Source organism: Dermochelys coriacea, chromosome 23 (genome assembly GCF_009764565.3).
Source record: "Dermochelys coriacea isolate rDerCor1 chromosome 23, rDerCor1.pri.v4, whole genome shotgun sequence".
Lineage (NCBI taxonomy): Eukaryota > Metazoa > Chordata > Testudines > Dermochelyidae > Dermochelys > Dermochelys coriacea.
The window spans coordinates 5,256,393-5,390,315 of NC_050090.1; the positions used below are offsets into that span (position 1 = coordinate 5,256,393).

General features: G+C 61.1%; 5 protein-coding genes across 19 annotated transcripts; 2 read left to right on the top strand and 3 right to left on the bottom strand.

The window, feature by feature from the left end:
- Positions 1-1,560: 1,560 nt before the first annotated feature.
- Positions 1,561-14,700, bottom strand: SIX5 (SIX homeobox 5). The gene is made up of 5 exons (XM_043501664.1): positions 14,621-14,700; positions 11,002-11,763; positions 5,569-6,794; positions 4,126-4,711; positions 1,561-3,133 (listed from the first exon to the last, which is right to left on the bottom strand). The coding sequence occupies exons 1-5, from the start codon at positions 14,698-14,700 to the stop codon at positions 2,998-3,000; spliced, it is 2,790 nt and encodes a 929-aa protein (XP_043357599.1). The 3' UTR covers positions 1,561-2,997.
- A 6,931-nt stretch (positions 14,701-21,631) lies between these two features.
- On the top strand, positions 21,632-59,283 carry DMPK (DM1 protein kinase). Of its 7 annotated transcripts, none has more exons than XM_038381663.2 (15): positions 21,632-22,272; positions 36,376-36,467; positions 37,941-38,024; positions 39,415-39,510; positions 40,358-40,506; positions 45,174-45,267; positions 45,655-45,855; positions 46,632-46,895; positions 49,258-49,343; positions 50,041-50,146; positions 53,966-54,108; positions 54,367-54,464; positions 55,453-55,517; positions 55,880-55,956; positions 57,514-59,283. In XM_038381663.2, the coding sequence occupies exons 1-15, from the start codon at positions 22,113-22,115 to the stop codon at positions 58,100-58,102; spliced, it is 2,304 nt and encodes a 767-aa protein (XP_038237591.1). In that variant the 5' UTR covers positions 21,632-22,112; the 3' UTR covers positions 58,103-59,283. The 7 variants fall into 7 exon arrangements, with proteins under 7 accessions (XP_038237591.1, XP_038237592.1, XP_043357072.1 ...); XM_038381664.2 differs by having other exon boundaries at positions 46,632-46,880; XM_038381666.2 differs by having other exon boundaries at positions 21,634-22,272; positions 55,876-55,956.
- Positions 59,284-61,281: 1,998 nt separating this feature from the next.
- On the bottom strand, positions 61,282-71,913 carry DMWD (DM1 locus, WD repeat containing). The gene is made up of 4 exons (XM_043501139.1): positions 71,782-71,913; positions 68,666-68,848; positions 66,503-67,771; positions 61,282-63,051 (listed from the first exon to the last, which is right to left on the bottom strand). The coding sequence occupies exons 3-4, from the start codon at positions 67,667-67,669 to the stop codon at positions 63,004-63,006; spliced, it is 1,215 nt and encodes a 404-aa protein (XP_043357074.1). The 5' UTR covers positions 67,670-67,771; positions 68,666-68,848; positions 71,782-71,913; the 3' UTR covers positions 61,282-63,003.
- A 1,366-nt stretch (positions 71,914-73,279) lies between these two features.
- On the bottom strand, positions 73,280-92,966 carry SYMPK (symplekin). Of its 8 annotated transcripts, none has more exons than XM_043501143.1 (27): positions 92,794-92,966; positions 92,194-92,436; positions 90,947-91,012; positions 90,433-90,486; positions 89,833-89,906; positions 89,011-89,137; positions 88,487-88,736; positions 88,169-88,339; positions 87,510-87,749; positions 86,702-86,856; positions 85,943-86,093; positions 85,162-85,375; positions 83,344-83,494; positions 83,011-83,246; positions 82,241-82,322; positions 81,788-81,901; positions 81,255-81,402; positions 80,573-80,733; positions 78,396-78,504; positions 78,046-78,146; positions 77,463-77,553; positions 76,976-77,077; positions 76,528-76,715; positions 75,574-75,750; positions 74,813-74,902; positions 74,197-74,502; positions 73,280-73,573 (listed from the first exon to the last, which is right to left on the bottom strand). In XM_043501143.1, the coding sequence occupies exons 2-27, from the start codon at positions 92,299-92,301 to the stop codon at positions 73,394-73,396; spliced, it is 3,846 nt and encodes a 1,281-aa protein (XP_043357078.1). In that variant the 5' UTR covers positions 92,302-92,436; positions 92,794-92,966; the 3' UTR covers positions 73,280-73,393. The 8 variants fall into 8 exon arrangements, with proteins under 8 accessions (XP_043357078.1, XP_038238078.2, XP_038238081.2 ...); XM_038382150.2 differs by having other exon boundaries at positions 85,162-85,396; positions 92,826-92,925; XM_038382153.2 differs by having other exon boundaries at positions 92,826-92,924.
- Positions 92,967-93,111: 145 nt separating this feature from the next.
- LOC119847256 (homeobox protein box-5-like) lies at positions 93,112-101,906 on the top strand. Of its 2 annotated transcripts, XM_038381870.2 has the most exons (5): positions 93,112-93,927; positions 95,924-96,477; positions 97,342-97,475; positions 99,487-99,647; positions 100,477-101,906. In XM_038381870.2, exons 3-5 carry the CDS (start codon positions 97,460-97,462, stop codon positions 100,567-100,569), a joined length of 270 nt encoding a protein of 89 aa, XP_038237798.1. In that variant the 5' UTR covers positions 93,112-93,927; positions 95,924-96,477; positions 97,342-97,459; the 3' UTR covers positions 100,570-101,906. The 2 variants fall into 2 exon arrangements, with proteins under 2 accessions (XP_038237798.1, XP_043357081.1); XM_043501146.1 differs by having other exon boundaries at positions 95,924-97,475.
- The last annotated feature ends 32,017 nt before the right edge of the window (positions 101,907-133,923 follow it).

The following is a 133,923-nucleotide window of genomic DNA, read 5'->3' on the forward strand; positions in this document are numbered from 1 at the left end:
CTCAACAGGCCCCCACATCCAGCTCCCCATCACCCCTGAGAACATATGGCTTGTGTCAACCTTGGCATCAGGGCCACAGCCAGCTTGGCCTTTGGGGCGGTGGTTTTCCCGGCCAATTAGAATAGAGACGAACTGGACCCACCCAGTTCATCCTGCAAACCCTCCAGCAGCAGCGTCTCACCCCAGTGCGGGAGGAGACCAAAGCAGGGAATCCCCCGGGAGTTGCGGGGCAAAGGCCCACGTGTCAAACAGGGCTAACAAACAGCATTGGGGGAGAATAGGGCACAACTGAAGGACGATTTTATCCTGGAAGTCCAGGGCGGAGCTGATCTGGGAGCAGGGCATAGGTTGGTTGAAACTCTCCCAGACTCTCCGGCTGCTGCAGTAGCACTGGGGACCACATCCATGGGAGTTAGGCACCTTTGAGGAGCTGGGTCCAAGGTCACACAGGGAGTCCAGAGCAGGGCCTTCAAACCAGCCCTCCCAAGTCCCAGCCTAGCGTGCTAGGCACATGGCCAGCCTAGGTGGAGCAGCAGGAGGAAGGCGACAAGGAGGCGAGGGAGTTCAAGAACCGCACACACCCTTGGATTTACCGTGTCGGTGCTCCGGGGCCGAAGCGTTGGCTTTGGTGTTTGTACAGCAAACAGTGTGATGGGGGTGGGCCTGCTCCAAGCCCAGTGCTCCAAGGCGCTACCATAACGCACCTCCCCACAACAAGTAAGCTGTGCCCACCTCCTGGCCGCTCAGAGGCAGCGAGCGCATCTTGCCCCTGCCCAGCCAGGCCTGCGGTACCGCAAAGTAGAACCACTTGCCTGGGGGCATAGTGTCCAGCTGGCTCCTGACTGTGGAGGGGGGGGCCTGACTCGGCCTTGCTTCCCCCATGCAGATCCCCGTCACACACACACGCCTGGGCGAGTCTCAGCAGAAGTTCTCTGTGCAGTAACAAAACCAGCCCCTGGCACCCAGCAACGCTGCCCGCCGGGTGCAGATCCAGCTGGGGTGGGGCCAGTTGGCTCAGTGCTGGGCATGGGGGACACTGGCTAGAGCATTTGGGAGCATCCCAGCCCAGGAGGCTACATACAGATTTAGGGTCACAGGCTCCGGGGCCAGCCTCTCCATCACCTTCCCTATGTGAAGCCCCGCAACTACCAACCAGCTCAGCAAACAGGGTGAGGCCTGGGCAATGCGGCCCGGGTGACAGAGCTGGGGGTGGGTGGGAGGGGAGAGAAGGCTGGCGATGTGGGACCAAGGTGTGATGGTGCAACTCACAGCCGGGGGGCAAGAGGCCAGGCCTCTTGGTGCCACTCAAGCTGGGGGCTAATGGCCAGGATGTACTGGCACCATTCAAGATGGAGGCCATGAGGTAGGGTGGGGGTTACTGAGGGACCAGGCCTGCTGGTACCCCTCCCCATGGAGACAACGCTCAGCCTGGCCACCCTTGAGCACTGGCCTGCTGGGAGAGATCACACGTGGCAGTGCAAGGGGACCCATGGGAGCAGCTGCTGCCAGTTTCCCTGGCACCCCCCCCACCACGCTCCCAGTCCCAGCCAGGCAGCATTATATAGAATATAGATATATTTATGGATATACAAATTTCATACAGTACCAGGATGGATGGATGGACAGACAGACAGACACACAGCGCTACATTAAAAAAAAAAATCAACAGTAATAGTGTATAGGGATGACGACAGAAGCTTCTTTAAAAAAAAAAAAAAAGAATATGGGGTAGAAATGATTGTTCCTCACAAAAAAAAATTGTAGCAAAATGGTGAACACAATAATAATAATAATAATAATAATAATAGTGAGATGCACTAGTACCTGGTGAGAGGAGGGTGGGACAGGAGGCAGTGCCCCAAGATTCAAGTGTCCAGTCTGGGTCCCTCACAAATAACCATGGTGCACGGGTGGAGGGGGAAGGGAAGGAACCACCGGTGCCACACCGCTGGCTTGCCAGACAGAGCTGACCCCGCCTCCAGTTTGTTCGTCTTGGACAGCCAGAGAAACCCAGCAGGCTCATGGGAGGCCAGGGTGCCAGAGGAGCCCATGGGCGCCATGGTGGGAACAACTTCAAGGAGTCACAATGGAAGCTCTGGATTTTGAGGATGAGGAACCGGGAAAGAAGAGAGGACGACAGCGGATCCGGTCCCAGATGACAACAAAGGCTGAAAAACCACAAAGAGCAGCTTGTTCCGAGGTGGGTCCAAGAGAAGCCAGTTGCTCCAAGGGGTGGGAACCCATTCTAATGTGGATCTAGAACCTGGAAGCTCCATGAAGCTGGGACCCATTCAGACGATGATCTAGAACCCTGGAAGCTCCAGGGGTGGGAACCCATTCTGATGTGGTTCCAGTTGCACTGTTGAGGATCCAGTTCCAGTGTGGCTCAAGAACCTGGTGGTTTCCTTGCGGGGGGGGAAGAGATCCCATATTGCCAGGGATCAAGAAACTGGCTACTCCATGAGGCAGGGTTCTCATTGAGACATGGATCTAGAATCCAGTAGCTCCATGGCAGGGGAGAGCTTCTATCCCAATGTAGGTCTAGAAACTGAGTACTCCATGGTGGCAGACAGATCCCACTCCCGTGTGGATCCAGAACCCAGTTACTCCATGGAGCAGAAATCCCAGCCTGGCACAGATCTAGAACCCGATTACTCCGTCAGGCTGGGATCTGGTCTGGTGTGGATCTGGGACCCAGGAGTCCTGTTCTACCGCAGATCGAGAACCTGGTTGTCCCACAGGGGGAGGAATCCTGTCCTGTGGTAGATCTGGACCCAGGCATCCTGTATGGAGAGGACTCCGCACCAAAACGGCTCTCCGGTAGCTCTGTAGTGAGATTTGGGGGAGTCTAAAGCCTTCAACCGTACCCCCTCGAGCAAACCCCACCAGGCTGGCGGGAAATGTGGCCTCGGCTGGCCATGGCATGAGCGGCCACCGCTCCGACGTAGTGAATGTTTACAAAAGTTAAATGCACTTTATTTTTTAATATAAAAAGGTTCAGCTCGTGGGGTGTTTATCCTCCTGCTGGAAGAGTGATTCAAAAATCAGTGAGACCATTAAATACAGGTGGGGCGAGGCGCACCGGGGTGATGGTCCCGGGCACGCTGGAATCACGCAGCAGGATTTGCTCCTTCTAAAAATATATATTTTTATATATATAAAAATTCTTTCATGTAAAAAACAAGAAGTCAGGTGAGCTGGTTTGTAGTGTCTAGGAATGAAAGGTGGGGGAACCATGAAATTCAGGGGGAGTAACTAGGGATGACTTTGGGTTTCATTTGTCACATTCACAAGCAGCCCTGTTGGTGCCACTCCGGCAGCCTACCCGGGGCAGAAATGACCCCAATAATCCCCCCCATGCACATGGGGAGCTGGCATAAGGGTTCTTATCCCTGCTCCTGGTATAGAGGGCGGATTGGGGGAGTGGCCGGAGCACACTGCACTGTGGCTATTCGCTGCCCCACAAGGGGAGTGGCTGGGACAGACTATGGGGAACCCCAGGGCAGGACAGGGGAACAGGGAGCCAGGCCCCAGAATTTTTCTCCACCAGAAAACAGTCAGTGGTTCCTGCAGCGACCGACGGGACCTGGGGTCTGATCAGCAGCTGCCCCAGAAACCCCGTTCCCTTAGCACCAAGACCCCGCTGTGCTGCACGGCTCCCACACCCTGCTCTGGGAAGACGCTTAGTGTTTCTAGGAAAGGGGGGCGGGAGCAGGGGGAGAAGGGAGCAGCTCGTTACCCCAAAGCCCATTAATGCCTGCTTTTGTCCTGCCCCCTCTAATCCACAACAGCTGACACCCCCTTCCTGGGGGGCTAGGAGCTTGCCTGGCAAGAGCCAAATTCCCTTCCCCCCACCCCGAAGTTTGGAATTGTAGTGTTTGGTGATGGGGCCCCCCCAGATGCAGCCTCAGATCCGGCACCTCCCAACTGCCCAGAGCCTTTTAGGCGACCGCAGTGTCAGGGCCCCCTGGCAGCAGGATCCGGGGCAAGGGCTCGGGGCTCTACAGATGTTAGAGTTTGGATCTGACGCGCCGGGGGCAGCGAAGGCACGGAGGAGCCAAGACCTGACCCCCCAGGAGGCGGCTCCCTAGTCCCATCTCATGTCCCCCCCCCCCAGCCTCTTACAAGTCCAGGGGCTCCTCCACCGGCACCGACTGCAGCTGGGTCAGCACCTTCTCATCCGAGTCGAGGCCCTCGGGATCCAGGGGGTCGCTGCCTGAACTGCCCAGCAGCAGCCCCTCGCCCTCGGGCAGCAGGAGGCCACTCGGCTCCGTGCCGTCCAGCACCTCCACCGCCCCCTTCTCCATCTCAAAGAGCCCCTCAGTGCCAGCCGCTTGCATCTCCATGCCCGCCGAGCCGGGCCACGCTGCCGGCTGAGGCAGCGGGGACAGCACCAGGCCCTCCTGGGGGAAGTTCGAGAGGATGCCAGGCTGGCGGCCAGCCACACCGTCCGCCCCGAAAGCCAAGGCCGGCTGGCCCGCCCCGGTGCCCTCGGAGTTCACGGGCCCTGGGATGGGGGTGCTGGCCGCTGTTAGTGGCGCCGTTTCTTGCTTGATGGGCAGGGCCAGGCTGCCAGCGGGGGTGGAGAGCACCGGGGACATGAGCATGGTGGCCGGGAAGGTGGCAGTCAGGATGAGCTTGCCCTGCTGGAGCGTCATGCCGGTGAGGATGGTGCCGCCACCCGGCACTGGGTTTGTCAGGAGGAAGTTCCCTGCAGAGGGGAGAAGAGGGGGGAAGGGGGAACCCACAGGCCTCAGATGGGTGAGTGTCATCATCCCTTGTGCAGCTGAGGGGAACAGAGTGGAAAGGACTAGCCCATGGGCACTCAGCAAGTCATCAGCAGAGGTGCCAATAGAACCCAGGAGTCCTGGCTTGCACCCCCTGCTCTAACACTAGACCCCACTCTCCTCCCTGAACTGGGAACAGAACCCAGGAGTCCTGACTAGAGCAGGAGGGGCTGGGAGCCAGGACTCCTGGGTTCTGCTCCCACTTCTACCACCAACCTGCTGGGGTACTTGGGTCAGCCCCTCCTGCTCTCAGTGTCTCAGGCTAAAAGCGGCCAGCCTGACCCTCCCCTGAGCCCCTGCCAGCGAGCCCCCAGGCCAGAGACACCCCCCCCGCCCCCGCATACACAGCCAGTCCTGCACCTGAACCCGTCCTGGAGCAGAGCTTGGAGAGACATGGGGTCTTGGTGGAAGGACTCAGGGACTCCCCCAACCCCCTGGAACCTTGTCCCAGGGTTCAGCGCCCTTCCCCCACCCCAAACACCCACATCCCCAGGACTCCCTCTACTTCATTGGTGCTCCAAAATAGTCTCCCCATGGGCCCGGGTCCACAGCCCCGCCCCCCAGCCTCTCCCCAGCTCCCAGGTCCTTCCTCTAGAACTTCTCTGACCTCCACCCACCCTGACCTGTGGGCCAGGGTCCCCCCAGCACACGCAGCCCCCAAATCCACCTGGCCAGGCCACAGGCCCCAATCCTCCCCCAGTCATTTCAGCTGCACTCCCCTGGCCGGGGCGAACGCAGCTAGCCCCTCCCCTCCCCCCCAGCCCGGCACCCGCCGCAGTACCTGGTGCGCCGGCAGGCAGCTGCAGCGTGGTCACGCCCACGTTGGCATTGATGAGGTGCACGTTGCTCTGCCCCACAGTCCCGCCGGCCGCCTGCGGAGCCCCCACCTTGAGTGGGGCGGCACTGGCCAGGATCTGGATTGGCCCCACCCCCTGCTGCAGCGTCACCACCTGCGACGTGGGCACCACTTGCGGGAGCGAGATGAGCTGGGAGCCCTGGGGCACTGACAGAAGCTGCGGGGCGGGGGCCCCCTGGGGCACTGAGTAGACCTGGGTGGGTGAGAGCGGCACCGTCTGGGGAGGCGACAGCACCGGGGTGCCTGGGGCCGGCTGGCACAGGGGCACCACTTGGGAGGGGGGCGAGACCTGGGAGATAGGGATCAGGGGTGGGGCGGGGACATGGACCACAGCTGGCACCGGGGCAGCCTGAGATGGCCCCGGGATGGGCGAGGTGAGGGTGGGGAAGGACAGCAGGGGAGAGCCCTGCAGGAGCGGGGTGGCAGCCGGGGGAGGCGACGTCACCGGCAGGGCCTGGCCAGGCTGAGAACTGGGCACCACGTGGGAGAGGGGGACGATCTGGGAGCCGGAGGCCACCGGCTGGGGAAGCGCCGGGGCCGGGCAGGGCGCTTCCTCGCCCGACGGCACCACCTGGGGCACTGAGCTGGCTGGCGCGGGAAGCAGCACCCCCTTCGGGTCGGACGCGGCCGGGGGCAGGGGAAGGAACGTGGGCACCTCGGACAGGGCCCCGACCACCTGGCTCTCCTCCGTCTTCACCTCCAAGGCACCCGGGCTGAACACCAGAGAGGGCAGCGCCTCGCCGGCTTCCGCCTTGATGTCAGGCCTGGCTGAGGTGGCCGGCGGTGACTCCAGGCCAGTGCCGGTTGGGGACTTGGCCCCCGCCAGGGCGGTGCCGTTGAGAAGCACGGGCGGGGTGGGCGCCACAGGGCTCAGGGTGATGGTTTGGCTGTCGCCCAGCGCCAGCCCGTTGATGAGCACCCCGCCTGGCGCCTGGAGCACGGAGCCGCTGTTCAGCAGCATGGCCTGCGGGCCGGCCGTGGTGATGAAGTTGCCGTTGAGCAGGATAGACGAGGCCCCGCTGGGCGCTGGCAAGAAGAGGTTCCCCGAGGCGCCGGCCCCATCCGGCGCGGCGGGTGTCCCCACGGCCAGCTCCGTCTCCTCCAGCCCCCGGCTCGACTCGTCCTCCGTGCTGGGGTTCCCATCCGACTCGCTGCCGGGAGAGAGGGACTGTCAGGGGCGAGGGGTTAGCCAGAGCTGTCACCCCCTCTCTAGCTGCAGCCTCTGCCCCCATCATAAAGGGGGCTGATATCCGGAGAGCAATGAGAGACAGCATGGCCCAGTGGGTAGAGCAGCCAACTGGGCCTTCAGAGACCTGAGTTTTAATCCCAGCTCTGGCTTGCTAGGTGAGTGCCTTCCTCGCCCCATACCTCAGTTTCCCCATTGTATAGTCAGACTGCCAGCTCCTGGGGGCAGGGCCTGAGCCGGGTCTTTCGGGCCAGTGAGTTTGACAGCGTTGAAAGCTCCTGAGCCCCCTGCCTCCCGACTGCTCAGTTACCTCGTGACACAAAGCACCACAAGTAGGAAAGTTCCCCAGGAAACCAAGAGTTCCCCACCCCCCAGAAGAGTCTCTGCAGGACTGATTCCAGCCAGAGTGGGGTCCTCCAAGCCCACATGGCCAGAGCCGGAGACCCCGCAACTCTACTACCTACAGCACAGCCCATGAACTAGATCCCCAGCTGGGGTCAATCAGCCTCGCTCCATTGGAGTCTCTGGGGCTGGCACTGATCTCCCTCAGCCGAGGCTCTGGCCCCACAGGTCTAGGGAAGGCAGCAGAGATCCGGCGCTAAATTCGTTGCGGGGTCTCAGAGTTGTCATCCCCCCCGCCCCCAGCAGTCGGGCATTGGCCTCCCCACACCACGCGGCAGGGATACAAGGAGCTGCGACACAGAGATCCGGCAGGCCACGTCTCCAGCCCCGCGGGTTTGCACCAGGCCCCAGCCTTGCTTCCCTAGGCCCCGGCCGACCGCACTCCCTGGCCCCTGGGGGGAGGACACCAGCACCGGCTGGAAGGTGAAATCACCAGGATGCCAGAGAGCTGGGGGTGGAGGAAGGAGGGGGTCTCACATTTCACAACAAAGGGAGAGAGTTGGGAACAGCCCCCCTTTGGGGAGAGATGGAAGTCACCAAGTCAAGACACCTCCCCACACACTTCTTGTACTGAGGGTGTATCGGTAAGGGCCTGTCCCCCACCACCACTCTTCCCGCTGGGAGCTGTGTGAGGAGGGGGCGCTTCTCTTGCCATGGATCCCAGCACTATGGGGGGATGAGTTGGGTGCATATGGTTTGGGGGTGCACCTAGCTCTCACTGCAGGGTCCCAGCACTATGGAGAGGTGGGTTAAGGTGTACATGGTTTGAGGGTGCACCTTGCTCTCATGGGGGAAGTCAGAATTATGGGGGGTGGGTCACGGTGCATAGGATTTTGGGGTGCATCTAGCTTTCTCTGGGGGCTCCCAGCACTGGCTCCTGACCCTGTAGGGGGATAAGTTCGGGGGTGTCTATGAATATGTGGGGGCTGCCAACACCTCTTATTGGTGTTGCTGGCCTGTCCCTGGGGAGAGATGGGAGGGGTGCATGGGGTTTTGGGGTGCACCCTCCCAGCTCCTCTCCTGCCCAGGGGTGAGATCTGGGGAGGGAAGCTGTCCCTCTTGCTGAGTGGTCCCAGTCCAAAACGGGGTCGGCCTGTGTGATTTGGAGGTGCTGTTACAGGGCGCTTCTGTGTCTATTACTGGGTGCCCTCCTGCTTCAGGGGTTGTATTATTTTGGGGGGTCCCTCCAGAATCCTGCAGCTCCCCATCCCCTCTCACCAAAAGGGATTCTTCCTTTCCCTGGGGGCACAGCTTCAGAGTTCTTATAGGTTCTTGTGGTACCCCAATATCTCATCCTGCTACAGGGAAAGGGGGATCTCCTCACATCTAGCTGAGGATGCTTGCAAAGCAGGGGAGTTCCTCTTGCTGGAGTTCCCTTCACCCTATAAAGGGACGCCTGCAAGAGATTAAGGTCCGTCTTCCAACCTCCTTTGGAGGTCCCTGCAGGGGGTACCTATGGGATCCAAACAGGGGGTGAATAGGATTGAGGGGGGATCCTTCCAGGGGAAGCCGAATAGGATCTTTGGGGTGTGTAGGATAAGGTTGGGGTGCTTGCAGGAGAGGGCTGTATAGGATGGGGTCCCTGCAGAGGAGAATCTGGGGTGTATAGGATCTGGGGGGGCCCCCAGAGGGGAAATGTATAGGTTCTAAGAGTCGTAGGCTTTGGGGGGTCCTAGCAGAAGAGGATGTATAGGATCTGGGGCTGTCCCTGCAGAGAGGGGTGTACAATATTGGTGGGGGGGGTTGTCGTTGCAGAGGTGTAGGCTCTGTGGGGCTGGATAGGACCCAGAGAGGTCCCTGAAGAGGGAAGATGTACAGGATCTTGGGAGTACAGGGCCCCAGAAGCTCCCACTGCAGAGAGGGGACTTTACAGGCTTTCAAAGTGGGGGCAGGGGCGAACAGAGTGAGCTGCAAAGTGGGGGTGCTGCATGGGAAGTGTTCCCTGCAAAATTTTCCCGTACTGGGCTCTCAAGGGAGAGGGTGTCCCGCACCCACAGAGGGAGGAGGTTCCTGTGCAGGGCTCTCTCGGGGGAGGGAAGCTCTGGCCGGGCTCTCAGGGGATCCCTGCAAGTGTGGGGGCTGTCTGGGCTGTTGGCCGGTGGGGGGATCCGGGCTCGGGTTCCCCACAGAGGAGGGGGGCTGTCCGGGCTCCCAGGGGAAGGGGGCGGGTGTTTGGGCTCCCGGGGGAGGGTTCCCCGCAGAGGGTGGGAGTGGGGGCTGTCCGGGCTCCCGGGGGAGGGGGGAGTGTCCGGGCTCCCGGGGGAGGGGGGCGGGGGGAGTGTCCGGGCTCCCGGGGGAGGGTTCCCCGCAGAGGGGGGAAGTGGGGGCTGTCCGGGCTCCCGGGGGAGGGGGGAAGGGGGTGTCCGGGCTCCCGGGGGAGGGTTCCCCGCAGAGGCTGGGGGAGTGTCCGGGCTCCCGGGGGAAGGTTCCCCGCAGAGGGTGGGAGTGGGGGCTGTCCGGGCTCCCGGGGGAGGGGGGAGTGTCCGGGCTCCCGGGGGAGGGTTCCCCGCAGAGGGGGGGAGTGGGGGCTGTCCGGGCTCCCGGGGGAGGGGGGGAAGGGGGGTGTCCGGGCTCCCGGGGGAGGGTTCCCCGCAGAGGCTGGGGGTGGGGGGAGTGTCCGGGCTCCCGGGGGAGGGTTCCCCGCAGAGGGTGGGAGTGGGGGCTGTCCGGGCTCCCGGGGGAGGGGGGCGGGGGGAGTGTCCGGGCTCCCGGGGGAGGGTTCCCCGCAGAGGGGGGGAGTGGGGGCTGTCCGGGCTCCCGGGGGAGGGGGGGAAGGGGGTGTCCGGGCTCCCGGGGGAGGGTTCCCCGCAGAGGCTGGGGGCGGGGGGAGTGTCCGGGCTCCCGGGGGAGGGTTCCCCGCAGAGGGGGGGAGTGGGGGCTGTCCGGGCTCCCGGGGGAGGGGGGCGGGGGGAGTGTCCGGGCTCCCGGGGGAGGGTTCCCCGCAGAGGGGGGGAGTGGGGGCTGTCCGGGCTCCCGGGGGAGGGGGGAAGGGGGGTGTCCGGGCTCCCGGGGGAGGGTTCCCCGCAGAGGCTGGGGGAGTGTCCGGGCTCCCGGGGGAGGGTTCCCCGCAGAGGGTGGGAGTGGGGGCTGTCCGGGCTCCCGGGGGAGGGGGGAGTGTCCGGGCTCCCGGGGGAGGGTTCCCCGCAGAGGGGGGGAGTGGGGGCTGTCCGGGCTCCCGGGGGAGGGGGGGAAGGGGGTGTCCGGGCTCCCGGGGGAGGGTTCCCCGCAGAGGCTGGGGGCGGGGGGAGTGTCCGGGCTCCCGGGGGAGGGTTCCCCGCAGAGGGTGGGAGTGGGGGCTGTCCGGGCTCCCGGGGGAGGGGGGCGGGGGGAGTGTCCGGGCTCCCGGGGGAGGGTTCCCCGCAGAGGGGGGGCGTGGGGGCTGTCCGGGCTCCCGGGGGAGGGGGGGGGGGGGGTGTCCGGGCTCCCGGGGGGAGGGTTCCCCGCAGAGGCTGGGGGCGGGGGGAGTGTCCGGGCTCCCGGGGGAGGGTTCCCCGCAGAGGGGGGGAGTGGGGGCTGTCCGGGCTCCCGGGGGAGGGGGGCGGGGGGAGTGTCCGGGCTCCCGGGGGAGGGTTCCCCGCAGAGGGGGGGAGTGGGGGCTGTCCGGGCTCCCGGGGGAGGGGGGCGGGGAGAGTGTCCGGGCTCCCGGGGGAGGGTTCCCCGCAGAGGCTGGGGATAGGGGCTGTCCGGACTCCCCACGCGGGGCGGGGGGGCTGTCCGTTCTCTGGGGGAGTCCGGTCTGCAGAGAGGGGGGGTCCCCTCCCCCCCTTTACCTCTTGCTGGGGGTGCCGGCGCCTCCCCCGCTGCGGTCGCGCTGCCGCCGGTTCTTGAACCAGTTGCTGACCTGGGTGAGCGAGAGGCCGGTGTCGCGGGCCAGGCGCCGCTTCTGCTCGGGGCTGGGGTAGCGGCTGCGGCCGTAGGAGTCGCGCAGGGCGGCCCGCGAGCGGCGCTTGAAGCAATACACCGTCTCCTCGCCGTCCCAGATGGTGCTGGGCAGCGGGAACTTCTTGCGCAGCCGGTACTTGTCCACCGCGCCCAGCGCCCGGCCCCGGGCCGCCTCGGCCTCGCGGTAGCGGGCGCGCAGGTAGAGGTCCTGCAGGAAGGGGTGGTGCGGGGCGGCGAAGGGCCGGCTCTGCACCAGCCGGTACAGCTCCCCGAAGTCGCCGCGCTGGAAGGCCAGCAGCGCCCGCGCCTTGGCCAGGCTCTCGCCGCCCGCCGCCTGCTCCGGCTCGGCCGGCAGCGAGCCCAGGAAGCGGCCCAGCCGGCCCGGGTCGCCGGCCTGCAGCAGCGCCTCGCACACGCACGACACTTGCTCCGGGGAGAAGCGCGGCGGGGCCGCCGGCGGCGGGGAGCCCGCGGCGGGCGGCGGGGAAGGGGGGGCGGCCGCTAAAGTTGGCAGAAGTTGGCGGGACTCGCCCGCCGGCGGGGGGGGGGCCCCCCCGGGCCGCGGCCGGGCGCGGCGGGATCCGCAGGGAAGGAAGCCATGTTCGGGGCTCGGGTGCCGCCTCCCCCCCCCCCGCGCGTCCCCTCCCCCTCTGTTCTTCTTCCCCCCCCTCCCCGCGTCCCCCCTTCTCACTCCCCCCCTCCCGGCCCTTCCTCACTCCCCAGGATCCGCCCCCTGCCCCTCGGCTCCGCCCCCTCTTCCTCCACTTCCAAAGCGCCAGCCTGGCTTGTCCCGTTCACACACAAAGGGAGCGTCGCCAAAAAACAGCTTCCTTCCTCCTCCCGCCCCCCGCCAGCTCTGCCCGCCGCCCCCGGCCCCCATCTGCCCCCTTCCTCCCGGCGCCGCCCCTGCCACTTTGCAAAAGTTTCCAAACACGTTGCCACGCGGGGAGGGGAGGGGGGGGCGGATCCCGGGGCGCTCGCGCCGCTTGGCCAAAGTTGGCGAGTGTCTGCAGGAGCCTGCTGGGGGGGGGCTGGTGGGATGCGGCTCCTCCCTCCCCCCGGGGCCTAGCGTGCCGCGTCCTCCCCCGCCGGGCGCAGGGAGACGCGGCTGCTCTGCGGGAGGCCGAGCCTGGGCAGGCGACTGGCCGCAGCCGGCGGGGGAGGGGCAGGGCCCTGGGCTTTCTGGGCGGGGGGGTCCATGGCGAACCCACCCTCGGGCCTATTCTGAGCCTGGTGCCTGCTCAGGCCACGATCCGGGGCCCCAGTCGGGGCTGAAAGCGTCTCCCCAGCACAAGGTGGCTCCGACGTTTTGCCCTTATAACCGCCCCCTCCCTACACCCTTCCCCCGCCCCCCCCCCGCCCCAATGTCTTGCCATGTTGGTGGGGCACCGTTGGCTGGAGCTGCGCTGGGGCCCGGTTGCAGGGATGTCACTGTGGCAGGCCGGGCTGGGGCTAGCTGAGTTGGGGCCAGCAGAAAGAGGGGGATAGCCCAGGTCAGTGGGCGCGGCAGGGATTGGTATGGACAATGGAAGAGCCATGGGCTCGGCTGGGAGTTCCCCCACAGCCAGTCTCCTGCCCCGCTCCCCACAGTGCCCCCTACTGAGCCAGCCCAGGGCTGGAGTAGCCAGGAGCTCATAAGAACGGTCAGACCAAAGGTCCATCTAGCCCAGTGTCCTGTCTTCCGACAGTGGCCAGTGCCAGTTGCCCCAGAGGGAAGGAACAGGTCATCTCAAGTGATCCATCCCCTGTTGCCCATTCCCAGCTTCTGCCAAACAGAGGCTAGGGACACCATCCCTGTCCATCCTGGCTAACAGCCCTTGATGGACCTTTCCTCCATGAGCTTATCTAGTTCTTTTTTGTTATAGTGTAGGCCTTCGCAACATCCTCTGGCAAGGAGTTCCACAGGTTGACTGTGCATTGTGTAAAGAAATACCCCCTTTTGTTTGTTTTAAACCTGCTGCCTATTAATTTCATTTGGTGCCTCCCCCCCACACACACACAGGCAGCCAGCGCCTCTGACCTGCTCCCTACAGTGTGGTTGATGTGTGTGGGGTGTGGTTGTCTGTGTGTGGGTGGCTGTCCATGCCGGGGATGTAACCGTTCCTGAGTGCGGCTGTTTCGGTGCTTGTGCGGGGTTGTCAGTGTGTTCGGGTGCTGCAGTGGGTGATCAGTGCAGGTCAATTGTACATGTCAATTGTGCTTGTCACGTGTATCAGGCTGTGGTTGGGGGGTTGTGTGTGTGTATCACTTTGGTTGGGTGGTTGTGGGTTTGTGTCTCTCCGCCCCCCACATCCCCAGGCTCTAACTGCCCCAGGGCTGGGTCCCCCAAGCATTGGTCACCCCTGGGGGTGGGATTGGGGTCCCTGGGTGGGTTTCAGGGTGGAGAGTGTTTCAAACAGCTGGGTTGGGAGAGGGCCAGGTTGGGACCCCAGAGAGGACGGGGTGGGCCAGTCCTGAGGACAGACCGGAACAGCTGCCTGGAACGGATGGGGTGGGAAGCAGCCGCCATGGCTTAATACCCGTGCCCAGGGTCAGGTTACCAGCCATGCCCCCCCCCCTTGGCTTGCTGGACAGCCCCAGCCCATGGGGGCAGGCGGGGACAGCTGGGGTCTAAGGCAAAGGCAGCCCTTGCAAAGCCCTCAGCTCCCAGGGAGTGGCTGAGCCTATGGGACGTCTCAGCCCACCCCTAGAGAGCTGGGGCCACACAGAGCGGGACCGGGGTCCTGAGGCTGGGGCTGCTAGGCCTATGCTCCGGGATTCCTCCAAACAGTGCAGATACCAGCCTGCCTGGATGGGGGCCTGTGGGTTAGGCGTGAGGGGTGCTGGTAGAACTGGGGCGGGGGGGCGGGAACGGACCCAGGGCTGGGCTAGCAGGGGCCTGCAGGTCGGGAGTGAAGGGCACCAGCAGAGCTGTGTACGTTGCTAACCCCTCTTCTGCTACCCCAGCCCCTTTGCTCTGCACGTCCCAGCCGGGTTCTGGCTGGAGGGAGCCCAGTGGCCGCTGCCCTGTCTCTGGGGGTGTTGGATGCGCAGACCCAGCGGTGGAGGGTGGGGAGAAGGAGGCAGCCAGGGGGCGGGGGGAGCTCTAATCCGCTGGGCAGGATCAGAATTGCCCATCAGCGTGTCATAGACCCTCCCTGCAGCTGGGATTCTCTGGCTTGGGGTGGGGGCTGGCAGAGGCTGGGTGCTCTCCTCACTCTCGCCTCCAAGGGCCAGAAGTAAATCGGGCCCAGATCCACCAAAGTCGTCCCCCCCCCACAAAAAATATTGCCCCCCCGGGTCATTGATCGCCCCCTCCAGAGAGACTCGCAGCAGCATGTGGGCCTGGGCGAGCACCAGGGCCTGTATCCAAGCACCCAGCCTTCAGCCGGGGAGTGAGACACAGGCGGAACCTGGGACTCAGCTGGGGGCTCCCCCCACAGCCAGCTCCTGCCCCACTCCCCACAGCGCCCCCTGCTGGGAGAGGCCAGGACTGGAGTAACTGGAGGCTCCTGCCCTGCTCCTCACAGCACCCCCTGCTGGGAGCGCTGGAGAACACGGTGCACTGGAGTGTTTTTGTCCATCCTGGCGATGTAGCCGGAGAACATGCCACGCGGCCTTTGAATCTAATGGGAGGCTGGCCAGGCCTTTGTGGGACGGTGACATTTCACACATAGTCAGAGCACGTTATGCCTAGGATTTGGCACCGACGGCACGTCTGGAAAGCCTCCAGCCGCTCCAGGTCTGCCTGTGTAGGGACCAGGTTTCTGACCGTACAGCAGTCTAGGGAGAACACAGGTTTGATAGATCCTGACCTTGGACTCAGCACAAAGACAGTCTTGCGTCCGCAGTGAGACCTGGACTCATGCAGGAGGTGGCGAGACCTCTCGGTGGGGGAACGTCCCGTTCGCTGCGACCGGATGAACTCTGCCAGCGGTCTCGGTAGATGAACTCATCCCCCCTCTCCATGGCGCTCAACCCCACCTGCACCCGGGATTCTGCGGGCCCAGCTCCCAGGTCTGGATTTTCATCTTCTGCCCGGAGACGTCCAACCCCACAGTGTGGCGGGAGGGGCTGAAATTGTTTGACTTCCCCACAAGCCAGGCAGCGCCCGGTCAGTGAACACGAGTCGCCAGCTCGACAGAACCGGGCCGGGGGGGAGGGGGGGAGAACGCATCCCTGCTGCGCCCCTAGAGTTGTGTAGAAACGCGGTGAGAGCCGGGAGCTGGCGCACGTTCCGGTACGGGTGTGGAAAATCACGCGCCAGATTTAGCAGAACACCGGGGGAACCAGCTCCTTTCACTGCCAGGTGAAGTGCTGAGCGGGCTACTGAATCCAGAGCTGCTGTGGGGTGGCTATTTGCCCCGTAAAGCAGGCGGTTAAATTCTCGGTGCGGCTCTGTCGAGGAGCGGCTGCGTCCCACCGGGCAGAACGTGAGCAAAGCCTGTTCCAGGGCCCGGAGACCTTGAGATCGGCCTGTAACTGCCCCACTCGGGGTGAGATCCTCTGCTCGCTGTGATGCTGCCTGTCCGTTCTGCTGGTGCTTTGCCCGATGCCTGATGCAGGTCGCTGGGTGCCACTGGGTTGCAATAGCTCCCAGGTCAGCAGCATGGCCAGTCTCACCTCCTCGAGCGATGCCGGATCACTGCTCGTCCCTGGGGCCGCAGCCCTGCGGTTTGCCGGGTCCTGTAGCCGCAGGCACGTGGCTCAGTAGGAGCCACCTGACATTGTGATGGAGGTGTTGGACGGTTGTGCCTGGCTCTGGAGTCAGGATACAGGGGCAGGATGTCGCGTGCTCCGCCACCCTGGCCCCAGGATGGGCACACCCAGCCCGGGACGCTGTGCTGTCAAACGCTCCAGCACTGGGCACCGCCCCGAGATCCCTGGGATTGAGCCGGAGCTGGGAATCTGCAATGCCAGGTGTGACGCCATCAGCCGTGGTTGCTCCGTGGACGCCACGGGCCGCAGTAGGCGATGCTCTCTGTAAGCCCCCCTGCCAGGGCTTTCCTGGGCACCGACTGGGAGCCATTTCCACTGCTGCAGGGGGTCGGGGTTCACCGCTTCTGTCCCACCTGCTGCAGCCCCAGTGAGCCTGGTGCTGGACATAGGGAGGAGCTGGTGTGCAGTGCAGGTGCCTCTGAGTGGGACAGCTCAGTGCCAGGGAAGGCGGGCACTGATGGGACAAGGGGGGACCCAGATCGGGCACTGGGGAGCAGATATCCTGGATGGGGGGGTCTGGCCCGGCAGGTTGTGGTGGGGGAATCACAGGAGCAGACAAAGGCTCAGGTGAGATGGTGGCAGCTGGGCTTAGAGACCTGCCCGCCTGGCACACGCTCCCTGGCCAAGGCCTTGGCTGGGACAGGTTTCACCTGCTGCTCCAGCCCAGTCATTTGTAGGGCCAGTGTCTGCCTGTGTTTGTAACCAGCAAAGGTGGGAACTTCCAAGGCTGTGAGCTTCCTTGGAGCAGTGCCGGCCCCTCAGGCCAACCGAGATCCTGGAGTCCCAGTGCAGCACCCGATGCACCAAGTACCAGTGCCAGGATTCACACCCAGCTCCTAGGGCAGCACCCAGTGCCAAGGAAAGGAGCCGTGAAAGCTCCTAGGGAGTCAGGGGAAGGGGATCAGCCCCTCCCCATCCCCTTGAGGCCCACGCTGCTTCGCCTAACCCCTTGCCCCGCCCCCCACAAGGGATAAGCCTGAGCTAGGGGCGCCATCTTGTGGCTGATTGTAGAACTGCAGATAGGCGAGATGCCCATGATAGGTATGCAGGGGCGTGCACTGCCTAGAGGTTAGAGCAGGAGGGGGCTGGGATCCAGGACTCCTGGGTTCTATCCCCAGCTCTGGGAGGAGAATGGGGTCTAGTGGTTAGAATGTGGGGGGGGGATGGGAGCCAGGACTCCTGGGTTCTATCCCCAGCTCTGAGATACTATGGGTTCAATTCTCAGAGGTTTTCCCTGAACTATTGCCAGGGACTCAGATGCCCATCAGCATGGCAAGTTACTCCCACTGCCCCTCCCCCCCTCACTCTCCCCTGGACGGAACAGCCACCCCCAGCCGTGCACCCCGCCCCTGGATCTCCATCATCTGGACTCATCTGTAAATGGTGCCACCTGCTCACCCCTTCCAGACTGTGAATAGAGGCATAAAACCACAACCCATCCCAGCACAGATCCCTGGGGTGACCACTAGTGACCACCCTCCAAGCTGGGATTGGCCCATTTCTTCCGATTTTGTCACTGTGTATCTGGGCAGCACCCAGCCCGATGGGGCCCTGATCTCGGTCACTGTGTGTCTGGGGAGCACCTGGCCCAATGAGGCCCCAATTTCGGTCACTGTGTGTCTGGGCAGCGCCTGGCACGATGGGGCCCTGATCTCGGTCACAGTGTGTTTGTGGGAAGAGCCGAGCCAGCCGTGCGGTGGGCATGGGATCGGTGGGCGCTTGTCTCCATCTCGTGCCAGCATGGGGCCTACGCTTCAGAGTGAGGTGTGGATGGAGCAGCTAAGTCAGAGGCAGAACTTGAATCGCTGCCCCCTGCGGGGTGCTGGGGCTCCAGGGCACGGCACAGCCCAGAGCTGAGCAGGGGGGCCAGGATCCGGCTCTGGGGTGCACCCCAGAGGCAATGGCAGAGTCCCTAGGAAACACTGCAAAACCTTCCCCTTCAAAAAGGCCTTTCCTCCAGGAACAACAGGCCCTGCATGGCACCCCGTTCCCCCCACACTGCCCCCTTCCCAACACACTGCCCCCTTCTTCCCAAACCCCAACACTTCCCCTTCTCCCCCAACCCACACTGCCCCTTCCCCCCACACCCAACACTTCCCCTTCCCTTCACACTGCCCCTTCTCCCCCAAACCCCCACTGCCCCCTGACCCCCACACTCCTCCATCTCCCCCAAACCCCAACACTGCCCCTTCCCCCTACACTGTCCCCTTTCCCCCAAACACAACACTGCCCCCTTCTCCCTACACTGCCCCCCTTCCCCACACACTGCCTCTTCTCCCCCAAACTCAACACTGCCCCTTCCCCTCACACTGCTCCCTTCTCCCCATACTGCCCCCTTCTCCCCCAAACCCTGACACTGCCCCCTTTCCCCTCAAACCCCAACACTGCCCCTTCTCCCCCAAACCTCAGCACTGACCCTACCAATAATAACACCCCTGAAACAAATCACCCTGGCGCACCAAGTAAATGAATGGAACTTACACACCCAGCCCCGAGGGGTCTCACCCTGGGGACCCCGTGGGACCCAAGAGGACTTTTCTATTGATCTTACAGGGAAGGTTCCCAGACAAGACACTGATGGGCAGCCCTATGACCCCCTTCCTGAGATCAGAGGGGCCCTAGTTCGAACCCTGCTCGTGGCCTGGGTAGGTCCCTGCCCGGGAACAGAAGCAGATGCAAAAAAGTCACCTCACTCCTCCGCAGTCTCCTTGCCTGCCCCTCCCGTTCTGATGCCCCCTGGGTCGGGGGGGTCGCTCGCTCAGCCGCGGGGCAGGTCCCACAGCAGGTGCAAGGCCAGGGAAGTGAGCTCTGGTGGCCCAGGCTTTAAGGGAGCTGGGGAGCCTGCAATTCCCCCGAGGGGCACAGGGGGACACTGTTGCTGCAGGGGAAGGGGCGGGGTGGGTCAGGCATTGCGGCCTGAACTGTGCACCCGGGATACAGGGTTAGCACCCTGCTCTGCTCCCTCGGGGGGCAGCCTACGGCGTGAACCCTCCTCCGCTGGGTTCTATCCCCAGCTCTGGCAGGGGAGTGAGGTCTAGTGGTTAGAGCAGGGGGCTGGGAGCCAGGACTCCTCGGTTGTGGGTTCCATCCCCAGCATATGTCCACAAGATAAACATGAAATTATTTAGCTGTGCCCCCTCCTCCCCCCGCTGGTTAAAACTCGGAGCCTCCAAAGCCCAGCACCAGCATTCAGAGCTGGGTCTCCCCATGAACTGAGCAGCAATATCCCCCAGCCTGCTGCATTGCGTCTCCCGGGGGGCCTGCAGCTCAGAGCAGCTGGGGGGCTATTTTTACTCTGGCCCTGCCCTTGCCCAGCCCCCCCCTGCACCTGCCAGGATCCTGTTGTATGCGGGCGTCGCTCTGTCCAGGGGGTGCGGCTGGGCATGCACATTCTGGGCTGCCAGCCCCACGCTGGCTGCAAGGCCAAGCCCAGACTGATCTCTGTCAGCTCCCCTCCCACCCCGGTCAGCTTAGCCATCAGGCCCAGAATCAGTCAGGGCCCCCAGCTCCTGGAGGCCTGTACTCAGCTACCCCCCCCCCATAGGCAGCCAGCCTTGACATGAACCCTGGGCAAAATCCTCCCATGTTCTGCGAACCAAGGGGGCAGCCCTGTCTCGACGACCTGGGCTGTGTGGGTCACCTCATGTCCCAGGGCCCAGGGCAGGTTCAGAGTTGACTGAGGGCAAATTGGAGCTTGACTTGATCTGTCTCTTAGCCCAGGGACAAAGAAGAGGGCAAAGGATAGGTCTGTAATGCCGTGCCTGGGAGACTGGGGGCTTCTGCTTCCCCCATCTCAGAGCACAAGAAAAAGGGGACGGTCAGAGACACCAAAAGGTGGCAAATTCCAAAGCAATGAAAGGAAAGAGGTTACCACACACGACGTGATTAGCCTGTGGAACTCCTGGCCCCATGAAATCCCTGAGGCCAAGAGCTTCACACGATTCAAAATGGGAAGATGGATCCCAGCTACAGTCCCAGTTTTAACAGCTAATGCTAACACTTGTCAGAAGGGAGATAAAAACCTCACACTTCAGGCTCAGGTAAGCTCTGGCTCCTAGGGCTGAAGAGGTTGTTTTGCGTCTCCACCTGGAGCCAGCCGCTGTTGGAGGCAGGTTCCCAGGGTAGAGGGAGCTAGGGTCAGATCCAGTCTGGCAAGCCCTATGATCCTGTGACCATTTAGGGCAAAGGTGGGTAAGAGGAGCTGGCAGGAGATGGACTAAGGCATGGGGCAGAAAAAGGTGCTGCAATATGAGCCACAACACAAGGATGAGGGCCGTGCGGCAATGCTGAATGGAAAACCCTTCTAGAATGATACAAGGAAAGGACTTGGTTATGCAATGGGCCTGTTGGAACTCACCACCACTGGATGTCAGGAAGCCCCCCAGCTGTGCAGGATCCAAACCAAGGAGTGGCTGTTTACATGACATGCAAAGCGACACTACAGAGGATTAATAAGAGAAGGGCCCATCACTGAGCCAGGTGGGGGGGTTGGAGGTAATGTCCCCATGGCCAGTTCACCCAGCAGTGCCCACTAGAGCTGGTTTTGCATCATCCTCTGAAGTGGCTGGTGCTGGGAACTGCCAGCGGTGACAGACCTGGCTAAGTGGCCAAACCTCCTCCCTCCTGACTTCTATTGCCACCTTTGGGAGGGGGTGGGGTCTGGTGGTTAGAGTGGGGCAGGGTCTAGGAGTCAGGACTCCTGGGTTCTATTCTATAATGCAATATCATTTCTCCTTCCCCCCCCCCCACCCTATTCAGTTGTGTACAGCTGGGGGGAATCAACACCTCCCAACCACACAGAGGGGCCCAGGCACTGATCTCTTAATGCCACCCGCCTGCCCACTCTGCCCCCACTCCACTGAGGGGTCTCACTACCATGCGGGGGCGGCAGGAGGGAATGGAGCCCTGAAGGGTTAACTGAGAGCGGGTGAAGGGTTAGCTAGCTGGATAAAGGCATGGAGATTAGATAGATAGATAGATAGATAGATGGGTGTATGGGGATGGATGGAATAGATGAGTGTATATGGGGCTGGACAGATGGATGGGGCGTGTCTGGGGATGGATGGATAGGTGTGTGCAGATGGATAGACAGATGGATAAATGGGTGGACGGACGGGAGGAAGTGTGTATAGGAGAGTGGACAGACAGCTGTGTCTGGGGATGGATGGATGAATAGATGAGGATGGACGGACAGGTCGGTGGATGTGGGGGGGATGGACAGACGGGGAGGGTCGGATGGACGAACGGGTATATAGGGGGGTGGACAGACAGCTGTGTCCGGGGATGGGTGTATGGATAGATTGGGATGGACGGATGGGGCGAGGGGTGTGGGGGGGATGGACAGACGGGGAGGGTCGGATGGACGAACGGGTATATAGGGGGGTGGACAGACAGCTGTGTCCGGGAATGGGTGTATGGATAGATTGGGATGGACGGATGGGGCGAGGGGTGTGTGGGGGACGGACAGACGGGGAGGGGCGGAAGGACGGGTGTATGGGGGGGTGGAAAGACAGCTGTGTCCGGGGATGGATAGATGGGGGGGAGGACTGGTGGATGGTTATGGGGGGAACGGACAGACGGGGAGGGGTGGACGAACGGGAGGACGGGTGAGTAGGGGGCGGACAGACAGCTGGGTGCGGGGATGGATAGATGGGGAGGGGCGGACGGACGGGAGGATGCGTGAATGGGGGGCGGACAGACAGCTGTGTCCGGGAATGGACGGATAGATGGGGACGGACGGACGGGAGGACGGGTGGACAGGGGGTGGACAGACAGCTGGGTCCGGGGATGGATGGATGGGTGCGTGGATGGACGGATAGATGGGGACGGACGGACGGGAGGACGGGTGGACAGGGGGCGCACAGACAGCTGAGTCCGGGGATTGACGGACGGGCACGGACGGGCTGGCTCCGTGGCGGGGAGGGGGCCTAGCCGTGGGGGCGGGAGGGCGCGGCGGCAGGGAAGGGGTTAAGCGCCCCCCGCCCCGGGAGCTGTACATGGACAGTGGGTGCGGCCCCGCCAGCCCCCGCCCCCTGGCCCGGGCGGCTCCGTCCGCTGCGCTGCCAGCCCCGAGCAGGGCGCAGGGAGCCGCGGGGGGACAGGGGCCGGCCGGGAGCTGGGATGAGCCCGATCCGGGGCAGGGGGCGCTGAGCCGGGCGCCCATCCCCGTGGCTTTGGCGCGCGTGGCTGGATGTGAGGGAGGGGGCGAGGGCTCTGCCGACCCACGCGCGGGGGGACCCCCCCTCTCCGCCGGGCTCGCGTCCGTCCCCACGCCCGTCCCCCCACCCCACCAGCGTCCGCGATGTCCGCCGAGGTGCGACTGAAGCAGCTGGAGGCGCTGGCGCTGGACCGGAGCTTCCTGGGGCTGGAGACGCTGCTGGATCTTCTGCTCTGCGTCTCCCACGAGCTGGGCGCCTCGCCCCTGGCCCACGAGAAATACATCGCGGAGTTCCTACGCTGGGGTGAGTCCGCCGGACGCCGGGGTCCCTCCCTGCCCGACCCCCACGCCCCGGACCCCTGGGTCCCTCCCTGGCCGCCCCTCACGCCCTGGACTCCTGGGTCCCTCCCTGGCCGCCCCTCTCCCTACCCTGGACATGGGGGTCCCTCCCTGGCTGTGCCACCCCCTGCACACCTGGGTCCTTCCCTGGCCACCCCTCATTCCCCGGATACCTGGGTCCCTCCCTGGCCACCCCCTAGGCCCAAGACACTTGGGTCCCTCCTTGGCCAGGGTGGCATATCAGGGGTGATGATGCAGTGGGCCATGGGTGCTGTGATGAGTTGGGGGTGCCTGGCAGGCCATGGGGAGGGGGAGCTGGTGGCTGGGCAGTGTCATGAGTTTGGGGGGGCAGGAGGGGTCTTACTTTCTTCGCATCTTCCTCGGCATCTCCCCTAAGCCCCCTAACAGCCTGGCCCAGGACGGGCCAGGGAGAAATATACACCCGCCCTGCCCCCCCACCCTCCCCACTTATGGAGGGGAGCAGATGAGTCTCTCCAGCAGGTCCCAGGGCACTGGCAATCCACTGAGGATGTGGGGAACTGGGGCATGACCCTGCTGTCCCTGCCCCTCACCCTCCAGGCACAGTCATCCCCCCAGTGAGGGGTGAATGGCTCGGGTGCTGGGGAGAAGGCTCCCAGGTGTGGGGTGAGTCCCTCAGGTGCCAGGGGCAGGGGCCTGTATTGAGATCTCCCCAGTGAAATCAGCGACGAGTGCCCAGTGACAAGGGGGTCCAAGCTGGCCCCACGTGGCCCTAGCGCCCAGCTCTGGGGCAGGTCTGGTTCGGCCTGGTAGGGGGACACCCAGGCATTGCGGATCCGAGCTTTCTTGGGGGTCCAGGTCGGAAGTGTCTGTGGAAATTCTGGTTGCCTGAAGCCTATACCATGGGGCTGTGGCAGGAGCTCCACGGATGATTCTGCACCATGCGTGGAATGGGGCTCAGGGCAGGGGGGGCCTGTGGGATCCACGCTGGCGGGACTCCAGCCACCGATCATCAGATCAGACGGGCAGCCACTGGGTGTTGGGGGAGGGGTCCCCACAGCGGTTCCAATCTGGCCCCCAATGAACAAAACCTTCCTCCTGCCCCCCGTGAAGCGAGTTTGTTGGACTGTCAGCTCAGTTCTGAATTGGCGTGTGAGCTCCCAGCCCCCGGCCAGCCCATGGAAATGGAGCCTCACCGAGTGGGGTTCCCTTGGCAGGGGGGCAGCACCTGCTTGGGGATGCTCCAAATCCAGGCCTCTCTCAGGCCATGCTGCCCAGTCTGTGTTCAACGCTCCCAGGGGACGAAGAGGGGGCAGCTGGGCCAAGAACACCGGCTGGTGCTGAGGGCTCTGGGAGGGGAGTGGGATCTAGTGGTGAGAGCAGGGGGCTGGGAGCCAGGACTTCTGGGTTCTGTCCCCACCTCTGGAAGAGAGGTGGGGTCAGGTGGTTAGAGTGGGGCTGGGGCTGAGTCAGGACGCCTGGGTTCTAGTCTCTACTCTGCCACTGCCCATAGTCAAGTCCCTTCCCCACTCTGTGACTCACTTTCCCTCTGGTGGCAGCGAATGGGGAGGGCAAGGAAGGTTCATTACTGACCTCAGGTGAGGTTGACACCTCTTGGGGGGAGTCAGGACTCTGGGGTTCTCTTCCTGGGCAGGGTGGAGTTCTTGGGGGAGAACCTGCCTAGGGTAGGGGGTGCCCATACTTCCCTAGACCTCCACTCCCTGCCCTTCCTTGGCTCTGTCCCTGGCTGGGAGGGGACAGGCTGGCTCAGCCTGCAGGCAGGTCCATGACAAGCACTCAGCTGTGGGCAGAGGGGATGGCCGAGCCCACCTGGCAGCAGTCATGCTCCCTCCCACCCACCCTGGGGCAGACCCAGGGGTGAGGCCAGGAGAGGAGCTGGGAGCCAGGACTCCTGGGTTCTCTGCCCAGCACTGGGAAGGGAGTGGGGCCTAGCAGTTAGAACAGGGGGGTGGGAGCCAGGACTCCTGGGTTCTCTCCCCTGGAATGGGGTCTAGTGGTTAGAACAGGGGGGTGGGAGCCAGGAGGGGAGTGGGGCAGCATGTTTCCAGCTAGGGAAGTTTAGCATCCAGCTCCTGTGTTCCTGGGTAGGGGGTGGATCTGGGTAGCCTGGGCTGGGCTCTGGCTCAGTCGTTTACTGCACTAAGGAGAATTGTCTGCCAGGTTCTCCAGCCCACTGAAGAGCTGGGGGGGCCCTGGCTTCCCTCGCCATGAATTGCAGACGAGGAGGCCCAGAGAGGCCACTTGCCTGAGGCCACGTGACAACCAGAGAACCCAGGCGTCCTGGACATGTGCCCTGAGATCCAAGGGAGAATAGAACCCAGGGGGCCTGAGTCCTCACCCCACACCCACAAGGCGGGATGTAGGCCAAGGAGCTCACGCGGAGTTGGGGGGAGCCCAGGGCTGGACTAGCGGGGGCAGGGTGGGGTGGGGGCTGGACTGGGGGGGTAACAGCGGCATTGTTTTCTGAAGTGGAGGAATCTTGGAACTGTTAAGTGATGCCTTGGAAAGGAAAAGACTCATAGCCAGGGGGCAGCCCCCTGCTGTCCCCATCCTGTGCTTCCCCCCCCCCCCCCCGCCCCGAGCTCTGCCGGTGCCCCTCACTCCTGACCCGCAGCCCCTTGATAGCCCAGCCATTTGGGTTCCCCCCAAAAACTAGCTTGCTGATCTCCACCCAAACTGACCGCCAAAGTTTTCTGAACTTCCAAGGCCAGCTCCCCCTCCTGCCCCAAACTCTTTCTTATGCCCCTCGCTGTACTCCCTCTGCCCTGCACCCTTCTCGGGTTGGGAACCTACAAGAAGCCCCCCCAGCCCCTGGCCTTCCCCTGCCCCCCACCCCCAGCGTCCTCTCCCCACCAGGCCTTGTGCATTCCAGACCCCCATTAGCATCACACAGCTGCTATTGTTCAGCCTGGATGGAGCCTCATGGCACAGGCATGCCAGCTGTCCCGGGGAGGGGGGAGTCTGGGCAGAGCCGAGCCTGTGTCCCCAGGGTTGGCATCCTGGGAAGGCAGTGATGGGGTCCCCAGAGGCAGCTGAGAGAGATGAGAGAAGGGGCACAGGTTGTACCCACAGGCTGCTGGCATTGCCCCATTCTCAATTGAATCTCTCCGGCCTGGAGACTTCAAAGCACCCAGGACATTATCCCTGCTGTCAGGATTATGGGACAGGACTGGCACCCACGACTCTTGGGTCCTGTTCCCAGCTGTGAGATGGGAGAGTGGTCAAGTGGTTAGAGCAGGGGGCTGGGAGCCAGGACTCCTGGGTTCTCTTCCTGACTCTCACTTCCCTGCTCTGGGATTCGGTTTCTTGTTTGGACGATGGAGCCGGTGACACTAATAAGCCTTTCGAGAAAGCAGCCAGCCGCTTAGGCAGAAGGTGTTCAAGGAATGAAAATTGCAGCCCACCTCTGGGGTGGGGCGCAGCCGCTGTGTAACAGCCACCCGGCACTGCAGTGTGGAAGCAAGAGGGGGCAGAATGGGGTTACCGAGGAGCTTTCATGGGCACCTGACACTGGTTCCCCAGAGACGCCAATGCCTGAATGGGCCGCAGGCTGAGCTTCCCTCTCCCGCCTCTAAGGGGATCCCTTGCGGGGCTGAACTGGGGCTCGTTGACAGGGTGGGGACCCACTAAACCCCTCCCCCCAGCTTCATCCCCAGCTGGGAAATGGCCAGTCTTTGGGCCTCGCTCCACAGGGTTCCGGCCATCTCTGCCCCGGGGTGGTGGATTCCCTTCCGAGCCCCACTGGCCAGGGTTGACAGCCCCATGTGCTGCTGATGGGGCACTGCTGTGGGGAAGCTCACAGCTACGGAGCTCCCCAACGCTGTGTTGATGGGGCACTGCTGTGGGGAAGCCCGCAGCACCGGGGATCCCAGTTGGCCAATGCCCGCAGGAAGCCCGCAGCACTGGGGGCCCAGTAGGGCACGGCTGCCTGGAAGCTCACAGCACCAGAGCCGGAAGGCCCCCACCGGCGCTTGCTCCCGCCAGCCTCGTCCCCGAGCGGGATCCCGGCAGGAAGAGACTGGGTTTTGGCAGCGGCCCCCGGCCGCTCCGCCAGGCCCGTTGGATCCGCTCCTTATGTGGACAATCTGGCAGAGCTGCCCCTACCCCGGGCCCAGCCTGCGCCACGCGCTGCCGCAGGGGGATTTGTTGTCTGCATGCTGGGAGTTTGTGCAATGCCATAAAAGGCCGGTGGCTCTCACCGCTGCCCCCCCACCCCCCCTCGCTCTGCGCCGGGAGCTCAGTGCCAGGCTAAACACAGGCCCTGGCTCCACTGCTTACGGGGAGCCAGAAAAGCCCATCTCAGGGGAGTGGGATCCAGCACCCCCCCAGCAGCCTTAATATCGGAGCAATGCCCTGCCTCCTGCCTGGGAGAAGCTTTCCCTTCCCCTGCCCCCCACAGCGCCCCCTGCTGGGAGAGGCCAGGGCTGGAGTAGCCGGGAGCTCCCCCCCACAGCCAGCTCCTGCCCCGCTCCCCACAGAGCCCCCCGCTGGGAGAGGCCGAGGCTGATTTGTCTCCTCTTCTCAGTGACCGGAAGGAATGAGGACGGGCCATGAAGTTTACAAAGCAGCAGTAGGGCTCAGTGGTTACAGCAGGGGGGGACTGGGAGCCAGGACTCCTGGGGTCTAACCCCAGCTCTGGGAGGGGAGTGGGGTCTAATGGCTAGAGCAGGGGGCTGGGAGCCAGGACTCCTGGGTTTTGTCTCAGTGCCAGGAGGGGAGTGTGATCTAACCAGTGCTCTGGTCAGGCCCTGACTAGATCCCTTGCTGTAGACTCAGCTCCCCACCACCCCCTGGTTCTCCGGGCTCTGGTCACCAGGCCTGGGGGCCAGCATGTGGCTACAATAGTCAGTGGCTCCGTCATACCTTGGGGGGCATTGTGGTGTACTAACAGGGGTGGGGAGCAGGAGCTGGGGGAGGTGCTGTGGGACACTAGTGGGGGCGTGGAGTGGGAGGGTACTGTGGGGCACTAGCGGGGGTGGGGAGAGGGGGTGGAGGGGGAGCTGGGGGGCACTGTGGTACACTAGCGGGGGCGTGGAGTGGGGGGTGCTGTGGGGAACTAGTGGGGGTGGGGAGAGGGGTGGAGGGGAAGCTGGGGGGTGCTGGGGGGCACTAGTGGGGGCATGGAGTGGGAGGGTGCTGTGGTGCACTAGCAGGGGCAGGGCACTGGGGGGGTGCTGTGGTGCCCTAGCAGGGCTGGGGAGCAGGGGGGAGCTGTGGGGCACTAGCAGGGGTGTGGAGTGGGGGGTGCTGTGGGGCACTAGTGGGGGTGGGGAGGGGGGAGCTGTGGGGCACTAGCAGGGGCAGGGCGCTGGGGGGGTGCTGTGGGGCACTAGTGGGGGCGTGGAATGGGAGGGTGCTGTGGAGCACTAGCAGGGCTGGGGAGCGGGGGGGGAGCTGTGGGGCACTAGCAGGGCTGGGGAGCGGGGGGGAGCTGTGGGGCACTATTGGGGGTGAGGAGGGGGGTGGAGGGGGAGTGGGGGGTGCTGTGGGGCACTAGCAGGGCTGGGGAGCGGGGGGGAGCTGTAGGGCACTAGTGGGGGTGGGGAGAGGGGGTGGAGGGGGATCTGGGGGGCACTAGTGGGGGCAGGGCATGGGGGGCTGGGGGGGCGTAGCTTGTATATGGAAAGTTTCAGGCATAGGAATTTCCGCCCCGGGCACGAGCCCCGCCTAGGCCCGGCTGGAATCTGAGAATTGCAGCGAGCCCAGATTCCCAACCGGCCGCAGCCCGAAATAGGAGCTGGAGGAAGGGGCGGGGGGGGGGGCAAGGGGGATTCTGTCAGAGCTCCAAGGCCTCCCGCAAAGCTGCCTCCACCCCCACCAAGGGGGGGGGGGTGAAGTGTCCAAAAATAGCCCCACGTCTTCACTAAAGTGTTGCTGGCCACTGCTCTCCTCCCAGCGCCAGGCCTTGGTGGGGGGCAGCCCTCGGCACGCAGGACAGGGCCTCTGCCCCTGCCGGGTCTGTGCAGCGCCTGGCGCGCTGATCCCCGCCAGGGCTCAGGGGTGCAGGTGTGATAGTCATAATTCCTCTTCCTGGCCCTCCCCCTTCATTGCCACCAGCAGGAGAGTGGGGCACAGGGAGGGGCTGTCACAGAGCAGAAAAATAGAACCCAGGAGTCCTGGCTTCCAGCCCCCCCGCTCTAACCACTAGACCCCACTCCCCTGCCAGAGCTGGGGTGAGAACCCAGGAGCCCTGGCTCCCAGCCCCCCTGTTCTAACCACTAGATTTGTTAGGTGTCTCTAAAGCGAGTGGGTCAGACCCAGCGCCCTGCTGGCTCTGCTCCATTTTTCCATGAGGTATTTTTCATCGACTCGCTAGGAAGCTGCGGCCTGTGAAACATTTGGGGCGTGGCAGGGACTGGGGCATTTGGGGCACTGTGGGGGTGGAGGGGCATGCGGGGTGCTGCAGAGGTGGAGGGGCATTTGGGGTGTGGCAAAGATAGGGGTGTGCGGGTTGCTGTGGGGGTGGAGGGGCATTTGGGGTGTGGCAGAGATGGGGCGTGCGGGGTGCTGCAGGGGTGGAGGGGTGTGCAGGGTACTGCAGGGGTGTTTGGGGTGTTGCGAGGGTGGAGGGGTGTTTGGGACGTGGCATGGCAGGGGCATTTGGGGATGGAGGGGCGTGCAGGATGTGGCAGGAGCGTTTGGGGCACCGTGGGGGTGGAGGGGCATGCAGGGTGCTACGGGGTGGAGGGGCTTGGGAGGCATGGCAGGGACAGGGGCATTTGGGGCACTGTGGGGGTAGAGGAGCATGTGGGGTGCTGCGGGGGTGGAGGGGTGTGGGGGGCATGGCAGGGACAGGGGCATTTGGGGCACTGTGGGGGTGGAGGGGCATATGGGGTGCTGCGGAGGTGGAGGGGCATTTGGGGTGTGGCAGAGACAGGGGCATGCAGGGTGCTGCGGGGTGGAGGGGTGTGCAGGGCACAGCAGGGGTGTTTGGGGATTTGGGGCATTCGGGGATGGAGGGGCGTGCAGGGCGTGGCAGGGGTGTTTGGGGCACTGTGGGGGTGGAGGGGCATTTGGGGTGTGGCAGAGACAGGAGTCTGCGGGGTGTTGCGGGAGTGGAGGGGCCTTTGGGGTGTGGCAGGAAGGGGTGATTCGGGGTGCCCAGGGAGGGGGATGCTGCGTTGCCATCAGCCATGAGGGGGATAAGGACCCGGGGGACGCGGAGGGAGGTGGCTGGAGGAGAGGGCGCTTGGTCAGTCAGCCTGAGCTACAAGGGTTTTAGTGGGGCTCTGAGCTCGCTGAGCTCTGATCCGGCCCAGATTCCTGCCCACGTGGGGCAGTGCCCCAGAGGGAGACAGCTCCTGGCTATCCGTCTGCCCCAGGGCCGCCCATCCGCAGAGCTGGCATTGCCTTGTCTCTCCCACGGTGCCAGGCATGGCCAGGGTGCCAGACCTCCCCATTCCACTTCCCCAAACAATGCCCCCTCCCTGCCCGCTGCGGTGTTTACACTTGCTGATATTAATAGACTGTCACGATCTGCCCCCGCCTGCCCGCCCGCTGCCCGGCCAAAGGGGACGGATTTAGCTCTGGATCTCGCCTGGCTGCATCTTCCCCCCTGTCCCCCCCATCCCCAGTTCAGACCTTGGGCTATTTTCAAACTTCTGCGTCCAAAGAATCATCTGGCGGGGAAGGCGGGCGGCCGAGTGCCGGGTTGAGGGCACCTCGGCCCCCTGACCTTGCTTCCTGCATGGCAGGAGGAGGGAACTGGGTCTCAGGAGGTCTAGTGGTCAGAGCATGGGGGAGGGGGGAGTCCGGACTCCTGGGTTCTTGTCCCAGCTGCGGGCAGGGAGCACGGGCAAGTGTTAGCAGCGAGCGATCGTTACCACCCCTAAAGCTTGTTAGGAGTGTGCCGTGCCCCCCGCCCCGGGGTTGAGAGCCTCTGTAAGCTTGGCACCCACCATCCCCTGCCCGTCCAAGCCCAGGCTTGAGGTGATTGAACTAGCAGCAGAGGGGCTCCCACCTTCACTGGGGCTAATGGCCCCCGAAATCCAGCTAGCTACCCCCCGGCCCCAGCACCCTCTGACCATCCCCCACTCAGCCCAGGCTGGCCCCTTTGTTCGCACACATGATGGGAGTAAGGGGTCATGGCCTCTCCCTGCCCAGCTGTGGAGGAAGATGCCCGGGCTGGGGGTCCCGTGCAGGGTTGGGGGAAGATGTTGGTGATATGCCCCCTTCATGCATGGGGCCCTGCCCCTTTGCTGTGGTCTCTTCCCTCCCTCTCTCTATTCCCCCCTCCTCCATTAATCTTCATCCATCACCTATCGGCCTGGCCAAATCTCTCCCCCTGCTCGCTCCAGAGGGGCTGGGGGCCTCCGGTGGTGGGCTGGGACACATCTCCTGTCCTTGCCTTTCAACACTTGACCTGCCAGCGTCTTACTCCATCTGGGGTTAAAGGAGCCGACATGACCCAGGCTGGTTCCTGCCCCCAATTGCTTGCAGAGAGCTGGGGTAGGGGGGGACCCAGACTCCAGTAAGTCACTGGCCTGCACCGCTTGCCTGATGGCCATTCTTCCGTGGTAGTCCTGGTCTGCTCTCATGCGGGAGTTCGTGGTCCCATGCGGGAGTTGGGGCAACACTCCCGTACTCTTCTAGAGGGGATCCGCAGGATGTTTGCGGATGATACTAAACTGGGAGGAGTGGTAGATACGCTGGAGGGGAGGGATAGGATACAGAAGGACCTGGACAAATTGGAAGATTGGGCCAAAAGAAATCTAATGAGGTTCAATAAGGATAAGTGCAGGGTCCTGCACTTAGGATGGAAGAATCCAATGCACCGCTACAGACTAGGGACCGAATGGCTCGGCAGCAGTTCTGCGGAAAAGGACCTAGGGGTGACAGTGGACGAGAAGCTGGATATGAGTCAGCAGTGTGCCCTTGTTGCCAAGAAGGCCAATGGCATTTTGGGATGTATAAGTAGGGGCATAGCGAGCAGATCGAGGGACGTGATCGTTCCCCTCTATTCGACACTGGTGAGGCCTCATCTGGAGTACTGTGTCCAGTTTTGGGCCCCACACTACAAGAAGGATGTGGATAAATTGGAAAGAGTACAGCGAAGGGCAACAAAAATGATTAGGGGTCTAGAGCACATGACTTATGAGGAGAGGCTGAGGGAGCTGGGATTGTTTAGTCTGCAGAAGAGAAGAATGAGGGGGGATTTGATAGCTGCTTTCAACTACCTGAAAGGGGGTTTCAAAGAGGATGGCTCTAGACTGTTCTCAATGGTAGCAGATGACAGAACGAGGAGTAATGGTCTCAAGTTGCAATGGGGGAGGTTTAGATTGGATATTAGGAAAAACTTTTTCACTAAGAGGGTGGTGAAACACTGGAATGCGTTACCTAGGGAGGTGGTAGAATCTCCTTCCTTAGAGGTTTTTAAGGTCAGGCTTGACAAAGCCCTGGCTAGGATGATTTAACTGGGACTTGGTCCTGCTTTGAGCAGGGGGTTGGACTAGATGACCTTCTGGGGTCCCTTCCAACCCTGATATTCTATGATTCTATGATTCTATGATTCTATGAGCCTGCCCAGCCTCGCGCTAAAGGAGCGCCAGCGCCAGCCGGCAGCAGTAGTTGGCCGTTATTCTCTTAGTGAAGCAGCCGCTCGAGGGGAACGTGAGGCTGGCTGCACAGGGGAGTTAGCGCCTCACCCATGTTTAGATGCTGCAGCGACAGGCACCTTGAGAGACTGGCAGAGATGGGGAAGCTTCCAGCAGCTCGGAAGGAAGGGGACCGATCATGGACACAGAGCATTTTATCACGGCTAAATGTCTGGGAACAAAGAATGGGGGCCGTGCTCACATGATGGGGGCTCTCCTGGGAAGCAGTGACTCTGAAAAGATTTGGGGGTCGCGGGGAACGATCACCAGAACACGAACTCCCAGTGCGACGCCGGGGCCAAACAGGCTAACGCACCCACAGGGGTGTCTTGCGGAGGAGCAGAGAGGTGATTTTCCCTCTGGATTGGGCCTGGGTGCGACCACTGCTGCGATCCGGGGTCCAGTTCTGGTGCCCACAATTCAAGGATGCTGATAAATTGCCGAGGGGTCAGGGAAGAGCCAAGAGAATGATCAAAGCATTAGAAAACCTGCCTTACAGTGAGAGACTCAAGGAGCTAATGCCCAAGGCTACGAGTCAGGGGGTGGGAGGTCTGGTCCCAGCTCAGCCTCAGAAGTCCTGGTGATGTTAGGCAAGGGACTTTGTGTGCGTGGTGGCTGCTTGCCTTCCTCTCCAGAAGTGGTGCCCTCCCTGCATACTGACGGAGAGTAACTCACCATCCCCTCTTCAACATGCAGAGAGATCTAACCCCTCTGCTTACAGGCTTTTTTGAGAATAGGAGCCAAAAGCTTGTGCTTCTTAATAATCTTTTCTCACCTTGATTCCCTTTTCCCCACCACCAAAAGGCAGCCACCTCTGGTGTGGGATGCAGCAGCTGTTTAAAGAGCTGCCTGCCGACGATGCAGCACAGAAGTGGAGGGGGCCTAGCTAACACACAGCAGAAGTTTAAGGAGATGATAGATTTTGGCCAGGACTATCGTTATCTTGTTGGAAATGTCCCAGGATCTTTAGGGGTCGGGGGCAGTCAGGGGCTCAGTTTTCCATCCAGAAGATGGTGAGCCCAGCCACACGATGGGCTGTTGGATCAGTGCTGCCGGAGGGAGAGGTTCCACTGCAGTTGGCATCCTTCTGGATGGCTCCCGCCCCGATCACACCCTGCGGCGCTACAGGCGAGACACAATGGGACAACACAGAGGTCGTCCATCCTGGACTGGCTGGGACAGGCCCCAGGGCGGACCTGGGAAGCAGAGATCCAGAGAGCTGGGGTGGCTGGTGTATGCCTTGGTCAGGATCTCCCGGGACCCCCTTGCAGCCCTGCTCTGGGGCAGCAGGGTCGAGGCCTGCAGCAGGTGCAGGCAGACTGACTCCAGTGGTTCAGCTGGGATAAAAGCACCAAGGCTCCCCATCCTCGCGCTTCAGCTGAGAGCTACTCACCGGCAGAGTCAGGAAGGCCACTGCTCCCATGGAATAGCACCACGCAGCCAGGAGGCGAATGCATGTGTGAGACCTTCATATGGCCGCTGCTGGAGGTGGGATACTGGAGTCCATGGAGCCCTGGGTTGATCCGGTGTGGCCGGAGGTGGGATACCGGCTGAGTCGGAGCCCTGGGTTGATCCGGTGTGGTTGGAGGTGGGATACTGGCCGAGACGGAGCCCTGGGTTGATCCGGTGTGGCCGGAGGCGGGATACCGGTCGAGAAGGAGCCCTGGGTTGATCCGGTGTGGCCGGAGGTGGGATACTGGCCAAGACGGAGCCCTGGGTTGATCCGGTGTGGCCGGAGGTGGGATACTGGCTGAGTCGGAGCCCTGGGTTGATCCAATGTGGCCGGAGGTGGGATACCAGCCGAGACGGAGCCCTGGGTTGATCCGGTGTGGCCGGAGGTGGGATACTGGCCGAGACGGAGCCCTGGGTTGATCCGGTGTGGCCGGAGATGGGATACCAGCTGAGATGGAGCCCTGGGTAGATCCGGTGTGGCCGGAGGCAGGATACCGGCCGAGGCAGAGCCCTGGGTTGATCCAGTGTGGCCGGAGGCAGGATACTGGAGCCCCCGGGTTGATCCGGTATGTCTGGAGGCGGGTTACCGGAGTCCATGGAGCCTCAGGTAGATCCGGTGTTATTACTCCCCCAAGTTCAGCACCGTTTCCAGCACTGCGTCCACACTAGGGACAAAGGGCTTTTTGGAACAGGCGGGAAAGTCTCGGCACGGATAAGGGCAACTTGTAATTTTCCCACGCGTTAGCTGCTCCAGGCTCCCCTCCCAGGGTAGGGCTACACTGCCCCGTGAGCCCAGGATTCGAACTCAGGCTCCAAACTAAACCATCTTCTATCTACACACCAACTGTGCTAACCCAGGACTTGGACCTAGCCTCCCACGACCCTACAGGGCAGAGAGTCCAAGCCTGAGTCAAGCCAGGACCCAGGGTTCAAGTCCTGTTGCTCGCAGTGTAGACTCAGGCCCCCCTGGACTTGTGTTCTGGGAGGCCACCAAAAGTATCCCACAATCCCCTGGGCCGACTGACTCTGGACAGTCAAGTTTTTCTACCCTGCACCACAAAGGGCTAGAGCGGCCCCATTTTGGGAGGACGCTAGGAAGTCTGGGATACCGGTGGTGGGGCTCGGGTTTCGGTGGGGCAGTGTAGATGCTGCAGCCCCAGGTTGGGCCTCGGGTTCAACACTTCCTAACAAGAGGTTATCAATGGATGCTGATGCTCAGCCCTAGGGTAACAAACCCAATGACTGCTCACTCCAGTTCCACGAGCCCAGGGCTGCCACTGCAGTGTAGACAGACCCCTTTGTGTTTCCCGCAGCCGGCTAATGTGTGTGAACCAAACTGCCTTGTCCGCACTCGGGTCTTACCAGGTGTTAGCAAACGTGGGGTAAAACCACATGTTGTTCCTGGCTGCAGGATCCCCGGGCCCCTGGTGCTGTCCCTGACCCCGGTGAAAAATGACTGGCGACCACTCCCCCAGCAGGATGCCCGGGGAATGGGGTTGTGGATCGGAAACGCCGGCTAGGGTCTTGGACCAGCAGCTGGTGCACTTTGGGACTGGAGGCTGTCTGCACCGCACCTAGATGGCACCGCAGCCCCTGACGCTGCCCCAGCAGCCCGGATTTCACCCCCGCGCGCACGCAGAGCCCTGGTGGCACATCCAGCTCATGCTGGGATGGACCCGGGCTGTGGCTTTTCCCTGGAGGCAGCCAGCAGGGGACAAGGGACAGGGCTGCTTTCCATCCATGCCAGCCAGGTGAAAACGCCCCTTGCTTGGCTAGGTAGCCAGGTGAAGAAACCCACTTTTTTTTTTTTTTTTTTTTTGCTGTGACTGGTCACATTCTCGGGGTTGCGCTGGCTTCTCTGTCGCACCTCGTGAGCGTTTGGCACAGCTGCTGCACCCCGCCCCAGAGGTGGCTGCATTGTGGTTGAATTTGTCCAGCACGCTTGGGGCTCTGGCAGGGCAGGAGACCCAGAAGAAATGAAAGTACTCGGTACCGGCAAGCTGCAGGCGGGTGTTGAGCAGGCTGGGGCTGACGCTGAGAGAGGCGCGTGAGCTAGACCTTGCCCCCCCAGCACCTGAGCCTGGCCTGCATTCAGGACCAAACAATCAGCCCCCGGAGACTGAGGGGCCTGAGAGGAGAATCTCGAGGGGGACCAGCCCCAGAAGGGGTGTGCATGGATGGGGGATCCCTGTGAGTGCCAGGGCCCCATTCTACCCTCCCCCACATGGCTGGCTGTGGGGGGGATGGAGAGGTGCAGAACCGATGGCTATGGGGGGCGGGTGAGGGGGCTGCACAGGACTGGCTGTGGGGGGGATGGGGAGGTGCAGAACCAAGGACTGGGGGAGCAGGTGAGGGGGGTGCAGAGGGCTGGGTGTGGGGAGGATGGGGAGGTGCAGAACTGATGGCTGTGGGGGGCGGGTGAGGGGGGCACACAGGGCTGGCTGTGGGGGTGGATAGGGAAGTGCAGAACTGATGGCTGTGGGGGGTGGACAAGGGGGGTGCCCAGGGCTGGCTGGTGGGGGGGATGGGGAGGTGCAGGACCGATGGCTGTGGGGGGCAGGTGAGGGGGGCACACAGGGCTGGCTGTGGGGGGATGGGGAAGTGCAGAACCGAGGGCTGTGGAGGGTGGGCGAGGGGGTGCCCAGGGCTGGCGGGGGGGGATGGGGAGGTGCAGAACTGATGGCTGTGGGGGGTGGACAAGGGGGGTGCCCAGGGCTGGCTGGAAGGGGGATGGGGAGGTGCAGGACCGAGGGCTGTTGGGGGCAGGCGAGGGAGGCGCTCAGGGCTGGCTGGAGGGGGGATGGGGAGGTGCAGGACCGAGGGCTGTGGGGGGCAGGCGAGGAGGGTGCACAGGGCTGGCTGGAGGGGGATGGGGAGGTGCAGGACCGAGGGCTGTGGGGGGCGGGCGAGGGGCTTGCATGGGGCCGATGGCTTCCGGGTGCTGAGGAAGGCACAAAAGGTCAACTGCAGTGTGCCCCCCCCCCGCAGCTTTACTAACCCGCCTCCCTCCTGTGCCCCTGCAGCCGAGCCAGTGACCGCCCGGATCAAGGAACTGCAGCTGCAGCGAGACGACTTTGAGATCCTGAAGGTGATCGGGCGCGGCGCATTCAGCGAGGTGAGAAGGGGCCGCGTGCCGGGAAGCCGGGCCAGCAGCTGGCAGGGCCGCAGGGCGGCCGGCATGCCAGGCAGCCGGGTAACGCCTCATCGGGGTCGCACGGGGATCCCAGCCCTGGCCTTGTGCATGGGGGACAGGGGGCGCAGCTGCCAGGTGTCCGGCTGAGTCAACACAGCCCAGGCCCCGGGCCCCCCTGCTGCCAGCCCCCAGCGGGGTGCCGTGGGCTGCCCCAGGGAGCCGCAGGAGAGCCGGTGCTGTCCATTCGCTGGCGATCCCAAAGGATCCAGACAAAATGGGTTTGTGTCGAGCCGAAAAGGCAAATTTGTTTTTTTTGTTTTGGTGACTTGCAAAGTTAACCCCCCCCCCCTTCTGGGCCAAAGAAAATGTTTTGTTTTGTTTGGAGCTTTTTTGACGTTTAAAATCTGAAATGAAAGAAAAGGACAGTTGGGAATGTAAAGTCGCTTCCAAGGGAACTGCTTGGTTTTGGAAACGGTGGAATGAAACTTTTTGATTTCCTCCCCCCTGGCCTCCCTGCCACTTGAAATGCATGGTGTGTCCTGGGGTTGCCCAATCTGCATTTTTCACAGAAAAACCGGTTCGGGGTGGAAAAGTTTGTCCAGCTCTAACTGTCAGTAGCACACAAAAGGAAGGACTAATTCACTCAACGCACAGTCAACCTGTGGAACTCACTGCTGGGGGATGCTGTGACAGTCAGAAGTACAAGTGGCTTCAGAAAAGAATGAGAGGATAGGCTCATCAATTCTCCAAGATGGTCAGGGACGCAGCCCCATGCTCCGGGTGTCCCTAAGCCTCTGACTGCTGGGTGCTGGGACTGGATGACAGGAGATGGATCAGTTGGTAATTGCCCTGTTCTGGTCATTCCCTGGCATCTGGCAGTGGCCACTTCAGGGTCAGGATACTGGGCTAGCTGGCCCATTGGCCTGCCCCAGTCTGGCCACTCTTATGTTCTCTCTAGCCTGCTCAATGCAGGGAGGAAGGTCTCCTAGCCACAGCGTCAGGGCCTGTCCTTCCCACTAAGGATATGGGTTCAATCCCCAGATGTGTTGGGTTGGAGAGGGACCAAGTGCTGCAGAACCAGCGGTGTCAAGCCTCTGCCCTACAGCTTGGGCAGTGTGGAGTGGTCAGTGCCACTCTGGCGGATTGGTAAGGGGGACTCACCAGTGACCCACTTCATAACCTTCCCCCTGGGGCTGGCAGGTTCTGCCCTGCTCGCTCCCTGCCCCCAGGGAGGTGGTACTGCAGCGCCCTATCCCTGCTTCCCACACCCCACTGCACCCCAGCCCTGGATTCCTGGAGGGGCCGTTATTCCGGCCCTGTGACCATCCCAGGCTGTGGATGCTGGTGCTGGGATGGGCACTGTTCCCGCTGGGAGCTGCACGGAGACAGCGAGTCTGCCCCCTCCTGCTGGGGTGTCTCTGTGCCAGCCAGGGGCCATGTCCCTCCCCCCGACAGGTGGCGGTGGTGAAGATGAAGAGGACATCACAGGTGTACGCCATGAAGATCATGAACAAGTGGGACATGCTGAAGCGGGGCGAGGTGAGTCGGAGGCGTGAGTCACGTGGGGGAGCTGGGGGGCGCTGGGTGCCAGGGGCTGATCCCAAACGGGCCTTGGGCTTCCCTAAAGGTTCAGATGCCCCCTTTCCAGTGCCTCTCCTGGGTGCCCATCCGTGGCCACCCTGGGCTGGAACGTTACCACTGCCCCCACCTGCCCCCCCATGGCATGGCTCAGCCACCCACCCCCATTCCTGCCCCCATGATGGCATGGCCCAGTTGTCATCCCCCACCCATGGCATGCCATATTGCTAATTCCTTCTGGACAGTGTCTTCATCTGTCTGCCCCCAAGCAATAACCCCCACCCGCACTACGTCCCAGATCCTCTGCCCTCCCCCCCTCCGGGGCCTGCCCTGTGTCTGGGCCTGCAGGGTAAGAGCCCCTGAACTGCCCCATCTGCTCTGCTCTGCCCCCTCCGGCATTGCCCCTGTATCCCAGCAGCCTGACCAGGGCAATCTCCAGCAGGAGCAGAGAGGGGACTTTACTCTGTGTTTGGCCCTGGTGCGATCGCTGCTGGGATCCTGGGGCCAGTTCTGGGGCCCACAGCTCGAGAAAGACGCTGATAAATTGCAGAGGGCTCGGAGAAGAGCCACGAGAAGGATCGAAGGGTTAGGAAACCTGCCTTGCAGCGAGAGACACCAGGAGCTCAATGTATTTAGCTTAACAAAGAGACGGTTAAGGGGGGACTTTATTTCTGTCCATCGGAGCCGATGTGGGGAACGAATATTGAACCCTGGCTCTCCAGCCTAGCAGAGGCAGGTCTCACACGATCAGGGGGCTGGGAGTTGAAGGGAGAGAAATTCACGCTGGAAATACGGGATCAATTTTTAAGAGGGAGAGTCATTAACCCTGGGAACAGCTTCCCGAGGGGTGTGGTGGCTTCTCCAGCATTGGCCACATTTGAGTCAAGGCTGGGGGTGTTTGTAAACAACCTGCCCTGGGAATTATGTGGGGGGGGGCAGGTCTGTGGCTTGGAGTATCCAGGGGGTCAGATGAGATGGGGTCACAATGGTCCCTTCTGGCCTCGGGCTCTTCAGGCCAGACTCTCTGAGTCCTGCCCCATCAGAGCCCTGTATCCGCACCTAATCTACCCACCCCCCTGGCCCAAGCCTCTCTCTGCGCACTCCTCCCCATGGCATTGCCCCATCTCTTCAACCACCCTCCCCCCTGCCCGTGGCAGGGCCCTGGGCCCATCTCCCCATCTCCGTTACCTCTGTCCAGCTGCCCCTAGCCGCACTGTGGGGTCCTAAGGAGCTGGGGGCCCTGTTGTGGGGCCCAGATCCTCGCCCAGCCTGGCTGGCCCCTCTCACCCCCTGTCCCCCGGGCCCAGGTGGCCTCCCCAAGCCAGGCTCAGCATCTCTCCCATGGGGGCAGGTGTCCTGTTTCCGTGAGGAGCGGGACGTGCTGGTGAACGGAGACAAGCGCTGGATCACCCAGCTGCACTTCGCCTTCCAGGACGAGAACTATCTGGTGAGCAGCCGGTGCTGGGCATTGCGGGTGGGGGGCATGGGGCACACGGGGGACCAGGGCACACACAGGAGGTGCAGGGGGCACACCTGGGGGAGGGCAGGGCACTTCTGCCAGCACTTCCTACCCTGCCCTCTTCACAGACCATTTGCCTAGGGATGGGCCACTCCAAACCCTATAGATCAGACAGTCTGGGGTCTCCGTAGGGACCACACTGGGGAACAGCCACTCGAGACCATATAGAAACCTCGCCTGTGATCTCTATGGGGGGTACACATAGGGAAAGGGCCGTTCTGGACCCTATAGCCTGAGATTTTGATAGGGGACACACACTGGGGGCTAGCCACTCTGGGCCCTATAGACCCTATAGCCTGGCATGTCTATAGGGGACAGAGTGGAGACCCCATGTCCTGACATGGGATGTTATGAATGAGACATCTCCTGGACCTCCTGCTACAAGCTCTGAGATTAGAGCACCCTGAGGGGGCCGGGGTAGGGAGGCTGGGAACCAGGACTCCTGGGTTCTATCCCCAGCTGAGGGAGGCTGTGAGGTCTAGTGGTTAGAGCAGGGGGGGCTGGGAGCCAGGACTCCTGGGTTCTATCCCCAGCTCAGAGAGGGCTGTGGGGTCTAGTGGTTAGAACGGGGGGGGGGGAGGGCTGGGAACCAGGACTCCTGGGTTTTATCCCCAGCTCTGGGAGGGGCGGGGGTCTAGTGTAGCTAACATACCAAGGGCTGGAGCCCCCCACACTGCCAGCACAGTCTCTCCCCTGCTGCTCTGCCCCCCGTGGTGGGCTGCCCTCAAAGGTGGCCTGTCGGGGGCGCTGTCACGCCTCGTCTCCGCTCCCGCAGTACCTGGTGATGGAGTACTACGTGGGGGGTGACCTCCTGACGCTGCTGAGCAAATTCGGGGACCGCATCCCCCTGGACATGGCCCGCTTTTACCTGGCCGAGATGGTGATGGCCATCGACTCCATCCACCGCCTGGGCTACGTGCACAGGTAGGGCACCCCCGGGGGGCAGGGTGGGGCACTGCAAGCAGAGGGGGCAGCCTGCGCTGGGGGGAGGGTAGCAGAGCGCGGCCCCTGGGATCTCAGCTGGGGACGACCCGCGGTGAGATCCAGGGATCCAGCCAGCGGCCGAGCACCTAGAGCCTCAGGCAGACAAAGTCCTGGCCCCCTTCTCCAGCCAGACACCCCCTGCCTCCCCCACCCCCCCCTTCACCACCCAGACACCCCCTGCCTCGCCCACGCCCCTTCTCCAGCCAGACACCCCCCCCTTCCCCAGCCCCCTTCTCCAGCCAGACACCCCCTGCCTCCCCCGGCCCCCTTCACCAGCCAGACACCCCCTGCCCCCCTTCTCCAGCCAGACACCCCCTGCCTTCCCCATCCCCCCTTCTCCAGCCAGACACACCCTGCCTCCCCCACACCCCCTTCTCCAGCCAGACACCCCCTCTTCCCCAGCCCCCTTCTCCAGCCAGACACCCCCTGCCTCCCCCTGCCCCCTTTCTCCAGCCAGACACCCCCCCTTCCCCAGCCCCCTTCTCCAGCCAGACACCCCCTGCCTCCCTGGCCTCCCTTTCTCAAGCCAGACACCCCCTGCAGCCCCTGGCCCCCCTTTGCCAATCAGACACCCCTGTCTCCCCCGGCCCCTTTTCTCCAGCCAGACACCCCCTGCCTCTCCATACCCCCTTCTCCAGCCAGATACCCCCTGGCCCTTACCCTGGGGGGCTGCTAATTGTCAGGACAGAGCATCAGATCAGCCCTTTGCTCCCCAACCTGCAGCCCCCGGGGCTGGAGCACGTGGGAGCTCTCTCGTTCCCCCGTGGGGTGCACAGGGCCCCGGCCAGCCAGGCAGCGTCCCAAGGTACCAAACGAGGTCGGATTTCTTGGCTTTCGCAACAACCCCTGTCCCCCCCCCCCCCAAGCCCGTGATGCTGGCTCTGCCCCAGCCATAAACACCGTCCTAGATTCAGAATCATCTCGGCCGGGCCCGGCTCCAAATCACATGAGCCACCGAGGCCTGGAAAGGTTCAGGGCCCAGGGAGAGGGCCCAGGAAGGCCCCCGAGCAGGGGGGGAGGGTGAGAATTGGGGGAGAAGCGCCTGAGAGATGGGAAGGGGACGGAGAGCTCCCGGCTAGCACGATGGATGGGCAGACGGACGGGGTGGACGGACAGACAGACAGGCAGGCAGATCCTAGGCCGGCGCCTGGAGATGGCCCGGGAGGGGGACCCGGGGCCTGGGTTTGGGGAGATCCTGCGTTAGCGCTGGTTGAAGGGGAGCGTCTGGGCCCCTGGCTTCCTGCAGGGACCTTGGCACATGGGCCTGGCCTGGGAGGGGAAACCTCCAGGCAGAACCCGCAGGGAGAGAGGCAGAGTGAGGTGGGGCTCTCGCCAGCCTGGCACTAGGGGGCGCTGTGCTGCGGGGAGCGGGGTGAAGCCACGGGGGGGCGCTCTCCCCTCGGTCAGTGGTGCCCCAGCCTGGCACTAGGGGGCGCTGTGCTGCGGGGAGCGGGGTGAAGCCACGGGGGGGCGCTCTCCCCTAGGTCAGTGATGCCCCAGCCTGGCACTAGGAGGCGCTGTGCTTCGGGGAGCGGGGAGAAGCCACGGGGGGGCGCTCTCCCCTAGGTCAGTGATGCCCCAGCCTGGCACTAGGAGGTGCTGTGCTGCGGGGAGCGGGGTGAAGCCACGGGGGGGCGCTCTCCCCTAGGTCAGTGATGCCCCAGCCTGGCACTAGGAGGTGCTGTGCTGCGGGGAGCGGGGTGAAGCCACGGGGGGGCGCTCTCCCTTCGGTCAGTGGTGCCCCAGCCTGGCACTAGGGGGCGCTGTGCTGCGGGGAGCGGGGTGAAGCCACGGGGGGGGCGCTCTCCCCTAGGTCAGTGATGCCCCAGCCTGGCACTAGGGGGCGCTGTGCTGCGGGGAGCGGGGTGAAGCCACAGGGGGGGCGCTCTGCCTTCGGTCAGTGGTGTCCCAGCCTGGCATTAGGGGGCGCCGTGCTGCGGGGAGCGGGGTGAAGCCACGGGGGGGCGCTCTCCCTTCGGTCAGTGGTGCCCCAGCCTGGCACTAGGGGGCGCTGTGCTTCGGGGAGCGGGGTGAAGGCACGGGGGGGCGCTCTCCCCTCAGTCAGTGGTGCCCCAGCCTGGCACTAGGGGGCACCGTGCTGCGGGGAGCGGGGTGAAGCCACAGGGGGGGCGCTCTGCCTTCGGTCAGTGGTGTCCCAGCCTGGCATTAGGGGGCGCCGTGCTGCGGGGAGCGGGGTGAAGCCACGGGGGGGTGCTCTTCCTTCGGTCAGTGGTGCCCCAGCCTGGCACTAGGGGGCGCTGTGCTGCGGGAAGCAGGGTGAAACCACGGGGGGGCGCTCTCCCCTAGGTCAGTGATGCCCCAGCCTGGCACTAGGGGGCGCTGTGCTTCGGGGAGCGGGGTGAAGGCACGGGGGGGCGCTCTCCCCTCAGTCAGTGGTGCCCCAGCCTGGCACTAGGGGGCACCGTGCTGCGGGGAGCGGGGTGAAGCCACAGGGGGGGCGCTCTGCCTTCGGTCAGTGGTGTCCCAGCCTGGCATTAGGGGGCGCCGTGCTGCGGGGAGCGGGGTGAAGCCACGGGGGGGCGCTCTCCCTTCGGTCAGTGGTGCCCCAGCCTGGCACTAGGGGGCGCTGTGCTTCGGGGAGCGGGGTGAAGCCACGGGGGGGCGCTCTCCCCTCAGTCAGTGGTGCCCCAGCCTGGCACTAGGGGGCACCGTGCTGCGGGGAGCGGGGTGAAGCCACAGGGGGGGGCGCTCTGCCTTCGGTCAGTGGTGTCCCAGCCTGGCATTAGGGGGCGCCGTGCTGCGGGGAGCGGGGTGAAGCCCCGGGGGGGCGCTCTCCCTTCGGTCAGTGGTGCCCCAGCCTGGCACTAGGGGGCGCTGTGCTGCGGGGAGCGGGGTGAAGGCACGGGGGGGCGCTCTCCCCTCAGTCAGTGGTGCCCCAGCCTGGCACTAGGGGGCACCGTGCTGCGGGGAGCGGGGTGAAGCCACAGGGGGGGGCGCTCTGCCTTCGGTCAGTGGTGTCCCAGCCTGGCATTAGGGGGCGCCGTGCTGCGGGGAGCGGGGTGAAGCCACGGGGGGGCGCTCTCCCTTCGGTCAGTGGTGCCCCAGCCTGGCACTAGGGGGCGCTGTGCTTCGGGGAGCGGGGTGAAGGCACGGGGGGGCGCTCTCCCCTCAGTCAGTGGTGCCCCAGCCTGGCACTAGGGGGCGCTGTGCTGCGGGGAGCGGGGTGAAGCCACAGGGGGGGCGCTCTGCCTTCGGTCAGTGGTGTCCCAGCCTGGCATTAGGGGGCGCCGTGCTGCGGGGAGCGGGGTGAAGCCACGGGGGGGCGCTCTCCCTTCGGTCAGTGGTGCCCCAGCCTGGCACTAGGGGGCGCTGTGCTTCGGGGAGCGGGGTGAAGGCACGGGGGGGCGCTCTCCCCTCAGTCAGTGGTGCCCCAGCCTGGCACTAGGGGGCACCGTGCTGCGGGGAGCGGGGTGAAGCCACAGGGGGGGGGCGCTCTGCCTTCGGTCAGTGGTGTCCCAGCCTGGCATTAGGGGGCGCCGTGCTGCGGGGAGCGGGGTGAAGCCACGGGGGGGCGCTCTCCCTTCGGTCAGTGGTGCCCCAGCCTGGCACTAGGGGGCGCTGTGCTTCGGGGAGCGGGGTGAAGGCACGGGGGGGCGCTCTCCCCTCAGTCAGTGGTGCCCCAGCCTGGCACTAGGGGGCACCGTGCTGCGGGGAGCGGGGTGAAGCCACAGGGGGGGCGCTCTGCCTTCGGTCAGTGGTGTCCCAGCCTGGCATTAGGGGGCGCCGTGCTGCGGGGAGCGGGGTGAAACCACGGGGGGGCGCTCTCCCCTAGGTCAGTGATGCCCCAGCCTGGCACTAGGGGGCGCTGTGCTTCGGGGAGCGGGGTGAAGGCACGGGGGGGCGCTCTCCCCTCAGTCAGTGGTGCCCCAGCCTGGCACTAGGGGGCACCGTGCTGCGGGGAGCGGGGTGAAGCCACAGGGGGGGTGCTCTGCCTTCGGTCAGTGGTGTCCCAGCCTGGCATTAGGGGGCGCCGTGCTGCGGGGAGCGGGGTGAAGCCACGGGGGGGTGCTCTCCCTTCGGTCAGTGGTGCCCCAGCCTGGCACTAGGGGGCGCTGTGCTGCGGGAAGCGGGGTGAAGCCACGGGGGGCGCTCTCCCCTCGGTCAGTGGTGCCCCAGCCTGGCACTAGGGGGCGCTGTGCTGCGGGGAGCAGGGTGACGCCACGGGGGGGCGCTCTCCCCTAGGTCAGTGATGCCCCAGCCTGGCACTAGGGGGTGCTGTGCTGCGGGGAGCGGGGTGAAGCCACGGGGGGGCGCTCTCCCCTCGGTCAGTGGTGCCCCAGCCTGTCACCAGGGGGCGCCGTCCTGCTGAACGTGCCATCGGGAGTATTCACAAGCCCGGGGTCCTGTTGGCAGGAGCTGGAACATTTTCCCGGCGTCCCGGCTTTGTGGCAGCCTGGGCCCCCAGTGGCTTCTCGCGGGGGGTGGGCATGGTCCTCCACTTCCTGTCTCAAACTGCTGTGCAGTCCCAAAGTTGCCAGGGCTCAGGGCTGGGGGAAGCGAACGTCACCTGGGAGCGAGGGGGAGACTCCCTAACTCCCCCTGCAACACTCTCTTTCTGTCTGTGCCCCCCCCCACCCTCCCTCCAGAGACATCAAACCCGACAACATCCTGCTCGACCGCTGCGGGCACATCCGCCTGGGGGACTTCGGCTCCTGCCTCAAGCTCCGGGAGGACGGCACGGTGAGTGCAGTGCCCCCCCACCCCCAAGCTGGCCGCGTCGGGCAACAGCGCAGGGGCAAACGACACAGCTTCCAGCCGGAGATATGCCGACTGGCAAACCCCTCTCTGCCACGGCTGGGGTGGGGGGACTCCCTGTCCTCGCTCCCTGCTTCTAGTTTGCTCTGCCTCACCCTGCCATGCTCCCGGACTGAGCAGCTAGGACACAGCTGATCCAGGAGTCTGGGTGAGTCAGCAGAAGCCGCTCTGCCTCTCTATGCAGGGAGCACACGGTGTGCGGTGGGCAAAGGGACCCTGCCATGCCATGGGCCTTGTGGCACCGAAAACAAGAGGAGGGTCCAAAATGGTGCCCCCACCTGCTGAATCCTCTCTTCCTCCCCCTCCTGGCAGATCTGCTCGTCGGTGGCAGTGGGGACGCCCGATTACCTGTCCCCCGAGATCCTGCAGGCCGTGGAGGACGGGAGCCACTCGTACGGCACTGAGTGCGACTGGTGGTCCCTGGGCGTCTTCGCCTACGAGATGTTCTTCGGGCACACGCCCTTCTTCGCCGACTCCATCGTTGAGACCTACGGCAAGATCATCCACTTCAAGGTGGGGGGGGCAGTGGGGTGGGGAGGCAGCACCAGCACCTGGAACCCTAGGAGTCCCCACCCACTACCAGGCATCCCCTCGCCTCCCCACAGAACCCTGCCCCCCATCTCTACCCCACTGCCCTGCCGCCCATCTCTGCCCCAGTGTCCTGCCCCCCATCTCCACCCTAGTGCCCTGCCCCCCATCTCTACCCTAGCACCCTGCCCCCATCTCTGCCCCAGTGCTCTGCCCATCTCTGCCCCAGTGCCCTGCCCCCATCTCCAACCCAGCGCTCTGCCCTTCTCTGCCCCCATCTCTACCCCACTGCCCTGCCGCCCATCTCTGCCCCAGTGCCCTGCCCCCCATCTCCACCTGAGTGCCCTGCCCCCATCTCCAACCCAGCGCTCTGCCCATCTCTGCCCCCATCTCTACCCCACTGCCCTGCCGCCCATCTCTGCCCCAGTGTCCTGCCCCCCATCTCCACCCTAGTGCCCTGCCCCCCATCTCTACCCTAGCGCCCTGCCTCCATCTCTGCCCCAGTGCCCTGCCCCCATCTCCACCCCAGCCCTGATCCCATCTCTATCCCAGTGCCCTGCCCCGCATCTCTGCCCCAGCCCTGCCCCAGCACCCTGCCCCCCATCTCCACCCCCAGTGCTCTGCCCCTCATCAATGCCCAGTGCCTTGCACCCCCATTTCTCCCCATCTCCACCTGCCCACCCTGTCCCCCATCTCCATGCCCAGCATCCCCTGTGTGCCCCCACCCCACGCCTCTGAGCTCCCTGCCTCCTGCCTTTCAGGAGCACTTTCGCTTCCCGCTCTCTGCGCCAGACGTGCCAGACGACGCCCGGGCCCTGATCCAAGGGCTGCTCTGCCCCCGGGAGACGCGGCTGGGCCGGAACGGGGTGCGGGATTTCCGGGAGCACCCCTTCTTCGCAGGCGTGGACTGGGAGGGGCTGCGGGCGTTCACCCCGCCCTTCGCCCCCGAGTTTGCCAACGCCACCGACACCTCCAACTTCGATGTGGTGGACGACTGCCTGACGGACATGGTGAGCGGGGGCGGGGTACGTGACCTTTCATTTCTCAGCCCCCCCCAATCCGCGCCCCGCATGGCTGCCCCCCTCCCCCGCTGCATCCCGCTCTCACCTTGGGCTGCCCCCACTGTCACTCGGGGGCTGGCTCCACACGCCCCCTGGCCGGGCCACCCGGCGACACTCTGGGCGTGCAATGGTGGGACGTGCCCGCGGGCCTGGTGCAGCGCCCTCAGCCTGGCATCGCCACGTGCGACATCTCTGGCCAGCTCAGGCCCCCTGGCACTGCAGAATGGCCCTAAAGTGGCGGGAAGCACCCCCTGAATATCCCCACCACTGGCTAGCATGGAGCTGGCGTAAGGGTCCTGCTCCCAGCCCCTGGGTTGTGGCCAGGACGCCCTGCACTGTGGCTATTCCCTGCCCCCCAGGCCCATAGGGGGCAGATCCGGGTGTAGCTGGGGCGCCCTGCACTGTGGCTATTCCCTGCCCCCCCCAGGGCCCATAGAGGACGGATGGGAGGTTGGGGGTGGCACAGACAGGGCAGAGCATGGGTTAGAGCTGCAGTAGCTGAGGCCAGGGACTGGGGGCAGCTGCCACTATAAACTGAGCCCCCCATTCCCGCCTGCCCACAGGGAGGGATGACGTGTGTCACGGAGTCCCCGGGGGATGCTCTGGGACTGCTCCCCACGAAGCCAGGCAGGACTCTGGGGGGAGTCTCCTTTGTGGGAGCAGCCTGTCTGCAGGACACACAGCTCACCCGGCTTCCCCCTTCCTGGGTCTGACCTCGGAGCATCCAGCATCCTCTGCCCCTCCGTGCGCTTCCCACAGCGAGTCCGCTCAGGTGGGGTCCTAGGGGGGCCAGAGGGTCCTGCCCCCCAACTCCGCAGTCAAACGTGACTCTCAGCCAGTCAGTAAAACAGAAGGTTTATTAGACGACAGGAACATGGTCTGACACAGAGCTTGTAGGTGCAGAGAACAGGACCCCTCAGCCGGGTCCATTTTGGGGGGTAGTGAGCTAGACAACCCTATCTGCACTTCACTCCATGTCCCCAGCCAGCCCCAAACTGAACCCCCCCACCCCCACCCCACCTGGGCTTTGTCCCTTTCCCGGGCCAGGAGGGCACCTGATTCCTTTGTTCTCCAACCCTTTAGCTCTCACCTTGCAGGGGGGAAGGGCCCAGGACATCAGTTGCCAGCAAACAGGGTGTTGGCCCTTCTCTGTGTCCAGACCCCTGCACACACCTGCCCTCTAGGGCTCTGCAAGGATCATACACCCTTAACACAGCACCTAGAGACTTAAGAACTGCATAGGGGAAACTGAGGCACCCCCACACTATTCAGAGGAAACATTAAGAACAGACCTGTTCCATCACAACCTGCCCCGGCTTGTGTGTCGTTTGTGGCTGTGCCAAGCGGGTGGGAAAGTCGCCAGCCATGTCCTGGAGCCGGCGCTGACCCCGGTGTGGGGCGGGGGCAGGGGCAGGGCTCCCAGGGCGGTTCGTTTTCTCCTTGGTGCTGAGGGGCTGAGTGCCAGAGGACCGGGCCCAGGAGACCCTGGGTGCCCCCTGGGAAGGGGGGGTCCCCTGCCCTGCTGCAGGCTGAGATCTGCCCTCGCCGCCTGCCCCGGGGGGGCAAAATAACATGAACTCCCAGACCCTCCCATCCCTTTCCCAACTGAGCCAGCATAGAGTTTCCCTATCTGCCCACCAGCCCCCCAGCTACCGCCCGCCAGCCCCCCTACCCCCAGCCCCCACCTACTGCCTCTCATCCACCCCGTGACCCCGAGCCCCCACCTACTGCCCCCACCTATTGTCCTCATCCACCTCTGGCCCCTAGCCCCCACCTACTACCCCCATCCACCCTGTACCCCCCAGCCCCACCTACTGCCTCCATCCACCCCCTGCCCCCACCTACTGCCCCCACCTACCACCCTCCAGCCCCCCTGTCCGCCAGCCCTCACCTACCCCCCATCCACCCCTGCCCACCAGCCCCCACCTACTGCCCCCCATCCACCCCTGCCCCCCCAGTCACCACTTATCACCCCCATCGTCCCCCCAGCCCACCAGGCCCCCATCCACCACCCCTCCCACCTCCCACTCGCCCCTCCCACCTACCTCCCGCCAGCCCCCCAGTCATCCCCTGCCCGCCCCTCAAACCTATACTCCCACCCACCTCTTGCATGTCCACATGGAGCCGTGAATCACCTGCACACGTGTCTGGCTTTTGCTTGCATGGCTAACGCAACTGGCCCAGCGCCGGCAGAGAGCATGGAAGGCAGGGCCATGTCGGCCAACAGAGTTTGGAGCTGTGGGGGGGCACATGGGGCAGGCCTGGCGGGGGTGGGTGTGGAGCCACGGCCCCCCCAGTTCAGGGCCCCCCTTGGTGTCGCCCCCAGGAGACACTGTCAGACGTGCTGGAGAGCTCCCCGCTGGGCGTGCACCTGCCCTTCGTGGGCTTCTCCTACACCAGCACCAGCCTCAAGTAAGGGGGTGCTTGGGGTACGGGAGAGGGCGACATGGGGCCTGGGGATGTGACGGGGCCTCCCCCCAGGACTGAGGCCTGGTGGTGGGGGGAGCCATGGTGGGGACTGGGGGTGAGCAGAGCATAGGTTTGCTTGTCAGGGTGTGGGGGTGCAGGAAACCCTGATAGGGTTGGGGTGGGGCGCAGGAGTCTGGGTCGGGGGGTGTGGGAGCCTGTGGCTGGCCTGGCAGGACTGGGTAGGCATGGGGGGGAGGGGCCACCTGTGGGGTGCACGTGGGGTTGGGGGCTGTGGGTGAACCTGGCAGGGCTGGGGGAAGTTGGGAGGCATGGGGGAGGGGAATGGAGCTGCCCTTTCAGGGCTGGGGGTACTGGGGTGCTGGCCGTGGGGGGGACGCATTGGGTTTGGGGGCTGGGGCCGGCTCTGGCAGAGCTGCGAGGAGGGGGGGCCAGCTGTAGGGGGGGCGAAGTAGGGTTGGGGCCGGCTCTGGCAGAGCTGCGAGGAGGGGGGGGGCCAGCTGAAGGAGGGCGAAGTAGGGTTGGGGGCTGGGGCCGGCTGTGGGGGGCACAGTGGGATTGGGGGCTGGGGCCAGCCCTGAGGCGGTGCAGTGGGGGCTGGGGCCAGCTGTAGGGGGCACAGTGGGGTTGGGGGTTGGCCCTGGGGCTCCAGGCGGGGCCGTGAGATTCTCCCTCCTATCAGACAGAATGAGCCGGGGGACAGGGGCCGGGAAATCGCCATGGAGCTGGAGTGTGACCAGGGCCGCCCCCCGCAGGAGCAGCCCCCCAACCTGCCTCCCGGAGACCTGGTAAGTGGCTGCACTTGGGGGGCGCAATCGACTTCCTGCTGTGGGGTCCCAACCCACAGCCCCCTCCTAGCCCAGCCCTGGGCTCCCCCCAGCTCTGCTAGTCCCCCCCAGCGGCAGATTCAGAATTAGTGGGGCCCTGTGCTCAGCTTCATTTTTGGGGCCAGCCAAGAAAAAAAACAATATCCGCCCCCCTTTTTCATTCTTTTTTCCTTCATCCTCCTCCTATAAGTAATAACAAGTAAATGAAAGTAAAGTTGACAGTTTTTCTAGTCTAATTTATTTTTCCACAGACCACTTGAAAATCACTGGGGGTCTCAGCGAACCACTTAATGATCTTTCCAAATATTGTTTGTACCGTTAGCTAACTAGTGTAAAGCGCTTTGGATAAGAGCCCTTAAGAAAACATTGGGATGCAGGGTCTGGCCAGCAGTTAGGGTGCAGGAGGGCTCAGGGCTGGGGGTGCAGGGTCTGGGAGGCAGTTAGGGTGCGGGAGCAGGCTGGGGGTTGGGGTGCAGGGTCTGACTAGGAGTTAGGGTGTGGGGGGGGCCTCAGGGCTGGGGCAGGAGGTTGGCGTGTGGAGCGCTTACCTGGGGCAGCTCCCATTGGGTGTGAGGGGTGCAGGTGGGGTGGGGGGGTTGCAGGAGTCAGGGAGGGCAGAGGGCTGGGGGGATGACGGGATGCACCGGTGCTGGAGTCAGGGCTGGGGGTCATGGGGTGCTCCCGGCCCCCCGCCTTGAGAGCAGGCTGGGCTGGGGCCCTTTTGGCAACCCGGTGCAGTTGTGTGGGAAGGAGCAGAAAAGAGCATGGGGCTGCGCAGAGTCTTTCTTTGCCCTGGTTTGCTGTAAGCGTGCACAGTGAGAGATTGCTAGTCACAGGGCAGTGGGCGGGCTTATGCAAATTAGGAGCGTAGAGGGAAACCAGCCAGAGGAAGGCAGCTAGAAAAGGAGTACTTGTGGCACCTTAGAGACTAACAAATTTATTAGAGCATAAGCTTTCGTGAGCTACAGCTCACTTCATCGGATGCATTTGGTGGAAAAAACAGAGGAGAGATTTATATACACACACACAGAGAACATGAAACAATGGGTTTATCATACACACTGTAAGGAGAGTGATCACTTAAGATAAGCCATCACCAACAGCAGGGGGGGGAAGGAGGAAAACCTTTCATGGTGACAAGCAGGTAGGCTAATTCCAGCAGTTAACAAGAATATCAGAGGAACCGTGGGGGGTGGGGTGGGGGGGGAGAAATACCATGGGGAAATAGTTTTACTTTGTGTAATGACTCATCCATTCCCAGTCTCTATTCAAGCCTAAGTTAATTGTATCCAGTTTGCAAATTAATTCCAATTCAGCAGTCTCTCCTTGGAGTCTGTTTTTGAAGCTTTTTTGTTGAAGTATAGCCACTCTTAGGTCTGTGATCGAGTGACCAGAGAGATTGAAGTGTTCTCCGACTGGTATTTGAATGTTATAATTCTTGACGTCTGATTTGTGTCCATTCATTCTTTTACGTAGAGACTGTCCAGTTTGGCCAATGTACATGGCAGAGGGGCATTGCTGGCACATGATGGCATATATCACATTGGTAGATGCACAGGTGAACGAGCCTCTGATAGTGTGGCTGATGTGATTAGGCCCTATGATGGTATCCCCTGAATAGATATGTGGACAGAGTTGGCAACGGGCTTTGTTGCAAGGATAGGTTCCTGGGTTAGTGGTTCTGTTGTGTGGTGTGTGGTTGCTGGTGAGTATTTGCTTCAGATTGGGGGGCTGTCTGTAAGCAAGGACTGGTCTATCTCCCAAGATCTGAGAGAGCGATGGCTCGTCCTTCAGGATAGGTTGTAGATCCTTGATGATGCGTTGGAGAGGTTTTAGTTGGGGGCTGAAGGTGATGGCTAGTGGCGTTCTGTTGTTTTCTTTGTTGGGCCTGTCCTGTAGTAGGTGACTTCTGGGTACTCTTCTGGCTCTGTCAATCTGTTTCTTCACTTCAGCAGGTGGGTATTGTAGTTGTAGGAATGCATGATAGAGATCTTGTAGGTGTTTGTCTCTGTCTGAGGGGTTGGAGCAAATGCGGTTATATCGTAGCGCTTGGCTGTAGACAATGGATCGAGTGGTATGATCTGGATGAAAGCTAGAGGCATGTAGGTAGGAATAGCGGTCAGTAGGTTTCCGATATAGGGTGGTGTTTATGTGACCATCGCTTATTAGCACCGTAGTGTCCAGGAAGTGGATCTCTTGTGTGGACTGGTCCAGGCTGAGGTTGATGGTGGGATGGAAATTGTTGAAATCATGGTGGAATTCCTCAAGAGCTTCTTTTCCATGGGTCCAGATGATGAAGATGTCATCAATGTAGCGCAAGTAGAGTAGGGGCATTAGGGGAAGGCAGCTGCAAGACTTGTCTGTCTTTGAACAGAATTGTGTGTTCAGGGCTCTCGCTTTGAATCCTGCCACTGGAGTCATGTCGGGGAAGTGACCTCACGTAGAGTTACCTAGCGATGGTGTTTGTTGGTCACGGTGAGGTAGAGAGCATGGGGCGCAGGGCTGGGCGCGCGGCATGGTGTCTCAGCATTGTTTCTCTGCGTTAAAATCAATCATTGTTTCTGTCTTATCAGTCCAAATGCATCCGATGAAGTGAGCTGTAGCTCACGAAAGCTTATGCTCTAATAAATTTGTTAGTCTCTAAGGTGCCACAAGTCCTCCTTTTCTTTTTGCGAATACAGACTAACACGGCTGCTACGCTGCAACCTGTCGTATCAGTGTAATCGTGGTTCAGGAGCGTGCCTTAAATTGGGTTTTGAAACGGGCTGGGCTAGGAGCTTGCTCTGCCCACCTTATACATCAACCTGGTATTGCGGTGGCACCAGGAATGGTGCAACTCTGTCTGGGGAAGATTTTTCTGGTCAGAAAAATAGCGAGAGTTTTGCTGGGCTGATGGTTCTTTAAAGCGGCTTTAGTTGAAAAATCTGAAATCTCTGCTTTGGTTACAATTTCTTGGGACCATTTTGTGAGTCTGTAGGTGTGAGATTCTTTGTCTTCCTAGAGCAGTGGGTCTCAAACTTTTGTACTGGTAACTCCTTTCACACAGCAATGCTCTCGTGTGTCACCCCCCCATATAAATTTTACAGTATGTTTAACACTATTATAAATGCTGGAAGAAAAGCAGGGTTTGGGGTGCAGGCTGACAGCTCGTGACCCTCCCATGTAATAACCTTGTGACCCCCTGAGGGGTCCCAACCCCCAGTTTGAGAACCCCTGTGCTAGAGGATTGTTTAAGAAGCTGGGATCCTTTCTGCTGTCAGTCTTTTCAACAGTATGAGGGACGAATGCTTTCCAGACTGTAGGTCTGTTGGGGAGATGGTTGGTTTTTGGGGGGGGGGGGGATTGGTAATATTTGAGGCCACACATGTATCAACAACTACATGAGTTACATAGACTTCTCCCCCATGCAGTCTACGTTCCATGTGTCTTGATTTGTAAGATCAAGACAAGGTCCCAGTCCTGTTCCCCCCGCCCCCCGGCCCAAAACCTACCATAATGTAAATGCTAAATAATAATCCTTAACTTCTCAGTGTTGCCACGCCCCGAAATCACGAGATTGGCTTAAAAATCATGAGGACTCGTTTTTAAAAAATGTTATGGGAAGTGTGGGGGGAGGGCAAGGACCCCTGGGGGGAACCAGGGGCATGGGCAGTGAGGGGGGACCCCAGTGGAGAGCTGGGGGCATGGGCTCCCCTCAGCCCGGTGGGTGCCCCTCACTCCCGACCCGCAGCCCCCTGCTAGCCAGCCTCGCCCCCCTCACGGCCGCCCTCTCCCGGCCAGGCCTGCAAGGCGCCCGACGGGCAGAAGCTGGATCTCGCCGCCTTCCTGGAGCTGCAGGCAGCCTTCGAGTCGGAGCTGCACACGCGAGAGGGGCTGCGCCAGGAGCTCAGCATGGTCAAGGTGGCCAACCAGACCTTTGCCAGGTGAGGGGCGGGGACCCCAGGGGGAGCTGGGGGCATGGGCAGTGGGGGGCAGGGACCCCAGGGGAGAGCTGGGGGCATGGGCAGGGCGGTCAGAGGCCTGAAGCTGCCTGGGGGGTGGGTTTCCAATGCTGCCTCCCCTGAGGAGTGGCAGTGCCCCCTGCCAGCTAGAGGTGCCCTTGTGAAGGGGCCTGTATGGGTGGGGTGGGAATTTGCTGGTTCTGGGACTCGGCTCCCCTGACGTGTCCCCGACCCCCCCAGCCGCCTGCAGGAGGCCGAGAGCCGCAACCTGGAACTGGAAGCTCAGATCAAGCGATTGGAGGCACAAATCGAGGGGATGAAACCACCCGGGGAGGAAGGCAAGTGCCCCCCCCGCCGTCCCCTGCCCCCTCCGGGCCCTGCCTCGGGCCTCCTACCCCCCTTGCCCCCACTGACTTGCCCCCTGCCTCCCTGCCCTGCCTCCTACCCCCCTGCCCTGCCCCCTCCGGGCCCTGCCCCAGGCCTGTCCCCTTGGACCCTTTTCCCCCCTCCCCCCCGGGCCTCTCCCTCTCCACCCCTGTGTCACGCCCTTTGCTCTGCACCCCGTCCCCTTCACTCCCCCTCTCCACCCTCCGCTTTCTCCTCCCCCAGCCCCCCCCTCACTTTCCCCTCGATTCCCCTCCCCTGCCCCAGCCCTGTGCCGGGGAAATCGGCCTGTGGCAGGCCCCCTGTGCCCACCTCATGTGGCTGTTAAACAGCTGCCATGTCCCTCCCCAGAGGCAGCTGCATCTCCGTGCCGGCTGGGGGTCCCCCTGTAAGCAGCCCGACCTCCAGGGGGGCTGGGGGTTTTGAGGCTGACGGAAGGGACCAGAGATGGGCAGGACCGTAATTAATTGGGCGGGACGGGGGGCAGGGACCATTCCAGGCTGGTGACGTCCGGCTGTCCCGGCGCTAGCCTGGGCTTTGCCTCCTGCAGTAGCGGGTGTGAGCCGGGAATCAACCCGAGAGCCCTGGGCACAGCCCCGCGAGGGGCAGGATACACGCGCCCAGCCCCTGTGCCTGGCCAAACCGACCCGTTGGGGAGCTGATGTGCTGCCCCCTGGTGCCCGCGCGGGTGGGGGCATCGGTTCACCTAGGGCTGAGCCTGCCTGTGAGATAGGGGTCTGTGCATGGCTGAGGCGGGCGCTCTGGTGCCCACAAAGCTCGGCAAGGGCCGTGGCTCTGCATGGCTGGGTGGTGGGAGCCCATCTGCCCCACAGGTGGAGGGGGTCACCGCTGCATGGCTGGGTGGTGGGGGCCCGTCGGCGGTGAATCCTGCATGGCTGGCCTCGGGCCGCGCACGGTCCCACCTCTCTCTTTTCCTTGCAGCTGCTGTGGGGCGGCCCCCCGGCTGCGCTGCCCCCTGGCCGTGCCGCACGGAGCACCCTGCTGATGTAAGCCTGGCCTGGGGCCACCGTCTGGAGTGGGGCTTGCCTGCGGCTCAGCACCGGGGCTGGTCACCAGGCTACGTCCCAACTGTGACACTCAGGGCCCCACACCCAGGGGTTGGGGGTTGGAGCATGGGTCACGGCTGTGGGCAGCTCGGGGAGCCTGGATGTGCAGGGGGCATGGCTGGGGAGCCAAAGGGCGGGGGCTCTGCCCGCTTGTGCCAGGGCTGGGGTGAAGAGCAGGGCCTGGTCCCCTTCCCCCTGCCGGGGCAGGTCTGGGAGGAGGTTTGGCCTGGGTCCAGCCCCAGTGCTGCCCCCCCCGGCCAACTCCGCTGATCGGGGCATCTCTGCTTTCTCTTTCCAGCAAGGCGGCACCATGGCAGCGCGACTCTGTGAATACCCGCTTGTGGTACCTCTGTACCGCCACTTGCTGCTCTTTTCTAGGGTACGTCGGCCCCTGCTGCTCACCTGCCTGGCTCCTTACCCGTCCTGCCCCCCGCTCGGCTTCTCATCCGCCCTGCCCCCCGCCTGGCTCCTCACCCCTCCTGCCCCCCGCTCGGCTTCTCACCCGCCCTGCCCCCCGCCTGGCTCCTCACCCCTCCTGCCCCCCGCTCGGCTTCTCACCCACCCTGCCCCCCGCCTGGCTTCTCACCCACCCGACTCCTCACCCGCCCTGCCCCCACCTGGCTCCTCACCCACCTTGCACCCCGCTCGGCTTCTCACCCACCCTTGCCCCCCGCCTGGCTCCTCACCTGCCCTGCCCCCCGCTCGGCTTCTCACCCGCCCGACTCCTCGCCCGCCCTGCCCTGTGCCCAGCTGTCTGTGTCCCCTGCCCAGTTCTGTGCCCAGATATTTGCCCCATGCCTGGCTCTGTGCCCATCTCTGTCCCTGCTGCCCAGCTCTGTGCCTGGCTCTGTGCCCACTGCCCAGCTCTGTGCCTGGCTCTGTGCCCACCCTGCCCAGTTCCACCTTTGGGGCTCAGGCTGGGGTTTGTTTTCAAGCCAACTTGTGCTGGTGGCAGCTACAATCTGACCTCCGCTTGCCCCCCAGGTCCCCACCTGCTTAACCTTTTGCTTAAGGTGCTTTCCTGCCCCCCCCCATCCAACTAACCCCGTGTGTCACCCCACTGGGCCTGCCAGCGCCCCTTTCTGGGCAGCACCGAGATGGCCCTTGCGTTAGGGTTGGTCCTGTCCCCGCCCCCGTCCCTCTCGCCACCTCTCCTCCCTGCCCCCAGACATCTGTGGAGACACACAGCTGGGGGGAGACAAAGAGCCCCCCCCACTCCTCAGCCCAGGGCTGGAGAGTCCCCACGAAGGGACAGAACTGGGATGGGGGATGGGACACATGCGTCCTGGAGGCTGCAGCTGGAGGGAGGGTGGGGGAGAAACTGAGACTGGCCCCCCGCCCCGAGAGAGGTGCCCGATGTCACATGGGGCGGGGGGAGGTCAGTCCTTGCCCAGCAGGAGGGTCATGGCTCCTGGTCTGCCAGCATCTACAACTGCACCCCCCTCGTCCCAGCCGGGGCAGGGGAAAGACCTGCCCCTGCCCAAGACTATGGGGTTCAGCAAACAGCTGGCCACCAGCTCCCTCTGCAGCCAGCCTCAGAATTGGGGGCTTCTCCCCCATCAGCTCCAGTCCCCCCTACCCTAGTGTGACCCTCCCGCCTGGGACCCCCAGGCCTCCTGCCAGGCATCCGCTGACAGCCCTGCTCGGCCTCTGTGGGGCAGGTGTTTATAGTGAACATGTCACTTTGTGGGGGGCGAGTGAGGGCCCATCTATGGTGCACCAGCTTCCATCTGGCTCCATGGTGAGGGGGGCAGGGAATGGGACATGGGGCCTTTTCCCTCTGGCTCTGATCTGGACCCATGGCAGGGACCAGCTGGCTCAGGAGAGTGGGGAATGGGAAAAATGAGCTGGGGGGGTCAGCTGCTGAGCAGCCCCTAGCCCTTGAGCCCCCTCTGCCCGTGGGGGTGCCCTTGCTGATGGTGCATTTTCCTCACAGGTACTTAGGCCCTGCATCACCAAGGCGGGATACCTGCTCCTTTGTACCGGCGGCTTTGGGCTGGCGGTGCCTGGCCAGGACCCGGGCGAGCCGTCCTGAGCGAGGCTGGGCGCTCGCCCCGCTGCCCCCGCCTGCCATCCCTGTCTCCGCCTGGCCAGCACTGCGAGGGTGCCCGTCAGCCCTCCTCCCCAGGAGGCCTCACACCCCGGGCCCAGCCAGGACCAGAGCTGGGGACGCCTGGGTGACAGCACACCAAGCCCGCGGGCCCCTTCCCACCCGGAGCCAGACTGTGTGGCTCGGGCCCCTCCCGCCGTCAGGGGACCATCTCTCCAGTCCCCTCCTGGGCCTGCCCTGGCCCTGGGCTGCTGGCTGGGTGCATCTGTTCCTGCCCGCCAGTCCTCTGGCCTCCCCCTCATGGACCCCTGCCAGCTCCCTCTGCTTGGGGCAGGCTGCGTCTGCCCTGCCCAGCCCCAGCGCCACTCCTTCCCACGTAGCCACCCCATGGCCCCGTTTCGCAGCTGGGGAAACTGAGGCAGAGCGAGAGGAAGAGTGTCACGTAAGGACACACAGTGAGTCAGGGCAGAACTGACAATTGAACCCAGGAGTCCTGGCTCCCAGCTCCTGCTTCTTTATACTACTACACCCCACTCCCCTCCCAGAGCTGAGGATAGAACCCAGGACTCCTGGCTCCCAGCCCCCTGCTGCTGTAACCACTACACCGCACTCCCCTCCCAGAGCTGGGGATAGAACCCAGGATCCTGGCTCCCAGCCCCCCCCCCCGTAACCACTACACCCCACTCCCTTCCCAGAGCTAGGGATAGAACCCAGGAGTCCTGGCTCCCAGCACCCCCACCCCAACCACTAGCCCCCAGGTCGTTCTAAGAGGCATGTCACTTTGGAAGTGGGCCCCAGTCCCTTTGGGGGGTGAAGTGATAGTCACACCAGGAGGTGGTGTCAGGCTGGGCAGCTCTCTACACCTGCCCCCAGGAGCCTGGTGTTACCTAACACCCCCTGCCCTGGCACCCTGCCTTTCCAAAGGCCCCGCTCCCAGCTCCCTTTGCCCCGGTGATCCTGGGTCCTTGGCACGGGCCTTGTCCCCACCCGCCCCACTCCATGGGGAAAGGGGCCCAGCGGAGGGGCTGGCTGGGACCTGCAGAGATGCAGCCAAGGGAGCCCACAGATGCCCTTCCCTGCCCGAAGGGAGCCGCAAGGTGGCGACAGCTGGCGGGGGGCCTGCTGCCCAGGGTGCCCTGCTCCCTCCACAGCACCAGCCCCGGGCGTCATTCAGCAGGGCTCCGGGCAGCACCAGGGACCCCCAGCGGGTGCCAGCCCCAGGCACTGGGGTGGCACCGCTGTTAAACGCTGAATTTATGCTGCTAAAATCACCCATCACCTGCTGTTCCACCTTCCGCCATGGGCGGGCCCCAGTGACTCCCCCCGCAACACCCCCAGCTAGTAATTTATTTCTAGTGTTGGCATCTCCCCTTCCCTGTTGACCCACCCCCAGCCCACCAGCTCCCCCACCTAACCACCCATCTCCATTGCACACCTGGGGCGGAGGCTCTTAGAGGGTGAAGCCCCTTTGCCCGGGGTGGGGGAGGAATCCTGCAGTTTTGCACTTTGACCCTGTTAATTTATAGCCACCTGCTGCCCCCCCATGTATTTATTGGCCCTCGGCGCCAGCCGGGCCCGGGGGTCGGAGGCAGAACAAGGGACCCGGCTTGGAGGCTTTGTCTGAACTGTGGAGAGGAAATAAAAAAGCTGAATTAGCTCCGGGGGCGGGGAGCCCGGTGCCAGCCTCGTATGTGAGCGGGGCGGGGGGGATCAGCACCGCCCGCCACAGCACCAACAGGGAGAGCTGATCCTGGGGCGCCCCCACATGGTGGATGTGGCGAGAGGCTGGGGATCTGGGCCCCACATGGCCCCCGCCGGCCAGTCACTGTGGGGGCTCGGCGACCGGATCTTTGGCTGGTGCTGGGGCGCCCACTCTTGGCTGAGCGCGATGCTACTGCTCTAGCCCCTGGGGCCCCAACACCACTGGGGCCAAGCTCTGCCCCGTGCTGCGGGGTTTACGCTCAAAGGGGCTGAACCCAGCCCAGGCCATTGAGCCGAGCAGGCTGACCAAGCAAGTGACCCTTAGTGGGGACGATGGGGGCTTTACCCCAGGCCAAATGCGGCCTGGTGGAGGTTGGGCCAGGGTGCAGGGAACAGGCCAGCAAGGGGCACTCACCGCCGCCCCCCCTACACACACAGAGCAAGGCAGAGGGCTGAGAGGTGGGGCGGGCAACAGGCCTCAGTGCCAGGCCCATGGGCAGCGGGCACCAGCCAGGAGCTGAGTGACAGAGGAATGGCCCAATTGCACACACTGAGCCCTCCCCGACACCCAGCCACCCCAATATGCTCCACCCTTGATACTCAACTCATGCACCTGCAATTGCCACTCACCCACCAGGCACCCCCTCATCTCCCCCTGCAGCACACAGCCACCCCCCATGCACAGGCTCTGGTCACGCTGCCTGGCCCAGGCTACTGAGACCACAGTCAGGCTCCATGGTGAGGGAGGGGGTGGGGAGAGCCCAGGGGTGCCCTGCAGGTGCAGCTGCCGCATCGAGCCCCAGCAAACAGCCACTGCCAGGCCCCCCCAGCAGCCATTGCAGTGCAGCCTAGCCAGGACGGACCACGCTGCCAGCCCCACGCAGGGCTACATGAGCAGGGAGACCTGAGCAGGGTGGTGATGCTGGGGAAGAACTGGGCTAGCAGGGGGCTGCGGGTCAGGAGTGAGGGGCACCGGTTGTGCTGGGCTGGCAGGGGGCACCAAGTTGGGAGGGGCACTGGCAGCACTGGGGGGGCTCAGGACACATGCTGCCCCTGTACTAAGCCGTTTCACCCTGAGGTTTGGCTGAACTCCAGCTCCGCTCACGGCCCCCATGGCTTTGAACACGCACAGACTATCACTGCCCATCCTGGCCCGGCAGGTCATGTTGTTTTGTGACTGTTACAGCACCTGCCGTCTTCCACCCCAGAGGTGGCTGCATCTCAGTGGCTGGGGCAGAGATTCCTAGGCATTGTCCTACCACTTGAAAAAAAACCCATAGATACATTTTGTGATTCCAAAGCCCAGCGGAGACCCTGGGACTCAGAGGCAGGTTCGATTCCTACCCCCACCCCACATCCCTGCTCAGCTCCCCCAGTCGCCCTGGCCAGGTTGCAGCCAGCAGAGGGGTGAAGCCAGTTAAGTTCAGCTGGTGCTAAGCCCGCTGTGGCCCCCCTCAGACTACTTCACACCTGGGGACGATGGCTGTTCGTGCCAGTGCTGGCTGCCCGCCCTGCTAGAAATGGCGCCAAGCTTGTCCCCCGAGCCTGACCCCCCTCACTCCATAGCAACTGGAGCTAACCCAGTGCAATGGGCTGGCCAGTCCCTGCCCCCTGCTCAGTCGGAGCTCTGGGGTTGGGATGTTCTCATGCTGGGCAGTGCCCGGAGCGACAGGGCCCCGATCTCGGTCACAATGTGTCTGGGCAGAGCCAGGTACACAGGGGCCCTGATCCTGGTTGGCACCCGGCTTATAAAGACACAAAGTGAATTATTTTAAATAGCGAGGTGGTCAGATGGCATCAGCCTTCCCCACCTTGGTACCAAGAGAGGAGCTGGGGCCACGCATGCTATGGCTGGCAGGCGCAACCCTGTCTTTGCCCCACACTGGCGTCACCCCATGGGCAGCGCAGAGGCCAACTGGAGGCGCAGACAGAGTGGAGGCAGGGGGGCAGGGGTGTGAAAATCGTTTCTTTAGTATAAATAAGAACTTGCAGATTCGCAGCTCCATAACTTAGACATTCAGCCACAAGGGGAACAGATGGCAGAGGGGGTACCCAGTCCCTGGGGGCCCCGCCCCCCACGCAGGGATGGACGAGGGGCGTGGGCTGCTGGGGGGCATCCAGTGGACAGGCGCCCTAGGGCCAGCAGTAGTAGGGCGACACAGTGCCTGCACACAGCCCCAGAGGGCTGCCTGCAGTGGAGTGGGCTAGAGGGCACAGGCAACATAGGGGCAGGGGACACCAAGGCTAATACTGTTCTTTGTGCAGACCGGGCTCTCCCAGTGCCCACGCTGGGTGTACAGCAAGGCTGGGCCTCCCCCATCCCAACAGGCAAGGGAACGAGCAGGGGCAAGCATAAGTCAAGCCACAGGGATGCACGTTGTGTTTTGGTCAGCTCCCAGGGGTTGCCTGCTCCAGTGGTGGAGAGTTCCCCGGGCTCGGCCCAGCGAAAGGTGCATCTCCTGCCAGCCTTCCCCCAGCGTGGGAGGCAGTGGCAGTCGCTCAGGCAGCTGGGGCCAAGTGTCATCCAGCGTCCCCTCCCCGTGATTCTACGTGAGCCCAGGGTGGCTGTTCCCGGGGAGAGGGGCTCAGCGAAGCACAGAGGCAGCTGTGTCCAACCCCAGCTAGAGCTGGCGGCCCAAGCTTTAGAGTCAAGAGGGGTAGTCGCCGTTGCCAGCTGCAGGAAGAAGGGGCCGTTAGCCAGGCAACACCATGAGCACCCACAGCTCCAGGGAGGCCGGGGAGAGCCAAGGTGCATGGCAGTGCCCTTGCCCTTGGGGGGGGGTGGGGACTGACGAGGCCAGCTCCCAGCTCTGCCCAGGCACAGAGCAGAGGGCCAGAGGGGGTACAAAGCAGGATACTGGCACAGCAACCCGGGAGTTTCCCCCAGCTCTTTGGGGGTCGCTCTCACAGAGGGGAGGGGGAGGCATTTGCCAACCTGCTGCCCTCTGGGCACCTTTCCACTCAGCCCTGCCATCTCTGGGGCCGCGGATCAGTAGTAACAGCGGGCACACAGGCCCTGCGGGGCAAGGAAAGAGACAGACAGGCAGCTGTCCCCCCCCCCCCAGCTCGAACATGACAGCGAGTGCTGGCTCAGGACGAAGCCCAGCCTGCCTGCAAGGAATCTGGGACAGCAGCAGGTGGTGCCAGGGACGCTGGCGGTAGCTTGTGCCCATGTGGGGGCAGGATGCCAGATCTCCGGCTGCCTCCAGGACTGTGTATGCTCCAGGGTGGTCGTCTCTTGGCAGAGGAAGTGCAGGTAGTGCCGACCTGTAGGGGTGCTTCTGGCCACTCCAGTGTGTTCTGGGGAAACTGAGGCAGCAGAAAGCCCCCCCCCCGACCCCGAGCCTTGGGCAGCTCACAGCTCCAGCACTCCAGACTGTTGTGCAAAGTGAGGGCTCTGGGGAGACCGGCTCTGCTCCCATCACTCCAGGGCTGAAGTTCCACGAAGCTTTAAACAGGGGCCATTAATACGTTAAGGGAGGGGGTGGCCCAGGCCAGTGGAAGGACCTGTGCTCTGTAGATGGGTATCTATATATTAAACCTCTGTTAGCGGCTCACCACCATGAGAAGTGTCTGCCCACGCAGAATCAATTAGTGTTAAATAACGAGGGCCCGGAGTCTGGGCAGTGCCAGGCGGCCAAGCTGGCACCGAGTGGGGGGCAGGCGCTTCCCAGGTTATACCACAGTGCCACTGGGCGAGCTGCCATTCTGAGAGGGGAGATTCTGAAAGGGAAGGGGGAAATGGTTAGAACCGGGCGGGACGACGACACCACACAACAGACAGGGACGAGAGGTTGCAACGGGGCAAACCGGGCCCCACAAGTAAGAGGACTTTGCACCTCCCCAGTCCCAGGACCCCAGGACGATGCCCCGTCGCCAGGGCCTGAAACGCAGGCACCGACCAGGGCCCAGCCCGGCAAAGGGATCGAGGTACCAAACTCCACCTGGACCAACAGAAACTAGGCACCAAACCATGCTGGAGGATGTGGGCCCCACCTCTTTGGTTCCCTTTGCAGCAGCCGGAGCCACAAGGGGCCAGTCCCTGCACCCGATTCCTGGCCTACAAGAGCAGATGTCTGCCAGCCCAGCCCAGCCCTGCTCCCGTTCAGCCCACCCTCCAACCTGGGGGCAGTGGCCAGGTGCAGAGCTTTGCCTGGGTACTACGTTTTTTCCAGCTGTGAGCTCTTTGGGACAGGGAGTGTTTCTACCTGCACCCAACACAACCCCCCCTGCACACCTCTCCCAATCTCTGTCTGGTTCTGCACAGCACCTGGCACATGCCCTCCCCCCCAAACACAACAAACCATCTCAAAGTGCTTTATGAAGGAGATCATTGTCATTAGCCCCACTGCACAAGTGGGGAAACTGAGGCACAGGGAGGGGAAGTATCTTGCCCAAGGGCACCCAGCAACAAAGCCCAGAGCCCCCATCCAGGGGCGTATCCACTGAAGGCGGTGGGGGCTGTGCAGGCAGCAGCGCGGCGCTGACGCAGGGGGCAGAACCTCCGTTGCTGGAGACAAGTGAGACCAAGAGAGCCCCCTGCTCCCCTCGCCGAGCCCCGGAGCAGCTATCAGGGCTGGGGATGGGGATCAAATCCCATTACTTGCCTTTGTTCGTGAGCCCACCTGGAGTCCCAGCACAGCTGGGGACCGGCTGGCTGGGGGGGGGCGGGGGGCACTATGAGGTGCGAGGCTGGATGGAAACTGCCTTCCAGAGGCTAAGCTCTTCTGCTGAACAAGCCCCCACTCCGGTCCCAGACACCACAAAGCCACTGGAATCACCTCTACCAGGGAGGCAGTGGACACGCCAGCTGCTGGGACATCGGAGTGAAATCAGGGCAGGGCTCACCATCCCCTCCCCCGCCCCCCATCCTGTTAATGGGGCTCGGCCCCCAGGCTGCCCTGCGCACCCAAAGCTTTCTAGCCGCAGGCTCCTATTGGCCCAAGATCTGGGGAGAAGCCAACGATCCCGCAGCACAGAGGGGCCAGGCGGCTCCAGAGAGAAGCAGCTGCAGCCCATGGGATTCCGAGCACTAACGAGAGTCCACACGACCCCCCCCCCCGCCTGCCTGATTCAGAGCCGGCAACCGTCTCCTGGACACAGCGTGCCCAGCTCCGACGGGGGTCCCAAGGCTCAGGCTGGGGGACGACAAGGAGCGAGTTAAGAACTTCAAGAAGGGCAGCTGAGAGGCCAGGTGCCCCTGGGATCACGCAGCCCTGATGCCCTCACTGACAGCAGGCAGAGCCGGGGCGCACAGGTGGGTCCTGCTGGGTTTTAAGTGCATCACTCACTGGTCCTGTTTCCCGGCAAAGTCAGTGACTTGGTGACAGGCCAGCAGCCTGGCCTGTTAACGCTTTGCTTGCAGGCTACAACCACCATGGAGATGGGTGAAAAGGGGCAGCCCCTCCCTCACTTGTGACAGGACCCGGCCCCGACTGGGCCAGAGGGGAACACGCTGCACTAGGGTCAACATGCAGCAGGGCCTCACTTCCACATGACTTGAGCTAGTGGGGCTCATGCCCAGCACTGCGGATGTTGCGGCTCCAGCGGTGATTTGGGCCCGCCAGGAGGTCGGGAGAGCCTGAGTCTCTGCCGGAGCTGCAAGCTCCCCAGGGCGCGAGTGTCAGCCCGGGCTGGGAGGCTCGTTGCCAGCTGCAGTCCAGACGTACCCTAAGGCACGCCCCCATTGGTCTCTGCTTCTCTGCCACGCACGGGACCAGGCTGGTTCTGGACTAACTGCGTCTCGGGGTTGCTCCTGAAATTGGCTGCAGGGGGCAGCGAGGATGGTTTGTTTCAGGCCCGACAGCCTGAGAAGCAAGAGAAGGCAAATTGCACGGATCGTCTCAGAGCAAGCAGCACAAAGTGTGTGTGGTGGGGGGGAGCATCCCGATGGGAGTTGGAAGATGCGTCAGCGTGAGCAGCTGGGCTTTCTTGCCACAGAACCACTGGGGGCGGCTGTGTCGGCGAGGGGGGGGCACTGTAGGTATCCCCAATTTCACACCTCTGTGCTCCCAGGCAGCAGTTAAAGGGTGGGGGGGGATGGTGGAAGACACGCCACCCCAACTGCGGAGACAGGGAAGGGCAAAGTTAACCCCAAGTGCTCGGAAACCTGTCCCCACAAATCACGAGATTAGCTTCAACCTCCTGAGATTTTTTAAAAACAACAAGGCAGGGGGTTCATTAGCCTCCTGGTGTCTGAGCCTTTTGGGGTCCCCTGCTGGAGTAACTTTTGAAAGAGGATCTCAAAGCAGATGGCACCCAGCAATTGCTGGACACCTCCTGCAATGCTTCTGAGGCAGGGCCGCGCTGCCACTCCGGAACAGAGTCAATCCGGAGGCAGATGAAGTGATGTGCCCCCAGGGTTGAAAACCAAACCAGCGAGTCAGCGGCAGAGACAGGAATCACCTGGGCCAGCAGCATCCCTAGAGCAAAGGCTGACACTTGTTATCAGCTGATTTTTCTAAGAGCTCTAAAATCCACTTGCTCACTCAGACTGTCTGGAAGATTGCTGGGCCCCGTTCAGGATCCCCCGATGAAGGCCCGGGGGAGCAGCATCCGGAGTGGTCTGTGCAGCGTAGGCAAGTCCAACCCCGGCATAGCTGGTAGTCTTAAGCCAGCCCTATTCCCCTAGTGAGGACACGCTCAGACAGCTTCCTACTGTCCCATGTGCAGTGTCCCCACATCACTGCGTACCGTTGGGAAGGGCAGAGTGGAGCGATGGCCCTCTCGCACAGAGCAGAGTTAGAGCTGGGGGGCCGAACTGGCCCGTTTGCAGAGGTTTACGTCGAGGCACTTGACCTTCTGCAGCAGTCAGCCTCACTCTGGGTTAAAAAGTTTTGGGGCAGTGAATAGAAGCTACAGCCTGTTCCAATAGTCAGTCCCCACTCCCCTCCCAGAACCAGGAATAGACGCCAGAAGTCCTGACACCCACTTTGCACTAGACCCTACTCCCTAATTTCTTAACTGCTGCCTCAAATGACCCCCACGAGTACAACAGCTTTTCCCACTTCCTTCCCCTCAGAGCACTGCCCCTGTGAGGTCACCCAGCCAGGAACCATTCCCCACAGGCTGCAGGGCTCCACGAGCGCCAGGGGGGAAGCAGAAGCCTTGGCCGCTCTGGGATCAGTACATGCAGGCCTCCCTGTTCCCAGGGCAGCCCTGCAGCTGTACTTACGGCTTTCCCAGGCCTGGCCCAGGTGCAGATGAGCCCCTCCTGGCAGGCGGTGATGATGCAGTCCTCCAGGAAGAGCAGCACCGTCAGCCTCTCGTGGGCGATCTTCTTGCAGACCAGGGGCTCCAGCAGGGGCACCTCGTGGATGCGGGGGCAGAGGGCCGTGCCCAAGACCTTGGCCGTGTCCAGCTTGCTCCGGGGCGCCCCGTTGATCTTGTCGTTGCTCTTGCTGATGTTGCCCAGGCTGTGATAGCGCTTGTGCTCCTTCTCGGCGTTCTTGTCCCGGCGCTCCTGCAGGGTAAGCGTGGCGAACTTGCCGATGCTGAAGGGCACAGCGCTGTCCGCCACGTGGCTCTTGGCGGCGCTGGTGACGGCCGGGTGGGGCAGGCTGTTGGAGCGCGAGAGTGAGCGGGGCAGGATGGACCCCCCACTGCTGACCCCCGGCTCCCCAGCCAGGTTGCTCCCGCCGCTCACTGAGGAGGGAATGCCAGAGCTGAAAGTGTTTGTGAGAGTCCGGGCCCGGGAGAGTGGGGGGTGGGGGTACAGCACATCCTCTGTCAGGTCCCACAAGCAGAACTGAGTGTCCTGGCCAGCCGAGCCGAAGCGGTAGGTCACCGAGGGGGAGCTCTTGGTGCTGTGCTTGGAGAGGCGGGACAGGGTGCTGCTAGTCCGCACCCGGCCAAAGCGGGCCGGCTCCTGGGGCTCCTCGTCGCTGCCGCTTAGCTCCGGCGGTTCCTCCTCCTCCTCCACGCTGCTGGTGTAGGGGTCGAAGGCCACCGCGTTGACCCAGGACTTGTGCCCGTGCCCCCTGGCAATGACCCGACCCTCGGCAAAGGACCAGACAGTCACTAAGTCATCTTCGCCGCCGGTGACGATGTAGCGCCCGTCAGGGCTCCAGCAGACGCACCGTAGCCCCCCGAAGTAGCTCTTCATCATGCCCTGCAGCAGCATGGAGTCAAAGTGGAAGACGCGGAGGCAGCCGTCCTGGCTAACGCAGGCCAGGTAGCGGCCGTCGGGTGAGAAGGCGAACTCGTTGAGGGCCCCCTCGCCCACTGCCCACTTCACCAGCGGGTTGCGGGCGCTTTTGCTCTTGCAGGCATAGACAGCGAAGCCCTCGCCCTGCTTGAGGAGGGTGTACTGGGGTGAGACGGAGCCGCACGGGTGCTCCATGTTGTACAGGTACAGGTGCCCGCTGGCGTGGGAGGCCAGGAAGAGGCTCTCTGTCTCCGGGATCCACTTCAGGTAGGTCACCTTCGTCTTGTCAATGAGCCGCTGGGGCAATGGGAAACAGAGAGCAGGTATCAGACTGAGGTGACCTTCCCTGGGGGAGCCCCCCAGGGCGGAGAGGGGAATTCAAGTCAGGGGCCTGTCCAGTCCTCGGCCGTTCCACTGGGGCTGGTTGGGACAGCAACTTGTGATGTGGCCTGCTGGGCCCTAGACTGAGAACTCCCCAACTCTTTGCATACAGACCAAGGGACAGATGGCAACTGGGTCCCAAACTGGGCTGGACCTGAACCAGAAACCTCCAGGTGGAAGGGCCTGTATCCCATTCCCAGCCCTCTGCTTCACCATTAACCCTTTCCCGTGCAAACTGCAGCCTTGTTTGAAAACCCCTACAGCTAAAAAAGAAACTTGCCAGCTACAGCAGGAAGCCTTTAGCAGGCCCCGGCTGCAGCAGGGGAGTGTTTTGCTAGCTAAGAGTCAGGCACAACCCGCACAGCAAAGTACATCACCCACACAAACAAAATCAGCTGTGAAGTCCCCCTCTGGTTGCGGCTGCTACCGGGGTTATTTTAGGTAACGGACAGAACGTTAACGACCTCAGAGGACGGTTTATAATGACAGGCTCCCCTTGAGCGCCCCGTGACCCCTAGAAACACACAAGGCTCAGTAACCAATCAGAGGGAAGAGAACTGCCTAACAGAGCCTCCCGCAAACTCTGGCCCAGCCCGACCCTGCTTAGTTTGTGAAATGTGAAGTCGTGCCAGGAGCATGGGAAATCTTGTACTGCTCTCTAGCGGCCAGTCTGGGGACCAGCACAGCCGGGCTCCGAACAGGAAGATGGCGAATTACAAGACCATCATGCGAGCATGGTTCCAGAGGCTGGATGAAATCCTGCCCAGGAAAAGGAGGGAGCAAAAGGCTCATTAGCAGCGGGGATCTCACCTCCTCATTGAACAACTTGCTGGTGTCCTTCTTGATGAGATCCAGGTACTGAACCTGGCCAGCAGAGAAGCCCACCAGCAGTGAGATGCTGTCAGTGGCGGCTGTGAACTGGTTGAAGTCGTGGCAGGTGGGCTGAGTGCCTTTGTAGATGCGCTTGTCGATGGGCTTGTTCAGATCAAGGGACTGGAATTCAACAACACCAGGAGGGGTGAGAAGCCGCTGGCTTTGAAAGAGGAAATGTCAGTTACATCCCCCCCCCGTAACCCTACACACTTTGCAGGATTGGATCTAGAGCAATGACTCTCAAGCAGGGGTTCAGGGCCACCTGGGGACTGCTAGCAGATTTTAGGGGATCCACCAAGCAGGGCCAGCATTAGACTCACTGGGGCCCAGGACAGAAAACTGAAGCCCTGGGCTCTGAGCCCCACCACCTGAAGCCTCAGCAACTTAGCTTTGCGGGGCCCTCTGCTTGCTACCCCTAATGCCGTCCCTGCCTTTTATATGCAGAAAAAGTTGTCATCGCCCAGGTGGGCCGTGGAGTTTTTATAGCATGGTGGGAGGGGGGAACCTCAGAAAAAAAGGTTGAGAACCCATGATCTAGAGAGCAACTGGGACTCTGAACTGTATAGGATCCAGCACGCTGCATGGAGACCACACTGCACGGTGCTGGCAGGAACAGGGGATATCACTGCTGCTCCTGTTCAGGGTAGGATCCCCAAGGGAAGCTACTGAACTCAATAACCGTTCAGGACAGCGAATCCCCTCCCTCCTGCAGCGCTCTACTGCCAAGGGTCTCAGAGTGTGGACAGACATTAGTTACTGAGGCCCTGCCCCGTCCTCTGGGGACAGTACCATCCTGCTGACTTTACAGATGGGGAAATTCAGGCAAAGAAAGGAAGCAATTTTTCTGTGTCAAGAAGTGACAGCCAGTAACAGAACCCAGAAATCCCAACTCTCAGCCCCTTCCTGCTCTAACCACAAGGCCCCTCTCCCCTCCCAGAGCTGGGGAATGGAACCCAGGAATCCAGATTCTCAGCTCCTTCCTGCTCTAAGCACTAGACCCCTCTTTCCTGCCCAAGCATGACCATTTTTGACATGACTGCAACAGGGATTACAACCAGCTTTGTCTGACTCTAACACACGTCCCCTCCTTTTCTTTTTGCGGATACAGACTAACACGGCTGTTACTCTGAAACTTATTTTAAGGCTTAAGCAGCCAACGGTTCACTGTAAGCAGCAATTGCTCTCACACCATTTCGATCTGCATCTCCATTTATTTGATCACATTGCAGTAAGGATTCAAACAGTTTCCTAACTGCTTACACAACCCCTAGAGGACCCCCAATTACATCTAACCCCCAGAAGGCTTCTCCACAACATCCCCCGCCACCCTCTTCAACCCACACAAGATGCCAAACAAGCTGTTTAAAGAAGGCTGAAACTTTCCCCTTTCAAGCGGCTCCGTTTTCCCTGCCCCTCCCCTGGGAGGGTCGAGAGAGAACTGGCACAACAAGGGCTCTGATGTGGAAGAGCGCCAGCCGTGTAAGTGCCAGTCTCCACACAAATGCATCCGATGAAGTGAGCTGTAGCTCACGAAAGCTTATGCTCTAATAAATTTGTTAGTCTCTAAGGTGCCACAAGTACTCCTTTTCTTTTTGCGAATACAGACTAACACGGCTGCTACTCTGAAACCAGTCTCCACACAGCCTCTCTTAGTTGCCCTAGTGACAGATCGAGAACCTTAGTGCTCCCAATTTCTGCTAAGATGCTAAATTCAGGTGTACAGTCATCTTATCCATCCGAAGCACCATGCTCACCCATGGTCCTGTGTGAGCAGCTGGAGTCCGCCCATTAACACACACTGCAAACACCCACAAGGATGCTGCATCATTAAATATACTTTGATTGGTCAGGCTCAGTAATTGATACCACAGTTTGGCCCCAACTGCCAAGATCTCTCTGGAAATGGGCCCAGTCCCCTCATATCTCCAACAAGCTTACGGTCAACTAAAAGCTCAGAGATCTAAAGTCAGCATCCTCCTCCCGGGGTTGCACATCCCAATTGCTGCTGCACAAATATTTGCACTGGAGTATATGTCAGAGAAGTGGCAGTAGAAAGACTCACTGCAGCAACATCTCTATTGCTAAATCTTGTGGAAATGGGGGACTGCAGAGCAGCGAAGCGGCACCCAGCACCAACACAGAATTCGGCAGGGGTTGATTGCGTAACTTGTTTGTGCAGCTGTTTCAAAGCAACAGCATACGGCAGATGCCCAAAGCGAACAGGACAGACGCCTGTCGCTGCCATGTTTGGCCTAAACAGCTCACTCTCTCCTAAACTCTTACAGCCTGCACGCCTCTCAGCGCGCGAGCACTGGGGCCTCCAAGCACCCCCTCAGTGGAGGCTCTTCCCTCTGTCTGGAATCCAACCGCACACGCTCCCCTGCTCTTCTGCAGGAGCTTAACCCCCTCCCCTTCCCCGGGGAAGGACCCCCACACACTCCCCAGCCCCCCTCAGGATTCCTGGTTCCATCCCTCTCCTCCTCCTCCTCAGGGGTTCTCTCCCCTCCAGCCTCAGGCTTCCCCTCTCTCTTCCTCTACAACCACCCAGATTCCCTCTTCGCTTTGGGGGGTCCCTGCAGCTCTTGCTTCTGGAAGGAACCTTCCCCCTTCCCTGGAGATTTGCTGATTCCAGCCCCCCCTGCCCTAAAAAACAACTCCTCCCACTCTCCCCATTACCAACTTGCTCGCCTCAGGCTTCCCAGATCCCCCCCAAGTTACCTGCACTCCATGACCTAATTGCTCCCCCAATCCTTGTACCAGCTTCCCGCTTCCCCCCCTCCCGGGCCCCCTGGCATCCGCTTACTCCCCTGCCCCTCCCACAGTTACCTCCCTCCCCTTGACCCCTTCTTCCACCCCTCAAGAGATCGCTTCCCAGCCCCCTCTGCTCGGGGCTCTCCCCTCACCCCTGGGACCCCCAGAGCCCCCTCACCCGGGTCCTGCCTTCCCCACCCACTTCCCCAGTCCCCTCCTTCGCCCAGGTCCCCCGGACCCCGCGCATGGGGGTGCTCCCGTCCTGCCCCCCCAGCCCCCGCTAATACCGCGCCCCCCCTCACCCGCCTGCTCCCGCGGCCGCCGGGGCCCGGCGCGCAGCCCGAGTAGAAGTAGAGCTCCCGGCCCAGGTTGCAGCAGAGGCGGCTGCGCTCGGCGGGCTCGCCCGGCTCGGCGGGCTCGGGGCCCTCGGGCAGCAGCAGCCGCACCAGCGAGAGCCGCACCGGGGGCAGCGCGGCGGGCGCGGCGGGGCCGGGCGGGGGCGCGGCCGGGGCCCGGCGGGGAGGGGCCCCCGGGGGCGGCGCGGCGGCGGGGCCCCCCCGGCTGCGGGGCTCGGGCCCCGGCGGCGCCAGGAGCCGGTAGGCGCCTTCGCGCGTCCGGAACTGGCTCTTCAGCTCGGGGAGCAGCGCGGGGGGCCCGTCGGGAGCCGCGGCCGCCGCCGCCATCTTCCCGCCGGAAGCCACCTCTGACCCCGCACCCGGAAGCGGGGCCGTAGCAACGCGGGCGGGGCCCGGAGCAACCACACACGGCCCCCGCCCTGACTGTCCATAGGCTCCGCCCCTACCTGGGCTCCGCCCCCACAGACCTTCCTCCAGGCCCCGCCCCTTAGCCGCCCCCAACCCGGCTCCGTCCCCTCCCTGACCCTTCATAAGCTCCGCCCCCACCGAGCTCCCTCTAGGCTCCGCCCCTCCCTAGGTTCCAACCCATAGCAAGCTCCCACCAGCCTCCCCCGCCCCCCATTGCCCTTCAGCCCCTCCCCCATCAGGCCCCCCCCACTGCTCCCTCCCCTTCCTCACCCCCCCACCCGCTGCCCCTCCCCCAGCACCCACTGCTCCCTCCCCTCTCAGCCCCTCCCCTTCCTCACCCCCCACCCACTGCCCCTCCCCCAGCACCCACTGCTCCCTCCCCCATCCCTCCCCTCTCAACTCCTCCCCTTCCTCACCCCCTGCCCTTCCCCCAGGCCCCACCCACTGCTCTCTCCCCCAGCTCCTCCCCTTCCTCACCCCCACCCACTGCCCCTCCCCCAGCACCCACTGCTCCCTCCCCCATCCCTCCCCCAGGCCCCACCCACTGCTTCCTCACCCCCACCCACTGCCCCTCCCCCAGCACCCACTGCTCCCTCCCCCATCCCCACCCCCCACCTACTGCCCCTCCCCCAGCACCCACTGCTCCTTCCCCCATCCCTCCCCTCTCAACTCCTCCCCTTCCTCACCCCCTGCCCTTCCCCCAGGCCCCACCCACTGCTCCCTCCCCTCCCCCTTCCTCACCCCCCATCCACTGCCCCTCCCCCAGGCCCCACCCACTGCTCTCTCCCCCAGCTCCTCCCCTTCCTCACCCCCCACCCACTGCCCCTCCCCCCAGCACCCACTGCTCCCTCCCCCAGGCCCCACCCACTGCTCCCTCCCTCTCAGCCCTTCCCCTTCCTCACCCCCACCCACTGCTCCCTCCCCCATCCCCCCACCAGACTCCCCCAGCCAGAGGTTTCTCTGGCAGGTCAGGGAGACGAGCCGGGCCGGAGGAAGGGACACGCCTCAGGGAAGCAGAAAGGACCAGAGACTCTGTATTTGGCCTCTTTATTTGGCCAAGAGCCAGGCCGTTAGCTGTGCAGTTTCTGCTCCTTCCCCCCCCACCCCCCTCAGTATCTTTGCCCTCGAGGGGCCGGCTCTACCCCACCCATCAGCTCTCTGCTTTCTGCTCCTGCTCTGCGCTGCCACCCCCGGGCTCTGGCAGCTCCTCAGGGTGGCTGACCGGCTGGGGCCCGCTGGGTGCCGGCTCATCCGGCGTGAGGCTCTCGGGCTTGCTCTCCGCTCCCTCGTCAGTGGTGCTGCTGGCTCCCGCCTCCTTGCTCTTCACTTCCTGGTAGGGGGCAGGGAAAGGGGGCAGACAAGATGCCTCATGAATGGAGACACCCCAGCTCTGCAGCTAGACAGACCAATGGGACCCATTGTGGAGCTGGATTCTAGCTTTAACTGCCACCCTGACCCCCAAGAGGGGATCACGTCTCCACCTGAGATCTCAACTGCCTCTCACTTATCCTGGGTCACTCCCAACCCCACCCCAAGATCTCTACATCAGCCTTGGTTTCCCAGCCTCAGGCAGGAAGGGGAGGAGCCAAAGGCACTGGATAGGCCCTTGGCTCCATCCTTTGGTCAATGAGACCAGTGGGGTGGAGCAGCTCTGCCCCCAGGGCAGATTGGCTCAAGCGGCAAGCAGGGCAGGGTCGCTGGCTGCACAGGGGTTCGGCAGCAGGAGCCACCTTGGCCACCATGGGAGAGGGCCCTTGATGCTGCAGCGTTTGGGGAGCGCCAACTGGTGGCCAGCAGAGCTCTCCGTACCCCCCTCTGTGCCAGGGGACACTGGGAGGCCAAGGAGAAGTTGGAAGCTCTAAGGCCAGCGAGGGGTTAATGGGACTCTGGCTATGTGCAGCCCTGACTCTATGCACGAGCTCTGCCAAGCGCCCGTCTGTGCCCAGAACGTACCTTCGCAGGTAGGGGCCCCTCCACGCTGGAGTCCAACAGGGACCCATCTCCGCCTGAACCCTCCTCTTCCTCCTGCATGCTAATGAAGATGGAGGGCGTCTCCACCTCGGGCCCCTCCTCCCGGAAGTCCATGGGCTCCTCAGCAGGCAGTGGTGCCAGGGCATGGGCAGGGCGCGGCTGGCTGGCTGGCTGCTTCAGTTTCTGCTCCTCCTCCAGCTGGCGTTTGAGTGCCTTCTCCTGGGCCAGCCGCAGAGCGATCATGTCCTGGGACATACGTGGGAGGAGGGGCGCGGGTTCCAGCTCCTCCTGCCCGGGGATAAAGCACCGTCAGGCGGGGAAGGGACCCCTCCCCATCCCTTCGTGTCAGGGTAGCAAAGGACTCCCCTCAGAGAGTCTGGGCTGGGGACCCCACTCCCTGCCAGACCGCGGGGGAAATAGACGAGGCCTGTCCCACAGACTCTGGGCCTCTGTAGCAGAGCATTCAGACCAGCCCTATGGCTAGAGTCCCGCCCCCAGCACCTTCCTGAGCCCACAGCTCTGTTCTGCACCTTCAGGTACTGGCTTACTCCCTCCCCGGCCCGGTTCCCAGCCTCCCAACCCAGGCGTCTCCGCTCACCTCCTCCAGCGGCTGCGAGTCCTTCACCTCCACCTCCTGCTTGCTGCTGGCTTCCAGGATGGCCATGGTGGAGTTGGGGACATGCGCTTGCTGTGTGGGGTGGGAGGGGAAAGGGGGGGCCGGGTGAGCGAGCCATGCGGGAGCCAGCTGCCCTGGGTCCAGCTCCCAACTGGAGAGAGAGGCTGGCCCGTAAGGACCTACCCTGGGACAGGGGCAGAGTTGTCCTAGGGAGCAGTCACTAGTCACAGCAGGTGAGTTTAAAGGCTGAGCACAGGCTGGCTGGTTGACTGGGGTGTGGTGTCCCCTAGGGAAGAGCTGGGAGCCCCATTGCTGAGGGTACACAGCCAAACAGGGGCAGAGCCCAGCACACTAGGGAGCAATCTTGCATCAGGCTCCAGGGGGCACTGTGACTAGCGCCATCCTCCTCCTCCCACTGAGGGCTGGTGACTCACAGCCTGACTCCCCACCTGCTCCAGTAAAGGGGGGGATGCTGGAGCCCCGAGGGAACTGGGTAAGAAGAAACCCTAAAGAAAGCTCCGTTCCCTACACCCCCATCTTGGTTACACTGACGGGAAGCACTGCATGCTGGGGCCTTGCAGTCTCTGGGGCCCACACTGCATGCTGGGGCCCTGCAGTCTGTCCCCATTATTAAAGGGAAGGACAGCTGCATACCCCACCATCACTTGTGCCCCCCCCGGATTACACTCAGCCGCCAATCTCCTGCATGACTCCCTCCTGCCCTCCTTGGAGCAGGCCAGTACCTGGTGCGGAGTGAAGGAGCGGACATGGGCCAGCAGGGGCTCCCGCAGCTCGGGGCACTTCTCAAAGACGGCGCTGAGCTGCTGCGGAGGGAGCTGCAGGATGACCTGGAAGGACTGGGGCTTGGTGCGCTGGCAGCATTTGATGAAGCCCTCCCACACTTTGGGGTACTTCCACACCTGGGAGGGCAAAGGGGGGGGGGTTAAGAGAGGGGCCTTTTCACTATGCCTTCCCCTGCACACCCACACATGGGCACAAGGGGCAGCGAATTCAGCCAGCCCTCCACGTGTCAGCGGGTCACGCTAGGGGTGGAGAAGCCCACCCAGAGGCAGTGTTGAACGCCAGGGCAGCTGGTGGAGGAGTGAGTGGGCAAGGCACACCTGGAGCGGGGCAAAGGCCTGGTGTTGTCACATGCACCTCCGGAGCCCGCGCCCGAGCGGGAGCCGGGCTGAGAAATGAAGAGACCTGGGCTGTCTGGGGGACAGGCGAAGAGCTGCCCCTCCCCCAGCTACTTTGGAGAAATGGCTTTCCTTGGCGCTAGGATGCGGCCACCTCTGGGGAGGAACCCGGCGGCCAGTCAACAGCCAGATGCCACCAGCGCATGGCAGTTTAGGACAGGAAGTGCAGACTAAGTGCAAGGAGTGGGGCTGAGGGAGGCCGAAGAAAGGAGCGGGGGAACGGGCCAGGACAGTGGACTGAACAGTAGCCAGCGACGGGATCTTAGGGTTACGGCTCAGCCGGGAGAGGACAATGCCAGCTCCAGAGCCCCCTACCTCCAGGGCACTGGCTTAACAGGGCCTCAACAATAAGAGTGCCCTCTAGTGGATCCTCCCCCCCACTCCTTAGGAACCCTGGGATTTCCGGGGGCTAACCCAACCCAGCTTAGCTTATGCCGGGGTCCCAGTGCTCGGCTGCCTGGCCAGGCTGCAGGAGGTGCCGCGGAGCCGGGTTCCCACCTGCTTCATGATGAGGCGGGACAGGACGTTCATGACGAAGCCGCCCAGGCGTGGGTACATGGTCAGCGACTGGATGACCGTCCTCATAAGCAGCATGGGCAGGGGGCTCTGCTCCATCAGCTGCTGCATCACCACGGCCAGCACCTCCGACGTGTAGACGTTCCTCTCGCCGAAACACAGGTTGGTGGCTGTGGTGGGGAAGAGATGACGTCAGCCAAGGCCGCCGGGGATTCGGGGAGTGCGGCTGAGACACACGGAGGGGCAGAGAAGAGAGCGGGGGGTAGGTCGCCAGTGGGCACGAGACGAGAAGCCCGGAGGAGTCCTGGCTCCCACCCGTGGGCCAGTTAAGGGGAAGGAGAAAGAGGCAGGACAGTGGCACAGGCAGCCAAAGGGCTGGCCCAGCGGACGCCACCGTCCCCGCCCGCCCCGGGCTCCGGCACCCCCTTACCTTTGATGATGGATTTCATGTCGCACTTGGCGGAGTCGATGTTGTGCAAGGCAATGAGCAGCTCCCCAGGGTTCAGGGGGGACACGGCCGAATTCCCTTCGCCTGCACAAGGCAAAGACGGGGAGGCTGAGCTGGGAGGCCGGGCTGTCTGCGCTATGAGGAGGCTTGTGCCGGGCGGCCTAGGGCCCTGCTGCCCAGATCGGTTTCTCCCCAGGCTCCCAACGAGAGACAAGATGGGGCTCCTGAAACTTCCCATGCTCGGGCTTCTCCCTGGCTGGACCAGGGGGCGTGAAGCTCCTACCCTTGCCTGGAATGGATGTGGCAGGACTGACCCCCAATTGTCATCCCACTGAGTGTCATGGCACCATTGCCCCCCCCCTCCCAGGGTCCGTTGGCACCAGCCCATCTCCCAGCATCATGTCAGCAGCTGGCCCCGCAGAATGGGGAAATTGTGGCCCTTCGGCTCAGCTCCCGGCTCAGCACCTACCGTGCTGCGTCCCCAAGAGGCGGTTGAACACCTCCTTCACCACGATGGGGTTCAGCTTGATGAGCTTGGGCAGAGCCTGGATCACCTCTTTCTGCGGGAGGGAGAAGGAGAGCAGATATCGGTTATGCCACACAACTCTCCGGCCTATTTAACACAGGGGAGACTGAGGCACGGCAAGGGGACAGGACTGACTCGGGGGTCACACTGAGCCAGTGACAAAGCCAGTAACGGAACCCAGGAGTCCTGGCACCCAGTCTCCCCCCCCAACCCCCACCCCATTCTAACCACTAGACCCCACTCCCCCAATGGAACCCAGAAGTCCTGGCTCCCAGCCCCCACCCCCCCGCACTCTAACCACTTGATGTCACTCCTCCCCCGCCCACCGAGGATGGAACCCAGGAGTCCTGGCTCCCAACCCCCACTCTAATCACTAGAGCCTACTGCCTCCCATAAGAATAGTCTCCCCTAGGCAGTGGCTGTCCAGCCACTACCCCTACTCCGGCCGAGGCAGCAGCTGGGCCAGGCAAGATGCCAAGAGCCCTGCCTGGTTCAGGAGTACCCGCCAGGCCCCACAGGGTCCTACCTTCTCCAGCCCGTTGAGGACGGGGATGAGGAACCGGACGTCCGGGAGCCGCTTGTGGTAGAGATCACGAACTCGCTTCACCAGCTCGGGAGATGGGGGCACTGTGAGAGCAAGGGCAGGTCAACGCCGGGGGAGGGACTGGAGATCAGCCAGAGGAGCCCAGCGCTGGTGTGGGGGGTGGGTGGGGGGGGAGGAAGAATGCTTGAGGAAGCAACATTCCCATTTAAGGGGAAACTGAGGCACAGGGCAGGACAGGACAGGACAGACAGCCAGGGAGAAAAGCCAGCAGCCCTGCTCTAGCCCTCCAAATGCCCACCCATCTGGAGGGCAGTGCCCGTTGAGGGGGGTACCTTTATCTGTCAGGCTGTGCAGGCAGCGGGTCACCAGGGTCTCGGCCCCTTTGGGGCAGTTCTCCACCAGCAGCAGCAGCTCCGGGGAGTTCATCCCCATCCCGCGGATCTGGGCACGGAGGGGAGAGAAGGAAGAGACAGCCTCAGAGCAGAATCACCACGGATTGCAGGGGAAAGGAACCAACTGTGCCGAGTCAGCACATGCAAGACGGCCGTGGCCTCCCCACCAAGCACCAAGGGAACCCAGCCGGTGGAACGCAGCCGAGTACCCCAAACTCCCACGCCCCTGGGACCCTCCCCACCCTGCTGCAAGGTGGCCCAGCAGCCGGCCAACCCGATCTGTGCAGCATGGCCAGGTAATGCTCTTTGTTTGCACCTTCCCCCCCACAGAGGTTGGAGCCTGCACGGGACGCTCCAGCTTTAGATTCCGTTCGGAAAAGGCAAAGGGGGATGGACAGAGGCTGTAAGATCACAGACCCAAGGCTGGCTGCCCACCAGAGATGGCTTTGAGCCACAGGCAGGAGCAGTCTGCAGGATAACAGGGTTATAAGGAACGGCCAGCATGGATTTGTCAAGAACAAATCATCTCAAACCAACCTCATTTCCTCCTCCAACAGGGGTACTGATCTCAGAGGTAGGGGAAAGCAGTACGCAGGATCCAGCTTGATTTTAGTCGGGTTTGACAGTCCCACCTGACAGCCTTAGAGCAAACTAGGGAAATGCACTCTACGTGGAATTGCTCTAAGGTGGGGGCATAAAGCGCCGTTACCAATGGTTCGCTGCCCAACTGAGAGGACGTGTGTCTCGGAGTCCCACAGGAGCTGACCTTGGGTCTGCTACCGTTCAATATTTCCATTGCTGACCATTGCATTCCATTGCAGATTGGAGTGGAGATTACAAAATCTGCAGCTGACACCAAGGGGCTGCGAGCACTTTGGAGGGTTAGAATTCCACAAGAAGAAATTCCATCAAGACAGGCGCAAAGTACTGTACTTAGGAAGGAAAACATCAAACGCACAACTACAAACCAGGGACTAACTAGGGGGTCGTACCGCTGAAAAGGGGCGTTAGAGTGGATCGCAAATTGAATGCGAGCCAAGAACGTGATGCAGCCGTGAAAAAGGCGACCACTGTTCTGGGTGTATTAACAGAAGCATCGCAGGAAAGACACGGGACATAACTACCCTGCTGTACTTGGCACCAGGGAAGGCCCCAGCTGGAGGGCTGGGTCCAGTTCTGGGCGCCGCACTTCAGGAAAGATGCGGATAAAGTGGAGAGAGTCCACAGAAGAGCAAGAGAAATGATCCAAGGTTTCGAATGGTGGCCTAGGAGGAAAGGTTAAAAAAACCAGGCACGTTTAGCCTTTAGAAAAGCCTGAACGGGGAGTGGAGAACAGTCGTCAAATTCATTAAGGGTTGGTATAGAAGATGGAGATCCAGCATCCTACCTTCAGCGGACATGGCGAACAAGAAGCTATGGGCTTAATCTGCAGTGAGGGAGACTGAGATGAGATATTAGGACATAAACTTTCCAACTCTTAGGGAAGTTCAGCTCTGGAACAGGCTTTCCAGGGAAGCTGTGGGATCCCCGTCCAGAGAGGATTTTAAGACCAGGCTGACTATCCCGGCACGGCTGGTCTAGGTTTACTTGGCCTGGCCTCAGCGAGGGGGCTGGACTTGATGAGCTCGAGGCCCCTTCCAGCTGGACACTTCTGGACTCCAGAACAGCTGATCGACCCAGCTTTAAGCCAGCTGTCAATCATCCATTAACCCTTTATTTCTAACCTGAACCTTAATAGAAAGTGTGACCCATCTGCCTGGATCATTATTAGGTGTATTATGGTATCGCCTAGGAACCACAGTCACAGCCAGGACTCCATTGTGCTAGGCACTGTACTTTTGCTTTGCTATTAGGTGTATTACGGGAGCATCTAGGAATCCCAGTCACAGAGCAGCCCCCCACGGTGCTAGGGGCTGTACAGATGGCCCCTGCCCCAAGAGCCTAGCTTGGAATTCAGTCTCCAACCCTGGGCTCAGACAGCTCTAAGTCATCGGGCCCCGGCGCCCCTTTGCTTTGGGGTCGGCCTTACAGCAGTCGCAGTTCGCTGCTCCCTCCTGCACAGACAGCCCTGTACCCTAAGCAGGGGGTCCCCGCAGAGCCTTTCCCGGCTTGCTCACCGGCTGCTCGATGACCCGCAGCACGGTGCGCTTGATGTCAGCGATGGCCTCTGTGTAGACCGACGCCAGCTCGTGGATCAGCTTGTGGTTCTGCGGCAGCAGGGCCAGGTACAGGTACAGACACTGCTTGACGGTCTCCTCGGTCCAGGGAGCAGCCACCTCTGCACGACAAGTGGGGGGAGGGGGAGAGCGGTCGTGGGGCTCCCAGCGAACAACCGCAGCTGGAGAACTACGGGGAAAGGCAGCGGCCGCCCCAACCTCCAGCACCAGCCTGCACCCAGGGCTCCAGCCCAGCAGGGAGACAAAGGACAGGCTCAGACTTCAGGGAAGAGCCAGCAGCTGGCCCGATTAACTCTAAGGAGGGGCTCTCTGATCCACTGCTATGGAAGCAGCAGACGGCTACCAGCACAGCGGGGTTGGAGGGCTAACAACGGCAATGCCGGCTCACGGGCAGAACCCAGCCACGGGCCTGAGATGCCCTGGAATTCCCCGCGGCTACGAGCACAGGTCTCCTTCCTCCGATCACCGAGCGGGGAGCAGCCACCAGCACCAGGCTGGAACTGGTGCCAGCACTGTAGGGGAGATCTGACCCACCAACTAGCGACACTGAGGACTGCCCCCCAGGGACAGCAGCCCACGTTCATTGGTTGTCCCCCAGCCATGCACGGCCCTGCCTTGTTACCCGTGTCCTTGTCAGCGCCGAAGAGCACAGATGGGGGGTTGGGGTGCACCAGGAGCTGTAGGTAGTTCAGTGCAAACTTCTCCACGTACTCCCGCAGCTGGTCCTTCTCATACATGCGCTTGATGAAGAGGATCGCCTGCTGGCGGACCTGCAGGAAAGATGCGGCATGTGAGGGGAGCGCTCACCCAGCCCTGAGAGGCAGCCACCTCTGGGGCAGGGGCAGCTCAAGGCAGCTGCACAGCAATGCCACACGAGCGCTCCAGGCGGGGAATCATTACCCTGGCTAGCTGCTGGGGGACAGAGGGCTGGGATCTGGCTAGGATGCCACTGAGAACCCTCCGTCTCGCTCAGGATGCTGGGGGAGCAGCGAGAAGCTGAGTTACAGGTCTCATCGGCAGGATTCCTGAGCCTTTGTAGCCAGGGCAGTGGGAGCCTGGCCTGGGGCAGTATCTGGGGGGATGAGCAGGGCTGAGTGAATGCTCAGAGGGGCTAGACGATACCACAAGACAGCGGCCCCCGGTTGCCTGACGCACCTTGTCCTTCTCATGGGAGCTGAGGTCCAGCAGCACGTGCAGATACTGGAACTGCCTGGACGGGCGCTTGAAGATCAGGTCCCGGAGGGTGGACATCCCCAGGTAGGTTCGGCTCTGCGACAGACGATCCCAGTGAGCAGACGGTCCCCCAGGGGCTCGGCTCGGCACCCCCTCCCCACCCGCCACTGTAGGCTTGGGAATCGGCTCCATGCATTCCGCCGGAGGAGCTCGATCTAACGCGGACAGGCAAGTGCCAGGTGAGGGACGCAGGAGGTGGGGCAAGAATCACAGGAGCCTGCCCGCAGATATTGGGCGCGAACACCATATGATGGGGAGATGCCAGTCCCACCCAGCCCCTCTGCAAGAGGGATCAGTGGGGTCAGTTAGGATCTTCTTAGGCAAGGACGGTGCCTCTTGAAAAGCTGCTCTCCCCACCCTGCTCCTCGAACCCACCTCATCCTCGCAGTACTTGCGGATCACCTCCAGGGCGCTCTCTGTGATGAGTGGGGCTTCCAGCACCACCTTGGTGAAGATCCTGTAGGGGGCACACACACAAAGACCATCACCACCAGGCTGCGGCCCCAAGGTTCCCTTTGAAAAGGGGCCCTTCACCTCCCGCTGAGATGCAGCCACCTCTGAGGTGGGCCAGAGATGGAAAAGGGAGAGAACCCCTGCCCCATGACATTATCCAGGTCACTTCCTCAGCTGGGCAAGAGATGTTTAGGACAGGAAGTGCAGGCAGATGTCTCCAGCTGAGAGTGCCGTCTCCACAGCCCTTGCGCTCCTTGCTGGGATGGAGCGAGGATGCTCATTGCTGTGTGATGGGGACACCTGCCCCCTGGAAAACCTTCCTAGCGTGGCAGGGAAGGCCAGGCTGGCAGCCCCATGACACGGCAGGGAGCTGGTCCCAGCAGGAGCGTTAGTTACGCTGCAGGAATCCGAGCTGGGCGCTGGTCTAAGGCAGGTGATGCTGATGGGAGCCCTAGCTGCCACAGGCAGGACACTGCTGGGAGGAAGCTCGCAGCACTGGAGCCCTAGCTAGGCACTACTGGGAGGACACTCGCAGCACTGACATCCCAGCAGGGTCGCAGCTCATGGCACAGGCTAAGCTCACCCCCCCCCACCCAGGCTAGTCTGGGTCCAGACCAGTAACTCAGGCAGGGAAGGCTCCGCCTCTCAGCTCCTCCCCCCTGAAGCTCAGCCCCCATAGCGGGGACACCCACCCATCCTTCTGGTCTGGCTTCTCCTGCAGGCCGGAGAGCAGACCAATGAGGCACTCATCGTAGCTGTCCAGGGAGCCAGTGGGGAACGTGCTCAGGTAGGCATTGTACTCCTGGTACAGCCAGGCGAAGGCCAGGTCCAGCCGGTTGCGGACGTCGTCCAGGATGAAGGCCAAGACCTCGCTCTTCAGGGGCACGTCAAACTGGGTCACCAGGGACGAGAGGATCTTGACACGGGCCTGGTGGGGATGGGAGAGGGGAGGGTCAGGCACGGACGGTGCCCAGGCCCAGGCCCAGGCCCAGGCCCTGCCCCTCTGCGGCTGAGCCGGTGCCTACCTGGGCTGCCCCACTGCAAGCGACGGCTCTCTCCGAGCACAGGATCCGCTTCACGGCTCCCAGCTTCAGCTTCTCCATCTGCACGTCCGTCAGCGGCTTGATCGCGTCGCTCAGGCGGAAAACCTTCTTGCGCCCGCCAGCGCCTGCCAGCCTGGAGCAGGGAGTTAGAGTGTGGCTCAGCGCCAGAGACGGACACGGTGTGTAACATTCTCATGAACCACCCATGCCTCAGGGTACCCATTTGGCTTGGTAGCACTACCCACCGGGCACAGCAGGAAGGCCCCAGGCACCTGTGCAGTGAGAACGTGCCATCAGGAGCTGGCTGGACTCAACATATGTCATATGGGACTGAGAAAAATCAGTGCCTGAGCGTTAACAGCAGTAGGGGGCTCAGGCAGGACCAGAAACTCAGCAGGGCTTGGCAGGTGGAGGACAACGGACTTGAGGGGGCAGAGAGGTGTGTTAACAATGGGAACACAGAGACCCTGTGAGGGACCCCACAGGAGCCTAGCATGGCTCCTGCCAGGACCCCCAACTGCCATAACCTCCAATCCTCTTCGCTGACCTAAAGCCCTCCCAATGGTATTTGTGGTTCACAATCAAACTGGAAGGGCACATGGAATGGAGTCCCACAGGGATCAGTTTTGGGTCTGGTTCTGTTCAATATCTTCATCAATGATTTAGATAATGGCATAGAGAGGACACTTATAAAGTGTGTGGACGATACCAAGCTGGGAGGGGTTTCAAGTGCTTTGGAGGATAGGATTATAATTCAAAATGATCTGGATAAACTGGAGAAATGGTCTGAAGGAAACAGGATGAAATTCAATAAGGACAAATACAAAGTACTGGACTTGAGAAGGAACAATCAGTTGCACACATACAAACTGGGAAATGGCTGCCTAGGAAGGAGTACTGCGGAAAGGGATTTGGGGGCCATAGTGGACCACAAGCTAAATATGAGTCAACAGTGTAACGCTGTTGCAAAAAAAGCGAACATCATTCTGGGATGTATTAGCAGGAGAGTTGTAAGCAAGCCATGAGAAGTAATTCTTCCGCTCTACTCTGATATGACCTCAGCTGGAGTATTGTGTCCAGTTCTGGGTGCCACATTTCAGGAAAGATGTGGACAAATTGGAGAGTCCAGAGAAGAGCAACAAAAAAATGACTAAAGGTCTGGAAAACATGAGCTATGAGGGAAGACCAGAACAGTTTCAAGTACACAAAAGGCTGTTACAAGGAGGAGGGTGAAAATTGTTCTCACTAACCTCTGAGGACAGGACAAGAAGCGATGGGTTAAATTGCAGCCAGGGTGGTTTAGGTTTAGGAATAAGTTCCTGTCAGGGTGGTTAAGCCCTGGAACAAATCGCCCAGGGAGGTTTGGAAACGCCGTCCCTGGAGGTTTTTAAGAGCAGGATGGACAAACAGCTGGCAGGGGCGGGCGAATTATTACCTGGTCCTGCCGTGAGTGCAGGGGGCTGGGCTAGTTGTCCTCTTGAGGTCCCTCATAAGCCTGCGATTATAGGATGCTCTGGTGCAGGGACTCGGAGCCTGTTTGTAAAGGGCTGCCTGGTGGCGCTGCAGATATTGACCGACTGGCACTGATCCTCAATGGGGCAAAACCTCTCTGAGCAGGAGTCTGCCTGTCGGACTGGCTGGGCAGAGCTCCCGGGGGCAGCAGGGGGTACTGCGGAAGAGTCAGCCTGGGAGGCGCCAGCCTGCACTGGAAAGGGCCACGACCTCTTGGGGTACCTCCTGGGAGACTATAAACCCCTGGCACAGCACAGACGCTGAGGGCCCTCCCCTGAAAGACCTCACCTGGGCTGGGTGGCCGGGATGATGGGCTCCGGGCGCCGCTTGGCCTGGGGGGCCTCTTGCTCCAGGAGGATGGTGACGCAGCCCTGCGCCCCCAGCACGGAGATGGCCTGCCCCTGAGATAGCGAGGACAGGCGCCGTTTGATCAGCACGCTCTCGGGCTTCACCAGCTTCTCCTCCTTCGGCTCCTCCTTCAGCAGCTTGGTGTGTTCCACGCCTGGGGGACGGGGAGAGGAGCCTGTGCCAAGGAGCCGACTCACTCACGGTGCCCTCGCAAGGCCAGGCAGAGCCATTTGGCCCCCGGCCACCAGCCCCAGGGGAAGGAGAGAGGAGCTGGGAAACAAGAGCTGCAGCTACCCCCAGTTCTGCTGAGGCCCCTCCCTCCTGACCCGCAGCCCCCTGCGAGCCCCCCCCCGAGCTCTGCCTGTGCCCCTCCCTCCTGACCCACAGCCCCCTGCTAGCCCAGCCCGGGGCTCTCCCGCAGCTGCCAGCACCCCGTAATCCCAACCCGCAGCCCCCTGCTAGCCCAGCCCTGGAGTCCCCCCAGCTCTGCTGGTACCCCTCACTCCCGACCTGCAGCACCCCCACGCACTGGAAACCACTCTCACTCAGCAGGCAACGAGGAATCTTGCGGACGGGGAGGGCTCCCAAAGTCTGGGGAGGCAGGGAGCCGATGAGCAGGGGAGATGGCACTGAGTCTGAGGTCTCCCTGACGCTAGCTCCCCTTCCCCCAGAGCTCTATCTGTGCTACAAGGGAGACCCCCGTTCCCCGCAGCAGACGTACCTGGCCCAAGCCCTGCAGCCGTCATCTGGGTGGCCATCAGGCGGGCGAGATGCTTGATCTGGGCGTCTGTGCCGGCCGACTCCACGGGGGTGTAGGTGGCTTGGAAGGAGGCGGGCATGGTGTCGGGCAGGTACACCATGCTGATCAGCACCTGAGGCAGGAGAGCCAGGACATGGCCGTGATGCAGCCTGCCGGGGAACGCCCCACAGAGGGCTGTGCTCTTATGGGCCCCAGGCCCTGTGCTCTAGGCCCAGCCTGCTGAGGCCAAGAGCCGTTTCCAGCAGCGAGGCCTCCCCGGCTTCCCACCAGGCCAGCAGCTTAGAGACCATGCTGCAGGGAGAGCGCCCCCTGCTCAGCCCCCGCCCAACCGCCCTGCAGCCCAGGGCCCCCCAGCAGCACACTGGGGTCACCACTGATTGCAAGGCAAGACTGATTGCAAGCTGAGCCCCCTGCCCCACTCCCTGCAGCACAGCATCCCCTAGCGCCATCACACTGAGGTCAGCACTGACTGCGGGGGGAGAGTGCGGGCTGAGCCCTGTCCCGCTCCCTGAACCCCCTGGATTCCCCCACAGGTCTCCCATCCAGCAAGCCTGACACTCTTTAGCTTGTGAGCTGTAACAGGAGCCACTGCTCAAGGCCTGGCGGTTGCAGCCCAATGCACCCCTCCCCCAGCAGCATGTCTAAGCGTGGGGGCAGAGGGGTGCATTTCAGGGGACTCGGGGACCCACCAGCACCGAGCCAGGGCCCAACCTCACCCACCAGATTGGCCACATTGTCCGGCGTCAGCAGGGGCTGCAGGAACTCGGCCGTGATGTCCGTGTCCGAATGGGTGCTGGTCTGGGCAGAGGGCTTGGGTGGTGGCGCAGCTGCTTGCTCCAGATCCTTATCCTCATCGTCCTCCCCGAGGGGTGGCTCTGTGTCGTAGAGGCCTGGGGTTAGAGTCGAGGGGCACTGCCAGCCCCAGACAGCCAGGGCTGGCACCGTCTCCACCCCGGGCTCGGCAGCGGAGAGCAGGCTCCTGGCAGGTGCCACAGAGCGGATGCCGTGTGTACACAAAGCTTCACCTTTCCAGCAGCCCCTGGGACCAGAACCTTGGGGTCCACAGCTGCTTCCGCCCCACACGCTGCCCCCTGCCAACCTTACCCAGCCCTGGGGAGGGATTTCACTGCCTTAGAAACCCGACCTCTAAGGACAAGCTGGCTTGTCTGGCCCGCTGCATCCCCGACTTTGCTGCGCAGGCTGCACCCAGGGGCCCAATTCAGATGATGTCTGGGACACCAGAGGCTGGAACTGGAGTAGCCAGGAGCTCCCCCCACAGCCAGCTCCTGCCCTTCTCCCCACAGCGCCCCCTGCTGGGAGAGGCTGGGACTGGAGTAACCGAGCTGTTCCCTTGATCACCTCCCTCTGGGAACTGGGACAAACTCACTGCACAGGGGGCCACCCAGACAGCTCTCAGCTGCCTGCACCCAATCTCCCAAGGCCCCCCACCCCCAGAAACGGTTGCTGCTAAATGGGGCCTCCCCGCAGAGCGAGGCGAGGCCCGCCGAGGCCCGCCCCGCCCGCTCACCCATCTTCATCTTCTTCAGGGCTGGGTCGTTCTCGTCCCGTGGGCGCTTGCGCGGCTCCTTCAGGCTGGGCATGCTGCGGGTGATCTCGGCCTGCTGGGTGCCCAGGTCCACCAGCAGGGTGGTGATCTGCGCCTGGAACTCGAAGGACGAGGGGTGCTTCAGCACACTCAGCAGATGCAGCTTCAGGTTCTTGCGCACGCTGCTCACCTGGGACTTAGCCAGTGTCGGCGGCAGGTTGGCTAGCGGGAGGGCGACATGGAAGGGGCGTCAGGTATGCGGGAGCGGGGGGCTGCCCCGGAAGGGACCCGCTATAGGATGGAGGCTTGGGCTAAGCCTGGGGTCTGGCTCTGGGTAGAGAGTGGGGTGCAGAGCAGGGCAGAGAGTCAGGACTCCTGGGTAGTAAGCGGGGTACGGAGTGGGGGAGGGGCAGGACTCCTGGGTTCTATTCCTGGACAGGGAGTGGTGGGGTGGCTGGGAGTCAGGACAAGCACTGGGATTTCATTCATTAACACACACAAAGCCCTTTGGGCTCCCTGGCTGAAGTCCTGGAGAGGGCCCAGGGGAAGCCCCCGGCCGAATGCTGCTCCCAGCGGCTCAGGCCATGGAGGGGGGTTCCGAGGCAGAGCCCAGCCGGGGTGGGGGTGGGGGCAGCACTTACCATGCAGGGTCTCGTAGGCCTGGATCACTTCAGCCATGAACATGGGCCGCTGGCGGGCAATGGAGGCCAGGGAGCCCAACGCCGCCGTGAGGTTGATGCTGGAGATGGCCGGGTGCACCATGAACTTCAGCAGCTGCTCCAGGGCCGCCTTGCCCTCCTCCCACAACACATCTGAAAGGCAGGAGTGGGCAGGGTCACGGTGCGGGCTGCAAGCCATGGGCCGGCTATTAGCAGTGGAGGGGCCGCGGGCCGACTGGCAGTGGGACCCCAACAAATCACCCAACCTGGCTCCTAGAGCCCTGCTGGGCCCCCACTCACTGTGTTTGATATAGGGGTGGTCCTTGGGGATGCGGTCAAGGCTGATGTCATTCTCGTGGCGCTTAGGTACGTCCGAGTCGGGCATGCGGGGCGACAGCGTGATGATCAGCCCCTCCACGAACTTGATGGCGTGGGTGCGGATGCCGTCGTTGTCCGAGTCCAGCAGCAGGATGATGTCGCTGGCCATGGCCGACACCATTTCCCAGCAGGCCTCCTGCAGGTCGTTGATGACCTTGGACTTCACCATCCACTGCCGGGAGTCAGAAGGGAGGGGTGAGCGCCCAGACCGACCGCCGAGCACCGACCACCCCCAACAGCTGAGGAGGGGAGCACAGTGCCCCCTGTGGGGAGAGGCTGGGCCTGGAGTAGCTGGTCGCTCCCTACACAGCCAGCGTCCCACCCCATTCTTCACAGCGCCCCCTGCTGGGAGCAGCTGGGGCTGCAGCAGCCAGGCGCTCCACGCCCAGCAAGCGCCCCCTGCTGGGAGAGGTGTGGGTTGCGCAGGCTGGCCGAGGGGCACTCACCTGCAGCGCCACCTTGTAGAGCTGGGTCATGGCGAGGATGGCCTTCTTCACCACGTTGACGTTCTCGTCCTTTAGCAGCATGTTCAGGTTGGCGATGAGCTTCAGCAGCAGCTCGATGTCCCGTTTGCTAGGGGCGGGGGGGGGAGACGGACAGCACTGGCTGGAGGTGGGGCAAGCAGCTACTGCAGCAACCAGACCCTCATCCAGGACCAGAGCAATTGGCTTCTATGGAAACCTCACCCCTTGTAAAAGTGGGGAAACTGAGGCGGGGGAGGGAGTTGCCACGGTCACACAGGGAGTCAATGGCAGATCAAGGCACAGAACCCAGGAGTCCTGGCTCCCAGCCCCTTCGACCTAACCACTTGACTCCATTCCCCTCCCACAGGTAGGAATAGAACCCAGGAGTCCTGACTCTTCGCAGCCCCTGTTGTAACCTACCAGGTCCTGCTCACAACAGGGATCTCAGCTGGAGACAAGGGATAAGCGTCTGCCCCACCCTGGACACCCCCCGCCTCAGGGAAAACCCCAGTCCCACCGGTTCGTAGGTAGCCGACTTCCCTTCTGCAGGCTGCTGCTGGGACACTCCTATGCTGGCTGAAGGGAGCTCCCAGACTCAGCCCCTCCCAGCAGGGGGCGCTGTAGGGAGCAGGGTGGGAGAGTCCCCGCGGCTGTGGCCTGTGGGGCGTGGGGCAGGAGTGCTGGCTGACTGGGGCTCCCATCTAGGTGCTGTACAGACCTGTAGCACCCTGAGGGCTTGGAAGCTGTGGGGGAAGGAGAATTACACCCAGTGGCTCCGGGATGCAGCAGCCAATCTGTCCTTACCAGGCCTCTTCTATGAAGCCGATGACAAACTTCCGCACCTCGATGGATTTGTCCGCCTGGAAGGCGATGATCTCCTGCAGCCAGAGAGGCAGGCGGTCAGGGCCAGCCCCAGCTGCCCTGCGGGCAGCGGAGCTGGTCAAGAGGGGGAAGCGGGGCCAGGGCGGAGCTAGGGTGCCCCCGAGTTAGGGCAGAGAGGCAGCTGCGGAAAGCTAGGCCCAGGTGAGAATATTCACGCTCCACGGGCCTGCATTTGACATTGAGCAGTCTAAGCCGCCAGCCCTGGGAGGGCTGCCCAGGACACGCCAGGCTTGAGGGGCATCTGGGGCTCCAGCTGGAAACCCAGGTAGCCTTTAGGCAGCTGCTCATACCTCACCCCCTGCCCCCCAAGTCATGGGCCCATTGAGCAGGAAATTAATGCTCTGTGTCAATCAGAGGAATTCTCCACCTCACTCAGCCATCACAGGGTTGGGGGTGGGGGGGCCCGCTGAATGAAGCGCCAGCAGTACTGCACCGGCCTTTGACATGGGCACAAGGAGAGTCAGGAAAGGCTGTTTTCAGAGTCATCCCCGGCACCCCAAAGCGGCGCTCAGGGCTACTCACATCCAGGAAGTTATCCAGCAGTGTGGGGTCCTTGTTTATAATTAGCTCCTGGACCTGTGGGGAAAGAGGAACGGCAGGGGGTGAGACTCGGGCGGATGGAGGGGTTTGCAGCATCAGCCATCGCCCATCTGCCTCCCCCCAGCGCAGCACCCTGCTCCACAGACCCAGCCGCTATCCAGCATTTCTGCGACACCAAAGAACTCCACATAGAGCCATGTGAGCCCAGCAGCAGGTCTTGTCCCTGCAAGAAGCCAGGTGGAATCAGAGAATCCCAGGGAAGCCAGAGAGGGGCCAATGGCTAGAGCGACGGGGAAGGTGTGGGTCCTTATGAGAAGGCCGGGGAGGAATCTGGGAGGCATGAAAGAAAAGCTGATGCTATTTGACCCTAGCCCTTCTGTCTACACCTTTGACAGGCAGGCACGGGACCTCGTGCCCCTCTACAGCTCTTCCCAGCTCCCTGCGTTCCAGCCCGCTGTCATCCCATTGCTGCAGGGAGGAGCAGCGTTTTACTCACCTGTTTGAGGAGGTTGATTTTAGAGTCGTTGCTGATCAGGGCAGCTTGGTTTAACAGATCCACCACCTGCAGAGAGAGGAGACACCAAGGAATTCGAGATTGGCCTAGCTCCTCTCACAAGACAGATCAAGCTGACGAAGGAGGGAACACCCAAGGGCCAAGCTAAGCTGGGAGCTCAGGACAGTCCTAAGTTAACCGCTCATGCGGCACAAGGCAGCACCACAAGCAGGGACGGCAATGAAGTTAGAAGTCCTGCCCGGTACAGAGGGACTCCACACGGGTAGCTCGGGAGGGGTACACGACGAATGGTGACAGCTGCCCTGGTGACGGACACCTGTCCCACTTGCATTATGGTAGTGCCTAGATAAGGCCCTCATCGTGCTAGTACAGACCCATTGCAAGAGATGGTCCCTGCCCAAAAGAGCTTCCAATCTAAACCCTTAACTAGAGAGGACTTTACCACACCTAGTTTCCTCCAGCGTGGATGCTGCTGTACCAGTATAAAGGTGCTTATATTGGTATGGCGAAGGGGAATTCCAGGATAAGGCACTTTGATGCCAAAGTAACTGAGTCCACGCCAGGGTTGCACCAGTGCAATATACCAGGAAAAGTAACACATCCTGACCCTGCATTAGTGACCCTGGGAAAAAAGCCTTGCAGACAAGACAGGCAAAAGGTGGGAGGGGAACCAGGCCCAGGGAGAAGAAGGGATGTGCCAAAGGTCACCCAGTAGGGCAGTGGCAGAGTCAGGATAGATGCCAGGTCTGCGAAGTCCCAGCCCTGCCCCCAGACTATGCTGCCTCGCAAGAACCAGACAGAGCCAATAAACATCCTGTACAGAAGGATCACTGAGGAGCACGGCACGTGGCCCCAACATTTAGCCCCTCAGGACACCCATTGAAACTGGACTGTAATTGGCAAGAGAGGTGAGCAGACTGTAACCTGTTCCACAAACCCCAGCACCAGCCACTCCCCCTGCCCAGGGGCTGGAACAGAGCTGCTGCCCCCTAAAGGGAAAGGCCCTTATCCTACTCATGACACCCTCCACGGAGACAGCCGTGCCCCCTGCCTGGGGTTGGTGACCCTTAGAGGGGAAAGGCCCTGTATCCCACTCTCTCAATGCCTGAGCAGCCAGTGCCCAAGACCTGGGGCTGGATCAGAGCCACCTCTCTTGTCCCTGGTCTAGGGCTACACTCCCAGCCTACTTGAATGTTCAGCCTTCACCCACTGCTCCCCGCCCCACACACCCGCTCCGAGGTGGTCATGCTGTCGGTGCCGCTGCCCTCCTCCTGGGTGAAGAACTGGGAGGCGATGCTCATGCGGGCGTTGCTGCCCTCCCCCGCGCGGCCGGTCATGGTGACACGGGCACCCGGCGCGCGAGCCGTTCCCAGCCGAGAGCAGGACGATGCCCCCGCCAAGGGGTCTGTGCCCAGCGCCGGACGGGCGAGAGGGCAGCTCCGGCTCCCCGGCCCAGGGGCTCTCAGCTCAAGCTGCTAACGAGGAGACTAATTAGCACCCTGCCCCCCCACAATCCCCAGCCCCCCCACACATGAAAGCCCAGGCCACCCCTCCGCCCCAGTCTAACATTCCCCCCCCCCCACACACACACCCAGATACCCCCAGCCCCTCCCTGGCACCACCCCGGCTTGGATGCCCTGTTACCCCACAGGACCCCCAGCCTGCCCCACTGCCCCCATGGGATACCTATCGCCCCCCCCCATTATCGCCCCCCCCCGGGATCACATCACCCCACGGCAGCCCCCCCGCTTAGCCTCCAGGCTCGCTACCCCCCCCCATGCCGGTCCCCCCTCCCCATTGCAACCCCCCCCTCGCCGCCGCTCGCTCACTCGCCCGCCCGCCCCAAGCCGCGGCCCCTCACACTCCGCGCGGCCCCCTCCCGGCCGACATCTTCCCCCGGCCCGGGCGGTACGTACTGCGCAGGCGCGCGCCGCAAGGCCGCCTGGGTCATGTAGTTCCGTTGCGTGAAGGGGGCGCCGTGGCGGGGCCGCCGCGGGGGGTGCTGGGTAACCGAGTCCGTCGCCTGCCGCTGCCCGCCAGCTGGGGTGGATGGTACAGCTCCCTCCTGCCCTTCGACCCCTGACCCCAGCCACAGCGCCCTCTCCTGGTGCCCTTTGACCCCTGACCCCAACCTCAGCAGCCTTCCCAATCTCTGAGGCAGAGGCGCGGCCAGGGGGCTCCACGTGCTGCCTCCGCCCTCAGGCGCTGCCCCCCGCAGCTCCCATTGGCCCAGTTCCCGGCCAATGGGAGCTGCGGAGCCGGCGCTCACGGTGGGGGCAGAGCGCAGAGCCCCCCCCCCGGCCGCCCCTGCGCCTCGGAGCTAGAGGGAGATGTGCACTATCGGACTAATGGTGTCCCGGTCATACATCGGTCGGGACCCGGGAGAAAGAGTTAATTATCGGCACAGTCTCGATTTTATCGGGGCGTCTGGCCACCCTACTCCCCAATGCCCTTTGACCCCTGACCCCACAGCCCCAATCCCAGTGATCTCCCCCCACCCCCACCCCCAGTGGACATAGACTCTGGATCTCACCCCACCCATGGCCCGGATGTTTTTCCTCCACCTTTGCACCCGTCCCCCAGGCCAGGGCTACGGCCTCCTCCCAAAGCTTTTCACGCCCCTGGTGTGGGTGGCCCCATTGGGCCCAGCCCATAAGGGGGCGGGAGGTTGTTTGGGTCTTTGGCTCGTGTCCTTCCACCGCAACCACGGCCTTTGACAAGGCTCGGCACGTAGCCCTGGCGAGATCTTCCATGGTGTGCGGCTCCTCTGGGAACCGGCATGTCAACAGCTGGTCCGTGTGTCTCCGCAGTCCCCTGCATCTGGGTCGCTAGAATAGCAGGCTGACTTTCGAGCTTCTCCAGGCTCCAGGTCGACCTATCGTAATCATTCCATGTTGCTTGCAACCTCTCTTCTGACATCCAGAGCAGCCATTCCAGCAGGCACATAAAGGTTGTTCACACTGGTGAGTTCTAGCCTCCTATGATCCCATTCAATGCAGGGTCCAGTTTCTGTGCGTGGGCCGATTTTGCCCACACCGGACAGGTGTATTCAGCCATTGAATAGCGAAGTGCAAGAGCCGTGGTTTGCTGCTGGGCTGGTTCCCCAGTTTGAATTGGCACGCTTCCTGGGTATGTTGTGCCAGGTGCCTTTTACCTTCTCCATGTGTGCCTCAAAGGAGAGAGTGCAGGCTAGCGTCACTCCAAGGTAGACAAGAGTCCAGCAGTGGGCAAGTGATACCCTGTTCCAGATGTTAAGTTGTCTACCGGCCTCACAACTGCACAGATGGAAGAGACTGTCTTGTGTTCTGGCTGGGTTGGCACACAACTGGGTCTTGGTGTAATAGACTGAGAGCTCGGACAGCACCTATGTTAGCGCCGTTAACATGGACAAGTTCGGCTGGTTTTCTGTTGCCCTCCATCGGCTCCGCTTCCCGCATAGTTCGATGTAAAGACGTTGGGTCTCTAGGAGAGATTGTATCATTCAGGTGAAGGCGTGATCTTTTGTCATGTTGTGTATTTAGCGAGGAGCCTTCGGTTATTCGCTGTGTCATATGCCGCTGCTAAGTCGACAAACATGGCGCCTGTTATCAGACCCGTTTCAAAGCCATCTGTGATGTAGTCAAAGATGTTCAGCGCTTGACCAGTGCATGACTTGCCTGGGCAGAATCCATCTTGCTCTGGGATTAGATGCTTTTCAGCGAATTATGATAGGCGGTTTAGGATGAGAAGCACACACAGTTTGTAGAGGTGACATAGTAGTGAAAGAGATCTGACATTCTTCGGCTCCGTTGCATCCTTCCCCGGCTTCAGGAGAGCCACAACCTGTGTTTGTTGCCAGGTCTTGGGTACTTTGTATGTGGCTGAGCATGTGTTAAACAACTTAAGTAACTAGTTTTTTATTGCTCGTCCGACAGGTTTAATTTGTTCAGTACAATGTTGTCTAGAGTGGTGTCTTTGCCATTCTTGAGGGTGTTAATTCTGGAAGTTAATTCAGTTATTGCATACAGTGCCTCCAAGTTATAAGGCTGTTTGGTGAAAGGAGCAGAGTAAAGGGGTTTTGTCACAAAGGGGCAAAGTTAAGGTTGATCTGGTGATCTGTGCATTGTTAATATTTCCAATAAGACAGGAAGTAGAGGCAGAGTTGATGAGGTTATTGATCAGGCTATTTGATGAGACGGGAAGGGAGGTGGGATTTAAGGCTGGTTGACTCAATACAGCACAAAGCTAAGGTTGATCAGTTGCAGTTACCTGTGTGTATCTGATACTTGCCATTGTTTTGGTGAAAGTATCATGGGAGGGGATGGAGTTAAGGTTGCTTGACCCTGGGGGTGGAGTTAAGATTAATGTGGTGACCTCAACTGTACATTTTTAAAATAATTTTCTAATTTAATTATTTTTTACCAGAAACTTCCACTTTAATTTCCACTGAATTTCCCACTGTCCAGATGTTGGTGATTACAGAGGACAGTAAACATTCCCCTCTGGATGATTTGGGTTTTGGTTTTTTAATCACTGAAGTGATAGATATTCCCCTCCCCAAGTTTAAAGCAGGTTGTAGCCTGAGAATCTTGTCCACATATTAGATCAGCTTTGCAGCCAATCTCTGCCACATGCACGTTTGATGCTTCCCGGGGGTACTCAGAATGCGAGGCACCTTGCTACCACCTGTCCTTAACACGAGGAAACCTTATGTGTGCCTGCCAGGGGTCAGCTCCCTGATTCCACCAACTCGAAAGCTTGTACCTTCCACCAACGGAAGTTGGTCCAATAAAAGATATTACTCCCTCACCTTGTGCCTAGCACTTAGATATGTCTTAGAGAAACAGGTATATGTTTATTTAACACAGAATAGAGATTGAGAAGAAGCAAGTAGAATTAATGGAAACAAATGGGTACGAATAAAATCATAACCCCCATTTAAAGCCTGCACGTAACAAGCCGCTTTTCTGTCTTTCCCAGCATTAAACCACCAGACCAGCTGCAATCCTCTGTTCAGAAGACAAGCTAGGGGCAGAATAGTGGGATGTACCAATGCATCCCCGGATGTAGTTCCAACAATTTGTTGTCCTCACTTGTGAACCGGACAGCTTGTTTTTTCCTTTGCAGACTTTGCCATCACTCGATTCGCACTTTGCTCAGCCTGTACGCCGGCGTTCACGGTGAAGGTCAAGCTACGTGCAGCCAGGCAGACAAATCCGCGTCTCCTGCCCGAAAGAAATGTATTCATCACCTTCTGGGGATCAGCACCAACTCACTGCAGATGCATAACTCCTTGCGCATTAGCCATATGCAGGTTTTGCGATGATTATGGCGCCTGGCATGATGCAGGCTTTGAGAAGAGATCTCACACCACTACCTCTGAGGAACTATGCAGAAACCAGCCCAGGGAACCCTGTGATCTCCAGCCAGCCGGCCTCAGCAGCTCCCTGGATCACCGCGCATGGGACGACTTGGAGATTCTCAAGCCAGAAGGGATCATTCTGATCATCCCGCCTGAGGCCTTCCCGGCCAGGGTCAGGGAATCCAGCTAGCCAGCCACGCCTGCAGCCAGCCCAGATCTGGTGGTTGAGCTAGAGAGGCGCTTTTACAAAGAGATGTCCAGTTGTGATTTAAAGAACTTTTTGCAGTTTTGCTGTTGCTTTCTCTGCCCTGGGTGGATTGGGTGTTTGCTCCAACCTTCCCACTCCCCAGCGTCTCTTCACCTCAGTCCCCTCCACCCCCACTCCCCTTCCCTGCCCCCTCACCCCTTCCCTTCTCTTTGCAGTTAACGTATCCCTTCTGAACTAAACCCACCCCCCCAAATTAAGATGCTGTTTACTGCCATCCCATTGTTCAGGACTCCTGGATTCTAACCCTGGCTCTGGGAGGGGAGTGGTGTCTATTGGTTAGAGCAGGGGGGGGCTGGGTTCTCCCCCCAGCTCAGGAAGGGGGTTGGGTCTAGTGGGTTAGAGCAAGGGGGCTGGGAGCCAGGACGCCTGGGTTCTATTCCCAGCTCCAGGAGGGGAATGGGGACTAGTGGGTTAGAGCAGTGCGGCTGGGAGCCAGGACTCCTGGGTTCTGTCTAATGGTTAATTCCCCTCCCTTTGAACAATTTGCACTTTATTTCTAGCCTGATTTTCTCTCGTTTCAGTTCCCAGCCATCCAATCTTGCTCTGCCTTTGTCTGCTGGATTAGGGAGCCCTCTGCTCTCAGCAAATCTCTCCCTGCCGAGGGGCCGAGACATGGGGGGGGCAGCTGTGCCTGCGTCAGTCAGTCTCCCAGGAGCCCTGTTGTATAATGGGAAGGGGGTGCAATTGGGTTACGTGTGCCCCAGCGCTCCCCGCCGGGGATTAGAGGTTGAGCAGGTAATTAGTTAATTGTGGCCCCTCTGCTTGCAGACTCTTTTGTGCTTCTTCTGGTGCCTTAATCCCGAAACCAGCAGCTGGATCAAGCGTTCTCCTGACAACGGCCGGGGCACCGGGGAACTGGCAGGGTAACCGGAGCCTTTGGGGAGAGATGAAGCCAAAGGCAGGTAAACAGCCAGGGGAGGGCAGGTGGGAGCTGGAGGGGGGAGACACACTGGCCCCAGGGCAGGGAGCCTATGCTGGGAGCCCGAGCTCTGGAGTTCAGGTTGGAGCAGGGCAGAGGGGCAATGAGTTACAGTTCTCAGCCCATTCTCATGGAGAAGCTTGTCACATTATCAACCCCCACCCCCCTGCCCCACATGCCAGCCGATGAACCCAGGGCTTGGGCTAGCAGGGGGCTGCGGGTTGGGAGCAAGGCTCATGGCACCGCTGTATGGGGAGCGCAGGGCTAGAAACGCATGGCGGGGGGTTGTGAGCTGGGATATGAGATCCTCCTTCGCTTTCGGTTCCAACCAGCAGTGTGGTGTGGCTGCATCTTTTAAACAGCTGCTGCACTTCACCCCAGAGGTTGGCTGCATCTCAGTGCTAGGCGAGGGATCCCTGAAACCCATCCATAGTTCACTGCAGGGCTCAATTCTCATTAGCGCTGAGATGCCAGCAGCCCCTTCCATGTGAAAAGAAAAGGAGTACTTGTGGCACCTTAGAGACTAATAAATTTATTAGAGCATAGCTTTCGTGAGCTACAGCTCACTTCATCGGATGCATCCAATGAAGTGAGCTGTAGCTCACGAAAGCTTATGCTCTAATAAATTTGTTAGTCTCTAAGGTGCCACAAGTCCTTCTTTTATTTTTGCGAATACAGACTAACATGGCTGCTACTCTGAAACTTCCCCATGTGCTGTCACAGGGCCCCCCTCACCAGGGGAGCGTTCAGCTGTGAGGTTTGGGGGGGAACCACAATACCTGTGGGCTCAGGCCCAGAGCTCCCAGGACCCCCACACTGGGACCCAGAGTCCCTGGCCCCTCCTCGCCCCTCGCTGCTGCCAGGTGATCCTATCGCCCTGATTGGTCCCAGGTAAATCCCGCTAAAGCTTCTCTGGCCAGCGCTCTGCCCTTAAATAGGAGTCGGGGCTTCAGCCCTTGCCTCTCGAGCACCCTCCCACTCCCCCTCCCGGCCCCCCATCCTCCAGCCCCCACTCCCCTGGCTGGCATCCCTGACCCCAGGGCTCTGCGCCCCCTGCCCCCCACTCCTCTTGCTACCCCCCTGCCCCCCACTCCCTTGCTGGCCTGCCTGCCCCAGTGCACACTCCTCTGGCTCCCAGGGCTCCACTCCCCACCTACCCCTTAGCCACCAGGGTCTCTACTCCCCCCGCCCGTTCTCCCAGGCTCTGGCGTCCCCTTGTCCTACTTACAGGGGGCCATGGGTAGCTTCAGCATCGAGCAGCTGGAGCACTGTGCCCAACTCAGGGTGCTCACCTCCTGGCCCCTCCTCCTCAGACAGGGGGTCCCCGGTTTGCCCCCCAGCAGGACCCCTGGATCCAGCCCTAGGCTTCCCCCAAGCCTGGCTACAGCCCGCCCCCCGCGGGTGGCTGACTTCTCCATCTGCTCCTCCTGGCCCTGGGCAGCTCAAGAGGGGGACCGGGGAAAGGGGGTGCGCAAGGGGAGCTCGGAACACGGGGGCCTAGCGGCAGTGGGGGGGCGACCCCGCCGGGCTACGCCTGGGATCCATTGCTCTCCCAGCATTCAAGCCGGCCTGCCGTCTGGCAAGTAAGATCCCCCCTTCCTGTGCCCTTGGGATGAGCCCCACTGCGGCCCAGGCCCCGGGCTGAGCCTGCAGCCCACCCCAATGAATTGCATGCGGCCATGAGGGCAAACCGGACATGGACTGGGACGGTGGGGGGTCACCCGGCTCCCCCAGACACCCAAGCACTTGAGTGAGCAGGATCTCAGCCCTTCCAGCAACAGGCTGGGGCCAGCCCTGCGTGCCAGGGGGGAGCGCCCCCTGCCGAGCCCCCCCCGCGGCAGCACAGCGCCCCCTAGCACCGCACTGGGGCTGCGGCTTCCAGAAGGAAAGGTGTGGGGCTGATATTAACAGCAAGGGGGGCTGGCGGCCCTGGTCCTTCCTCTCCGGCTACTGTACAGGCCCTGCTTCACCTCTCCCCTCTCCCCTCCCCGCAGAAGCGAAGTGCGGGAGCCCCGGCCGGGCCTCCCGCAGCCCCCGCGTCCCCTTCTCTGCGGCCCAGATCGGCGTCCTGGAGGGCAGCTACCGGCAGACACGCTACCTGAGCAGCAGGCAGGTGGGGGAGCTGGCCACGCTGCTGGGGCTCAGTGAGACCCAGGTAGGAGGCTCCGTCCTCGGGCAGGGCCTGCGGGAGCTGGGCGGGGAATTAACCCCAGACAGATCCTCTCAGTTATCAGCACCTGTTAGAACAAGGGGCGGGCAGCCTGTCGGTTGAGGGGGATCCTCGGAGGGGGCGTCCTTGGGGCAGCTGCCCATCACTGAGGGGAATCCCCAGCAGCGGTGTGGCCCTTGGTGCAGCCAGCCCGTTGGTGAGGGGATCCCCCATGGGGCATCCTAGGGGCAGCCGGCCCCTCGGCAAGGGGGATCCCCCAGCAGGGGAATCCTGGGGCAGCCGGCCCATCCGGTGAGGGGGATCGCCTGGCGGAGGGCGCTTGAGGGGCAGCCGACCGTGTTGGCGATGCTGATCCCCTGGTGGGAGTGCGCCCTGGGGCAGCTGGCCCTTCGGCAAGGGGGATCGCCCAGCAAGGGACACCAGAGGGGCAGCCGGCCCCTCGGTGCGGGGGATCCACCCAGCAGGGGGCGCCCTGGGGCAGGACGCCCATCAGTGAGCAGGATCCCCCAGCAGGGGGCGACCTGGGGCAGCCATGACTGTCCCTACCCCTGCCAGAGGATCCTGGTGACTCGCAGGCACTACTTGTTCCTGCTCCTGGCAGTGCCCCCTACTGGAGGGTCTCCAAAGTCCCGAGTGAGCGTCTGGGGATCAGGCTCCTGGCTGAATTGCAACTGTGCCCCTGGCTTGCTGTGCGGCACTGGCTCTGTGCCTCAGTTTCCCTCTCTGTGCGCTGGGGCCAGATGGCACCCAGGGAGGTGTCCGGTCCTGTCTGGGGTACATGTTCGTGGTGACTGTTGCTATTGTTTGTTCCAAGGTGAAAATCTGGTTCCAGAAACCAGGCGAGCACGGGAAAGGCGGGACTTCTGAAGGAGCAGCCATCCAGCAGCACTGCCCTGGAGGGGGCTGAGCCGGCCCATGTTGCCCCCACTCGACTGGCACCAATGCCAGGGCCGGGTGGCACCAGGATGCTGCCACCTTGAGCCACTGTGGCCTCGGGCGTCTGCTCGCAATGGAGCCATTTGTGGGTGCAAAGAGGCCTGGAGGTTGCCATTGGGGGGGCCCTCGGATTGGGGTGATGGTCCCCCTATGGGCTGTGCACCTCCTCCACCCTGTTGTTACAGGGCACCCATCAAACTCCAGCCCCCCCAATTGCAAACCGGTCCCCCTCCCTCCCCAAATCTTCAGCCAGAATTTGACCCCCCCAGCTGGGATGTGTACCCCAAACTCTGACTGAGCTTGTGGGGGCAGGACTGACACCCGCAGACACAGGAGCCATCCGGCCCAGCTGCTTGGTGCCTCCCCTGTGCAACGAATTGGGGAGGGTCTCAGCCTGGCCCTTTCCCCTGACTCTCTTTCAAAACCAGCCATTCAATTAGCACTCCAGGCCAGAGCTTCCCGCTGGCCCACCCTGGGGTCCCTCTCCCCTGGAGCACCCCCTGCTGGGCCCCATCCCCAGCGCTGACCCGAACCTCCGTTCAAGGGCAAAGGATGACTGTGCAGAGCATGGGGGGAGGGGTGGGAGAAGGGCAGGATGCCCTGGCCCCTGCCTCTGACCTTCAGCCTCTGCCAACTCTTCAGCCAGGGGCAAGGTTTTGGCTTGAACTGAAGGGATTCGGACTCAGCAGGCGTTACCCTCCCCTGCCACACCCCCCCGCCCCCAGTCTCCCCCACCAGGGGTGAGCCAGGGCTTAGACTGTCCTGTGTCTGTGACACACAAGGAATCAGATTCTGATCGCAGCCACCCCGGGGTCAATCCAGAGTCACCCCCCGGCTGTAATGAGTCAGGGCTGAATTCAGATCTCAGCCCCCTCCCCCCCGGCCCCCCCGGGGTCAATCCAGAGTCAACCCCAGGCTGCACTGGGGACAGAGCTGGAATCAGATCTCAGCCCAGTGGGGTCAATTCAGAGTCACCCCTGACTGCAATGGGGTCAGGGCCGAATTCAGATTTCAACCCCCACGTGGTCAATCTGGAGTCACCCCCGACTGCAATGGGGACAGGGCTGGAGTCTGATGTCAGAAATAGCCATGTAAATCTGGGCTCAATCCACTGAAGTAAATGGAGTCACTCTGGTTTGACACAGAGACCAGAAACTGTCTTTCTGTCAAATCCAGCTCTGCTCTAGGGAGCCTGATTGCCAAGGGGAGCCTGATTGTGGGGGAGCTGCCCTCAGTCCTGAGATATCTGCTGTGGGGCGGGTGTGATCTGTGTCATGGGGGGACAATAAACCCGCTTTGATCCCAGCACTGGGCTCTCATGTGGTGGTTTCCTTGTGTCCCTGCTTGAGTCCGTCTGGGGGCCTGGGGGCAGGGGGGGTGTTGCCTGGGGGTCCAGAGCAGTGTCCTGTGCTCACCCCTCCCCTGGCTGCGCCCTGTTAGGCAGGGCTGGGCATGGGCTCTTGGTGCAAAGCAGGCTAGAGGGGCCAGGCCATGGGGATGCAGTGGAGGTGCCCTGTCCCCAGCCTGGCCAAGGGCGGGGGCAGGGAGGGGGCCGTGCTGCCTGGGGGCTCAGTGATGACAGCGCTGGCCAAAGTGCACAGGGGCCTGGGCCACTTCACACCCCCCCCCCCCCCGTGAGCCAGGGCGTCCCCCATCGACCTCCCCCGGTGAGCCAGGGCGTCCCCCCACCCTCTCCCAGTGAGCCAGGGCATCCCCCTGCCCTCTCCCAGTGAGCCAGTGTGTCTCCCGGTTCCCCCCCCACCCCCAGCCCCCGTGAACCAGTGTTGCCCTACCTTCCCCCTGCAGCCCCCAGACCCTTCCAGTCTCTGCTTGACCCCAGCCCCAGGTGGTCTCAGCCAGGATGGAGGCCCCCCTGCTCACAGCCCACCCCCCATTACTGCCCATAAACCCTGGGGAGCTGTGATTCCCTCTTGGTCAGAGCTGGCTGGATCCCACGCCCGGTGCCCAGGCCCCAGCACCCCATCACTCCTGGCCGTTGTGCTCCTGGGGAACCTCAGCAGGATGGGGGATTCAGGGTTGTCCCTCCCCCTGACACGTCCCAGCCCCCTCCAACCACCAGCCCAGGCAGGGGCAGCAGCAACATGGGGTGCAGTCTCACCTGGAGTCAGTAACTGCTCTAACCACTAGACTCTGCTCCCTTCCCAGTGCTATGGGGAGAACCCAGGCAACCTGGCTCCAGCCCCCCTGCTCTAACCACTAGCCCCCAGTCCCCTCCAAGAGCTGGGGACAGAATCCAGGCGTCCTGGTAGAACAACAGATGAAAAACCCACAGCCCCATCCCCATGGCTACGACACCCCCCCCACACCCCCCGGAAGGCACCGTTCCAGTTCTATGGGTCTTACCCGTGCCTAGCCCAACGTGTGGTGCACCTCAGCCAGTGCAACCAGTGCCCCTGAAACCAGACAGCGCCCTGCGTTCTCCAGTGAACTCCCCCAGGCTAATACCAGCCAGACCCCTGCCCTGGGGTTGAGCCCTGGCCACACAGCGATCGTCTGCCCTCTCTGGCCTCAGCCTCAAATAAATCTGCACAACACCTAACGCCTGGCCTGGGAGCTCCAGCCTGGGCTGCACCTCAGCGTTCGGGCGACGTAAGCTGCCTAATGATGTCAGCGTCCACCCTACGGCCGTGTCCCGCCGATGTCAGCGCCTGCAACACTGATAACTGCCCCGCCACGAGAGCGTAGGCCTTCGGTCGGCGTTAGCGCCACGCAGCGTCTGTGTAGACAGGGCCTACTCACACGGGCCCTGGGCTGGCATCCTTGTCAATATCACAGCTATGTCGGAAAGTGACAAGAAAGCTGCTCACTGCTCAGGCTGTCACCCCGCAGCGGGTGGGGGGCTCCAGCTAGAGCCCGACTGCTCCCCAGGTTCCCAGCTCCCTGCCAGGAGGGAGTGGGGAGCCGAGAGCCCAGGGGAGCCTGGGCTCTCAGCCCCCCACACTGCCCCTCTTACATCAGACGGAGAGCAGTGTGGACATGACCCACCACATGAATTACTGCAGTAACATAGGGCCTCTTAAGTTTGCAGTGTAGACAGGCCCTGACATTCCTAACACTGCTAGCCACCAGAAATCCTGGACTGAGCAGAGACACTGGCTTTATGGCTTATTACAGCAATCGGTAGCCCACCCACCCCTCTTTGCGTTCCTGTGACTGCAGGGATGTATAGGGGCCACTCTGCCTTGAAATCTTTGTTAACTCCTTAAGCTAAACCATCTCTTCTACCTTGTATGTAGTTGGGACGCTCTGAGCCCCTTTCCCAGCCATGGAGAAGACCTCTGTGCGGCTTGAAAGCTTGACTCCCTTGCCAACAGAGGTTGGCCCAATAAAAGATATCTCTTCCCCCACCTTGTCTCTCTAATCCAGTGGTTCTCGACCTTTCCAGACGACTGTCCCCTTTCAGGAGTTGGATTTGTCTGGCGTACCCCAAAGTTTCACCTCACTTAAAAACAACTTGCTGACAAAATCAGCCCTAAAAACAAAAGTGTCACAGCCACACTGTTACTGAACAACTGCTGACTTTCTCATTATTTAACCATATACGTCGCTACCCGATATAACGCGGTCCTCGGGAGCCAAAAATCTTACCGCGTTATAGGTGAAACTGCGTTATATTGAACTTGCTTTGGCCTCGAGCACTTCCGTTATTAATAATCACTTCCCGCCCCCTGATTGACTCTTCAGAACCCCCCGACCCATCCAACCCCCTCCCCCCCGGCTCCTTGTCCCCTGACTGCCCCGTCTCCTATCCACACCTCTGCCCCCCGGGACTCCCACACCCTATCCAACACCCCCGTTCCCTGTCCCCTGACCGCCTTGCCTCCAGAACCTCCGAACCATCCAACCCCCCCTGCTGCCTGTCCCCTGACCACTCCCCGAGACCCTCTGCCCCTTATCCAACCCCTCGGCCCTGGCCCAGCACCCTTAACACGCCACTCAGAGCAGCGTGTCGGAGCCCCACAGAGCGCTGCTGCACTGTGTTACAGCTGGATTCGTGTTATATCGGGTCACGGTATATCAGCATAGAGGTGTAATTATAGATAAATCAATTGGATATAAATCTTGTACTTATATTTCAGTGTGTAGTGCATAGAGCAGTATAAATCAGTCATTGTCTGTATGAAATTGTCGTTTGTACTGATTTCACTAGTGCTTTTTATGTAGCCTGTTGTTAAACCAGGCAAATATCTAGATAAGTTGATGTACCCCCGGAAGACCTCTGTGTACCCCCAGGGGTACGCGTACCCCTGGTGGAGAACCACTGATCTCCTGGGACTGACACAGGTACAGCAACACTGCATACATACACAGAGACACACACAAAGCTCGGCTCATTACCCCCTCCCCCCCAGCAGGGGACATCTGGGACAGACAGACACACACAGAGTGTGTGCACACAATCACATATGCACTCACACTCAGAGCAGGGCTCGTCCCCCAGCAGAGGGCAGCAGGAACACACACACACACACACACATACACACAGAGTATGCATGTACACACACACACACACACACACACAGAGATCAGGGCTCGTCCCCTCCAGCAGGGGGCAGCAGGGACACATGCACGTGTGCACATGCACACCATCCCCCCCCCCCCCTGTGCCCTGGGTAGCCCCCCCCCCAGCCATCTTCTCTTTCCCAATGGCTCAGTTCTTGGTGCTGACCCCTGCATGGGTCGAAGGCAAACAAGAAGCCCACGTCCCCTGGGCTGGGGGGCCAAAGTCCAGCCCCAGCCTCCTAATCAGTCACTCACCTCTGGGGAGTAGGGGAAAGGTGCCTCCCGCCAGATAAGATCCCTCCCTTGGCATGGTGACTGAGGAGCACCCCGAGGGCTGAACCAACTCCTATCTTTTAGCTTCTTCAAGCAATTGTCTAAAATGACAGTCGTGGGGGGAGCATTGTCCAGTGGTCAGAGCAGGGCAGGCTGGGAGGCAGGACTCCTGGGTTCTGTCCTGGCTCTGGGAGGGGCGGGAGTGGGGTCTAGAGGTAGAAACGGGGATGGGGAGGGGCTGTGTTTTAGTCCAGCTCTGGGAGGGGAGTGGAGTGCAGTGGTTAGAGGGGGGCTGGAGTCAAGACTCCTGAGTTCTGTCCTCGGCTCTGCCACAGATTCTCTTTGGGACTATGAATGAGTCACTTCCTTGCCCCATGCCTCAGTTGCCCCACCCCTCCTCACCTCTCAGGGCTGCTCCACACTGTGTGGCAGCCCCTGGTGGGCAGGCAGTTCAGGGAGCAAATGATCCCCCCTGCCCTCCTCACCCCAAAGGCCCACCACAGCGGGGCTGGCTCGGGCTCTTGGCCTGTGGATGGGTGCATGTCAATGTGCATGAAGGGGTGAGTGGAGCTGTGCAGAGTGTGTGTGAAAGTGGTGCAGGGCACACAGGCATCACACATATGTGCAGGGTCCTCCAATAACAAACCAACGTCAACAGCCCCTGAGCAACCCTACAATAACAAACCAACATCAACAGCCCCCGAGCAACCCTACAACGTCAACAGTCCCCAAGCTACCCTACAGTAACAATCTGCTTTGTGCAGCCTCCATAACCCTCAGCAAGGCCAGAGTAACAAGCTAGTGTGTACAGCTCTCCCTCTCCCCAAATCAGTGTACATAGCCCCTGCTGCCCTACAACGACAACCAGCCCCCGCGCAGCCCTACAATAACAATTCAGCAGGCACAGACCTCAGACCCCTGAGCACCCCCGTGGCTCCCGCGAGACCCTACAATAACAAACCAACTGCCCCACATCGTGACTGAACACCAAGAAGCTGATATACACTGACCAGCTCCTGCACCCACCTGAACCGCATCCTTTTGGCTTAGCCTGACCAAGGGAAGGGGGGTCCTGATCTGTGTCTAGTTGGCCCCATGGCCCCATAGGCCAGCACGACCCAGGGCTGCAGAGCCCCTGAGAGGCTGTGACTGAAATGGGAGGGGGAGGGATCTACTGGGGCAGGAGAGCGACGGGGCAGAAACCGAGCTGTCCTTTGACTTCCGCTGGAGGTGACCCTCACGGGCAACCGACATGTATGAGGTCAAAGGTCAGTTAGGACCCCCCCACACTTAAGGCATGAAGACCCCCATGGGGATCAGCACCTCTGATCTTTGCACAATTGATGCCTGGAAATGGACTTGGCAGCCAATCGGTCACTCCCCGCGGGGGGTGGGGAGGTGGAGCGAGACTGGGAAAGGCTGGTCCGCAAGGGGAAACCAACCACCACAGTCATTACACAGCTCTAGCCAGGCTGGCGTAACCCCCCGCGTAGACATTGCTCGGCTCAGCCATGCAGCACCCACAGCATTGCGCCCAGGCCAGGACCGTTAGCCTCCATTGGGCAGTGGGGAAACTGAGGCATGTAGGAGCAAAAATCCAGTGGTGGCACTGGGAGTAGAACCCAAGAGTCCTGGCTCCCCTGCCACTGCCTGGGTCACACAGTCGGGGCAGGGAAGGCTTGGAGGAATGACTATCGCTGCTCTCCGCTGGCACTGCCACATGCCTGGCACGCAGGGCACTCGGCCGTCTTTGCTGAGCCCGAGCGTCCTCGCTGGCCAAAGCTGCTCTGCCCTGTGGGTCGCCACCCCATTGCCATCCGGTGCACTGCTTTGTGGGAGATTTACGCAGGGCATTGTGGGATACCAGGCCCCCCCCCCCCCAAGGAATGGATGGAGCTTTGGGGGCAATTCCTCTGCTCCATCCCCTGATCTGCCCCTTTTGGGCTGTTTTTAGAATCCCCACAGTACCACACTCCCCACGGCTTGCCGGCAGAGGCCTGGGTGTTGGATGGGCCAGCAGAGTTTCAGTGGCTGGGCTAGAGAGAGGTGAGTCCTCAGTCTTCCACGGGCGCGCAGCCGTGAATCTGAGACAACCAAGGCAGGGCCGATGCCCACTCTGACCCCTGCCCGGCAGCTCTGTTCCCCGTGTTCCCGCCAGAGCCAGACCCGCCGGCTCCTCCCACGATCATTTCCGCCCGTCAGCAGCACAGGGCGAATCCAGCTCCAGCGGGGTGAGGCAGAGCACAGCCTGGCTCAGGCATCCCCACTGTGGAGCTGCACCCCAAAATCCTCAGAGAGTAACAACAAAATCCAGGGCTGCCCAAGCTGATCCAAGTCACCTGAGCTTTTGGGGGCCTCCCATTTGCCCGTTTCTCGGCAGCCCTCAAGACTAGAATCTTCTCTTATGAGCTGGGTGCATCCTTGTTATGGGCTGGGTTAAACGCCCATTGAGGTTGGTGGGGGTAAGTGGTGTGAGAGAGAAAGAGAGAGAGAGAATGAGAGAGAGAGAGAGAGAGTCCCTGGAAAAAGCTGGAGAGAGCGATTTTGGTCAGGTGTTAGCTAAAGAGGCCTGTGTACGTTCTCGGTCAGAAAACAAGGCTGCATCAAAGAAAATCCCAGACTCCATCAATTTCTACTTCCAGCTGTAAGGTCCCCAGGGTCCAGGCCTTTGACAAGCCGCCCAACTTCCTTCGCTAAAAAAGGGGCGACTCAGGCACTCCCAGGATCCCAGGAATCCGGGAGCCAGGGCTTTTCAACAACCCCCAAGTAACAGAACCATGAAACCCATAAGAGTCGGGGACGCGGCCCCTGGCAGGATGGTTGGCTGAGTCCCCTGGTTGCTGAGCACAGGGCTGTGTGCTGGGGGACTCAGACCTTTGCTGGGATAACCAGCGTCGGGGGGAAATGCAGCCCAGTGCAGACGGCTTGAATGGAAATTTCTGGCACGTCTGGTTTAAATGGGACCTAAACAGCGTCAGGCTCTTGTGCAGGCTTTTGCCATGGTGCGGTGGGGGGAGTTTTGCCTGGGTGAGCTGAGCATTGGAATCTGGGTGGCTGCTCCTCTGGAGGGAATGAGTGTGGGGACGCAGTTCCCTCCTGACTCCACCAGGGGGCGACAGCCCATTGCAGGGCAGGAGCCTTTGGGGACAGCTGCTGAGCCGGTGCATGTGGGCAGGTCGGGGCCACCCGCTAACCCGCCTGATGCATTTAACAGCCCAGCCTGGCACTAGTGCCTGTCTGGCTAGAGCTGGATCCCGCCATGAGTGCTAGGGCCCAATCCAGTCGGGCACCCTTTCTCCCCACTCTCAGCTCTTTCAGCACAGGGAAGTGAAGAGTTAACCGGGGCAGCACCGTGTTATCGCAGGGGCGGGTCCCCACAGCGATCCCACCGCTGCCACCGTCTGTTCCCTTATCTCTCCATGTCCTTGGCCCGCACCTGTCAGTGCGGTGCCGCTGGTGTTAACCATTAACCAGGACTTCCTGTTTGCCGCCAAATGCAGCAGGACCGAACAGGGGAACGAGAAAGAGAAAAAGGAGAAGAAAGGCCAATACAAAGCTGGTGGAGGGGATGCTTATCAGGGTGGCACCTGCTGGCATCACTGGCCCAGGAACTGGATTCCATAATGCCCTGTAATAGGTCTTGGAGACATGGACACAAGCCTGCCAGCTGGAGACTGGTGGCAAGCAAATAGAAAGGTGTCAGAGGCAGAGATACAGGGAACAGGCAGCGCACCCTTGTGGTGAGCACTGGCTGGGATTCAGGAGTCCAGGGTCAGTTCCCTCCTCGCCCCAGACTCCTCCCCACCTGTGGCAGACTCATCTGCCCTTCCTATGGCTCTGTTTAGACTGGAAGTTCTTTGGGGCAGGGCCTGTCTCTTGTTGGGTGTCTGCACCGCCTGGCATGGAAAGGCCCCAATCTCGGTCGGGGAGCTCCTCAAGCCAAGGTGTTTGTGCCACACTGACTGAATTAGCAGGTTGTTATTATTACTCGTATTATGGTAATGGTTAGAGACCTCACTTGAAATCGGGGCCCCATCGTGCCGGGCGCTGCCCAGACATCACAAGAGATGGTCCCTGTCCTGTAGAAGTCACCATCTAACTGGTTGAAGGGTGGCAGGAGAGACAGGAGGGGGATATAATATCCCATGGTCACACAGTAAGTTAGGGGTGGTGCTGGGGATAGAACCAGGTGTCCTGGGCCAGTGCTCTATTCACTAACTCCGTGCCTTTCCATGGCAGCCCCGCTTGTGACTGCCCCCAGTCTGGCCCCAGGAGCTCACACCTGGCCCCTGCATGTGAGAGCACAAGCAGCCATGTGGCCCAGTATAGGCTGTGGTGTCCCAGCCCTCCTGGTCAGCCCAGCAAGTCCATGAGACACTGGGCTGCTGTGTCCATGCAAATCCCCACCGGTGATAAGAGGGGAGGAGCAGCGAGAGCGTGGCACAAAAGCAGAACTGCCCATAGCTGGTGTCCAAGGATCGCCGAGCTGGCTGGGCAGGGGGGCACCTGGGTATCCGGCTCACGGAGCTACACTCAGGGACTGGGGGCGGGCTGTGAATCCACCCAGGAGAATGCCTGCATATCCACAGCCCTGTCTCTGGCCAAAGCCTTCTGAGGACGCTCGCTAACCCCACCCATCACCGCCAGTGTGTGCGGGGAGGGGGGTGTGGGTCAGGGCAATCCACTCTGCTTCAGAGAGGGGAAACTTAGGAACGGAGAGCAGAGGTGACCTGCCTGAGGCCTCCCAGACAATGAGTCACAGTGCTGCGCCTGGAACCCAGGTGTCCTGACTCCTAATCCCTTCTGCTCTAACCACTAGACCTCACTGCCTTTCCAGAGCCAGGAACATAACCCAGGAGTCCTGATGCCCAGCCACCCCCATTCAAACCACTGGCTTCCACAGCTGGTTACAGAACCCAGGAGTCCTGGCTCCTAAGCCCCTCCAACCACTAGACCCCACTCCTGTCCCAGAGCTGGGGGCAGAACCCCAGAGTCCGGGCTGCCAGCCTGTTCTGGGAACAGGAGAGCTGACCGCACAGCGCTCCACCCAGCCCTGCCGTGACTAAGCACTCACCCAGGGCCCTGGGCAGGGCATGCTGTGGCATGTCCCATGGCAGAGACACATTTAACCCTTTTGGAGAGCGGAGCCCTGGGTCCAGGCCTCCTGGCAAAATAGGAAGGGACCGGGAGCGTCCCAGCTGCGAATCCCAGTGGCTGGCGCCCAGAGCCAGTCCCACGCAGTGGCCATGCGGCGGCTTCTGTGTGGAATGAGTCTTCTGGGTCTCAGCCCAGCTCCAAATAATCCCCATCAGCAGTGGGGCCTGCTGTGCCAGCCTCTGGCCTGGGCACTGCGTCCCCCGCCAGCCCTCAGGCAGGGCTGGGGTCCGACAGAAAGGCAGTGGGGGCCAGTTTCCCCATCCCTCCATCTACAACCCTCAGCCCCCCTTGGCTTTGAAAGAGCCCTCCGGGAGGGTGGGGCTGCAGGGAAAGCCCTGGCCGGCCTCTTAGGAGTGCTTGGTGCCAGATTCTCTGCTTAGGCCCAGCTCCCCACCCACTGAAGCCAATGGGAGTTAGGTGCCTAAACACCTTTGGAGATCTGGGCGTCAGTTTTCCCATCTGTCCCATGGGGATCGTGATCCTTGCTTGCCTGTTCTGGGGCAGGAGCTGTCTCACTCCAAGTGTGTTTCGGTGTCTAGTGCTTCGAGGCCAGGCTCCCATGGGAGTTAGGTATCTCCCTGAGGATCGTGATTCCCACACGAACAGGGAGAGCCTGCCAAGGGAGCATGATGCTACGAAAAGGCTCGGTGCCCTCTTTCGCCGGACAAGTATATTTTTCTCTCATCATTTTTTCTGCTTGTGTTTGCCATTCGCTCCCCAGGGCTTATCTGCTTTGAGCTGTAAATAAACCCTACATGAGACCTAGATATTAATTATTGTTACTATTGCCCTGCTTCCCCCACAAGACTGTCCGGACAACTGGAGAACTGGCATGAGAGACGCCACGCCACCGAACTGCCGGCCATTGAGACGGGAAGGACTCTATTCATTTGTAGTCAGTCTGCTTGAAAACTCTGTTCTTTAACTCAAATGCCAGAGATACTCTTTGGAGAAAACATTCTTTGTGAAAGATTCAACCAATCTCCCACTGCTTATTCCTCAGCCCTCTCTGGCTGGAAAACCAGGGAAGGAACAGACTGGACAGTCCTGATATTTCCTTGCACATATCTGCCACGTCAGCAAGACATTAAAAAAAATTAAAGGAGTCAAAAGGCTACAACTCTGATTTTCTTTCTCGTTGCAAGTCAATAGCATGGAATTAATTAACATCCACCTCCCACCTTCTCTGGTTTGTCTAGTTAACTATAATTCTTCCAGGCAGAAACTGTCTCTAACCGCTAGACCCCCTCTCCCAAAGCTGGGAAGAGAACCCAGGAGTCCTGACACCCAGCTCCCTGCTCTAACTACTAGACCTCACTTCCCTCCCCAAGCTGGGGATAGAACCTAGGAGTCCTGATTAGGCATCACAGTGTTAACCACTAGACCCCACTTCCCTCCTAAGTAGGAGGAGTGTTTTCCAGGGAGTATCATTGGCTCCTGGGTGCTCTTTGTAATGACAGATGCAGCCAACCTTCTCCTCAGTGAGTGCTTTCCTGATTCCGTCGTGTCCCCCAGGCCAAGGTTGTGTTGCGTCCTAACTGCTCACGTGAGGACCGAGCGCGCCGGGCGTCCAACATCCTTGGGCTAAACACCTCACACACACCTCCGCAGCGCCCTGAGCAGAGAGATCCGACCCCTCGGCCGGGGGTAATAAACACTGACAGCCCGGGCTCACACCCAGCCATGAACAACTGGGAACCTGTGTCCTCACCTTTCAAGGGGACCTGCCCCGGGAAAGAAAATGGAGCTTGTACCCTGGGTTGTTGGTTTTTTAATCTTTAGGGTGGTTCACAAAGCCCCAAGGGGCCCCCTCTGCGCTTATTGTGTCCTGTTCACTATCAGGCCTCATCTGACTTGATTTTCCTGGAAGTCTCCCTGGAGGACTGGAGAACTGAGTCGGACTGTGGCGTTCTAGACCCGGAAGGGGTCTTACACCGGCTGATTGCAACTGGTTGCGTTACAAAGGTGTGTCCAGTCCCAGGGAGGTCCAGACCGTGGTCTCAGGGGCTGGTGTGTTAAAACCTGGGAGTTAAGTAACCAGAGAACAGGAGGGCCTACGAGTTCTGCTGCAGGAGGCAGTTTGGCTTGAAGGTCCACAGGAGCTTAGCAGGAGAAGCAAGTGGCCAGGGGGCTCAGAGACAGACAGGCGTTGGAGCTCCACACCCACCTGGGGCTGTGCATGCCGCATACTGGCCAGAGAACCAGAGCCCCGTCGCTATTCCTGGAAGCTCACTCCCCAGCTTCTCCCCTGGCATGTCGGCTCCCCGCTCAGCCTAAGGGCAACAGAAGTTGGCTCCTGCCCCCAACTCATGCTAGCTCTCTGGCAGTAACAGTACCAGTCCCTAGGGCTTTCTATCCATAGATTTCAAAGCACTTTACAAAGGGACCTCGCTATCCCTGTTGTACAGATGGGGAAACCGAGGCACGGGGGAAGGTGGCTCACCCAGCTTCACCCAGTTGGGAGGGGAGGTGCTGGGAATAGACTTCAGGTGAGATGTGTGAGGTGCTGCATGGACACAGCTGCAGCCCCTGAAAGGAGGCCAGATTGCCCCCCTGGGAGGGCTAGGGTGCTGAGTGCCCACGGCTCCCACTGGCATTCAGGGTGTTCAGCAGCAGCTCCCCGTCCTCCATGGAGGAGCCCCCAGAATAAGACACCCAAACACAAGGGGGGCAGTTTTCGCCTTAAAAAACCTGCTCTGTGCCTCAGTTTCCCCACCTGTAACAGAGAGATAATGGGCCCTGCCCACACAGTGCAGGGCTGAGCAGCGCCCTCTCAATGCTCAGTGCCATTGTGGCGGTGCCGGCGCTCGGGTGGAGCTGGGCAGGAATTCAGCCTCCACTGTTCTGTCTGGTCGGAGTGAGGGAAGGGCAGGACCTCTCCCTCTCGCTAACCTTTGCTCCAGGTGTGCTGGCTTGGGGCAAGGGGGGAGGCTGCGGCCCAGGTGCAGAGCAGTCCTAGCCGGCTCTTGCAAAGGACGTGGCTTCTGTGACTCTGCCTGGAAACAGCAGCCTGGCCGGTGGGTAGCACATGAGGGACGGGGGGCAGGTTCACTCATGGCAGTGGGGGTAGGGTAAGTGGGGGTTCCTGCCAATACGATCACATGGGGGAGTCGTTGGGGAAATCACCTTTCCAACATGGAGAGCTCAGCAACGAGCAGCGGGAGAGGGGCAGCACCCTGTCTAGTGGTTAGAGCAGGGGGCCTGGGAGTCAGGACTCCTGGGTTCTAGCCCAGCTCTGGGAGGGGAGTGGGATTAAGTGGTTAGAGCTGGGAGTCAGGACACCTGGGTTCTAGCCCCAGCTCTGGGAGGGGAGTGGGATCAAGTGGTTAGAGCTGGGAGCCAGGACTCCTGGGTTCTAGCCCCAGCTCTGGGAGGGGAGTGGGATCAAGTGGTTAGAGCTGGGAGTCAGGACACCTGTTCTAATGCCACCCCACCTCGCAGTTACTGTGGGAAGGTCACTCCCCCAGACTGGGCCTCATCCTCCCTCCCTGTGAAGTAGTCACAAGGATCCCAGGGGAGCAGGAAGGGTGCGTTAATGTCTCTCTGAAGATGGAAAGCATCACATTAAAGTCAACTATTTATTTTATATTATTTACAGAAAGCCTCCAAGTGCCTCTTGAAACGACAAACTAAACATTTACAGGGAATGCTCTCTCCTGCAATGAGATGAGGCTGCCTCTGGGGTGGGGCATGGGGGCTGTTTATACAAGGATCCCTCACCTGGGGCTGAGATGCAGCCACCTCTGGGGTGGGGCATGGAGGCTGTTTATACAGGGACGCCCCATCTGGCATTGAGATGCAGCTGCCTTAGGCGTGGGGTCCAGGGGCTATTTGGCTGCCAGATGCCCGACACTCCTGGGCATTAGTGCCAGAATTCTCACTTGCAGCCCCTCTGCCATGCCCACGCCGTGTAGCAGCCTGCCCGGCTGTGGGCGATGCTCCTGCACGGAAGGGCTGGTGCCCATGAGCAGGTAGTGATGGGCCTCCTGTCTGCAGCTACCTGGCCCTTTATAGCATAATGACCACCTATAAAAGCCCTCGGCAAACAGCTTGTAAACGTCTCCAAGGTGTTTATGGAGAGGCTGGGTTTGTGGGGGTGCAGGGAGGGATGGGACGGGTGCAGCAGGATGCAGCCTCCCCTGGGGAAGGAAGGGTTCCTACGCCCTCCTGCAAAGCTCTCCCTGTGCTGGGCTTCCCCCAGATCTCCAGCAGGGGCCTGGGGAGATGGGTCGCAGGGCGCAGCCCCAGCCCAGGCCCCCCAGATCATTGCTCAGCTGCTGGGCACCGGGACTCTGCAACCTACACCCATCAGCGGGCCCTGCCCGGGGCCAGTTTCACTGTGGCGGTGGCCAGATCCTGCTCCCAGGAGCTAATTGAAGCCGGGGATCCACTCCCTGAGCAAACAGCAGCTGCTGATATAAAAGGCTCGATAGCAGGGGAGCTTCCTGTGGCAAAGGGGGCAATCTCACTGCAGGGCTGAAGGCTTGGGGCTGGTGCTGCTCCTGGGGGGAGGTGCAGCCCCTATTGTGGCCTCGGTGAATTTAGGGCTCGACCAAGGTCCCTTTTCTCAGTCCCTTGCAGCCTAGGCTCCTGTTTGGGGGCACAGCCGAGTCACCCCCACATGCCCACCACTTTCTACCAATGTGCCTCAGGCCTGTCCTAGCAGCCCCCAAACCAGGGCCTGCCCCCATCGTCCCACAGCAGCGTCAGTAACGAAACGATCACCCATGTGATCCTAGGAAGGCAGCAGGGGAAGGACAAGATGGCTGCCACACAAGCCAAGGACTCATGGGAAATGGCCGGGCTTTGAAAACAAAATGGCCACTTCACAAGCCAAGAAGTACGGGCGCTGACTGGGCGCCTTATTGCACAATGGCTGCCTCACGAGCCAAGGAATCAGGGGAGTGACTGGGTTTCTGAAAGAAAAATGGCTGGTTCTTGAGCCAAGAGATATGGGTGCCCACTGGGTTTATTCAGATCAACTGGCCACTGCTCACGCCAAAGAATCATGGGAGCTGGCTGGGTTGGGTTAGATAAACGGTCACCTCCTACGCAAAAAAACATGTCGGCTAACTGGGTTTCCCAAAACACGATGGCTGCTTCACGAGCCAAGGAATCATGGGGGTTGACTAGGTTCGCCCCCAAAAGATATGGCCACTCCATGAACCGAGGAAACATGGGAGTTGATTGGGTTGCCCAAAACAAAACGGCCGCCCCATGAGGCAAGGAATCATGGGAGTTGACGGGTGTCCTAAAACAAAATGGCTGCTTCAGGACCCAAGGAGTCATGGGAGTTAACTGGCTTTCCCAAAACACCATGGCCGCCCCATGAGCCAAGAATTAATCGAGCTGAATTGACTGGGTTTCCTGAAACAAAACGCCCCCCCATGACCCAGTGAACCCCGGGCACTGGCTGGGTTTCTACCCAACACTCCTGAGCCAATGCCCTGGCCTGTCCCCGACTGGGAGGTGGAATCAGCTCCACAAGCGTGGGGGGCTTTGGGGGCTCCTCGGGGACTCCCATCCTGGGGCATGTTTGCCAAAGGGGCTGTTTCTGTACCCAGGTAGCTACTGTGCCCAGCTCCCGGGGACTAGCCATCCTCCTCCCCTGTCCCCTGCTTGTGTGCCCGAGCGCTGGCCCCTCGGGGCGATGGAGGGGGAGCCGGCGGGGCCGGTGCTCGCTGGAGGCAAACAGCTGCTCCTCTCCCATCACCCTCCTCAGGGCGAGGCTGCTCCAGCCTGGCTCCCTGGCTGCCGGTTAACCATTAACCCTGCTGCGGTTAGCTCTGGCGGGGGCGTTGCCAGCACCCACGGGTAGGCTGGGGTTGCCGAACTGCTGGGAGGCCCTCCCTCAAGGGCCTCGTGTCTTCCTCCCCTGTTCACCGCCAGGCTGGGGGTTCAAGCCCATCTCCAGATGGATCATTAGGAAAGATTTAGGATGGAGATTGGGGGGCAGCATACCCCCCTCTGCAGGCGGCTGTCAGAGACTGGATCCACTCTGGCGTCCCTCCCCTAGCCCATTTCTGTGATCACAGGCATGGCCCAGCAACCTCCTGCACCCGCGCTCGGAGCTGTACAAACACAGAAGAGAGGCTCCCTGCCCCTGAGAGCTACGAGCCTCAGGAGGACGGGCGAGTGGGCGAAGGGTCAGACTGAGAACTGGTCGAGATATTTAGCCTTCCCCGCCCCAACTCTTTTCCTGCCCCCAGCCAGCCAGCTCAGGGGCTGGCTGTGCCCCAGGGCTGGGTGGCGGGCTGTCCCCGAACCCTGCCCTGGCACAGTCCCCTTGGGGCCGCCACCTCCCGACCGAGCGGAAGGAGCTAATTCCATCACGCGTGAAAGGTCCATTGAATAAAAACACGACAAGTATAACTCCCCCCCAGCCCCCCGCTACCCCCAGGCTTGGAAACCCACCTCCCGGAATCAACTGCTGCCTTCTTCTCCCCCCTTTCCTCCCCCAGCCTCTGCCTGTCTCAGTGTCCCCGCTGTCCTCACACCTTGGAAGGAAACTGGCAGCTCTGACAGGAGCATCTTATACCTCTGCTGCCGTGCCCGCACCCGGCCCACCTTGCCGGAGACAAAGCCCATGTGTTTGGAGCCGGCCTGCCCGCCTCGCCCAGCTCTGGCTGCCTGGAAAACACACAGGGCCCGTGTTGATTTAAGAATGTATGGATATATATAAAACTGCTCCCAGCAGCCGGGCCGGGGGACGGATGTTTTCAGGGAAGCCGCGTGAGGATGTGAGGAAGGCAGGATCGGCAGCTTCCCAGCGTTTCGCCCGGCAGAAGGGCCGGTCGGCTGCTTTTTTCACACCCGCCCGGTGCTGCCAGAGCTGAGCCGTCCCCGTGGCGTGCCCAGGGGCGGCCCGACGCCTGGCCTCACGCAGGGCCCATGGCTGCTGAGCCGAGCGCTACGGCTGCTTCCTGGGAAGGACGGAGCCGAGGACACCGGAAAGATTTAGTCGTTTAGTTTCGTAGCCGGGCATGATACATGGAGCCAGCTCCCCAGCAGGCTACTAGGGGGCGCTGTGCTCCCCACCCACCCACATCCCATGTCTCAGTGCCCATGGTAAGGGCTAGGGGGCGCTGTGCTCCCCACCCACCCACGCCCCGTGTCTCAGTGCCCATGGTAAGGGCTAGGGGCCGCTGTGCTCCCCACCCACCCATGCCCCGTTTCTCAGTGCGCATGGCAGGGGCTGGGGGCGCTGTGCTCCCCACCCACCACGCCCCGTGGCTCAGTGTCCATGGCAGGCTAGGGGCGCTTTGATCTCCACCCCACCCACGCCCCGTTTCTCAGGCCCATGGCAGGGGCTGGGGGCGCTGTGCTCCCCACCCACCCACCCCCATGTCTCAGTGCCCATGGCAGGGGCTATGGGGCACTGTGCTCAGTCACCCACCCATGCCCCGTTTCTCAGTGCCCATGGCAGGGGCTGGGGGCGCTGTGCTTCCCACCCACCCACGCCCCGTGGCTCAGTGTCTATGGCAGGGCTAGGGGCGCTTTGATCTCCACCCACCCACGCCCCGTTTCTCAGTGCGCATGGCAGGGGCTAGGGGGCGCTGTGCTCCCCCCCACCCATGCCCCGTGTCTCATTGCCCATGGCAGGGCTAGGGGCCGCTGTGCTCCTCATGCACACCACGCCCCATGTCTCAGTGCCCATGGCAGGCACTAGGGGGCACTGTGTCCCACCTCCTCCATCGTAGTCAGGCTGAGGGTCCACTGCCTTGGCTTGGGGCCCCAGGCAGTCAGGAGGCTTCTCACAATAACACAGGCCCATCTGTTCCACTAGTGTCCTCAGATATTGGGGACCCAGCTTGGGGGAGGGGCGCACCCTCAGGGTGCTGGGCACCCGTTGGCTTCGGCTGGAATTGTGGGTGTTTGGCATCTCTGACGGGTGAGGTCTCCGGCTGTGCTGCTGCAGTTCACAAGTAATACCTATCAGAGACATACTGAGGGCAGAGAGAGGCCCAGGCAGTGTGGCATTGGGCTGAAGTATAGGAAACTGGGGTTCAATTCCTGGATCTGTCACTGAGACCCTCTGGGATCTTGGGCAAATGAGTCAATTTCTCTGGGCCTCAGCTTCCCACCTGTAAAATGGGGGAATATCTGTCTTGTCTGCTCAGACTGTGAGCCCTTCAGGGCAGGGCTGTCTCTAGCGGTGGGTCCTGGCAGCGCCTGGCATGATGGGGCCCTGATCTCAGTCCTGTGGGTCTGGGCAGTGCCCAGCTCGACGGGGCCCTGCTATCAGTTACCGTATGCCTGTGCCAGGCGCTGCACAAACACAGTAACCCTTTTGTGCGGGGCCCGGTCCTCACCTGGGACTGTAGCTGCTCACGGAATAGAGAGAAGGTACTAGCAAGGATTGCGGCTCTGGTTTATGGACTCCGGCTGTGTCTAGCAGTCGCCCTGTCCAGCCTGCCCCTCTGAGCAAGGCGAGGTCTCACTGAGAGAAAGGGGGCACAGGCAGGAGGGGAGACTCTTGTTCTGATGTTTCGGGGGCCCTGAGGGTTGGCTCTGGCCAGTTCGAGGGAAGGCTGGGGCGGCTGGGCTGGTGGTTTGGAGGCTGGTGGGGAGAGCAGAGATAGAGAGATGGGAGGACGAGGCAAAACGCATCGGGGGAGCCATTTCAGGCCAGCCCCGGAGGCCTTTGAACCAGGCTGCGTTCGGAGGAGTGTCGGCTGGGCATGACGGGGCTGGGTGGCCGTGACGGAGGCACGGGGCTGGGAGCCTCAAAGGGGCCATTGTAGTCTCGGCGGAGCCGGCTGCCGGGCCGTCCCGTCGGTTATTTATAACTGCCGGCAGGTATTCCACTTCACCACTGCCCCCCCCGCCCCCCACTGCTGAAGGGAAACTCACCTGATCCAGGACGGCTGCCACGGATTAGTGGGGGAAGCTGAGCTGCCCTGCTACTGCTGCTCTGTCACTCCCCTCCAAGCATGGCTGGCCCCTTGGGCACAATCCTGCTAGGGTTTGGGAGTAGGGTGACCAGATGTCCCGATTTTATAGGAACAGTCCCGATAGTCAGGACCTTTTCTTATATAGGTGCCTATGACCCCCCATCCCCATCCTGATTTTTCACACTTGCTATCTGGTCACTCAATTTGGGAGTAACCCCCCGAGCTCGCCCCGCGGCTGGCGTGACAGCTAGTCAGTGTCACTCTGGGGACCCGGTCCGCATTGTGGGTGTGGGTGTGTACGCATACATCTGTGTATCCGTGTCTGCATGTGTGTGTCTCTGCATGTCTGTGACCCCGCATGTGTGTCTGTGTCTCTGCCCTTGGGTCTGTGTGTGTCCGCGTGTTTGTACCTTTCTCTGTGGTGACTCTGTACATGTGTGTGTCTGTGTGTCCAGTGGTTCCTGAGCTGCAAACCCTCCAGCGTCCCGAGCCCAGCTGGGCGTGGAGCTGGGGTAGACTCCCTGCGCTCTGTGGCCCCAAACGCGGGGGTGAAAGGTCAGAGCCTGGCCGGGATCCCGGCCCCACCCTGCAGCGCTGGCCTGGGGCGGGTCTGTTTTCACATGTCCGGGGCCCCGCGGGCTGGGCTGATGCAGGTGAGTCCGGGTAGCTGGGCGTTCCCCAGGATCCGTTGTTTGCATTTGCGCAGGCTTGGGAGGAAATCTTCGCAGCAAAGCAAAGAGGGATGACGGGAAAGCCCTGCAGGCTGGCCTGGGGCCCCGGGGATCGATCGGCCTCCGTGGCCCAGTGAGCCCCAGCGCATGGAGCCGGATGTGGGGCATCCTGGTGGCTGTGGGGAGGCAGACGTGGCTGGGGAGAGGTATTTTCATTGTAGTGGTTCCTCATAGGAGGCTGGTGTCGGGTTCACGGCCGCAGCCCTGCCCCCTCTGGAGAGATGTGGAGAGTGGGGACCCAACTCAGTCCTCATGCTGGGCAAGCAGGTGCGGCTGGGGGCATCCCCCTGCTGGGCACTGGGCTCAAACCAGGCGGGGGCACCTCTGACTGCTGACACGGGCAGGATTTGAACTAGGGTCTAAGATGTTGAATGCCCTGTTCCTGACCCCCCCAGAGTTGTCCTGTCCCCTCCCTCCTTCCTGCCCCCTAGTGGCCTCCTGTCCTCTCCCCCTTCCTGTCCCCCTGAGTGATCCTGCTCCCCCCTTCCTGCATCCCCCAGGCCTCCTGCCCCCTCTCTGACCCCCAGGGGAATAGGTGATAGCTTCTTTTATGGCGAGATAAGCTGCAGGCTGTGTGCGTTCGTGTGAGTGTCTGCGTGTGTGCATGTGCACATTTGTGGACGTGTGTGTGTATTTGTTTGGCGCACATGTGCATGCACGTGTGCGCACGCGTGTGCATGTGTGTGTGTTTGTGTGCGCACACGTGTATGTGAGCGCGCGTGTGTGGGTGTGGACTGCGGGGCACTTTGAAGAGTTGTGCTACCAACCGAAAGGATCTGGGCTGAGGGGGTGTCACCGGGGGAGCCTGTGGGTGGGGCTGTGCGTGTGGGTGCATATGCCAGTGTCTCAGTGTGCATCTCCCCAGCCAGGCCCGCGGTGACCCTGTACTTTTCCATTCCAGGCTGTAGCTTGTTTTCCTTTCCACCTCTCTCCAGCCGGGCGTCCCCCCTTCTCCCTGCCCTGCCCTGCTCCCCAGGACAGCTGCCTCTGTTTCCAGGGGGCAGCGTGGCCCAGGGCTGAAGCCGACTGGGGTTTATTTGCGGGCCCGGCGCAGGGCTGTGGTGAGCCCCGGCGGGCTGGGAATAAACGCCGCTTGCTGAGCGTGGGCTAATCAGACGGACCAGGAGTGTTTTTTGGTTTGGATGGAAATGGGGGGTGAAGTCAGGTCGCGCCTCTGGCCGATAAATTTAGCATCACTTGGCCTGGCTGAGCTGTTTTGAACTGTCCCAAAAATCGGGATCCAAATGGCAACTTTATTCCTTTCGTACAGACCCTCCCATAGTGGGGGGGGAGGGGGGAATCCCAGAGCCCTCAGGCTGTCGCAGGTCAGATTCCCTTGTGTGCACCACAAGGTGCTATAAACTGGACTCACATTACCATAGCGGAGCCTGTAGGCCCTCGGTGAGATAAGGGCCCTGTCGCGCTGGGCACTTCCCAGACACACAGTGACCGAGATCAGGGCCCCGTCGCACCAGGCACTGCCTAGACACACAGTGACCGAGATCAGGGCCCCGTTGCACCGGGTGCTGCATAGACAGAGTGAGAGACAGTCCCTTTCCTAAAGAGCTCGCAGTCTAAATAGCCAAAGGGCAGGAGGAGAAACTGAGGCACAGAGAACGGCAGGGACCCATGCAGCTGGTCAGTGGCATAGAACAGAAACCAGGTGTCCTGAATCTTTGTCCAATGCTCTCCCCACTAGACTTCACTGTCCACACTTGGCATGGAGCCAACATAGCCAGCTCCTGTGCTCGCCCCTCTCCACACACACACACACACACAGACTCATTCTAAGGTAGGGGCAGCGCATCTCAGGGTGGGGGGTGGCCAGTGTGCACTGTGCTCCAGCAATCCCTAGCTGGCTGACAGCCCCTTGGGGGCCACATGGAGCACCAGCCGGGCCCTGCTCAAAGCTACACCGGGGTCTGAAATGAGGGCACTGTGTTTGGTTCCTTGGCACACCGAGAGTGGGCCCCATGGACAAAGGCCTTGCACAGGAGCCCAGCCGCGCCCCCTCTGCCGAAGACCCCCCATGCCAGGGGATTCCCCGGGACCATGCCCTGGCGGTGCAGCCCCACTGCCCCTGCCTGGCCTCCAGGGGGTGCAGGAGAGCTTAGGTGGAGCAAAGTCATTGCAGAACTGCAGTGGGTGCTGGGTGGGGTCACTTCTCCCTGCCCCACCCCAAGTCTCCTGCTGCATGGGGAGCGCCTACTGTTCTCCAGCCTGCTCACGCCCCAGCCATAAAGCGGGTGGGGTCCTTTTGTCACCAGCCCTTCCAGGATGCTGGTTCCTGCTTTGGGATTTGCTGCAGAACTACAGAGCTATCCTCGGACTGTCACCTCCCCCTAGCCCTACCCATGGGAGGCCTGGACTCAGAGACACTCTCTCGTCCCAGAGCCTGCAACCCCCAGAGGGAGCTGGGCACACACAGTCTGTTGTGAGGTGTATGGTAGCAGCTGGAGGACCCAATGGAGATATGGACCGCCATTGTGCTGGGTGCTGCGCAGACCCTGACTGAGATCAGGGCTCCGTTGTGCCGGGTGCTGTGCAGACCCAGAGAAACACAGTCTGTTCCCCAAAGAACTCACAGTCTAAACAGACAAAGCTCGGGAAGGGAAACTGAGGCCGAGGTCAGCGAAGTGACTAGCTGAGGTCACCCAGGGAATCTGTCACAGAGCTGGGAACTGAACCCCAGTCTCCTGGGGCCTAGGCCGGTGCTATAACCCCTTGGCCTCCATGCTGCGTTGTCAGGAAGCCCCTGCCAGTGTCGGATTTTGGGGCTCTGGGAGCCAGTTTCTGCCTCCATCAGGAAAGGCCTTTTCCTGGGCTGTGGGGTTTCCCAGACATCTCACTTGAACCGGTCCAAGGTATGACCAGGCTGGAACAGCCCCCTCCCACTGCCAGCTGGGAATCTGGTCCCTGGGGACCGAACTCCCCTGGCCAGGATCTGGCTGTGTCACATGGAGGGGTGGGGTACTCACAGGGCTATACGTGCTTCGGGGACACACGCAGGGTCCCTCTGTCTCTGGAGGTCTCAGTCCAGCCCTAGTGCCAGCGTGACACTCCTCCCCCACCATTCCCTGATGGAAATTGCCCGGCGGGGGGGTCCGGGCAGCACGGAGCTGAGTGCACTGCGGGTCGGTGACCTTCTCCCAGCAGCCTTGTTTTCATGCAGGAGGTGTCGCTGGAATGACATCTGGCTGCCCAGCCGGGGGCACATAAAGAGCCCTTTCTGGTCAGGCGCACACAGCTACCAACAGCTCTGGGGAGGGAGAGACGGAGCCACGTCCTGTCCCCGTCCCTCCCACAGCCCCATCCCATCGGGCGGGGGTGGGGAGCAGGGCTGGACCAGGCTCCAGGCACTGGAGAGGGGCTGCTGGGTCCTTCTCTGCGGAGACCTACTTCAGTGCAAGGATTCCAGCGACGGGGAGATATAAGAGAGCTCCAGAAATCTCCCCCGTGCCTGACACTGCACCTATCGCCTTACACCCCGTCTCTGTCTCTGTCTATTGATCACTATACACCCCGACTATGTCTCTGTCTCCTTACACCCCGTCTCTGTCTCTGTCTATTGATCCCTGTACACCCTGTGGAGACACATACATAGACAGGGTGTAAGGAGACAGAGACATAGACGGGGTGCACAGGGATCAATAGACAGAGACAGAGACAGGGTGTAAGGAGACAGAGACAGGGGTGTATGTCTCTGTCTCTGTTTCCTTACTCCCAATCTATCTATCTACCACTGTAGTATCTAAGCAGCTCTCAGACCCACCACCTGCCTTCTCCCCTCCCTCCGGAGGGAATCTCTTTGTTGCTGGCAGTCTCACTGAAGGCAGCTCCATCCTGAAGTCTAAGGACCAGGCCGACGCACCCAGGAGTAGAATTTGCTCCATTGAAGTCAATGGACCAGATCTGAGCTGGTGTCAATTGGCCATAGCTCCACTGGAGACAATTGGGCCAGATCCCAGCTGGTGTCAATGGATCGTCACTCCATTTGAGTCAGTGGACCAGATCCCAGCTGGTGTCAATCGTCCGTAGCTCCACTGAAGTCAATTGGAGCAGATCCCAGCCGGTGTCAATGGACCGTCACTCCATTGAAGTGAATGGGGCCAGATCCCAGCTGGTGTCAATCGTCCGTAGTTCCATTGGAGTGAATGGGCCAGATCCCAGCTGGTGTCAATTGGCCATAGTTCAACTGGAGTCAATGGGCCAGATCCCAGCTGGTGTCAATCGGCCATAGCTTCATTGGAGTCAATTGGGCCAGATCTCAGCCGGTGTCAATGGACCGTCTCTCCATTGGAATGAATGGGGCCAGATCCCAGCTGGTGTCAATTGGCCATAGCTCCATTGGAGTCAATGGGCCAGATCCCAGCTGGTGTCAATGGACCGTCACTCCATGGGAGACAATTGGGCCAGATCCCAGCTGGTGTCAATGGACCGTCATTCCATTGGAGTCAACCGGGCCAGATCCCAGCTGGTGTCAATGGACCATCACTCCATTGGAGTGAACGGAGCCAGATCCCAGCTGGTGTCAATGGATCGTCACTCCATTGGAGTGAATGGGTCAGATCCCAGCTGGTGTCAATGGACCATCACTCCATTGGAGTGAACGGAGCCAGATCCCAGCTGGTGTCAATGGATCGTCACTCCATTGGAGTGAATGGGTCAGATCCCAGCTGGTGTCAATGGGCCATAGCTCCACTGGAGTGAATGGGCCAGATCCCAGCTGGTGTCAATGGATTGTCAGTCTATTGGAGTCAGTTGGGCCAGATCCCAGCTGGTGTCAATGGACCGTCAGTCCATTGGAGTCAGTGGGCCAGATCCCAGCTGGTGTCAATCAGCCGTAGCTCCATTGGAGCCAATGACCAGATCCCATCTGGTGTCAATCGGCTGTAGTTCCATTGGAGTCAATGACCAGATCCCAGCTGGTGTCAATCAGCCGTAGCTCCATTGGAGCCAATGACCAGATCCCATCTGGTGTCAATCGGCCATAGCTCTATTGGAGTCAACGGGGCCAGATCCCATCTGTAGCTCAGCCAGATTCCAGATGGTGTCAATTGCTGATGTGCACCATCATCACCCACTTACTAAATTTTAAGTCCTATTGTATTGTCTCCCTACCCAACTCCCATTCATGGGAGAAGCTCCTCAGAGTCCTCCGCAGAGCCCCCCACTGCCCTCCCTCAGATCCCCCCTTCTGCCACAGTATTGACCCAGCACTCCCCCCAGGCATGGAACCCTGGACCAAACCCCGATCAGAACTAAACTCCACCCCAAACTTCCCCCTTCCACTCCCAGAGCTGGGACCACCGGCAGGCCGGCCTGCTCTGATAGGGATATAGAACAGCACCACACTGTAACAAAACACTCCAAAACAGCCAACCCTACCAAAACAAACTGCTTCCCAGCACATGCGGGAGAGAGAATAAATGTGCTAGGAGAAATGTTGGCCAGGTCGCTTAGTGCCTGATTGAGACATGCTCAGCGGTTGTGGTGATTAAGGTGGGGTAAGATCAGAACAGAATGAAATCGAATCACCAGCACTTGTTAGAACAGACTCACCAGGGCTAGTTAGAACAGGATAGAGCAGAACAGAACAGGCTCACCAGTGGTCGGAAACCGAAATTTGTGTTCTGAAGAGAATTTTTTTCCACCCCAATGCCAAAATTTTCAATTTCCCGCAGAACAAACCACCCCGAATCCTTTTGACAGATTGCTTCTCTTTGTTCCGATTCGGTGAAAACGCTTTGCTTTGAGAATGTCGACCCTTCTAAAAGACTATTAAATACAATCTGTCTGTGCTGTCATACCCACGTGAGTGGGATATTCCGGCTGCTCTATTCAGAGGATGCAGAAGTCGAAGGCGAAAGAATCGGAGGGATCTCACGTTGCAACAAAACGTTTTTACTGCCCCGAGAAAGCGGACACAATCCGGTTTGACTTTTCCCCGTTAGAAGATTTTGTGGCAGTGGATGCAGTCCTGCAAAATGTTTGGATTTCAATGACACGGGGTTTTCTGACAGTAAGGAGCTCATGCCACCCAGAATCATTTCATTCTACCCTAGGTTTCCTCATCTGCCATCTGCATCTGCTCCACGGTCAGCTCTTCAGGGCAGGCTCTGTCTCCTGGTGATGTGATTGTGCAGCGCCTAGAACGCCAGGGCCCCAATCCAGGACTCAGGACCCCCGAGGGAGCATGGCAATACAGTCACTGTTGCTAGTTCCCAACAATCTGATAACACTCCTGTTTTACATTTTTCTAACACAAAAGGAACCTGTATCTTAAGATCCTTCCATGGTGATGGGGCCCATGCAAGGGCCTAGGAAGTCAGAGAGACATGCCCCCCTGCCCCCGCCCCAGGTTGCCAGAGCACTCTGCAGGCCATGAGTCCAGGGATTGCTTCCCCTGTCACTGGCATGCAGCCACCTCTGGGTGGGGCATGGCAACTTCACAGCAGCACAACACAGCTGCTTAGGACCGGCGGTGAAGGAGGATCCTCGGTGCAATGGAAACCTCGGGGGTGACTTTTAGGGAGGCCAAACGGGAGTGTCTGAGTTGGAATATAGCCAGGAGTTGCAGGGTTGATGTTTCATCGTGAGTAAAAAGTGGATCCCCAGCCTGCAGATCCCTGACCCCCGCTCCTCAGCATTCAGATGCCTGGCCACTGGCCGGCAGATCACCGATCCCTACCCCAGAGCCCTTGCTCCCAGCCTCCCAGCCCTGCAGATCCCAGGCCCACTGGACAACGATGAATGATCCTTTCAGTGGCACCAGCCCCAGGAAATCCACTCTCCCTGCAGAATGTTTAGACTCTTGGCCGGAGTGAGGAGCTGAGAGCTGGGAGGGAAGAGAGCGAATTAAGGGGCCCTGCTGGGTTCACACTGTTGGAACATCAGAAACCGCAGCTTTCCGGCTCCTGCCCCCAGCTCCAGGGGAGCCGGGGCTCAGCTGGGAGCTGGCGCAGTGCCTGGATCAGGCTGCCCTAGATGGCAGCGGGGCTGAGACACAGAACCCAGCTCCTCAGGCTGTGGCCAAACGTGCCCGGCTTCTCCGACTCCTACCCGGGAAGAAAAGAAATCCCTTCCTCTGCCCATCCTGTCCGGACAGCGCATGGGCATTGGCACAACCTCATGCTGCCCTGAGAGAGAGGCCAGCTCTGGGATCCCCATCGGTGACAGGGGAAACTGAGGCAGGGGGAGCTGCTGCAAGGTCACAAGACAGGGGCTAGGCTGGGGATAGAACCCAGCTGTCTGCCTCCCAATTCTCTGTTCTAACCACTAGATCCCACTCTCTGCCCCAGTGATGAGGGTGGAACCCCCCAATCCTTATCTCTGTCCACTAGACCTCGCTGCCCCCAAAGGAAGTTAATTCACTTCATCTCCAGCAGCAAGCGACATTTATTTGCACAGGTGGCAGAAAGACCCCATTAAATGACCCAGATTGGCAGCACCTTGGGGGCTCAGCAGGGACACACAGATAACAAGGGAGCTCTTGCAAGCCCGGCGGGATTGGAGAACCCGGCCTTTTCTCCTCCACTCTGCACTCCTGTGCTCACACCACTGCCAGGCCTGATCGCTAGCTCCTCCGTCCTGTGCTATGGGGCCTGCCCCTATTCTGGGGCCTGCCTGGCTCCTGCTGTCAGTTAGAGCACCCTCAGGGCTACTCCAACACATGCTTCACCCCATGAGCCCTGGGGGCCAGAGAATAGCCACAGTGCTCACCAGCCACACCCCCAATCCACCTGGATGCCAGGGACTGGGAGCAGAAGCCTTACACCATCTGGGCACTGACTAGGGAGACCCCCTGCGCAGGAGAGATTCTCAGGGGTCAGTTTCCACCCACCTTCAGGCCCATTGGAGTGCCAGTGTGGGGAGCTGAGGAGAAGGGGACAGGGGTGAAGATGGGGAGGCAGCCCGAGGGCACCTGGAGGCTCCTGTCTCTGCAGGGCCGAGCTGGGAGGGGTGGGCAGAGGAGCCCCGTCATCACACAGGGGCTTTCTGCTGCCATGTTGTTTTTTCCAGCATTGCGAGGAATTGCAGAGCGGCCGGCACCCGCTCACACAGGCTCCATTCAGCCGCCCCAGCCTGAGCAGCCACTGCTGGCAGCCCCCAGCCAGCCTGTCCCTGGCCAGCCCAAGGCACGGGGCAGCCAGCACGCAGCGGGTGCGGGGAGTGACTCAGAGACCAAGTACTGCGGGGCGGGGTAGGGCGGGAGGGGGGGCAGGTGTATATATGGGGAGAGATTCATTCATAGATTACAAGGCCAGGAGAGACCACAGCGATCACCTAGCCTGAGCCACTGCGTAAGCCAAGCCAGGGAGCTGACTGAATTAATCCCTCTGTGTACTAGAGCGGATCTTAGATAGATAGATAGATATATAGATAGATAGAGGGGGTGTATGGGGATAGATAGATAGATAGATAGATAGATAGATAGATAGATACAGGGGGTGTCTGGGAATAGATAGATAGATAGATAGATAGATAGATAGATAGAAGGGGGTGTCTGGGAATAGATAGATAGATAGATAGATAGATAGATAGATAGATAGATAGATAGATAGATACAGCGGGTGTCTGGGGATTGCTAGCTAGCTAGCTAGCTAGCTAGATAGATAGATAGATACAGGGGGTGTCTGGGAATAGATAGATAGATAGATAGATAGATAGATAGATAGATAGATAGATAGATAGATGGGTGTCTGGGGATAGACAGATTGATACGGGGGGTGTCTGGGGATAGATAGATAGATAGATAGATAGATAGATAGATAGATAGATAGATAGATAGATAGATAGATAGATAGGGTGTATGGGGATAGATAGATAGATAGATAGATAGATAGATAGATAGATAGATAGATACAGCGGGTGTCTGGGGATAGATAGATAGATAGATAGATAGATAGATAGATAGATAGATAGATAGATAGATAGATAGATAGATAGAGGGGGTGTCTGGGGATAGACAGATAGATACAGGTGGTGTCTGGGAATAGACAGATCGATAGGTAGGTTGATAGATATAGGGGGTATCTGGGAATAGAGAGATAGATAGATAGATAGATAGATAGGGGCAGTCAAGATCCCCGACAGATGTCATTACTCTGAACTGGGGGTTAGTCAAGGCGGATTTAGCCTCTGGTGAGATGCCCAAGGAGCAGGGAAGGGGTGGCCCTGTCACTCCCACCCCTCAGATAGAAGTGACCCCCTTTGAAGGTTCAGGCCTTGGGGGGGCTCCAGTTCAGCCAGCCGCCGTCCCCTCTCCCAGCACACACCTTGGCCGGGTCTCGCCCCTGAGCTGGGGTGCCCAGTGATTAGTGATTAAACAGGCTGGGGCGGGTGGATCCCCAAGGGGCCGCCCACCCACTGGGGCAGCGTGGGCGCTGTTTGCCAAGCAAACTGTCCCTGCGGTCATGGCCCAGGCCCAGAGGGGTCTGGGGACAAAGGTCCCCAGATGGCACGAGGCGACATGGAGGGCACAGGATGGAGAAGGGCTGCTCCCCCTGGCTGGGGTTGGGGGAGTTCTGGCCTTGGCCCCATCTGGAGGGGGTGGGCCTGTTGGGGAGAAGCCCAAGGCTTGTAAGGGGCATTAGGGGGAGGGCCCAGCTCCCCCCCACACCTGTTGGGGCTGTGGGGCATTCAAGGGCAGAGTGCTTGGGGGCTGGGGGTGACAAAGCCTGGATCCCGTGGTGGGGCTGGAAAGGGCGGCAGCTGGGCCCCATCAAGGTGCTGGGGGCGGGGGGAGTTGGGGACCTGGGCCCCATGGCGGGCCTTGGACAGGTGTGGGGCTGGGCTGGAGGAGGGGCTCATCTCCCACACTGAACCAGGACCAGCCCCAGCTCTTCCTCATCCAGTCATTGGCCACCTTCCCCAGGGAGGCGTAGTGGGGTGGTGGGTGTCTGGAATAACCTGGTTTGATCTCTAGAAGGTCCCCCCATTGGGTGTCAGATCACACCTGTTTCTGCCTGCTGGGTGCGGGGGACCCAGTAACTCCCATTGGGTGCTGGATCACACCTGTCTCTCCCCTCTGGGTGGGGGGACCCCAGTAACCTCCATTGGGGTGTTGCATTACTTTCTAGCATTTTTCCCCAGCCAGGAGAGCTGCAAACATTGCGGTGAGGCTGGGATGTCACCCAGGTATTTGGGGCTGGGGCCCTGCCCCGTTGGCCTCCCAAGAGTGTGTCTGAACGCCTGGAAGCAGCGGCTGGGCCAGGAGAGCTCGGGGCTAGCGGAAGGGGGCTGTGTGGTTAAAGCCCTAGGTTAGGACTTAGGAGATCCAGGTTCTGCCTGTGTGACCATGGGACAGTCACATGCTACTTCAGGGCCCTGTCTGTATGGGGGGAGCTCGGGAGAAAAAAGGAAGGGAAGCTCTTTGGGGCAAGGGACAGTCTCTCACCCTGTATCTGTGCAGCGCCTGGCACAACGGGACCTTGATCTCAGTCACTGTGTGTATGGGCAGCACCCGGCGCGACGGAGCCCTGATCTTGGTCACTGTGTGTCTGGGCAGCACCTGGCACCACAGGGCCTGATCTCAGCCACTGTGTGTCTGGGCAGCGCCTGGCACCACAGGGCCTGATCTCAGCCACTGTGTGTCTGGGCAGCGCCTGGCGCGACGGGGCCCTGATTTCCGTCATGGTGTGTCTGGGCAGTGCCTGACACGACGGGGCTCTGATCTTGATCAGGGTGTGTCTGGGCAGCGCCTGGCGCAATGGGGTCTTCATTTTGGTTGGGAATTCTAAATGATCCTGTCATGCACATAATAATAATAAAATGTGCACCCAAACTTTTTGGCTAACGTTTGCAGAAAATCCAGTTGGTTGGTGACCCAGTTGCTGATCAAACAAGGGGATGAAGGAGCTCTCAGAGTGGAATTTACCCTGGGGAATACACAACCACTGACATGCACGGGGAATCTCACCACGAGCCAGCTGTGGTCCTGATCCTCTGATTAGTTGTGTCTAGAGCTGGCTGGGATTTTTTTAAAGGATTTTTTTGATGGAAATGACTTTCCCTTGATTAAAAGTTTGGCATATTTTGATTTTGCAGAAACTACAAATGAAATATTTCCTTGCAGGTTAGATGGACATTAAACTGCCTCTGCTAATGTGCTGCCATGCCTCATGGGAGTTGTAATGCAGATCCTTCATGCCCCCATTCTCTCCTATTGGCCAGGCTCCTTGGATGGACTACATCTCCCTTGGATCATGGTGTCCTCTGAGAGCAAGCCAGATGATGCATCATGGGAATCATGAATCTGTGGTGAATCATGGGATATGCAGTCCATAGGGGCATGAGGCACAGCTCCTGTCACAGATGCAGTTTAATATCAAACCAATTGAAAACTAAACGTTTCCTCATTTCCCAATCAACATTTCTGGACTGTTTCATTCCATGCAAATTTTTGGACACATTCGATTGTTTTGGAGAAAAATCAAATATTAGAATATCAGAATTTCCTGCAAGACAGAAACTCCGAGTTTCACTTGGCTCCTCCCATGTTGCTAAACCACTATGACAGTGGTGTCATTGTAGGCAGAATTCTCCCGACTCCTGCTACATGAGTGGGGAGGTACATAAGAACATGAAAACATAAGAACATAAGAATGGCCAGACTAGGTCCATCTAGCCCAGTATCATGTCTTCCGACAGAGGCTAATGCCAGGTGCCCCAGAGGGAATGAACAGAACAGGGAATCATTAAATGATCCATGCCCTGTCATGCATTCCCAGCTTCTGGCAAACAGAGGCTAGGGACACAGTCCCTGCCCATCCTGGCTAATAGTCATTGATGGACCTGTCCTCCACAAATTTATCTAGTTCTTTTTGAACGCTGTTATAGTCTTGGCCTTCACAACATCCTCTGGCAAAGAGTTCCACAGGTTGACTGGGCATTGTGTGAAGAATGTTCCTTTTGTTTGTTTAAGACCTGCTGCCTATTAATTTCATTGGGTGATCCCGAGTTCTTGTGTTAAGGAAAGGAGTAAATAACACTTCCCTATTTACTTTCTCCACGGCAGTCATGATTTTATAGACCTCAATCATATCCCCCCTTAGTCGTCTCTTTTCCAAGCTGAAAAGTCCCAGCCTTATTAATCTCTCCTCATACGGCAGCCGTTCCATATCCCTTGTCATTTTTGTTGCTCTTTTCTGAACCTTTTCCAATTCCAATATATCTTTTGTGAAATGGGGCCACCACATCTGCATGCAGTATTCCATATGTGGGCGTACTATGGATTTATATAGAGCAGTGGTCACCAACCGGTAGATCATGATCGACTGGTCGATCGTGGAGCCGCTGACAGTCGATCTCAGTCTCAGTCTAGGGTTGCCAACCCTCCTGCAGCCAAACCAGGAGATCGGCCACTAACAGTCCAGCGGTGCAGTGGGGCCAAGGCAGGCTCCCTGCCTGCTTTGGCCCTGCGTCGCTCCCAGAAGTGGCCGGCATGGAGGGTCTCTGCGCGCTGCTCCCCTTCACAGGCACTGGCCTCACAGCTCCCATTGACCAGAAATGGGGAACCGCGGCCAATGAGAGCTGCAGGAGCAGTACCTGCGGGGGGGGAAAGCGCGCAGAGTCACCTGCCCCTCCCCCTCCAGGAGCCATGGCCAGATGCTGGCCACTGCTGGAAGCGGCACGGAGCCAGGGCAGGCAAGGAACCTACCTTAGCTCCGCTGTGTCGCTGCCCAGGAGCTGCCTGAGGTAAGCGGCGCCCTGTCAGAGCCTGCACCCCGAACTCCTCCCACACCCAAACTCCCTCCCGCAGCCCAAACCCTCTCGTGCACCCCAACCTTCGGCCCCAGCCCTGAGCCCCCTCCCATACCCCAACTCCCTCCTAAAGCCTGCACCCCCTCCTGCACACCAACTCCCTGCCCTAGCCCCGTCCCAGAGCCTGCACCCTGCACCCCAACCTGCCGCCTGAGCCCTTAGCCCCCTTCTGGAGCCAGGACTCCACACCCCCTCCTGCACCCCAACCCCCTGCCCCAGCCCTGAGCTTCCTCCTGCACTCAAACTCCCCCCAGAGCCCCCACCCTGATCCCACTCCTGCACCCCAACCTACTGCCCCAGCCCTGAGCCCCCTCCTGCACCCAAACTCCCGCCCAGAGCCCGCCCCCTGAACCCCAACCCGCTGCCCCAGGCTCAGCCCAGAGTCCCTCCCACATTCCGAACCCCTCAGCCCCAGCCCAGAGCCCACACCCCCTCCCGCACCCCAACCCCCTGCCCCAACCTGGTGAAAGTGAGTGAGGATGGGGGAGAGTGAGGGACAGAAGGGGGGGAGATGGAGTGAATAGGGCGGGGCCTAACAGAAGGGGCGGGGAAGTTATCTTGTGCTTGAAAAGGTTAGAGAGCACTGATATAGAGGCAATATGGTATTTTCTGTCCTATTATCTCTCCCTTTCTTAATGATTCCCAACATTCTGTTCCCTTTTTTGACGGCCGCTGCACACTGAGTGGATGTTTTCAGAGAACTCTCCACAATGACTCCAAGATCTCTCTCTTGAGTGGTGACAGCTAATTTAGACCCCATCATTTTGTATGAATAGTTGGGATTATGTTTTCCAATGTGCATCACTTTGCACTTATCACCATTGAATTTCATCTGCCATTTTGTTGCCCAGTCACCCAGTTTTGTGAGATCCCTTTGTAGCTCTTCGCACTCTACCTGGGACTTAACTATCTTCAGTAGTTTTGTATCATCTGCAAACCTTGTCACCTCTCTGTTTACCCCTTTTTCCAGATCATTTATGA

What these genes read in the sequence shown, in the direction of transcription:
- DMWD (XM_043501139.1), bottom strand. Translation starts at nt 67,669, where the DNA reads ATGGAGCACCCGTGCGGCTCCGTCTCACCCCAGTACACCCTCCTCAAG. An exon ending in GGGCCAGGCCTGGGAAAGCC is followed by an intron (nt 63,052 to 66,502) that starts GTAAGTACAGCT and finishes CTTCCCTTTCAG; the next exon opens with AATCTCCCCTCTCAGAATGG.
- DMPK (XM_038381663.2), top strand. Translation starts at nt 22,113, where the DNA reads ATGTCCGCCGAGGTGCGACTGAAGCAGCTGGAGGCGCTGGCGCTGGAC. An exon ending in TACACCAGCACCAGCCTCAA is followed by an intron (nt 49,344 to 50,040) that starts GTAAGGGGGTGC and finishes CCCTCCTATCAG; the next exon opens with ACAGAATGAGCCGGGGGACA. An exon ending in ACTTGCTGCTCTTTTCTAGG is followed by an intron (nt 55,957 to 57,513) that starts GTACGTCGGCCC and finishes TTTTCCTCACAG; the next exon opens with GTACTTAGGCCCTGCATCAC.
- SYMPK (XM_038382150.2), bottom strand. Translation starts at nt 92,915, where the DNA reads ATGACCCAGGCGGCCTTGCGGCGCGCGCCTGCGCAGTACGTACCGCCC. An exon ending in AAATCAACCTCCTCAAACAG is followed by an intron (nt 90,487 to 90,946) that starts GTGAGTAAAACG and finishes CTTTCCCCACAG; the next exon opens with GTCCAGGAGCTAATTATAAA. An exon ending in CCCGCCTCATCATGAAGCAG is followed by an intron (nt 75,751 to 76,527) that starts GTGGGAACCCGG and finishes TTGCCCTCCCAG; the next exon opens with GTGTGGAAGTACCCCAAAGT.
- LOC119847256 (XM_043501146.1), top strand. An exon ending in TGGGGCTCAGTGAGACCCAG is followed by an intron (nt 99,648 to 100,476) that starts GTAGGAGGCTCC and finishes GTTTGTTCCAAG; the next exon opens with GTGAAAATCTGGTTCCAGAA.
- SIX5 (XM_043501664.1), bottom strand. Translation starts at nt 14,700, where the DNA reads ATGTTCTCCGGCTACATCGCCAGGATGGACAAAAACACTCCAGTGCAC. An exon ending in GCCGGCACCCCCAGCAAGAG is followed by an intron (nt 6,795 to 11,001) that starts GTAAAGGGGGGG and finishes CTCTCCCGGCAG; the next exon opens with CGAGTCGGATGGGAACCCCA. An exon ending in GCTGCCTGCCGGCGCACCAG is followed by an intron (nt 4,712 to 5,568) that starts GTACTGCGGCGG and finishes TCCCCTCTGCAG; the next exon opens with GGAACTTCCTCCTGACAAAC.